The 131,293-nt window shown below is 37.3% G+C and overlaps 2 protein-coding genes across 2 annotated transcripts; both read left to right on the top strand.

The window, feature by feature from the left end:
- The first annotated feature begins 37,810 nt into the window (after positions 1-37,810).
- LOC139727141 (receptor-type tyrosine-protein phosphatase beta-like) lies at positions 37,811-65,916 on the top strand. Its single transcript, XM_071638120.1, has 14 exons — positions 37,811-37,871; positions 47,182-47,445; positions 48,323-48,592; positions 49,572-49,835; positions 50,609-50,779; positions 53,358-53,624; positions 54,595-54,858; positions 55,612-55,782; positions 58,367-58,633; positions 58,959-59,225; positions 61,814-62,080; positions 63,679-63,948; positions 64,984-65,204; positions 65,800-65,916. Exons 1-14 carry the CDS (start codon positions 37,811-37,813, stop codon positions 65,914-65,916), a joined length of 3,141 nt encoding a protein of 1,046 aa, XP_071494221.1.
- A 319-nt stretch (positions 65,917-66,235) lies between these two features.
- LOC139727139 (receptor-type tyrosine-protein phosphatase beta-like) lies at positions 66,236-125,767 on the top strand. Its single transcript, XM_071638119.1, has 27 exons — positions 66,236-66,299; positions 66,997-67,296; positions 68,036-68,302; positions 68,689-68,903; positions 71,183-71,290; positions 72,698-72,802; positions 80,174-80,213; positions 83,667-83,924; positions 87,210-87,473; positions 88,374-88,637; positions 89,215-89,478; positions 90,842-91,105; positions 93,573-93,836; positions 96,744-97,010; positions 104,340-104,615; positions 112,567-112,842; positions 112,954-113,229; positions 113,540-113,812; positions 114,566-114,859; positions 116,065-116,331; positions 118,831-118,961; positions 119,540-119,626; positions 120,709-120,781; positions 121,728-121,880; positions 123,787-123,910; positions 124,713-124,780; positions 125,568-125,767. The coding sequence occupies exons 1-27, from the start codon at positions 66,236-66,238 to the stop codon at positions 125,765-125,767; spliced, it is 5,442 nt and encodes a 1,813-aa protein (XP_071494220.1).
- The last annotated feature ends 5,526 nt before the right edge of the window (positions 125,768-131,293 follow it).

The following is a 131,293-nucleotide window of genomic DNA, read 5'->3' as shown; positions in this document are numbered from 1 at the left end:
CTGTCACTTCAAAATTTCTTGCTGCAATGCAAAAGGAAAAGTAAGCCATATGATGAATAATTTTGCATTTTGCAATACCTTGCAATGAGAATGAACCTACAGAAATGGTGTACAGCAGGTACTCTGTATCAACGCCTGCTCGCATCCACATTGTGTTAAAGGGAAGGTAAACCCCAAGAGCAATGTGGATTGAGTGAAAGCAGCAGCATTAGTAGAACACATCAGTGAAAGTTTGAGGAAAATCGGACTATCGATGCAAAAGTTATGAATTTTTAAAGTTTTGGTGTTGGAACCGCTGGATGAGGAGACTACTAGAGGATATGACATATGAGTGGACAACAATACAAAGAAAATATAAAGGAAATTCAACAAAAATTCACTTTTCTAGAATTATGAAAGAGCAATGGACCAACCGCTTTCAGAAAGCAGGGGGAATAATTGCTACCCTTAACATATGTCAATATCAAGTTGATGGAATTTGTAATTTTCATGGAAAATTGATTTTAGTAGAATTTTCTTTACATTTTCTTGGTATTGTTGTCCACTCATACGTCATAACCTCTAGTAGTCTCCTCATCCAGCGGTTCCAACACCAAAACTTTAAAAATTCCTAACTTTTGCATCGATTGTCCGATTTTCTTCAAACTTTCACTGATGTGTTCTACTAATGTTGCTGCTTTCACTCAATCCACATTGCTCTTGGGGTTTATCTTCCCTTTAAAGGGATGGTATAACTCTGTTTAAGATGGGGATTCAGGTTTCAACTTTTCCTGAGATAATCAGAAACCACTTTAATACACATCTTGTATATGAAATATTCAAGAGCACACAATTCTAAGAGGATTTAAACTAATATTTGATGATAATCAGTTTTGAAATGGCTGAGATATCCAAAATTATAAAATGGGTTCAAGAATGTAGCCAATAGGAAGCGCTGAAATGAGTCACGTGTGCTTCCTTTATTCTAGTCCCATTGCACTGCGTGTTAAATCCTATTGCCGATCGTCTGTGTGCGCGGCGGCTCCTTTGAATTGCATGCATACGCGCTGTCAATCCTGTAAACAACTTCTAGTTCGGGCTGCCGGCCGGCCGGCCTCTTCCCTTGTGCATAACATGTGTAGCGTACGTATACTCTTATATACAATGTACGTACACTTTGTACAGTACGGTAGAGAAAGCGTTGTGGGACCGGACGCGTACATGGAGTCACTTTGAAGGGCAAATCCAACGATTTAGCAGGTTAATTCTCACGCCGTTTTCAGAGTATGTTGTCTAGTAGGCCTATATGAGGAGTCTATATCAAGTCTTTAAAGGACAAGTTCACCTTCATAAACATAAGGATTGAGAAAATGCAACAATATTAGTAGAACACATCAGTGAAAGTTTGAGGAAAATTGGACAATCGATGCAAAAGTTATGAATTTTTTCAATTTTTGTGTTGGAACCGCTGGATGAGGAGACTACTACAGCTTGTGAGTCATATGCGTACAACAGTATAAAGAAAATATAATAGAAAATTCAACATATTTTCACTTTTTTCGCATAATAAAAGAGCAATTGACTTGCCTCTTTCTAAAGGCAGGGGGAATAATATTACCCATAACATTTATCGGTAACGAGTCAGGGGAATGTGTACTTTTTTCAAAAGATGGAATTTTGTGAAATTCTCTTTATATTTTCCTTATATTGTTGTACGCATGTGACATCTAAGTTATTCATACACTGCAGTAGTCTTCTCATCCAGCGGGTACTGCAAAAAAACTTCGAAAATTCATAACTTTTGAACGGATTGTCTGATTTTCCTCAAACTTTCAATGATGTGTTCTACTAATATTGCTACATTCTCCGACGTGCGTAAATGTTTGGGACGAACATCTTCGGACGTCTTGACCCACAAAGGTACGTGAAAAACGCTGAAAAATGCTGTTAGTTTTCGAATTTTTGACCCATTTTATAAAACAAATGATGCACAGGATTATTTCGTGGCGTTAGTGGAGGCGTAGCTCACTCTCGGGTATTTACAATGTAGTGCATGTTTCACAATTGTACATACCCTCGAGTGCACTGTACGCCTCCACTAACACACTCTATCCTGTGCATCATTTGTATAACAAAGTCAAACAAAGTGGTCCTGATAAAGGGTAGGACCTACATGTAAGTTAAAACCTGGATCCTCATTTCAACCTAAACTTTACCATCCCTTTAACACCAGCAATCTAAAAAGTCATTGAACAACATCATATGGAGGAATGATACCATAATTCAAAATATCAAAGAGATGGTTAATCTATCTCCACCACATGATATCAAGAAGTTCACTGGGCAACTTGGAGTGCCCAAACTCAAAATCTTGACAGATTGCAAATGTATATCAAGATGATTGTGTTTTCTATTTTGCTAGTGTTTTCTTTACAAGATCAATTGAGATGTAAGAGGAACTAACAAGATACTATAGTACCGCTATCTTCATTTCCACACGAACACTGCCACAGACAGTCTTTCGGTAACATTTCCATATGTGATGATATAGTCTGCACACTCTTGAGGTTAAAGAGCAAGTAAACATCTTCATTTCATGTGTTCAACGTCTGATAAGCGAAAGATGAATGTCATAATTGTTCTCACTTGAACAGCTCAACACTGAACAAATAGCAATAGGTAGGAGGAAGATGAGGGCAAAAAATGACAACCCACAAAGATAATGTTAAAATGCAGTAGTATTAGTAGAACACGTCATGAAGAACATGTATACATGAGGAAAATTTGGACAATCCATTCAAAAGCTATGAAACTTTAAAGTTTTGACACCGTCACCACCGAAAAAGGAGACTACGATATATACATGTGTAGTACTGACATCACTGCAGATCAATGACATTTTAGAAAATATGAACAGAATTCAAGATACATTTACAAGACTATTTTCATATTTTCTAGTAAAATGAAAGACGAGTTGACTAACTTAATTCAGTAAGCAGAAGGAATGAATACTGATTATCCTTCACATACATCTGTAACAAATCAAAAGATTAAGTCCTTTTCATTTAAAAAAATATATATATTTTGTAGACTTCTCTCTATATATTCTTTATAGGCCAACCACTGTTCCCCTGCTGAGACATCACAAACTCTTGTGGTCTTCTCATTCAGTGATGGTAGTGCAACAACTTTAAAAGTTCTCTCTTAATGGATTGTCCAATTTTCCTCATGCTTCATTGATGTGTTCTGCTATTAAGATTGCTGCATTTTAATACTCGGTCCATACAACCTGTACATGTTTCTGGAAACATCTCTTGTGACTGGCCAGACTTTTTCATGAGTATTTCGTAATCCATCCATACTTGACCTTTATGCAAAGTATTAAAGCGAGAACACTCAGGTGTAGCAATGTGTTTCTGTCCAGCAAGTAGGCCGTGGTGACACAATTGGGATCACAGGGATCACAACATCTCTACAATTAGCTATGAGACATCTGTACCAACTGGCAAATAAAACAATCCTGCATGCCTACCAACTTGTGAACAAAGTGCACTACAGTATGGGTGTTTTCCAAGAAGCATGAAAAGCACTTCTGAAAGTTTTCAAAAATTAGCCATAACCAAGAGATCTCTGAGCAAATATCATCACATTACAACATCATTCACTGACTAGTTTATTCTAACAATGCTGTCTATACAAGAAATAATGAGTATGGTAAACCCAATCAGTCACAGATTTGACCCAAATTTCTCCATGGCTTCAAATGTACTTCTCATAAAAAAATCAGGTGTCCTGTAGGACCATGCAACTCATTTTTCCCCCTGTTTTTTAAATACTGGAAACATCTATTTAACACTGCCTCTACTAAAGCGACAGGTTATCTGTGTACTTTTTAAAAAATAGATGTAGACATGAGTGTCAACTGTGAGCACTACTTCTGAGAATTTGTAATCGTATAAAAGAAAATCCAAAGCGGTATGCCTTTGTAATCTCAGCATTTCAAATTGTGATTTTCTTTGTGAGACACACTAAAAATAAAATAAATAAAACTGCAGCTGACATTTGTAGATCTATCAAAGGCTGTATTTTTCAAATGAGGAAAAAATAACATGGATACAATATCAACGAAAATATTCAAAAGGTAGTGCAATGTAGTTCACCTTCATTTTTACATCAGGTGTGTGAATTCTCTACTAGTAGCCCACCATCACATTGTAGTGACATCTGCTGGTTTTCTACCAGGGTATTTGATTACTGTAAGTCATCCTGGAAATTGTATAGATTTACAACAACAACAATGGCTAAAACCAAACCTCACAGGAAATATCAAACTGCAAAATGACGTAAACGGAAGGGCAGTAGCCGGGCAAAAAGAATGCACCAAATATTGCGGATCACATTTACAGGAAGGAGAAGAAGAATGCTGTGTAATGCCATAACCCAAGACACAGGCAGTTCAAGACTTTCAACATTCATCTGCACCGACCTTTGGCATCTCTCTGTATAAATCACACAGAATGTGCTTGTTGCTATGGCAACACATGTATGTTGTGGGGTTCATTTACTGGTGAACACTGGAACAAAGGCTGAGCTCAAATTTGGTTGGCATTCGTCATTGTCATGTTATGACCCTGCCTCTGCTTTCTGGAAGACAATGTTTTGAGAAAACGCTCAAAAAAAAATTCCTACTTTTGTGGTGTATCATTCACTGTAAACATGAAATGTACAGTGTACATCCAAATAAGGATAAGAGACCTAGGCTAACCTTCTTGGTAACACCAAGGGGTACCTCCATGACACCAGCCAAAATTTTTATTGACTTTGTATGCAAACATATTGTCACGGGCACTCAAAGCCTATAAAGATAATGCACACTGGAAAATTGCTGAGAGCTATTAGGATCTTGAAGCTACTTCTCTGTATGCATTAAAGTTCCACATTTTGATACAGGCACACAGGGCAACACTCACCTATATTCATCAAATTTCCATTGAAAAGATTCCATGTGCATTTGGCAAAAACATGTACATACATGTATAACATGTTTCAAGCAATTCTGTCTAGTCCTCACCTGTAGGTACTTTGACAAACAATGTTTTCATACAATGTATTCTAAAATTACAGTACATCCGCTGAAATATGTAGGAGAACATGAACAATATTAAGCCCTTTTTACACTTGTGTTTCTTAACCCCGTACTTTCTCTGACCCAGGACTATCGTTAGTCCCGTACCAATTTTTTCAGCTTTTTACACTCGCCAATAAATCCCGTACTAAGCTCTTGTCCTGGGCTAAGGAGAAAATGACCTTTTTACACTTGTATTTCGTAGTCCCGTCCTTTCCAAACCACACGAATATTCATGATTATGCTGTGCACTGTATAAGTACATGCACGCACCGGGCAGCACTTGATTACCTCGTTTCTGATTGGTCAGTGGGGGGTCGGACTTTGTCTCCGTCGCTTAGCCCCGGATTATTTTTTCATTCTGTTTACACTTGCTTGCTTGGCACCACAATTACAGTGCTAACCCTGCTTTTTTGCAGGGCCAGATAGTACGGGATTATCGGTGGGGCTAGCCCACTTGGCAAAAACGAGTGTAAACAGAAAGTGGGCTAAGGATAGTCCAGTACTAACAGTCGGGCTAAGGGCACCCCCCCCCCCCCCTTAGCCCCACCGTTGGTACAGGACTAAGCAAAAATTTGTAAGTGTGAAAAGCCCTTTAGTTCCTGGGGTTTTTTTTATAGCATCTAAAAAAAAATTACCTAACTCAATCAACCTATGATGCTACAATAATGAGGTGAAAGTTGACTGAAGACACACCTTGGACATCTTCCACCATCTCCATTTTTTTAGTCCATGTAAGTTGATAAAAACTGATATTGCTGTGGTCACATTAGCCAAATATGTCTTTGAAGAGGCTCTGTGTAAAGCTTATTGAGATAAAAATATCACTTTAAAGGTCCTGTTTACCTTAGGGAACAGTAATTTGAAAAATTTTCAAGATATGACATTTAATGCATATGTGTAGTCACTGTTGTACCACAAAAATCCTATCATAAAATTTTCGCGATAAAACCTGAAATATAAAGGAGGTACACTGTATCTGCACTTTTCTCAATAAACCGTAACTGTAGATTGTTTAGACTGGAAACATTTTCATTGTCCACTATATATTTAACGATACTTGACATCGATTTTACAGATTCAAATTTTTACAGCTTGGTTGTTTCTATCCCTAACTCACATTTTAAAAAGTACATAATGCTGGGTTTTTGTTTTATCTGCAAATGGTAAACTATGCCTTTAAGTAGGACAGTCTGAAAGTGAGTACATACATGTATAACATGGCTTTAATAAATGGTTATTACTATTGTAATGTGGTAGGGCTCTCTCAAAATGTCCATTTCATTGCTTCATGTACATGTAGTCTTCTGGACTTGCATAGAACCAACGTACTGTAGTGTATTGATGTACACAAAACTGTAAAATTTGGCCAAGTTTACAAACACACAAAGTCAATACCCCTTTACAATATTTACACAAAACATACCAGCATTGAACATTGGAATTTAGTATCAAACAGCCATTCACATGGCCCTTAACTGTTTGTAAACAAACTCTGCACTCTCTTTACATTTACTACATAAATGTGAGCTCCATTGGATCTAACAGACAATTCATAGAGAACAATAAGTTTTTTGATACTGATGTCTAGTGATAAGCAACTACAATCATACTTGAATTAGTGATTAAGAGTGAGATAACTTTGTTGATACAAGGATATGATATTTCTGTTCTTTTCAGAGGGAAGATGCAGAGTTGTCAAGAATTTGGGGGGCAAAACATCACTTGACATATTGTACATGTACATCATGTTTACTTCAAACACAGAAGCAGCTGTCACTAAAACAACATCAATAATACATACATACATGTACCTTTGATTGTTTCTTGAAGATACGTTATGATTTACTTTTTCTTTAAAGGACAGGTACCTTCATATGTATACGTATGTGGATTGAGCAAATGCAGCAATATCAGTAGAACATATCAGTGAATGTTTGAGGAAAATCAGACAATCCGTTCGAGAGCTCTATGTTGTTGTTTTTTTTTTTTCATTTCTGCAGTCACTGCTGGATGAGAAGACTACTCCAGTTTATGACATCACTTGCATAGAACAACATTTTAAGGGATCTAATAAATAGAATTTCCAAAAAAAAAAAAATCTTTTTTTATTCAAAGTACACATTCCCTCAACTTGTCACTGACAAAAACTGTGTATGTTAAAAATAATATATTCCCCTGCCTTCTGAAAGAGGCAAGTCAAGTGCTCTTTTATTGTGCACAAAAGTGAAAATATGTTGAATATTCTGTATTTTGTGTTCTTTATATCGTTCTATGCATGTACAAACAGGGTAACATCACAAGCTGTAGTACATGTACAATGTAGTCTTCTCTTCCAGCCTTTGCATGGCGACACTGAAATTTAAAAGAATCTATAACTTCTGAACAAATCGTCTGATTTTCCACAAACTTTTACTGATATGCGTTATATTAATATTGCTGCATTATCACAATTTCATGCACAGTCAAACCTGTCTATGGTGACCACCCCATGAGAAACAAAAAAAGTGGATGTTGTAGATAGGAGGCCGCTATAGACAGGGTTGTTAAGGGGGAATTGTGTCTAGTGGTCGCATACGGCAAGTCATGTTATTGTCAAAATTTTTGTAGACTGATTCAGGCATCTGCTCTGCTGTTTTGACAGTATAGTCATAAATGAGTAAGCTCAAGTGCCAGCATTTTAATAGTACAGAAGAACTTGAAGGTTTAAGTGTGAACAACTCACTGTTTATATTCGGAACATGGATATTAAGTGACACAGAAGGGGGTTTCCTGAATCATCCAACTTTCAGTATGCCAGAAATGGGCTTTAATCTCCACACAACACTGACAGAATACACTGTCAAAACAGATCATATGAAATATCAAGCCCTGAAGCACATCATTTCCTTCCTTGTTTAGGATTCCCTGTTGGGTGTACATCGAAATATGAGCGGATGAACCACTAAATACCATTATCAGGGATCAAACTCAGTGCCTTCACACAGCAGACAGTTTGGGAGTATTAAAAACAAACACTGCAGTGTGTAGAGACCCAGCACATTGATGTGATTCACTGGAAGAGGGTGCTCATTGCAGATGATACAAACCACCATGATGAATTGTTTGTCAAAGATTTTTTTTTTTTCGTATCACTCTCCTAAAGTATCACCCCATTGTACCAGGACATATTCTTAGGATAGTCTCTAGAGAACACCCAGAAAATGTTTTTATACCTCATGTCTGTTAAGATGCATCACAGTGGACCTTCCCCACCTCTAGAGGACCTGAAGGTAAATTTTACCCCAAGACTGTCCAGAGTAGACTCAATGTAACCCTGCCAAATTTGGTGACATTCCTCATGGGTTTCCTCAAGAAAGAAGCTACAAATGTAAACAAGTTTTCACAGGACAGATGACACATGATGTACGACTGATGCCATATGATGAATGATCCCAAAATGGTAGTTTAGTTCTCTTGAGCCTTTGGATCAGGTGAGCTAAAGACCAAGAGCCATAATATCAAACATCGTACCCATCAAGCATCATTTCATCTATTTTTTAAAGGATACGTTATGACTAACCCCAAAAAATGGACTAGATGTCACTTTATGATAGGTGATGCACAACAACCAGTTGGACTATTGAAAAACCAGAAACATTCGCAGCATGAAACTTTTGTGAACTGGAGCCGACAGCCTTTTTTTTGCGGCAAGAAACATCGCCAGTTTAGCACTGGCATTCTGTGCATTGTGTACACAAAAACTTTCGCACACATCTTACTTTTGCGAATCTTGGCTCCTTGCCAAATTTGCGATAGTTTCATGGACAAGAAAATTTCTGGTTTTAAAGTATGTGATAAAGCAATGCAATGGCAATGTCCGTCTATAGAATGAGCTGGGCAACTCATCATTTATCTGCAAATATTCTAGGTTTTACTTATGGCAACATAAGCATCATCACTGAGAATAACTGCAAACAATCAAATTGAATGAGGCGTAAGTCCTCTTCTATACCTGAAATGTAATCATGCAAACTGACATCATTAGATAATGCTGGCCAGAGCCTGCATCTATAGAATGAAGACTGCCTTTAAATAAGGTCCAACTGCAATGTTTTTATTATGACTGTACTGCGCAGTGATACTTGGCATCTATGAAACAGAAATCAGAAACTGCTATGACAGCATTTTTTCTTCAAGTTTAGTTAATTAATATCATTCATTAGCTATTGTAAACAAGGGTGTTTATCTGAGAGCATGGAGCAATAGTATACAAACAGTGAATGGTCACAAGTGCGATGGTACAAGATTTTGCACAAGGTGAAAGATAGAGGCGCTCTATTCAACGGGATGAAGCCGAGTTGAATAGCGCGCCTCATCTTTCACCGAGTGCGAAATCTCGTTCCACTACATGGGTAAAGACCATCCACTATTTGTTTTAAATACAACGCCTCAAACGTCAGTAGATGTGGTCCACACAGATTCTTGAATTTAACACAGAAATGGCAACCATTTTCTGTGAAAGACGACTGAGTACATGTAGCCACACAGTCACAGTCACCATGTACGCACGTACATATAGTGTACGTGAAGTTGATCGGTTGAATTTGTTTACAAAAATGAGTGACAAAAGGACGCGGTTGTAATTGTTGAGTGCGCAAGGCAAATGTTTGTTTATTGTGACATCAGAGCTGTGTGATGGAATAAAAACTTCGAGTCAATCGTGAGTTTAACACAGGAGTCAAAGGAAATGGGTGACGTCAGCCATGCGCTATCCAGTTTTGCTTAATAAATTGCACGGCTGACAGCCACAGCGTGCGATGGAACTATTAACTAAAGGTTATATGATGAGCAATCGACCAATCGGTTAGCTATATTCTTTTTAGGTGTTGTATAAAATTCTATGTATTTCTGTGGGTACTTTTCATGTTGTTGTGGGGGGGGGGTTGGGGGTGTTCAGTAATCTATATCCAAATGTTATCATTTTTTGTTCAAGTATGACATCTACACTGTACATGTACTTCACATACAATGTAGCTTGTCTTCTTTTTAATACCTTTTCATTTAGTGTTACAAAATACTTTTTATATTCAAAGGTCCTACTATCAGATTTGTTGTCCAAAACTTCCACATCTATCACTAAAACATGTTAGTTTTACCATGGTTTGTGGTCTGTTTCAAAGTTACTGTACAGTTGTATAACAAGATGTTTAATACTATACTGAACACACATACATATATGCATGACATTACATCTATTTTATTTTCTGTCTTTCATTTGTTCATTCAGAATTTGCCACAACTCGAGATGCCAAAATCTGAAAAATTCCATAAACATATCAAAATGAAAGCAAAAGTTCTTACCTGGATCTTCCAGAGTAGCTGACTGACAGATGGTGAAAGTCTGAAAATTGAAAATAAGAACAGGGTTAGAATCAGTCCAGAAAAACAAAATGGGGGAAAAAAACAATATGCTAGGAGAGGACAGAATTTGTTCTTTGAGCAGCAGTGACTAATGATGTGCCATATCAAGTGGGTGAAACATACACAGGGATGGTTGGGGTCGATATGATGTGTTTGCTTGAAGCAAACTACATGTTGATCTGGCTACCCGACAAAAAACACACACAGTCTCTCCTACACAAGTTTCATCAAGCTACATGTACAATGTAAGTACAACACGGGAGACTCGTGAACTTAGCAACATTTCTCGGGTTTACCGTAGTTAAGTAGCAGGACCATGCTTTGAATTGCAAGACCTCCTGGGAATTTTCAACATTCAAAGAGGCAAAATGCAACTCAAACCCCACACCTTTCACAACTCATGCCCACTCTACTAGGGATGCAAAATGAATATTCCCACTTCACGTCATACAAAGTATAGTTTGGCTTCTCACACAGCAACGTGAACAGAAAAAGCCTTCTGAGGTACATGCACTGTAATCTATCATGTCACATAGCACAGGTGTGTACAATGCACCTCACGTTATCCCATTTTTTTAGTTTCAGGTTTTTGGCTTTCCAACTCATCTATCAATGATAGGCTAACTACATTTTGTATTATACTTTAAAAAACTCTATTCTTGAAGCTACATACTGTACAATGTATAATCCTGTTAGTATACAAGAGACCCGGGGGGTCTCACGCTCACCTGAGTGTCGCAAGTTCACCTTCCATGCATTCTAACACTTTTACCTGAGAACACTAGAAACTTGTGGTGGGGGTAGCTTTGAGAGCTGGGGACATGGTGTCAATTTGTATGATGCCATCACACTAGTAAAAATACCTGCCAAGTACACTGTACTTTGTAGAAAGTTGGACTATGCAGTTTGGCAAAAAAAAAAAATACTTAAAGCCTACATCACTTTTGATTCTGGAGAAGAATATAGTTTGGCTAATATTCATCAAGAGGTTTTCAACGATTTATGAACATTGTACAATGTATAATTTACATCATCTTTTGGACCCATCCCACCCTGCGGGGGGGGGGGGGGTAATCCTGATTCTGCCATGAACAAACTTGAAACAACAGTCATCGATACACTGACTCATTGTACAAGTTGTACCGGTATTACATGTAACTTAGCTCAATAACTTGAACTGGTTCTAGAGAAAATCTTTGGGGGGGGGGGGTGGGTTCAACCACCCTCTTCCCCTTATTGACCCCCCGGTGGGGCATGGTGCCCCTTTGATGGAATTGAGATTCTATTCCCCTAGGGATGCTACCTGCCAAGTTTGGTTAAAATTCATCACATGGGATTTTCAAGAAAAAGATGAAAATTTACAATTTTGGCCCCAATTTAGGCCCCCTGGGGCCCCAAGGTGGGGCATGGTCCCCACTGATGGGGATGAGATTACATGGGATTGTATATGCCCCTAGGGATGCTACCTGCCAAGTTTGGTGAAAATTCATCCTGAAATTTTCAAGAAAAAGATGAAAATGTACAATTTGGGCCTCATTAGGATCACTCCCACACCCTCCCCTGGTCCCAAGGGGGGGGGGGGGGACCCCTGATTCTGCCATGAAGAAACTTGAAACTACAGTCATCAATGTACCAACTCTTAGTATTAAATCAGCTCTATCATTTCAGGTTCTAGAGAAGAAAATTTTTATAATATTCCTTAATTTTGGGGGGTTTGGGCCCCTCTGGGGGCCCCCAAGGTAGGGCATGGTGCCCATTTGAACAAATTGAGATCCTATTTCCCTAGGGATTCTACCTGCCAAGTTTGGTGAAAATTAGTCATGGTGTTCTTAAGAAGAAGATGGAAATGTAAAAAGTTTTACGTACGACTCACGACGGATGAAGAGCGATTGCAAAAGCTCACTTGAGTCTTCGGCTCAGGTGAGCTAAAAACACATCTTTATTGCAATGTTTTACTCCCTGTTCTTATGAACCTATCACCTTGTGTGTATCACATGACTGTTCTGTATAATACCTAAGTTTACACAACTGGCACACAAATACAATGTATCAATGGAAGACATTGTAACAAAGGAAAGAAACTAGATGTGATTCTCACACAAGGACATAGTGCTCATCAAGTTTATGATTACAGGCAAAGGAAAAAAAAAAGAATCTTTTGAATCTAATGGTCTCAAGTGACATCTGAAAGTATTGGCAACTATTTCTTGATAATTAATTGAGGTTCATATTACATCCTTAATGGCATCCATTACAACACACACACACACACATACATGTTCATTTGTACACTGTACACACATACACTGTATAAATATCCTGTTTGGACTATAGATCTTTATGTAGGCCGACATAGCTGCTGCCATATAAACTGTGCAGTCATTGCAACCTACAACCCGTTTATCATTTAGACATGTTGGATGAAATCCAAAGATACATATTGCATGAATGCAGGAATACAATGTATTAGTAGAACACATTAGTAATTCGCGTACAATTTCTTGTACGCGAATGGGATATAATAGATTAAAAAAAGAGATATAACATTAAAAAAAGAGATATAACAGATAAAGAGAGATATAAAAGGGTAAAAATTTATGGCAAAAAAGAAACGTGCCATAAAGATTTAACATTGGGCCCTTAAAGTTTGTTGACCCCTGCCTGTGACCTTTGACCTTGTGGTGACCATCCACCCCCCAAGGGACATCTACCATCCAAGTTTAGTCACAAATGGATTTATGGATCAAAAGTTATGACCCATAATAGAAACGCGCCATAAAAAAACTTAACATTGGGCTCTAAAAGTTCGTTGACCCCTGCCTGTGACCTTTGACCTTGTGGTGTCCATCCACTTCCTAAGGGACATCTACCATCCAAGTTTAGTCACAAACGGAGTTATGGATCAAAAGTTATGACCCATAATAGAAACGCGCCATAAAAACTTAACATTGGGCTCTTCGGACGGACGGACGACGGACGGACGACGGACGGACGGACGCCGCAGGCGATCCCTTAGTCTCCCCTCACCTCCAGTGGGCTCGACAAAAATGGAAACTGTAGTGATCTTCTTCTTTTCCTCTCTCCATTTATGTCAGAGATTGACAAGCATGGGTTGCAGCTATACATTGTAGGTCTTCAATCAAGATTGGAAACCTTCCTAACTAAAGATAAGTGATATATCAATTCAAGGAGCAGATTTGGAGAGATTGAAGTACAATTGGTTATTAATGCTGGGTTTAAAGATAAAATAGGGGGGAGTACATCAGGATATAATCATTAATTCACCGAGGGAGGATAGGGTCATATGGTAAAAGTGAGGCATAAATTTAAGCTAAAATGCAGTCTGGGTGAAATACAATGCATGTAGTCATTCGAATAAGAGCAGTAGTCCAGTAGGCACTTTCTGTTCCACTTGATGAACTCATGTAGGATTCCAGTGGTGTACAAGTGTACCTGCAGGTGGCAACAAAATGTAACAGTCTCCCTCTTTGCATAGTAGGTATGTGGGGTCCACATCCTTTTTCATCTAAGTGGAGTCTTGCTTGTAGCAGGTATGTGGATGTCAGGAGTTGGGCTCGTGCTATTAAGGCCTGACAAACGATGGAGGGTCCGAGGGGTAGAGTATCTTTAGGTTGCTGTGGGTCCAGTGTACCGGTATCCAGAATGCCAGTGAGGGCTTGAAATTGACCCTTTCTGTGAGGTCCTTTTGTGTTGCTGTTGTGATGGTGTTCCTATCAAATGCAGAGACTCCAACTCTCCCGTTTTCGACGGGAGATCTCCCGCCGAAAACCTATTTTTGCAAAATCTCCCGTTCTCCCGCTGGAGATTTGATTTCTCCCGCCCTGGCTCTGTGTCTCCCGGTGGAAAGGATTTCTTACTTATTGCTATCGTATGTTGAAAAAAATAAGCCTTAGATAGCACCAGAGAACATAGAACACTAGGAACTTCGCTCTTCGCACGCATCAACTTGGAGTCTCCCGTTTGCTAGGGGTTTCGGGCGGGAGAATCTCCAGATCAGAAGGTGCTTGGGGTTGGAGTCTCTGCAAATGAGATGTTTCCATTGGGGGTTCGGCATGAATCGGTAAATGAGATCATCGAGCTTTGGCAGGTTTATTTAGTTGGAGTGAGCTTCAGAGCAGAGATGAATGGGCTGTTGCAGCTTAATGCATCACATACTGTAAAACGAGGAACGTTCGCGTGCATTTTAATTTCGCGAATTTCGCGAGCAACAAGATTCGCGAAATTAAAATGCACGCGAAAGTTCTTGTCTATATTATATGCATTGAATGCCATTGGCAGTTCGCGAAAAGTTCATGCCGCAAAAAAGGCCATCGGCTCCAATTCGCAAAAATTTCATGCCGCGAATATATCACGTTTTACAGTAGCCAACTCTCTATACTCGTGTGTATCTGTTTAACTTCTTTTTAAGTTAAATTGTGAAACATGCATCACAATCCAAAAATCCATACGAGCTGACTATTCCACTGATAGGTATAGACAGATGATTCATACATCGTACACTAGTAGAGAAAGATGGCTCCTCTCTGTGAGTGACGGTAGCCTCATTCATTCGTTTTGCTCCCTGGCATAGCGGTGTCATTTTTTTCAGTTTTGAAAATCTGTGATTGAGACCTACTGTATGTCACAACTGCTTTGGGAAAAGAAGCATTTCACACAAAATTCCATATACATACAATGTACACGTAATTTTCTTTTTCTCTTTTTTATATTCATGAAAGACAATTTGAACATCTTCTCGTCTTCTTCCGAGTAAGTGCAGCCCACCATCTGGTGTATTTTCGCACTGTTTGGCGTTTCTGGCATGTAGTCCAGTCAAAATAGGGTTTCACCCACCACTAATTGCAACAGTAGGAATTCCACTGCAGTGCATCTTGTTATGGGCTCCGAAACACCATACTAAAAGTCCCAAGAAATCCAGTGGGGCAAATCGGCTAAATTTGCATAATATGCAAATTAGCTCACATAGTTATAAAGATGCAGTGTTTCCATGAAAACTAGGCTTTTAGGATTCAGATTGGAACACCGAAAGTGTTGAAACCTATGTTTGTAATGTCAGTTAGTGTGATGCAAACATTTCCATGCACATTGTCTGGACCTCATTTGCATAATATGCAAATTAGCTCCCATAACGATAAAAAATACAATGTTTCCATGGAAATTAGGCTTCTAGGTTTCAGATTGGAACACGGAAAGTGTTGAAACCTATGTTAACAATGTCAGTTAGTGCGATGCAAACATTTCTATGTACATAGTCTGGGCTTCATTTGCATAATATGCAAATTAGCTCCCAAAATGATAAAAATACAGTGTTTCCATGAAAACTATGCTTCTAGATTTCAGATTGGAACACCGAAAGTGTTGGAACCTATGTTTACAATGTCAGTTAGTGCGATGCAAACATTTCCATGTACACAATCAGACCCTCATTTGCATAATATGCAAATTAGCTCCCATAACGATTAAAATAGTGTTTCCAAGAAAACTATGCTACTAGGTTTCAGATTGGAACACCAAAAGTGTCGAAACCTCAGTTAGTGCGATGCAAACATTTCCATGTACATAATCTGGACCTCATTTGCATAATATGCAAATTAGCTCCCATAATGATAAAAATACAGTGTTTTCATGAAAACTACGCTTCTAGGTTTCAGATTGGAACACCGAAAGTGTTGAAACCTATGTTTACAATGTCAGTTAGTGCGCTGCAAATATTTCCATGTACATAATCTGGGCCTCGTTTGCATGATATGGAAAGGGTACCGAGCCAACGGACTATTCAAATGCTTCAAAGCGCCCGATATGAGCATATTAAGAGTGTTCAAATGTGATATTTCAGTTTCTCTTCACCAAAAATAAACTCTACAGCATTAGTAACCTAGCATGAATAATATTACGCAAATTACAATTTTGTCATCAGACAGATAATGATAGCTAATCCATCAATAACGTAGAATCAAAGTACGAAATTAAACAAGTGTCAACATCTATAACTCCAATTTTGTAATGAATGAACTCTATTTGGAGGGTGATTTATTCGAATCTTGATGATTCAGCTCTTGCATCCTTGAGGGTTTTGAGATATTGAAGATGGCCAGTCAACTTTGGGAAACCCTGTGGGTAGTGCCCAAAGTTACCCCTATCGATAATTATCGACACGACCAATTACAGAACATGCATCAACCAACGCGATTTCGGTTGTTCTAAGCGTACATTTTTTTTTTAAAGTCGTTCGGCCGTCTAGCAAAGACTCTTTTATTTCCATGAAATAGAATTGGCACTGACAGCGGAGATATTTTTCTACAATGTGTATATCTTTTTGAATAAAAGGTGGTGCACAGTCAAAACGACTCGCAGGGAGGTACCCAAATTTATCCCTATACCCTCACGGCCCGGTACAAAACATAATCATACGCACGTGAATACAGCTGTTTGAAGCGAAAAAAACTCTATAACGTCCTTTTTGTTTCATTTATCCATTAAAATTCAGTGAAAGTTATAGAAGAATTATTGTTTCACAATATCTATAAGGTAAAAATAGTTCACATACGAGGGCAACCACGTGGAGGGTACCCAAAGTTACCCCTTCCGAAGGCAGTCTAAGACATGCAATGATCATGTACCGACGCAAATACATAATTATGTTCTAAAAGTACATGCCTTTCAACAGTCCTTCTGGTCCTCTAGCAAAGAAACTTTTATTTAATGAAATTCAATGAGGTTAACAGAAGATATATTGCTCTGCAATTTTGACTTACACTGGCATAGTTAAAGTGGTGATCATTCGAAGGGAGCCTCCTATATGGGAAGTGCCCACATTAATTGCCTCTATACATGACCTTATAACGCAAATACCAACGCAATTACAGTCGTTCAAAAAGTGCATGTCTCAAAAAGTTTTATGACTATCACTTGAGTTTTATGACTATGTATAAATATTTATAAGGTGCTATACAATCATTGTACATTCTTTTCATCCTACATAGTTTTACGCACCTCATTTTCTGTTCCAAAAAAAGTGATGTCTATTGTCGAAAAATGAAATAAAAATTGAATTGAATAATTTATTGTATTGAATTTAATTCCTGCCATATCAAGACACCTTTATTTCTATAAAAATTGCCGGGGTAAAGATAAAATAACAACATTGATCTACAATATCTATACAGTACAAAGGGTTCACTTGCAGAGACCACCTTGTGGGAGGTGCTCAAAGTAACCCCGTGCATCCTAAAGGCAGTGAAAAACGTGGTACAATATTCAACCGCGAAAAATGTTCCATGGGTACATGCCTCTGAAAAGTTCTTCCGCCTGTATAGCACATACGCTTTTATTTTCGTTAAAATGCAATTAAGGTAATAGGGGACGTTGCTGTACAATATCTATTTTGTCAAAAAGGTGGACATTCAAACGCAAGCCCTTGGGAAGTGCCCAGATACTCCTACCCTGACCGTCGTGGTCCCAAAACAGGTTAACAAAACATGCATTATATGCCAAATCAAACTCAGTTGAACATGCATATAGAAAGTCGTTTTGCCGGGTGGTAAATAAGACACTTTACTTTTCATGATTTTTGAATGGTAGAGACACTGCTTTACAATAATCATATAGTCAAAGGGATGCACATTCAAAGGCAACAGAGTGGGATGTGTTTAAAGTCATTTAACCCCCAGGGCAATATAGGAAACATGCACTACCACATAGCACGAATATGTTCCAATATACCATGCCTTCATATAGTCGTTACGGTTGTACAGCAATTGCCCTTTTGTTTTCAAGAAATGCAATTTAATTACAAGAAGAAAAATTGCTCTACATTAACTATTATTGTCAAAAGGGTGAACAATTATCCAAAGCAATCCCTTAAGAAGTGTTCCAACATTGCACCTCCGCTCAAGCCTCGTAATTACAACGCAAGGATACTATGAACGCAAATACTGACGTTCTTTCGTGCATGAAGTAGTTCCGGCAATACTGTTACAGTTACACACTTTTATGTCAGTGACTGTCGTGGAAATGATAGAAAAAGCATTGCTTCACAATATCTATGCAGTGAGAGGATGCACATTAAATGTCAATCCTGTGGGATGTGCCCCAAAGTACACCACCCTCGTGGCAATATAGAAAACATTGAATATCATTAACGCGAATACTATGTGTACCAAACGTACATGTTTTCAAATTTCGATCGCGCCGTACATTAAGGGCACTTTTGTTTTCAAAAATATGTTTTAGTTAATAGAGGAGACATCGCTCTACAATATCCATATTGTTAAAAGGGTGAACATCAAAAGACAATCCCTTGGGAATGGTCCAAAGTTACATCTACGCTCATGCCCCCTTAAGACAAAACACAGATATTAGCAACGCAAACACCATTGTTCTATAAAGCATGTATGGTTTTAAAAGTAGTCCCGGCAATACAGCAAATGCACTTTTTATCAATGAAAATTCATGGAAATGATAGAAGAGGCTTAACTTTACAAGATCCATAGAGAGAAGAGGATGCACATTAGACGACAACCCTGTGGATGTGTCAAATAATATTCCACCATCACGGCAATATAGAAAACTTATTGTCATAACAACGGGAATATATATATGTTCCAAATGTACATGTTTCTAAAATTCCATCGTGCCGTATATCGAAGGCACTTTTGTTTCCAAGAAATGCAACTAATTAATAGAGAAGACATTACTCTACAATAACTTTATTGTCAAGAGGATGAACATTAAAAAGTAATCCATTGGGAAGTGTCCAAATTTACACCTACGCTCACGTCCCCTTAGTGCAAAACACAGATATTAGCAACGCGTATACTGTTGTTCTAGCGTGAATGGTTGTAAAAGTAGTCCCGGCAATACAGCAAATACAATTTTCATCGATGACAAGTAATGGAAATGATAGAAGAGACTTAACTTTACAAGATCTATACAGTGAAGAGGGTGCGCATTAAACGGCAACCCTGTGGGATGTGCCAAAAAACAACCCACCCTCACAGCAATATAGAAAACATATAATATCATAATAATGCGAATAATATGTTCCAAACGTACATGTTTTCGAAATTCGAAATGCCTTATAGCAAAGGCACTTTTGTTTCCAAAAAATGCAACTAATAAATAGAGGAAAAATTGCTCTACAATAACTACATTGTCAAAGAGGTGAACAATCAAAGGTAATCTCTGGGGAGGTGTCTAAATGCACGCCTACGCACACCACTTTATTACGAAATACAGATATTAGCAACCCAAATACATTTGTTCTAGCGTGAGCGGTTTTAAAAGTAGGTCCGGCAATGCAGAAAATACACTCTTATATAAATGAAAAGTCACGAAAATGATAGAAGAAGATTTGCTTTATAAGATGTACGCAATAAAGAGGGTGCTTATTGAAGGGCAATCCTGTGGCGTGTGCCCCCAAAGTGCCCTTTATTCACTTGGCAATATAGAAAACATATAATATCATATAGCGCAAATATATATGTTCCAAACGTACATGCTATCAAAATTCGATCGTGCCTTATAGCAAGGGTACTTTTGTTTCCAAGAAATGCAATGTAATCAATGCAGGATACATTGCTTTACAATACTTACATAGTAAAAAGGGGTGCACATTAAAAGCGGCCCCTTGTGAGGCGCCCTAAGTTACCCCCTCAACCCCGCGTCCCCATATGCAAAACGCGCGTTATGCCAACGTGAGTACTGTTGTTATGAATGTACTCTTACAGCTACCGCTAATTTGCATTTTATGTAAATTATTTTTGTATGACCAATTCGAAAAGGCATCCATCGTGTTCATTGACCTACAAAATATAAGTTTACACATTTAAATCTTTAAAATTGGATAACGGGAAGCTAAGATCTGTCAATTTTCTCTCATTACAGGTGCTAATTTGCATATTATGCAAATTTTACTATTTTGCCCCACTGGATTTTTTGGGACTTTTAGTATGGTGTTCAGGAGGCCTCAACGACTTGCACTGCAGTGAAATTCCTACTGTTGCAATTAGTGGTGGGTTACCCCCTAAAAAGCGCTAGATTGACTGGACTAATGTGGTGTACTCATGTACAGTGCCTAACTACACGCAGCCGCTGTCGCGAGCACAGTGTCTGGTCAGGCTAGTACAGTGCCATACTGTTGTATAAAAACATGAAGTGGAAATATGATGTATGAACAAGAGCAAGGGTCACTGGCATTGGTAAACACACATAGAGTCTGTACCACATTACATAAACTGATAATATGTATGATAAAGGCATATTACATTTTTTAATGACAAGAACACGACACTTTCCAGAGCAGTCAGCAAAGCTGAGAATTGCTCAGAAATTCTCAAAACGTAGCTCATGCCCACTTAGTTGATAAAAGGCTTTATTTTTCAAATGTTACCTGAACTGTCATCATGGTCATACATTGCAGTGTTGCCCCTGTTTTCGAACCTTCTTCTACCTCTGGAATAACGAAACAAAACACCAACATTGATGAAAAGTACTAGCGGCGTTTACTAGACTCTCTACTCACCAAACTGACAATGAGCAACACACACAAAGTACCGGTACTCCGTCTGTATCCAACAGCATCCATTTTTGTATGTAGACACTTCTAGTTGATCACATAAAACTGTAGCTTCAGCTAGAAATCAAGCAGCAATTCCTCATATTACAGAGATGTTACAGAAAACAAGAAACAATACCGGTGAGCGCTTTTTGGCAAGAACGAAAAAAAGGACACCCACATCAGAGCCGGCAGCCCCACCTGTTGCGCATTTACACGCGGTGATGAAAAAGCATCTACGCCGGAACCACAGGCGCGAGTGAAGCTGGTGTGCGGCGAGCAAGATGAGCAACGCCCTGCTTGGCTTTGTCAAAACGATTGAACGATCGTATGCCAAAATAAGTTACACCAATGTTTATATAAGAAGTGACACTGGATTTTGCTGACAAAATTATCATAGAGCATAGAATGTGATCATTAGTCGGATCTAATCCTAGGTCTCGGGTGACAAACACAAGAAGCGGCTTCACCGCGCGATGAATGTAGAGTTATTAGACTGTTATACTAATCTTGCCACGGGGGTGTACGGATCACTGATGTTGTACACACGTAAAACACCACTGCCCTCTATCCGGATTGCGGATGGTAGGCACAGAATGTAAACGGTGGTGGTAAGCTACAGTTGCATTGGTTCGGTTGTGGGTTGGACCCGTCCGTATCCGCCACGGAACACGGCGGACGATATGGGAACGCAGAGTATCCGCCACGGTGGACGTTTACAAACGCAAGCAGTATGGTGCCATCCCCTTTGCATATTTCACATACCTTTGGTAAACTCTGCGTTGGAACACCTCGTCAAACTGTTCCACATATGGTTAATAGAAATCATGCATGAAAGATGACACCAAGATTTTGTCATCTTCGTCTTTTTGTGATGATTTTGTGCGTCAAGAATGATTCACTCCTGGAAAGTTGTTGTTGTTTTTTTTTCATACGATAATTATCTCAAAGGGACGTTCTTTTTCTCCAAACTTGCAAGGCAGTCAGCATCTGTTTGAATTTGAATCCCAGATCATGATATTTTCATAAAATGTGTCGTTCTTCGTAAGTGAAATTTACGAACGCAGGAATCCCTTTCCAAATTGTTGGGTTTTTTTTTCACATCCTTCTATTTCCTTGTTTTGTGCGTGACTCCTTGGAAGTCCTTTCTATACATGCGTATAATAATAATGATAACAAAATTGAATAATAATACAGAGTACTTATAATGCGCCGGGGAAACTGCAGTTTAATGTTGATTTCAACTGTAAACTGTTACATTCAAAATGGACAAAGAGTCGGAGAAGGAGTACGAAAGTTACGGAATTTATATAGGCCTATACGGTTTTTTGTTTTTTTTAGTCGAATACCAAACACGCTTGCTAAGCCTAAAATAAGGTGATGACGTCATCATCTCCCAGTGCTCGCGTTGGTTTGTATGGGCGTATATAGGCCTATATAATTTAACACCCCAATCGTGCTCCCTATTCATGTCAATAGCACAATTATATTTATATATATATAGGACCTATAATTTCATGATTAGGCATAGCTAGATTTCAGCAGCATGCGTCTGTACATGGTACATGTCCTTCATCGCACTATGTTATATATATATATATATATATATATATATATATATATATTATATGTATATAATCATATATATTTATGTATCCCTTCACTTTTTAAGGTCATTAAAGGGATCGTACAGTTTTGGTTGAAACCTAATTTCAGGTTTCTAACATTTTTTTTTTTTTTTGGTGAAATAATGAGAAACCTCTTATGAAATATAAAAGAGCATGTAATTCAATGAGGAATTCAATGTTTATTTGATGAAAATTGGTTTTGAAATGGCTGAGATATACAAAAAAAGAGCGATTCTAATTAAGTGTGGGACCCACACTTTATTACGATCGCTTTGTTTTACTTTGTTTTTGGATGTTTCAGTCGTTCCAAACCCGATTTTAATCAAATAAACTTTGAATTCCTCTTAAAATGGTATGCTCTGTACTATATCATAAGTGTTTTCTCGGTATCTCGCAAAAAAGTTAAAAGCCCAATTCTCATCTCCACCAATACTGTACCATCCCTTTAACCAGGAAGTGGTTGAGGATCTCAAGAAATATTTTATGAGCACCCATTTACTTTGTTTTGGTGAACTAATATCAATCAAAATATGAAGTCGGAGGAAAGATTTTCTTTTTAAGAGAATGAGAACCTGAAATCTTGAGCCTTGTCAGGGCAACAATCATCACCGTTATCATGTTACTATGGAAACAATAATAATTGCGATTCTGCCTATACGTACTCAATGATATACTGCCTATATCTGCTTTGGAGGCTGCTTTTTCCACCTTCTCTCGAAAACTATAGACTTTCATTTCCACCTCCCAGATGCACTTGCGTGTATACCGGGCATTGTTCATCATTACGGATATGAGCAATGTTTTATCCATTGCTTTATAATGCAATGGAAGAAAACTTGCATTTCTGATAGTTTGTTGCAGGTGATGTTTAGGAACGAGATGCAACCATGATAGTCTTTGCTCTACTGCATGGTATATAATCTGCAAGAACTGCAGAACTCTTTGGTAGGCTGTATAGTTGGTTAGAACTTGGAAAACCAAACTATATAACAGACGGAGGTCTGAGACAGACCGAAAATTTTGTAATAAAAAACTTCTCGTTGGATCCATAGTGTACTTGAGACTCTTTGTTCTAATAATTACATTCGAAGTCCAACACGCGGAAAATTCGAAGATAAACATATATATATATATATATATATATATATATATATACATATATATATATATATATATATATATATATATAAGAATATATATATATATATACATATATATATATATATATATATATATATATATATATATATTGATGAATTATGAATTAATTCCTTACACCAATGATGTCCCACAAAACAAAACAAAAATCAGCTCATTATATCCTGCTTAAAAAGAAAAGTGTGACATGTCTAAAATGTTAATAGTCGATTTCTCACGTAATGGAAAAAAAGGGAATACGCAGTTAGTACTGCCAGATTACTGCCGTGCATGCTCTTTGCAAATCAATTATTATGGTAATGTCGACAATCTATAGAGGGCGGACTACGAGAAATCGCTTGTAGGAGAACGGATGATTTTCAGACTTTTAGATGAATTTGAACAACCTATACTAATAAGATGGTTGTGCTGATGGGTACTGAGTTTCAGAATTTATGATTGCAATGAGGAATAGCAATATTTTCAAAATTTGCAACACATCAAAATGAACAAGGATGATGACATGGCATGATTCAACATAAGAATGAATGAGTGGGGCTCAAGGAAACAGAATAAAAGTAGAAAGCATGCATAAATTCTACACGGGCGAACTTGAATTCAGGCCCCATTCCACTGACCATTGGAGGCTCTCCCATGCAGAACCAAGACTCAAGTTAACTTGCACGTCCGATATTGAAGTTACTAAAGCTCTGAGCTTAGTTCCTTCATCGGACAATCTCGCCTCATCAGAACACGCCCAACATGTTTGATACCGACCTGTTATAGTCGACGAACATAAGTAGGATTCATGACACGTTATCCAATACACTTCGGTGGGTGGCCGGAAGCAAAACTTCAGCTTCCCACGAGTGGCTGATGACAGAGAGAGAGAAAAAAAAATCTCTGTGGAACAAGGGTATCAAGCAAGCCGCACTGTAATGGACTTATATTGCTACATCGTGTCTGAAATAACATGTGAATCTCCTATGCCATCATTCCTGTTCAATGTAATATGTTGTGGCTTTTCAGAGTAGGCCTATTGTTTTCTCTGCACAAGGGCCACATTAATCTCACAAAATAAAAAAAAAAATCTATGCATTACACTTTGTGAAATTTGGAAATCGTCTGGACTTCCCCTTATAAAGGGCATGTACATGTACTACGAAAAGACGGACGCCAGGCACCTGAACGATCTCGATGTGTGAAAATTTCAAAACAATGAGAAATGCGAATTGAGTTTCAAAATAATTTCATGGATAAAGAAGTCAAATTCAATACACGAGGGAAGTATTTGCTAAGCAGAGGTACTTAAGTACCCTTTTCGAACATTCAGCATATTCTTTGTATGTTAGTTAATTTGTTTGTCTGTTTTATGCAAGGCTTGTTTCATTAGGGACCGTGTTGTCGCGTGAACTATTTTTAAAGCAGAATCGTCCTGACATTAATTTATTGTTCGGTGCTGAAACCCCCGACCTATAACTGACTAATCTTTCCAAATATTGTTACATAGTTAAAACGGAATGGTTATTTACAAACAATTTGACAGATTTTCTCTTTTACATTATTTCAAAGGCAGAGATGTAAAATTTCGTTGTAATCATCTAAATTCATTACTTCAGTTTAAAGTTTTCCGTTTCACAATATTGTGGAAACTGTTTTCTCAAAACGGAATCGTCATTAGCGTGCTGCTGAAATCGAAACGAGAGATAATGACTGTATGCGATGTGTTACAGTACACAACCAATAATTTTGTATTTCATTCACTCTTTCGGCATCTTGGACCGCTTACATTTCAAACACATTTCACGGCGTTTGCATGCAATATGCCTGCCAACTGCCACTATACCTCAAAATTTTGCAGCACGGTATGCAGTGCCTCAGTGCCGTCGGCACTGCAGTCTCAGTCGGTACTCACACTCTGAGAGCGAAGCGCCCCCAGCGGTCTAGTGTAACTTGCCACAACTGTTCTCAATGTATCCCTCAGTGTCATGATGACTTCAGTAGCCGAAATGCAACCTGTCGAATTCTAGCAGTCATGTCGCACAGTTATATGCCACCTTTTGTCACTAGCGTTGAAAAATTAAATAGATACAAGTACCTTTTGTAAATCACACGATATGATGTCAACGCCCTACAGACTTACTTGTCCATTTTTTTTTATTTCAATATTTATTTCTGCAACTTTGTTTTCAAAAATATAATACAATGTACAAACGACAAACAACGTAAACATAATATAACGTAACGGAACGTAACGTAACATAACATAACATAACATAACATAACATAACATAACATAACATAACATAACATAACATAACATAACATAACATAACATAGCATAACATATAACACAACATCACATAATGTAAAGTAGCGAAACAAAGAATAACATGACATAACATAACATGACATAACATTACATAACATAACATGACATAACATAATATAATATAACATAACATAACAAAGCATAACATAACTTCATAACATAACATAACATAAAATAAAGTAACATAATATAACATAACATAACACAACATATCTGTAGCATAACATAACATAACATAACACAACGTAACAACATAGTATAAAAACATTTTTTGTCACAATTGTAGACTATTCATTGTTCGTTTTTGTTGCATTATTATTCGTACGTTCGTGTTATACTTGTCTTTCTTTCAAATGGTTTAACTGAAGTGATGTTTTACTTCGTAAACTGTTTTTTTTTTTCATTGTTGAAAATGAAAGTATTATCCCATTGAATACCATATAACATAACATAACATAACATAACATAACATAACATAACATAACATAACATAACATAACATAACATAACATAACATAACATAACAACCAATACCAAGTATATAATATATATGGCCTATTCACTATAGGTTCAAAACGCTCACACAGTCACGACAGACGACAATAAAAAAGATAAAATATATGAATGATTTTTAAAATCATGATACGGCATAGAAGGGGTCCTCTGTGAACAAACGCCCCACGGTTGCTTGTTGTGCCTGGGAATCCCCGACAGACTTGCATTAACTTCTATGAATTATGGGTTGCTATAGTTCTAGAGTGTCTGCTTATTCAGGTGTGAAACTCTATTGTTGTACCTGTCTGTAAGTACACCCCGTCATTGCTGCTTCGAGAGCACACCTCGCCCCGAACTTCATTTTTGGCCTACATCAGGCGAGACAAGGGAAATGGGGATAAAACTCCATCAAAGTTGATAGAACTGTATATGGTACAGGTGGAATCTGCGTTTTCTCCAGAGTTTCAAGTTTGGGCTACAGACATGGACAAAATGCGACTAGTAGCGATCATTGTTAGTACTGCCCTGGTAAGTGAAATAACTAAGAACAACGACGTAGTTATCTTCCGCTGTATATATACTGGTTATTGACTTGGTACAGTAATTACTGACTGTGTGCTTTACGTGAAGTGAAAATCGCTCGGGTTGCACAAAAAACATCCGAATCGAATCGATGCATGCAGTGGACGGGCTGTTGGGAGAATCGAGGTTACGGGCAATGAAGAATTAAGTTCATGCTAAAGTAAGAAAATAAGCCTGTATCCTAAATAATCAATGCATGTCGCTTGGGGATCAAGGTCTGGATGGAACCAAACGCAGAAATTTACATCATGAAGCCTATATACTGCCTGCAATAAAATTGTTAACAGATGAACGATTGACATGATTGACATTGACACAATACACGTACTGTTAGTTTCGCCTCTCTGAAAGAGAAGTTACAGTTCGTTATTCAGAAGGTTCGTTATTTCGACGGTTCGTTAATTCGAAAATGAAAATAAAAAGTTCGTTATTTCGAAGGTTCATTCATCCGAAAATGAAATAAGGTTCCTAATTCCGAGGACTGATAGGTCCGCATCTTCTTTTCATTTTAGGATTAACTGATTTTCGAAATAACGAAATGTTTTATTTTACTTCGAATTAATGAACCTTCGGAATAACGAACCTTATTTCATTTTCGGATTAACGAACTTTCGGAAGAACGAATCTTGTTTCGTTTTCCGAATTATAAACCTTTGGAATAACGAATCGTCTGAATAACGTCACAAATGTTTGTTTGTTTTTTCATTTTTCGGATTAATGAACATAATAGTATATGTAATTTGTGTGTTTAGGGACAACGAACCTTATTTCGTTTAATCTTTTTCCATTTCATTTCCAACAAAAAAAGTCATCGCAAATAAACATTTGAATATTGTATTTTTGTGGGTATTTTTATTTTTTTTTTTTTTGGGGGGGGGGGTTGTTTATTCTAATGATGGCATACTAAACTATAGTTTGTCAGATTGGCTGTAAATAGAAACTGCCTAAAATCTTGTAAGACGTCACATTGTTGGCGATCAGACATCTGAGGTTAGACAATAGTCATCTATACATCATGCTTAATATGGCAGCCATTTGCACTTTTGAGTTGATATGTTCCCTGCTACATTGCTCCCTGCATGATAATGCAAGGTCAACTGAAGTCTATTTATACATTTTTTGTTTGGAGTTATTGTTTGTCATTTCAGTACTTTCTTATAGTTCAGTTCAGTTCAGTTCAATTTATTTCTGCATTCCGTTTTTTGTTTTAAAATATTCAGTGACCAACAATGTTTCAATTCCTAGAGGCAGAGCATTCCAGATATCGGCTCCATGATGTTTTAATGATTTTGGGATTTTAATGTTTCTATAGGGTTTTCAAGGCAATAAGCAGATGATTGACACGTTGGGTAGGAATGCACTGCAGAGTTTGCAGTGAAAGAAAAAATAAAAGAATTATAGGAAGGCGATTATATATGTATTTTTGAAAAGTATGTAAATCATTGAATTTCATTATTTTCTAGTGCTAAAATAATGGATCGGAGGGGTTAAATAAGGGGAATAAGTTATCAATCACAGAATACGTTTCTGAAGAATAAGAACCGAATTCATTACAAATGATCATTAAAATTACATCGTGAATAATGAATTGTGTTTTTTTTTATTGATTGCTTGAATTCACATCACGTAGTTAAAGTAATAGTCGTGTTTCCTCGTGCTGTTGGTAAACTTTTAAGTCAATATCTTTTTTAAAATATCGCGTTTTATTTCGGGGAAATGGAGAAATAAAATCCTTCCTGAAAGATTGAGGCAGATCAAACCAAACCAACCTGAGGTTCATTGTACTACATGTATCATGAGATTGGGTACATAAACGAAAAAAGAAAAATGTATATAATAAGTCCGAGTGCAGTTTGAACAGAATTGCATGAGAATCGTATAATCCATATAGGATCGTGCATGATAGAGCAAGCACATAATATGTGTTGATGCAGGGAAAAACGTGTACTTATGACATGCAAGAATAAATATTCCATGAATAGTAGCCGTGGTTGTCTTGCACGTGATGTTAATACAATAAGCATTCGGGAAAAAAAAAAGAGAAGAAGAAGATAAGTTTCCAATACATTATTCAAGCGATATATTTTTAATGATCATTGTTATTATCTATATCATTATTATTCGATTCATTAAAACTTCAATTCGCCTTGATTCCCTGAAGATTAAATATTTTGTACACGTATATTATGTGTGTGTGTTTGCAACATGAGTACCGTGTTATGCTTATAAATATTTGGTTATTAATTTTTGATGTGAATTTCATACATGTACATCATATTCGTATTAATTCTATTGTGTCATCTTAAGAAGCCTTTCCACCTGCTTTTACAAATAATAATTTTCCATAATGGTCTATTTGGATATCATAGTGGGTTTTTTTTTCTCTTCTTCTTTCTCATTCTCTTCTTGTGTGTGTGTGTGTGTGTGTGTGTGTGTGTGTGTATGTGTGTGTGAGTGTAACAGCCTGTGTTTGACTTTCTTTCGAGGAATCTACTCTCACAAGCATCTGCTTCTATGTAGGTTCCCACACGCAATTTTATTTATCCGTCATGAATGTAATGTACTTGAGAATGAATTCAATTGATTTTGTACCATGTAAATGCTATTTGTACATACTGAACTTATGACTTATAATCTATGTGTTTCTTTTACATTGAAATGGGTGGATGTTGTGAACACAACACAGTTTGATTTGAGTGGAAACTTAATAAATAAATGAAATGAAATGTAATCATGATGAATCTTATAATGGCTATCAGTGTCGTTTTATCATTCACAGAGAATCCCAAGATATTATGTGGTCAGAGTCATGTCACTTTCATTACTCAATTCGAATTTTGACATTTGCATTGACTTGCAGATACAGTATCTTACCGTGACACATGGGTGCGATTCACGAGGTAAGAGTCCTGCGTTCATTCACCGGTTTATGACCTCCAAGATGTGGCACTTCACTATACAGTGTAAAATGGATGATGGCACACCTAAAGTGTCTATGTTTTAGGCAAATATTGGCAGAGATGACGATTCTCCTCTCAAAAGATCCTATTAAATTGTACACAAATCCCCTTTCTTTAATGACTTTAAATCTATTCGAATAACCTTCAATTATTCAAACGGAAAGTTGATTGGTTCATGACGTCATTGACTCTTCAAATTAGTGTGTGTAGTTGTGACTAAGGAAATGCTTTATCACCTGAAAACACGTCAAAATTTGAAATTCAAATCTCTTACTTTCGACTCATGCCTTTAAAAAATAATCCCTATAATTGCTAATTTGAAAACACTCACTTTGCTCAGGTGTTTGTGCTGTCTTCATGTTTAACTGAAGTTCTGTATTTTTGTATCAATTATTTGAGATATGTTTTTTTCTTACGAAATATTTGGTTATGGAATATTGTTAGAAATTATTCAAGAAGGATAGTTTAAATATTATGTATAAAATAGCACACAAGCTTTGTCCGAAATATTTGTTAGATATGTTTCAATTCAAAGTCTTCAGCTATAACGTCAGGAATTCATCGTTAAATTTTGGGTTACCTTTGATTAAGACTTGTTTCAAACATAAAAGTTTGACATATTATTCTGAATCAATATATTGGAATAAGTTATCACTGGAATTGAAACAAAAACCAACGTTTGTAAGCTTTAAAAATGCACTTGACCGACAATGTTAACAGACAACTTTTCTCAGTTTTTCCCCCTTTGCATGAGCTTCTCTCTCGTTATCTCCTCCTCTCTCTCTTTCTGTCTGTCTCTCTGTCTCTCTGTCTCTCTGTCTCTCTCTCCTGAACTCTCCTTCGTTTTCGTTTCTTTCATTTTAAACTTCGGCGATGTACTTGTATAGTAACTGTACATGGTTATCTCTGATTGATCATGTTTGTTTCTGTCGAAATGTGTGCCGTAGTTTCATCACCATGTTTTTCTGTTTTCTATGCTTTTGTTGTTTTTTTTTTATATATGAGTTTTGTTTCTTGTATATCTATGCTGTATTTTATCGGCACGGACCTGCGGAAGAACAGTCTTTCGGACTGAAGTATATTGCCGTGCTTAAATAAATAAATGAATGAATGAATGAATGAATGAATGAATGAATGAATGAATGAATGATTGATTGAATGAATGAATGAATTCGGTACCCCCGTAGTCTACTATTACGAAAGATAACCAAATCAGTATTTGCCTTTCAAATGCATGTGCGGTGTCCAAATAATGTAGCAAACAAACACAACAATGTAGCAAATAAACATACCTTCTTGCACGCTAAACGGTTCAAATTGTGCGGCAGAGCCCTTTTGCATGCATCCGTGGATACTGTTGAGCTGACGTAGTTGATACAGATATACATGACAACATATTAGAAGGGAATTCAACCCAAACGTGTTATCATGTGTATCCACTGATTGCAGGAAAAAAAAAATCAGTATAGAACATCTTAATGAAACTTGAGTGTAACTTTGGACAAGCCGTTCCAAAATTATGAATTTGTAAAGTTGTGTGAAAATGCATAATGTCATAGTACAGCAAAATATATCTAAAAAATGATGAATAGAGAATATAACAATATCACATTATTCAAATTTTTGTTAGAGAAAGTAAGCATTGTCTCGAATTCTGGCCGACATAGTTATGTGAGGGGTAATATCTTTTTCCCTACCAAACTGAAGGAGGTAAGATAAAACTCCATTTACTGTATTATATATGGAAAATTATTATTTTCTAACTATCTGAATAATTTCTTTATATTGTTGTACGTCACTTCGGTGAACCCACGTTGCATATTTGGGGTTACCTCCGCCAGTATAGGTGAAACCTTCGGCCGTCGGAAGTTGTGTTTTCGGTTCCGTATATTTGTCTGTCATTGTTCAAGATAAATCGAGAGTATCAAAGGCAAATGAATTTTCATAAACTTTGTTGGGTGTATTCACGATAAGATTGGAAAGAAACGATAAATTCCGATGTCACGAGGCCAAAGTTCAATGGTCATAGGAATCATAACGGACATATGACTTCTTATACCAATAATTCAAGAACGGATGATGGGATTTCCCCCAAATTTGCATGGTGTCTGCAGAATAAAATAGGTAAGAAAAATAGGTATAGAGGTCATGAGGGCGAAGGTGAAAGGTTATAGGGGTCAAAAAGGACAAGAAATAAGCTTAATCTTCCAATAACTTAAGAATGAATAACAGATTTTAACCAAACTTGCACACTGTGTTCATAACGAAGTAAAGATGAAACTGTTAGCGGTCATGAGGTCAAATATCATAGGGATCATAGAGACCACAAAATAAGTGTAATATTCTAATAGCTCAAGAAGGAATGACTGGATTTTCACCAAACTTGCATACTGTCGTTGGTGATGATGTAAGAAAAGAAACAATTCAATTTTGGGTCATGAGGTCAAAGGTCAAAGTTTATAAGATCATAAATCCATAAAATGAGCTTAATGTCTCAATAACTGAAGAACGGATTATTTCAATTTCACCAGACTCGCAGTGTGTTAACGATAAAGTAAACCAGAAGCAATTCAATTTAGGGTCATTAGGTCAAAGGTGATAGATAATAAGCGTGATAAAGAACATAACCATGCTTAATCTTCCAATAACTCAACAGTGGATGATCAGATTTCAGAAAAAAGTATTGTGTAGATGTCTTTGATACGCTTGTATTGAAGATTCTGCCTATAAATGGCGATATCTTAATCATGGTTTATTGGCTAAGGTCATTCAGCTCTCTGGGAGTGCTCCTTTAGTTCTTCGACCTTGGATTTCTGGACGAAAGAATTATACACGTAGACTACTTTTACAAGTGAATTATGGTTTTCTTCCTCTTTTTTCCTTCGTTGCTCTAACATAATTTTCGCTTTAGTGTTGTTGCATATTTGCCATGTTATTTTTCCTCCAATACACAGCTGTATGTCACTCCGCAATTCAGCCACTTGGCTGCCATGGCAGTATTCTGAATAAACCACACTGAACTGAATTGAATTGAATTGAATTGAGTTAGACTGTGGGTATTCTGCACCATTATGTTCCATTTAAAAGGAACCAGTGTGCCCGTGTTTCATGCTTGCGTCTGCTATAGCCAGAGATGAGAAAGACGCATAACAAATATAGTTCCTTCATAAAGCGAATGAATGTGGACTTTGGACGTTATTTAATCTTTTCTCATACTACTCACATTTCTATCCATGAACAAAGAAAATCATTGAAAAAGACATAAAGCCGATCGTTCAATCGGAAAGAGATGTTTTTGACATCATTAAATGTGGGGAAAACCATAATTTGCGCTCTCTGTCTGTATATTTTATTCAATTCTTATACTTCATATTCTGCATGATTATGGACTGAAGGAATTCATACTCGGTTATATATATATATATATATATATATATATATATATATATTTCAAGTCAGTTATTTTTGCATTTCCTGAAATGAAGGCAACATAAATGTAACAAAATGTAATGGAATATGATTTCATAAATAAGAAATATAGAACTCAAACATCAAATTAATCAATACCTGCCATTTAACAAGCCCTTTCGTTGGATCGGTAGAAAATGCCGGTGGTGTTTGTTTTGAAACTTTGTTAATCCAAAGGTTCGTTATTCCGAAACACACAAAACACACAGATTCCATGTATACTAAAATTCCTTAATTCGAAAATGAAACAGCGGTCATTATACATAAAGGATTTTTTGTTCGGATTTGGATCACCGAACTTCGGAATAACGAATTTCCTTGATTATGAACCTTATAACAAATCCCCCCCCCCCCAAATTAAGGCATCTTAATAAATTTTTTCTCTAGAACCAGAAGTGATAAAGTTAAGTTGATACTATTTATGATTTAGTACATTGATGACTGCAGTTTCAAGTTTGTTCATGGCGGAATCAGGGGTGCCCCCCTCTATCCCTTGGGGCCCTGGGGAGGGGGATGGCAGGGGTCCTATTGGGAGCCTAAATTGTACATTTTCATCTTCTTGAAAACCCCATGACCGATTTTCACCAAACTTAATTGGCAGGTAGCATCCCTTATAGGGGGATAGGATTTCAATTCCTTCAAATGGGCACCATGCCCCAAGGGGGCGGGGCAAGGGGCCTAATTCCCCCTCCCCCCCCCAAAAAAAAAGGAATCTGTAACAATCTTCTCTGGAACCAGAGGTGATAGAGCTAAGTTGATATCATGATTAAGTACATTGTCGACTGTAGTTACAAGTTTATTCATGGCAGAATTAGGGGTGCCCCCCCCCCCCCACCTTGAAACCCAGGGAAGGGGATGGGAAGGGTTCTAATCGGAGCCTAAATTGTACATTTTTATGCCATTATATTGTTACTATAGTTATTATCATTGTTATTATTATTATTATCATTATCATAATTATAATTGTTATTATCATCATCATCATCATCATTATTATTTTCGCCATCATCATTATCAAAGAGCATGGTCAGAAGCAACGTCTCTTGGACCGTCAACCTGATGATAGTCCTTTAATTTCAATCGCGTCCGTGCATCGAATTTACAATTTCCATGTATTATTCATGTTCAGTTGAAACCTCGATGCGTTTTATCCCATGATATCATTATCATTGCTATTGTTATCGTCATTTATACCAATATTATATGCGAATTCGAAGCCCGCTGAAAAGAGTTAAGAGTTATGAAAGTATTACTGGCTCCTTCTCTATTTACGTTGGACGTCAAACATATACACGAAACTAGAGATTGTAATTTGTCATCACTGACAAATTAAGGTGATCCGATTTTTTTTTATCAATGATTCGAGTCCTGATCGCAATAGGCATGACCATACAAGTTTCATCTGTGTTTAGAGACATTGGCCGTGTGATGTTTGCATTCTCATTTAGCAAAGGGAGTCATATCTGCCATGTTAGGTACCAAATTCTGTATACACTATAACGAAGAAACAGCAACAAGTACATATGACCTTTGACCCACCTTTGCACTCCTAAGATTGCATCTGATGAAATAGTGGTTATTTTGTGAAATGATTCTCGCGACATCGTCTATACGTGTGAAAAATATGGGAAAGATAGGACAGGTATTCACTAAGATACAAGATGAAACATTTATGACCTTTGACCCTAATTTACATACCCAAGATGTTGTCCGATCTAGTAGTTGTTATTTTACGAAATAATGTACGAGATATGAACTAAACATGTGCAAAATATGGGGGTGATAGGGCGTGTTTTTCTTGAGTTATTGCAAAGAAAGTTGCAGAAAGAAAGAAATATCTCAATACATAGAAGATAAGCTTTAATTTCAACCAAATTTTTTTATCGTAATTCCGACATCGTATGAAAAAAACGAATGGCACATAACGATAGCGCAAAGTCTCAGCTACAACATATTAAAATCTGGGAGAACTTCACCGAAGGGTAAGTGAGCTAGTGCTCGATAAAGACAATCATGTCAATTTTCACATTTAAAAAAATTCCCTCCCATAGAGATAACACGTCATAACGAAGATACAAAAAGAAGTACATATGACCTTTGACCTCAATTTGCACAGACAAGATGGCATCTGAGTAAAAAGTGGTTATTTTGTGTAATGATCCTTGTAACATGGTCTTTGCGTGTGCAAAATATGGGAAAGATAGGACATGTATTCACTAAGATACAGGGTGAAACACTTATGACCTTTGACCCTAATTTACATACCCAAGATGGTGTCCGATCAAGTAGTTGTTATTTTATGAAATAATTCACGTGACATGAACTAAACATGTGCAAAATATGGAAGTGATAGAGGCCGTTTTTCTTGAGTTATTGCAAAGAAAGTTGCAGAAAGAAAGAAATATCTCAATACATCGAAGATAAGCCTGAATTTCAACCCAATTTTTTGACGTGATTCTGACATCGTATGAAAAAACAAAAGGCACACTTACGGTAGCGTAAAGTCTCAGCTACATCATATTAAAATCTGGGAGAAATTTACCGAAGCTTAAATGAGCTAATGCTCGATAAAGATAGTAATGTCAATTTTCATTTCCAGAAAAACTGCACTCCCATAGAGATAACACGTAAACTGGTCAAATTTGACAAGATTACTTTCAATCCATTTTTACGAGGTGATACCGTTATCCAATCAAAATTTTGTTATTTTATGTTTGAAAGAACATTAAATAAGCTACATCATACTGAAATCTGGGTGAAAATTGACAAAGGACTAGTGAGATACGCTCGAATGAACTTGAAATTTGATGACGTCATTTTGAAAATTTACTTTTTTTACTTTATTAAGAAATTTGATATCTTTTAATCATTTTGTCAGCATTGCCACCCCATGAAATGACATGTACAACTCATCAGCTTTCAAAATATGTACAGAAAATGGGGGGTCACCGTCCATCCTGACGAGTAAAATCGGATTCAAAATTGGCGGTTTTTTGGCATTGTTGAACTGTATATCGCCATTGACGCGCGCGCGGAATTTCAACTTTGACGGGTCCGTATGACGTCATATTGAGTCGGATTGACTTGAAACTTGGTAGAAATATTCCTTGACATTTCAGGCATCCAATAAGTGTGATAAAACGGAAAATCTCTATTGCATATGAGCTGTGCGTGCGTATATGTGCGCGCGCGTACGCGTCCGTCCAATTTTTTCAATTTTTCAAAAAATGCTCCAAATGGTCTGAAACGTATGCAAAAAAAATTTGAGCTCGATTTGAGCATACAAATATTTCGACGCGCGCGTACGCGCACGTTTTAAGAGAAAATATGAATTTTGGGAATATGAGTAGAATCCGCATAACTTGAAATATATGTGACGTAAATTTCATTGAAAAATTCCATTCCATTAATGAGATATGAATGAGAATGTGTTTTTATATAATGACGTCATAGTGACGTCACGGTCGACTGATCACTATGATTTTATTAGACCCGTCGTCTTTGGGACATGATACATATATGGTATAATTTTGACATTGATAGGAAGAATACTTTCTGAGCTAATCGATACACAAAATTTGTCCAGAAATAAAGAAAGAAGAAGAAGAACCACCAACAAAGAATCCGTACAGATACAGAAGGTGATCCGAGAGGATACTCGGATCACCTAAATAGAGGGTCGTGTTAGATTTCACCGTATACTAGTACCATATGTGGTACAAATATAAAGTCTATGAGGCAATGTCCATGCCCAGTTCATAATGAGTCATGACACACAGTTTTCCACACACACAAACTAAGCAAAATGTATAAGACTTCTGCATCCTCAAAAGGTCTTCTTTATACATGTATGTATATATATTTTTTTCTCTCTCTCTGAAATCTCTGCTCGTGAAAGTTGTTCTCGTACCCGGGCCTCCTTCGGTTCGTGGTGTGAGTGTTAGCTGGAGTAAACCCGACGGGCTGGTGGAATCCTTCGAGATCAGCTGCAGTAGCGATGATGTTCAGCTAGAAACTTTGAGTGGCGATATCTATCCGTACCCAGAGGATATTGACTATTTTGGTGACGTCGAAGGGGTGTACATGGCAAATTGTACCGGCCCAGTAGCTGGTGCTCGAATCACCATGACTGTCTTAAGCATAAATCAGTATTACATCTGTGAAACGGCCATCACTCTATGGGCACGTGAGTTTAATTTACGGTACAACACCATGGTTCCAATTCGCTCAGAGTTATCAAAACAATCAGAATGGCAGAGGTTTCATGTGAAATTCAGAAAAGAAGAAAACAACTCAACAAACTTAAAGAACCCACACATGTTTTCATACTAAACAGGGCTTTCAACCGTTCAGTTCAGTTCAGTTTATTACTGAATTACGTTTTCAGTGTAACAAAATATTGACCATAGATATGTCATAAACTATATAAATTGTTCCAACGCATTAATACACATTGTTGGGAACGATCGTATAAAGAAAACGTATGGGGAGAAAGATACACAACAGAGTCAAATTGAAGGTAAACTGTAATATGCAATGTGAAGGAACACTTATAATTAGGTTTGAAGAATTAATATACAATATCATATGAAACCGGAAATGCAGGGGATCAGAAGCAGAAATGGCCCCAGATAAACTTCATGGCCGGCGGAACGGGTGTGGGGGAAGGTGTTTTTTGCTTGTCAGCTGAAGAAACCCGGAAGTGGCGCCAGAAGTTGCGCTGAAGGCGGTTTTGTGTGTGTGTGTGTGTGTGTTTGTTTTTGCTCAAAATAGTCTCTTGAAATAAAACTACACTCGGACAACATATGACTCGCAAAATTTGTGTACCTTAAATGTTTTTACATTGCGTGTTATGTGGAGACACAATAGTACTGACATTTTATACATGATTTCTGATCTCTACATCAATACCTCTAAATGAACATTTACTATACTACAAAGGCTGCCATTCAAGAGTTGGCCTGCTTTTAAGAATAGTCACAGCAGAATAATACTAATATTTCTGGTGCCACTTCCGGGTTTCATTTCATTTTTTTTTCGTTTTATTTTTTGTTTTTAACGAAAAATACAGGGGGCGTGCACCGGGTGCGCCCCCTCTGGATCCACCACTGATCACCTTGTCTTATGTATTTCATTTTACCGATGGAAATGAAATAATTTAATTGAATGACTTCATTATTCACGAGAATTTTAATTGCAAACATACATTGACCTACTATACGATTGCACAAACATGTTAATTCTAACGGTATATTGATAACATTTAAGACACTCTGAACTAGAGTCAGCTAAACCAAAGGGTATAATGCGTTCAGTTGGTAACAAAATCATATCTTTGCAATATGTGAGATATCATAATATGTATCAGACTCATCCCATGACAAGTGTTCCTATCAAAGATATATCGCCTCTAATGTCTTGATATATAATGTATTTCTCAAAAGCTCCGAACCAAGTACAGGCGATGCCTGGGACCTCGACATCAGTAGATTCCGTGACAGCAAGCTGGACTAATCCCGAAGGACTGGTAGAGCGATTCAACATCACCTGCAGTAACAGCGGCGTCCCAATCCCTCAAAGTCTTGAGGCAACTGATAACGGATCATACACAGCATCGTGCACCGACCTTCCAACGCCTGGAGCTAGTTACACCATGACTATCACTAGTATTATGGTCAATCAAAGCAACAACGCATATGTCTATCTCAGATCTCGTGAGTGTTACAAAGCATTGGTGCTCATTTACATGTTGTTGTTTTTTCTCATACACATATACATAGCCAGTACTTCTCAAAGCATACTTCATCTTGAAGTTTTCTGTCTTTAAGGTGTATTCATTCCTGTTTTCATTTCTACCATTGTCGCTCTTAGGATTACACTGCTGTCATTTGGAGCGGATAAAGAACTTTGTATTGTTTTGATGCGCCATTGACATTTAGAATGAAACGACTTTAATAACCAACATCATATGAATGCATTGGCCAAAGCAAGGATAGTTGCGTACATCATCACAATCAACATCGTAAAATGTTGATAATGTACCACACTAAAAACAAAACTTGCGATAATGGACCAAAAAGATATCAGCTTTGCAAAGAATTCTCCCGCGTGGAAGAAAAGCAATATGACATATGAATAAAGCAACAACAACAACAACAACAACAACAACAACAACAACTATGAATCAGAGTAAGATATCAAAACTATGACTACAGAACGGACAATTTGAAAATGTTCTCTCTATAGGTCACTAGATCGTCGGTTTGTCCTTTGCTATTCAATGCATGAAAAAGTTTGGGACATAGATACCATTATTGTATTTTGAATCAGTGATGCATCTACACCTCAAATACAGTAACAAAATAATGCAAACCACTTAATGCACTCAAAACGAATAATTAAAGTCGTGAAATGATACTGCTCTAGGGAGTGCCGTAAATATTATCATGTAAATAATGGAGATAATTAAGAGTCACTATAAGATGTTCATGGCATCGGGTCTCTCTGTCTTTCATTACTGCAGTGTACTCCCGTTATTACAGAGTGTTCGGAAACCGCAGTTTTCTTTCGTTATATCGAAATTTCGTTATATTTGAAAAATACAGTTTATAATGGAAACAGGCAAACCATTCGAATATTAATGCAAGAGAATATTAAGTAGGGGTAGAAGGTTAAGGTTTGAATTTTCTTCAGTTTGTCTCGCCTTAAAAAGTTAAATGTAGGCCTAGATGACAGGTTCAAGTCCCGTGGTTTCTATTTTCCTACATGTTTGTTAAATTACAGATCATTTCATTTCACACATGCATGTTCACATGCATGTTTTTTTTTATTTTCATTTCCAATCAAACACAGGTAATACACTTTGACATGATTACATATATTGGAACATAATAATACATATTGGTTCTTAAAAGAACTTCATGGAAATGGAAATTGAGGGGCTGCTAAAAAGCGAACTTGTAGATTGCAGTCCCCTCACTTACGTTACATTACTACAATACATTAATTATAGATATGACTTTATAACACAATACAACGATACATGTACCGTACAAGCTAATCATTGAAAGTTATACAGTTTTCATTCAATCAAATCGGATGGTTACATGAAGTACAGTGTATAAGCTTTCACATGTATATACATACACATAGACATAGACATACACATACACATACACATACACACACACATACACATACACATACACATACACATACACACAAGCACACACACGTACCCACATACACATACGCACACACACGCACGTACACACACATGTATGCATCCACATACATTGTGTACACACAGAAGAGAGTAGGGAAAGAGAGGGCGGGAGGGGGAGAGGGGGAGTAGAGAGAGCGAAGGGCAGGTCAACATTCTCGATACAGGGTGAAGAAAAAAGAACAACAATTCCAAACAGTCAAACTAATCATGGGGTACATATGAGCTAATCAAATATTTCTTTAAATTACTAGAGAATGATTTCAAACTAATGGAATCTTTTATATTTTTCTCAAGGGAATTCCAAAATTTTGGGCCACTGTAGATAAACGTGGATTTTGTAAATAGAGTTCGGGTAAGGGGCAAATGATATTCATCTCTTTGACGAGTGGGGTATTTATGAATATTTTTATTCTTATTAAACATATTTTCAAAAACTGAAGGAAGTGACTTATCATACAAACTGTGCATAAATTGACCAAGGTAATAATAATACAAATCCCTTACTTTTAAAACCTTATTCTCCACAAATAATCCGTCAGTATGGGAATATTTGGAGGTATTACATATTACTCGAAGTGCTTTTTTTTTGTAACAAAAATAATCTATCCAAATAAGTTGAATGTGTATTTCCCCATACTATAATTCCATACGTTAAATAAGGTAAAATTAACGTTGAATATAACATTAGCAACTTTTTAACAGAAAAACAAAACTTTACTTTATTAATTACACCTATGTTACTGGAAATAGTGCGGCATATACAATCTGTATGCTGTTTCCAAGAAAGCTTACTGTCTACAGTTACACCAAGAAATCTAACAGAATAAACCTGTTTTATTACTTCATTTTCAAAAATTATATCATGTGGCAATTTATCAAGGGTATTACTAAACAACTTCACATTTGTTTTCTGCAAATTATAAGCGATAATCTATTTACTCTTAGCCATTGCATTATCTTGTTCAATTCTATATTCATGACATCAACTAATGTATGAGGATTTGAATGAGAAAAGAAAAGATTAGAATCATCTGCAAATAATATAAAAGAAAGAACATTTGAAGATTTGGGAAAATCATTGATGTAGATAATAAAAAGTAACGGCCCTAGTATACTTCCTTGTGGAACTCCAAAATCAACTGAGCGCAAAGAAGATTTTTCATTGTTTATACAAACAAATTGTTTTCTGTCTTTCAAATAACTTCTGAACCACTCCAAGGCCTTCCCACGTATACCATAATGATTAAGTTTATAAAGAAGAATGTCGTGGTTAATCGTGTCGAAGGCCTTGGAGAGGTCCAGGAAGATTCCTGCAGTATGTTGAAACTTATCAATTGCTCGAGATACTTTTTCAGTGAAAGATAATATTGCATGTGCTGTGCTATGTTTCTTGCGAAATCCAAATTGATATTTTGACAAAATGTCATTTCTATTTTAAAAATCTATAACTCGAGAATATATTATCTTTTCTAATATTTTAGATATATTAGGCAAAAGAGAAATAGGTCTGTAATTATTCAATTCTTCCCTATTACCCTTTTTAAAAATTGGAACTATTTTTGATAATTTCATAACATCTGGTACCTGCCCTTGTGATATTGATAGATTAAAAATGTGAAACAAAGGATCAACAATATAGGGTATATTTTTTAACAGTATATTATCAATATAATTCAATTCAATTCAATTCAAAGTTTATTTCATTTTTCGACATAACATATGTTTCACTTCTTTTGATAACAGAGAACAAGGTAAATAGGTCAATATCATCATAACCAGAACTTCTTTTAGAAGGTAAATTATGAACAATATCTAAAATCTCATATACTGTTACAGGGGAAAAAAAGATTGAATTTTGATTACCTACGTCCAGATAATCATAAAATTCTTTAGTAGACAACAGAATATTTGCACAAAGATTCCGGCCAACAGTTGAAAAATGTTAATTAAATATTTCTGCTATCTTACGTAAATCTTTTATTTCAAATCCATCATTCTTAATTTTAGAAATAACATTTCTTTCCTTATGCTTATTCAATGTTTCATTTATCAATTTCCAAGTATTGTGCATATCATTTTTAAACAAATCTAATTTTCTCATATAATAATTCCTTTTTTCTTTACGCAATACCATAGTGAGAGTATTTTTATATGCAGTATACTTATCACGGGATTGCTGTGTTTCTTTAGCCTTACTTACATAATACAAATTATTTTTACGATTAATTGAACGTAATAATGACTTTGACACCCATGGCAATCTTGGATCACGTTTATAACTACCCAACTTCTTTTTAACTAATGGAATATGTGTATCTAACAAAGTAACAATCTTATTTATAAAAATTTCATAAGCTACATTCGTATCTTGCACCACATATAAGTCAGACCAGTCAATTTCCATCAAAGATTCCTGAAACTGGGCTATATTCTGAGGTGTAAACTTACGCCTTCTTTCATAACTCTAAGGTATTTTCGTCTTTAACTGTAAAGATGAACACATATAAATAGCATAATGATCAGATATATCCGTAAGTATAATAGCAGAATCAGGAAAAGGGTTTACATTACAAAAAATATTATCCATTAAAGTGGCAGATTGTTCTGTTACACGGGTTGGTTTTGAAATCAAGGGTGAGAAATATGCAGAGAGCATAATATTGAGAAATTCCTCGGGATAATAAGAATCATTACATTTACTTAAATCAATATTAAAGTCACCCATTAAATAACATTCCTTATTCAAAACTGAAGATTCTTGTAATAATTCATTAAAATAATCAAAAAATAATTTTATATTAGCATCAGGGGGCCTGTATATTACGCCTAATAAAATATCTTTCCGATTAGGCACTTTGATTTCTATAAATCATCAGCAGTTGCGATCTTACAAATTCCATTTGTTACCGGAAATTCTTGAATGAAATAGTGCTCGTTATTCCGAATGTTCGTGAATCCGAAAATAAAATAAGGTTCGTTAATATGAAAGTTCGTTATTTCCGAAAACAAAGGTTTAAAATTAGGAAGGTTTTTTAGCACTCATATTTTTTAACTTTCGGATAAACGAGCCTTAATGCATTTTCGGATTATTCAACCTTCGGAATGACAAACCTTCGGAATAAAGCAACGAATGTTCATAGAAACGAGTCCCCTTTTTCCAATTAACGAACATCTGGGTACACGGAATTTGTGTTTTTCGAGAGAACAAACCTTCGGAACATATTATAGCACAAGTAGCTGTATTGGGCATGGTGTGTGGCGCAGAGAGGGAATTGAGTGATTTCTCTATTTAAGCACACTGAAAATAATGTAAAGCGTTCGCCCATGCAGAGGCGCTCTATAAAATGCTTCTTGTGCTATGTGATTTCGTAAGCGATTCACATTTTCGTTATAATGGAGCACTTCTTTATCTATGGCGTCAGGAAATGACTTCGTTATGACGAAAATTTCCTTATGATAGTGCTCGTTGTAAAGGGAGTGAACTGCACTCTCTCTGTGTCTCTCTGTCTCTCTGTCTCTCTCTGTCTCTCTCTCTCTCTCTCTATATATATATATATATGCTATATATATATGTATATAGATACATATACATATTGTTTATATACATATAGGCACTCAGCAAAAAAAGAAGAAGAAAGTAAACACTTTTTCAAGCTCCTATTTCTCACAGAACATTAGGCTTCATTGGCAACCAACCTAAAAGGTCATTAAAAAGGGAAATTTTACGCATGAGTGAACATAATCGTTTTTCTCTTCCAAAGCACCAACGTAAAAATTGCAAAAATGGGCAATTTCTCATTCATGCACATTTGCTCTTCTATATATAATAATGAGAACAAAAGACAAATCCAACACAATAGTAAACACAAATTACTTTGGAAAATGTACCCATTGATCTCTATAATGTCTTTGTAGCCCCCAAAAATAAAGAAAGGCAAAAACTAATGGGAAAAATGAAGAATCTTCTGTCAAATCCAAATTCAAATGACATTAGAGAACAGACAATATTAACAAAAATGGTGAAAGTGTGAAATGCTATTCCGAATTAAGCACATTGGAAATCATAACTGGGCCTTTAATTTGTCTCGTGAATCCTTAAATCCCTGAATTAAAAGACTGAAATAAGAATAAAATCCGTCCATTTTATCACCTTTACATCTTCCTCCCATGACATTTAAATTTGAGGTGACAAAATGTCTTATATTCCTTCCTTAGTTTCCCACTTGTTCTTGTTTGAAGATATAAAGAGATACAAGGGAACGAAAACTTATTTTTGATATTCATTCATGTCTCTCATTGTGTTAAATTGGTCTTTTGTTATTATTGCTATGTTGACGGGCATTCTCAAATGAATCATTACATGTGAAATTCTGCAATTTTCCCTTTTGTGCCTTGGGAGACAAAACGAATTTGTTCATTCATGCCTAAAATTTTCCTTCGTATCAACCTACCAGGTTGATATGATAGCCAATTAAATGATATTCGATACGCTAAATGAAACAAAGATTTTTATCAAAATCTTCTATGAAGAACATGCATTGGAAAAAGTGTTTACTTTCCTTTTTTTTTTTTTTGCTGAGTGTATACATAGTGTACATATTATTTGTGTGTGTATATCTTACATATTATGAGTAGACGGTTCTATGACATATGCACCGAAAATTGCGACAAATGCTCCGCGACAAATGCTCCGCAACATTTGCTCCGTCGACAATGTTCTGCAGACATTGCTCCGCCGACAGTTGCTCTGCCGACAATTGCCACGCCGACATTTACTTCGAAGATACGGTGTTTGCTCCTCTGGCAAATCCTTCACTCACTCTGCAGAAGATTAGATTCTCAATTGAAATTTAATCGCTTCTGATGTAATGATGTTCGCTTTTAATCTACTTCGTGTGAAACTATACTATTTTGGCGACATCTAGATGTTATTCAGAAATTATTTTGCACATAAACTGTGTTGTTTCTTTGCCCGTTTACACCGAGTACCGTATGGGCAACGAATCGGGGGTTTTGCTATGGTGTACCATATCTTATGTCTGGTTCTGTGACAATGACACTTCCCCGCTAATGATTCTGTAACAAAATTAATCTTCTACTCTTGATTTTGTTGCTCTTGATTTTGTCATAAGAGTAATATTTTGGGTGATTTCGTACCGAAATACTGATTCTTTCTTGCCAGAACCAGACATGTTTCCTTTTGTGGCACAATAGCAAAACTCCCGGCCAGTTGCCCGTACTCTGCTCGGTGTAAACGCGCCTTAAATCAGTGCAGCGAAATAGATGAAATTCTGGTGCAGTCGAATCAGTAACTGGGCCTATCCCATGTTTCTTTGGTCGTAGAGTCTAAAAATACTGTGATAGATATTGTTACTGGTTCAAGTAATGATCAGGACAATGGCATGACACTGGTGGTAAGATCGATCCTAGTAAACAAAAAAGATGGGGTTCAACATATCATTTTGTCCCCAAATAATTTTGATGTTAGTTAACGATTATCATTATTATCACTTCTATTATTTTCATTATTACTATCATTATCATTATCGTCATCATCACAATTATTATTATCATAATCATTACAGTCATTATTATCTTCATTATTATTACTCCCATATTGTCATCATTTCTTTATTGATTGTCAGTCGAGCCCGGAGAGCTACCTCTGGTTGGGCAACGTGTTATTGGAACGCCACTTATCTCTCCCCCTCCACCGCCCCCACCAGTTTTATCTAGTTTGCAGACACAAACCCTTGTCATGTTGTCGGTCTAGCAGCCTGCGCCAAAAAGCCAGCATGCACAATTGGAGCGATTGTCGGCGGAGCAAATGTCGCGGATTATTTGCCACAATTTTCGGAGCAATTGTCGGCGGAGCATATTATGTCGTGTCACCGAGAGGAAACGCCTGCAAACTGATCTTTTACATAACAATCTAAGATTACGTAATAAACTATACCACAATAGGTTCATTCATTTAAGCTATGATATAATGTGCCGGCTAATACCGTTTGCTGACTATTGCCAGTCACCGTGGACGAATCATGAAGAATCGGCATCATTCGCCTATTTTTTTTTTTATACCTCTATAGGTGAACATTTACTACTGCAATAATTTTTCGACCTGTGTTTTAGACCTGCTCTTTTTAAAGTAAGCCTATTTGTCCTCCGAGATTCTAAGAAACGCTTAATTTCGGAGTTAGTCATAAGATGCTGCCTTTGCTCATAATACAATTCTACACCAAATGCATAACAATTTGAAATTATGTTCCAGGACCAAACGCCGTGGAACTAATTGCAGATTATTCTTCCTACGACACTGTGAGAGTCGAATGGTACCAGCCGTGGGGCGTCGTCGATGAATTCGTCATTAACTGCAGCCACGAAGGTGTCGCGTCTCCCGATAATGTGGAGGCTTATAATTGGCATTACACGGCGTCATGCAGCGATCTGCCCGTGGCTGGATCTGAATACAACGTGACTGTTACCAGCGTCAGTGGTGATCAGACCAACGGGTCTAGCATCACCTTACGAACCAGTGAGTTGCTGTTAGACTTTAAGTGGGTCTCAAATGTGTACTCCATAGATGGTTATCAACCGATTATGCTTCTTAACTCTTAGATATCCACCATCTCATATCACTCTCTACTTGTTAAAAGATGGATATATATATATGTATATATATATATATATATATATATATATATGTGTGTGTGTGTGTGTGTGTGTGTGTGTGTGCGTGTGTGTGTGTGATATGCTCCAACGGTACATAGATTAATTTAGCATAAATACGTTATATTGGTATATATATGAGTTGTTTTTTCTACTGATTTACGTCCTAATAAAGCTTTGCTTTTCAGAAGATCATTCTGTTTCATCCCCATATCTATTTGGTTTTCAATGTTACTATTGCAGACGTGCATCTTTTTTCGCTACATTATCATTCTTACGTATATTTTGTGGAATAAGTGATTTGTCCTTTCAAATTGTTCTATAGTTGGATTGATAAATGTATCACCTTGCATTTTATATTTCATTTTATAGATGGAAATAAGTTAATTAAATTGAATTAGATTTGTGACTTAATCGTAATGATTACTATATTTGCCATGATTGACTTCATCATTAATTGTCACCCACTGATGAGGAAATATAATTGCAAACAGACATTGACGTTCGATACGATTGCACAAACATGTTAATTCAAACGTGATAATAATAACTTAAGGACTCTCCGATCAAGAGTCAGCGAAAACTGTGAAGGGTATAATGCTCCCAATTGGTAACAACATCATGATTGCAAGATGTGACATATCATGAGCTGAGAGTATCGGACCCATTGTCTCATGACAAGTGACCCTATCAAAGACGTTTCTACTGTCCTAGTATAATAATGTATTTTATTTTCTGAAAAGCTCCGAACCAAGTACAGGCGATGCCTGAGACCTCAACATCAGTAGATTCCGTGACAGCAAGCTGGACTAATCCCGAAGGACTGGTAGAGCGATTCAACATCACCTGCAGTAACGGCGGCGTCCCAATTCCTCAAAGTCTTGAGGCAACTGATGACGGATCATACACAGCATCGTGCACCGACCTTCGAAGAGCTGGAGGTAGTTACACCATGACTGTCACTAGTATCATGGTTGATCAAACCAACAACGCGTACGTCTATCTCAGATCTCGTGAGTGTTACTAAGCATGGGTGCTCATTGACATGTTCACATTTGTAATATATTTTCTCAAATACGTAACCAATGTTTGTCAAAGTACTTTATCTTGTGGTTTATCATCATCGACAGTGTATTCATTTTTGTTTTCATGTGTATCAGCCATCATACATTATCGCTCTTCCGATAACACCGCTGTCACTTGGGAGCAGATAAATAACTTTGTATTGCTTTGACGTGTAATTGACACCCGGAATGAAACAAGATAGTCAACGTCACCGGCAATGATTGCATCGACCAAAGTTGGAAAAACAGCGTACATCACTAACATCTTAAAAACATCGACAATGCACTGCAATAAAAATATGAAACGTGCATTATTGGACCAAACGCTGCTTTACAAAGAATTCTATCACGTTATAGACCAGATATCTGACATATTGATAAAACGTTTGTGAATCACCGAATGAAATCAATACGACTACTATGTTCTCTCTTTGTAGCTAAAATTGCTCTGGTTTGAATTATGATATGACATCGTGATTATACGAGCCTTTCCATTTTTTATATCTTGGAAACAACAAAGTAGTTCATAACTTTGCGTAGGATGACTATATCGGGCACATACTACAAAGTTAGTGGATGTATGTCTATGCAGACAAATACATGCAGAACTAACGTTTGGATCTTTTTGACCACATAATGCACACCACTGAAAGAGGAAACAAACAAGATGACGCACTTTTATGAACCAAAAGGACACCATGTCATCACATACAGTCTACTCAAAAACAAAGATAGGGAAAAAAAAACTGAGAGTTAACCCGGCTTTGCCGACTTGCTAAATTTGGTATCTAAATACATATATATATATATATATATATATATATATATATATATATATATATATTATGCGCTTCATCTAAGCCTGGTATGAAGACAAGACAAAACCATAAAGACTCTTTACGGGATATCCGTTATTCATCTTACATAGGGCCTAATAAAGTGGCACTGACAGGATTAATTTCGTCCAATGACTCGGTGGGAGCATCATGGCGGAGACCTGATGGCGGAGTAGACCGGTTTTACATCAATTGTAGTCACAACGGCACCCCAGACCCTCAAAGGTATTATAATTGGTACTCAACCTTCACGGCGTATTGCAGAGATTTACCGGTAGCAGGCGCTGAATACAACATGACTGTTACCAGTGTTATTGATGATCAGATGAACCAGGCTTTCATCACGCTGTTGACAGGTGAGACATTTGGAAGGTTGAGTGTGTTGCACACACACACACACACACACACACACACACGCACACACACACATAAGCATACACGCACACACACGCACGCACACACACACACGAACACACACATGCACACACACACACATACGCACGCACACTATACGCACACAAACATATTTAAAGAATTTGGACACGGATTTACTGGTATCTCGTAAAAAAAGAAGTTTGAAATAGGTTTGCAAAGGCATGTAAGGAGACACACATAATAAATTAAATGTGTGTCTTTAGCGAACTTATTCCCAGCATATTGTGTGAGCTGATGTTATAGGATGTATTCATATTTTTGTTTTATGGATATTGATGAGGAGCTGATTGAAAGTAATATTATCATTGTCGACCCGAAGTCTCGGTGGCTTTGAACAACACTACTGGAAACCTCATTTAGCATGCGTATACCCCTTCACATTTAGATTGCTTTTCCTGCACACTTTCGGTCCCCAAAATAAAATGTGAGTAATTTAATACAATTAGTATACAATCAATCAAACAAACATAAATAACAAGTCTGAATCCATTCCTATATAACCAGATATCAAGGCCCAGTGTCATGTAACGAAACATAGTGATTTTATTTCGGCGTCGTTGTTGTTCTCAACATGTTTTTGAATATGTTAAAAATGATGATGCCATTGTTGGGAACTATGAATCATTCCCGTTATGTGAACGTCTTATTCACTAGTTGTGTATGTGTGAACGTTGTACCTTTCATGCACCGAAAGCGCCAAATAAAGTAGATCTGGAGCCGGGACCTTCTTCAACTTACTCCGTGAGTGCAAGTTGGGGTAACCCCGACGGACTGGTGGAGAGATTCAACATCAGCTGCAGTGGTGGTGGAATTCCGGACCCAGAAAGTCTTGAGGTAGACGACGAGGGACTTTACGCAGCATCTTGTACGGACCTTCGAACACCTGGAGCTAGATACACCATGACTGTAACTAGTATAATGGGGTATCAAACCAACGGAGCTTACATCTATCTCAGAACATGTAAGTACGATTGGTAGTTTGTTTTATAAGGGCTTACTATTCCTATTAAGTCTTAATTATTCTCATCAGCTATTGGCAAATGCTAGTAGTCCTTTTGAAACAATTAAGCGATTCTGAAAATGAACTATGCATGCAATATGCATGATACACATTCACCTAAACATATCACGACATTCTGCTAACGAGCTGAAAGCAGATACAATGTACACTTTTTGTATATAATTATTCTGATTTTATGGTTCACTTTTTAGTCTAGGCTGAACCTTGTTTAACCGTCCGCCCTACACTCTAAAAACATCCCGGTCAGAACTGACCCGGAGAGGGTCAGTTGGGGTCACACTCCGTTCCCGGTCAGAAATGACAAGAAATGGGGTCGGATATGACCCCATGCAGAGTTATGAATCGGGTCAGGGTGACCCCATTTCTGGTCTTCATGACCAATTCCAAGTCATTTATGACCCGGAACGGGGTGTGACCCCAACGGATCCTTTCCGGGTCAGTTCTGACTCGAATGTTTTTAGAGTGAACGTTTTTTGATAGGTTTACCCTTTTTCGAGGGAATTTTATTGACTCAGAATCTAGATGTGGCAACTCTTGCATCCTTCAACGTTTTGAGATAGTCAAAATGACCGCCATTATGGAAGATCTGAAATTCCTATGCATTTCTTTATAAATTATCAAAAATGGAAACACAAAGTAATTGAAGGTTTTACCTTATTTATTGAGTGCCCCACATCTCCGCAAATCTGTCTTATACCTGGTCTCTCTTTTCCATTAATGCTTATTAATTTGAACAGTTTAATATTATGTTTATACATTGTTGTAATACTTTGTTTCTTTGTATTTCTTGAAATTTTATCGAAAACAAACATCTGATATTTTGAATAAAATTGATTTGAGTTGAATCTGAATTATTTCGAGCGTGCTGAATACGAATCTGGATGATGCAACTTTGCATCCTTGGGGATTTTGAGACATCCAAAATGGCGACCAATAATTGAAATTCCAATAATGAGTATCTTTGTAAATGGTGAAAACCGAAACTAAATTGATGGCACTTTTACCCTATTTTCGAGGGAGCTGAATCCGAAGCTGAGAAATACAACTAATGCATCCTCGATGGTTTTGAGATATTCAAGTTGGTCACCAAAATGGCCACTAAAAATCCTGAATATCTAAAAGCACCTAAGGATGGAAGAGTTGCATCAAGCGAATTCAAATTCAGCACCCTCGAAAAAGGTTTTAGTCTATCAGTTCTTTTAAGTCTATCACCATGAATAGAAAAAAAAAAATACTAAAGGTCTATATTGAAATTGTCAATTTTGGCGGCCATCTTGGATATCTCAAAAACCTAAAGATGCAAGGGTTGCTTCAATCAGATTCATATTCAGCACCCTGAAATTAGAGTACCGGGTATAGGTTAAACTCATCAATTTATTTTTCAATTTTCCACCATTATCAGGAAAAACTTAGATCAAAATTTTATTTTTTTTCGCGGGCATTTTGGTTATCTCAAATCCCTCGGAGTGCAAGGATTGCATCTCCCAGATTAGGATTCATCATCTTCAGAACAGCGTAAAACCATAAAAGCGAATGGTACAAGGTTAGGCCCAACGTCTGAAGTTGGTACCCAGGCTAACTGAAAAAATAACCCAAACTTACATGTATTTGAAGTTCGTAAATGACAGGCAAGTACATGCAGTGACCGCTTTGATTTCTCATAGACTAAGAAAATAGTATCGCCCTTAAATGATTTCGCAGATCGATTCTTTTTTTCTCATACTTTATAGGGCCTAACAAAGTGACCTTAACAAGATTAACTTCCTCCAGTGACTCGGTGGGAGCATCATGGCGTATACCTGATGGTGAGGTAGATTGGTTTTACATCAATTGTAGTCACAACGGCACGGCAGACCCGCAAAGTATTTGGGCATATACTTGGTACTCGACATATACTGCGTATTGCAGAGATTTACCGATAGCAGGCGCTGAATACAACATGACTGTTACCAGCGTTATTGAGGATCAGACGAATGAGGCTGTCATCACGCTACTGACAGGTCAGAGAACGAAATACACACACGCACACACACACACACACACACACACATACATACAAAACGCACACATAACAGACGCATAGACACCAGCTAGACATGCTGGAAGAAAAAAAAAGAATTTGGACACAGACTGAAAGGTATATCAGAAATAAGCAGAAATTTCTCCACAAAGGATGCACAGTATCATTTTCTTAGTTATCAGCATTGAGTATGAGCTGATTTAAAGTGATAAACCTTTTTTATCCATCGTACGGTGAACGTCAAAAGGACCAACAAAATGTTCTTGGAGCTCTGAATGTCTTTTGAATGATACATCGTATTATGAAACAGTAATTCAGATCAGCGTGACAAATTATTTCGAGGTTATGAACGTCATTGATTATTGGTGTTTGTGTGAATGTTGTATCCATGATACTTTAAAGCTCCGAATAAAGTAGATCTGCAGCCTGGACCTTCAGCTTATGGCGTCGTGAGTGCAAGCTGGGGTAACCCCGACGGACTGGTGGAGAGATTCAACATCAGCTGCAGTGACGGTGGTATTCCGCACCCAGAAAGTCTTGAAGTAGACAGCGAGGGACTTTACACAGCATCGTGCACCGACCTTCGAAGAGCTGGAGGTAGTTACACCATGACTGTCACTAGTATCATGGTTGATCAAACCAACAACGCGTACGTCTATCTCAGATCTCGTGAGTGTTACTAAGCATGGGCGCTCATTTACATGTTCACATTTGTAATATATTTTCTCAAATACGTAACCAATGTTTGTCAAAGTACTTTATCTTGTGGTTTATCATCATCGACAGTGTATTCATTTTTGTTTTCATGTGTATCAGCCATCATACATTATCGCTCTTCCGATAACACCGCTGTCACTTGGGAGCAGATAAATAACTTTGTATTGCTTTGACGTGTAATTGACACCCGGAATGAAACAAGATAGTCAACGTCACCGGCAATGATTGCATCGACCAAAGTTGGAAAAACAGCGTACATCACTAACATCTTAAAAACATCGACAATGCACTGCAATAAAAATATGAAACGTGCATTATTGGACCAAACGCTGCTTTACAAAGAATTCTATCACGTTATAGACCAGATATCTGACATATTGATAAAACGTTTGTGAATCACTGAATGAAATCAATACGACTACTATGTTCTCTCTTTGTAGCCAAAATTGCTCTGGTTTGAATTATGATATGACATCGTGATTATACGAGCCTTTCCATTTTTTATATCTTGGAAACAACAAAGTAGTTCATAACTTTGCGTAGGATGACTATATCGGGCACATACTACAAAGTTAGTGGATGTATGTCTATGCAGACAAATACATGCAGAACTAACGTTTGGATCTTTTTGACCACATAATGCACACCACTGAAAGAGGAAACAAACAAGATGACGCACTTTTATGAACCAAAAGGACACCATGTCATCACATACAGTCTACTCAAAAACAAAGATAGGGAAAAAAAACTGAGAGTTAACCCGGCTTTGCCGACTTGCTAAATTTGGTATCTAAATACATATATATATATATATATATATATATATATATATATATATTATGCGCTTCATCTAAGCCTGGTATGAAGACAAGACAAAACCATAAAGACTCTTTACGGGATATCCGTTATTCATCTTACATAGGGCCTAATAAAGTGGCACTGACAGGATTAATTTCGTCCAATGACTCGGTGGGAGCATCATGGCGGAGACCTGATGGCGGAGTAGACCGGTTTTACATCAATTGTAGTCACAACGGCACCCCAGACCCTCAAAGGTATTATAATTGGTACTCAACCTTCACGGCGTATTGCAGAGATTTACCGGTAGCAGGCGCTGAATACAACATGACTGTTACCAGTGTTATTGAAGATCAGATGAACCAGGCTTTCATCACGCTGTTGACAGGTGAGACATTTGGAAGGTTGAGTGTGTTGCACACACACACACACACACACACACACACACGCACACACACACATAAGCATACACGCACACACACGCACGCACACACACACACGAACACACACATGCACACACACATACGCACGCACACTATACGCACACAAACATATTTAAAGAATTTGGACACGGATTTACTGGTATCTCGTAAAAAAAGAAGTTTGAAATAGGTTTGCAAAGGCATGTAAGGAGACACACATAATAAATTAAATGTGTGTCTTTAGCGAACTTATTCCCAGCATATTGTGTGAGCTGATGTTATAGGATGTATTCATATTTTTGTTTTATGGATATTGATGAGGAGCTGATTGAAAGTAATATTATCATTGTCGACCCGAAGTCTCGGTGGCTTTGAACAACACTACTGGAAACCTCATTTAGCATGCGTATACCCCTTCACATTTCACACTTTCGGTCCCCGAATAAAATGTGAGTAATTTAATACAATTAGTATACAATCAATCAAACAAACATAAATAACAAGTCTGAATCCATTCCTATATAACCAGATATCAAGGCCCAGTGTCATGTAACGAAACATAGTGATTTTATTTCGGCGTCGTTGTTGTTCTCAACATGTTTTTGAATATGTTAAAAATGATGATGCCATTGTTGGGAACTATGAATCATTCCCGTTATGTGAACGTCTTATTCACTAGTTGTGTATGTGTGAACGTTGTACCTTTCATGCACCGAAAGCGCCAAATAAAGTAGATCTGGAGCCGGGACCTTCTTCAACTTACTCCGTGAGTGCAAGTTGGGGTAACCCCGACGGACTGGTGGAGAGATTCAACATCAGCTGCAGTGGTGGTGGAATTCCGGACCCAGAAAGTCTTGAGGTAGACGACGAGGGACTTTACGCAGCATCTTGTACGGACCTTCGAACACCTGGAGCTAGATACACCATGACTGTAACTAGTATAATGGGGTATCAAACCAACGGAGCTTACATCTATCTCAGAACATGTAAGTACGATTGGTAGTTTGTTTTATAAGGGCTTACTATTCCTATTAAGTCTTAATTATTCTCATCAGCTATTGGCAAATGCTAGTAGTCCTTTTGAAACAATTAAGCGATTCTGAAAATGAACTATGCATGCAATATGCATGATACACATTCACCTAAACATATCACGACATTCTGCTAACGAGCTGAAAGCAGATACAATGTACACTTTTTGTATATAATTATTCTGATTTTATGGTTCACTTTTTAGTCTAGGCTGAACCTTGTTTAACCGTCCGCCCTACACTCTAAAAACATCCCGGTCAGAACTGACCCGGAGAGGGTCAGTTGGGGTCACACTCCGTTCCCGGTCAGAAATGACAAGAAATGGGGTCGGATATGACCCCATGCAGAGTTATGAATCGGGTCAGGGTGACCCCATTTCTGGTCTTCATGACCAATTCCAAGTCATTTATGACCCGGAACGGGGTGTGACCCCAACGGATCCTTTCCGGGTCAGTTCTGACTCGAATGTTTTTAGAGTGAACGTTTTTTGATGGGTTTACCCTTTTTCGAGGGAATTTTATTGACTCAGAATCTAGATGTGGCAACTCTTGCATCCTTCAACGTTTTGAGATAGTCAAAATGACCGCCATTATGGAAGATCTGAAATTCCTATGCATTTCTTTATAAATTATCAAAAATGGAAACACAAAGTAATTGAAGGTTTTACCTTATTTATTGAGTGCCCCACATCTCCGCAAGTCTGTCTTATACCTGGTCTCTCTTTTCCATTAATGCTTATTAATTTGAACAGTTTAATATTATGTTTATACATTGTTGTAATACTTTGTTTCTTTGTATTTCTTGAAATTTTATCGAAAACAAACATCTGATATTTTGAATAAAATTGATTTGAGTTGAATCTGAATTATTTCGAGCGTGCTGAATACGAATCTGGATGATGCAACTTTGCATCCTTGGGGATTTTGAGACATCCAAAATGGCGACCAATAATTGAAATTCCAATAATGAGTATCTTTGTAAATGGTGAAAATCGAAACTAAATTGATGGCACTTTTACCCTATTTTCGAGGGAGCTGAATCCGAAGCTGAGAAATACAACTAATGCATCCTCGATGGTTTTGAGATATTCAAGTTGGTCACCAAAATGGCCACTAAAAATCCTGAATATCTAAAAGCACCTAAGGATGGAAGAGTTGCATCAACCGAATTCAAATTCAGCACCCTCGAAAAAGGTTTTAGTCTATCAGTTCTTTTAAGTCTATCACCATGAATAGAAAAAAAATACTAAAGGTCTATATTGAAATTGTCAATTTTGGCGGCCATCTTGGATATCTCAAAAACCTAAAGATGCAAGGGTTGCTTCAATCAGATTCATATTCAGCACCCTGAAATTAGAGTACCGGGTATAGGTTAAACTCATCAATTTATTTTTCAATTTTCCACCATTATCAGGAAAAACTTAGATCAAAATTTTATTTTTTTTTTTCGCGGGCATTTTGGTTATCTCAAATCCCTCGGAGTGCAAGGATTGCATCTCCCAGATTAGGATTCATCATCTTCAGAACAGCGTAAAACCATAAAAGCGAATGGTACAAGGTTAGGCCCAACGTCTGAAGTTGGTACCCAGGCTAACTGAAAAAATAACCCAAACTTACATGTATTTGAAGTTCGTAAATGACAGGCAAGTACATGCAGTGACCGCTTTGATTTCTCATAGACTAAGAAAATAGTATCGCCCTTAAATGATTTCGCAGATCGATTCTTTTTTTCTCATACTTTATAGGGCCTAACAAAGTGACCTTAACAAGATTAACTTCCTCCAGTGACTCGGTGGGAGCATCATGGCGTATACCTGGTGGTGAGGTAGATTGGTTTTACATCAATTGTAGTCACAACGGCACGGCAGACCCGCGAAGTATTTGGGCATATACTTGGTACTCGACATATACTGCGTATTGCAGAGATTTACCGATAGCAGGCGCTGAATACAACATGACTGTTACCAGCGTTATTGAGGATCAGACGAATGAGGCTGTCATCACGCTACTGACAGGTCAGAGAACGAAATACACACACGCACACACACACACACACACACACATACACACATACATACAAAACGCACACATAACAGACGCATAGACACCAGCTAGACATGCTGGAAGAAAAAAAAAGAATTTGGACACAGACTGAAAGGTATATCAGAAATAAGCAGAAATTTCTCCACAAAGGATGCACAGTATCATTTTCTTAGTTATCAGCATTGAGTATGAGCTGATTTAAAGTGATAAACCTTTTTTATCCATCGTACGGTGAACGTCAAAAGGACCAACAAAATGTTCTTGGAGCTCTGAATGTCTTTTGAATGATACATCGTATTATGAAACAGTAATTCAGATCAGCGTGACAAATTATTTCGAGGTTATGAACGTCATTGATTATTGGTGTTTGTGTGAATGTTGTATCCATGATACTTTAAAGCTCCGAATAAAGTAGATCTGCAGCCTGGACCTTCAGCTTATGGCGTCGTGAGTGCAAGCTGGGGTAACCCCGACGGACTGGTGGAGAGATTCAACATCAGCTGCAGTGACGGTGGTATTCCGCACCCAGAAAGTCTTGAAGTAGACAGCGAGGGACTTTACACAGCATCTTGTACCGACCTACGAACAGCGGGTGCTATATACACCCTGACTGTAACTAGTATCATGGGGTATCAAACCAACAGGGCGTACATCTATCTCAGAACATGTGAGTACGATTGGTAGTTTGCTTTGTTTCATTTGTACAAGTGTTTGCTGACATTTCTTGTCGAAAGGAAAGGCCCCAGGTCTTCATTTATGAAGTAATCAGCATTAAGCTTTTCGGCAAATGCTATAATGGGCCTTTTGAGACGATCAAACATGTGATCCTACACAATTAATCTAACGGGAAAAGAAATACGCATTTTTAAGTTTGAAGACTATACAAGCAATCACATGCAATGGACGTCAATGTGACTTTCATGTCACATTGAGCAAATATAGATTATATCGCCCTTAACGTTTAATGATTTTGTTCCTTGTTTCTCCCATAGGGCCTAACAAGGTGACACTAACAAGGTTAACTTCCTCCAATGACTCGGTGAGGGCGTCGTGGCGTAGACTTGATGGCGAGGTAGACCGATTTGACATCAATTGTAGTCACAACGGCTCCCCATCCCCTCAAAGGTATTATTATACTTGGGCCTCAACCTACACGGCATACTGCAGAGGTTTACCGGTGGCGGGAGCTGAATACAACATGACTGTTACTAGTGTTAGCGATGATCAGACGAACCAGGCTTTCATCACCCTGTTGACAGGTGAGACATTAAGTTTTCGCGCAGTCAGAATACAACTTACATTTTTCTTTTAGCTCACCTGAGCCAAAGGCTCAAGTGAGCTATTGCGACAATATATCCGTCGAAGATATATAATTCAGTTTAGATGATACATTATATGTTTTAAGTAAATGTATTTTCCCTATCATGGTAAGGTGTCTTCCCTTCCACCATCAAACAAGTCTTTTGATTTTACTCATTATTTCCTTACAATTGGACTTATCATTTCTTTTTTTTTAATTTGATCAAAAGATAATGTCAAAATTTTTATTTCTGTAACTACATACGCGAATCAAATTTGTCTTTAATTCTCTATATTCTTACCAATTAACTCAACGTTTGTTTTATTCAAATGAAGAATTTAACAATTTATTATATAAAAAAGCTTGAAACATAATTTTTAACATCCTAATTGAGGTTTTATCTGTTAAAAAGGTGGTCATGTCATTAGCATACAATATTTGCTTCACTTCAAAATCTAAACACACAATAGTGTAAAAGATGATCACCGTAACGAACTCTTCGACCAATTTCAAAATATCCCGCGAAGACCCCCCTCCCCATTACACAACAACTTATAATCAGTAGGGGGCTATAGATAATCTTTATCCAAAGGCAAACTTACGGGTCAAATCCAAACCATTTCTATGCACTTGATAAAAGCGAATGCGAAAACGACTCAAACGCTTTCCCAAAATCTACAGCTATCAAATGGAACTCAATATTATACGTCGAAAAGTGGACAATTTCGTCCGTTTATCGCATAGATGTCCAATATTCCCGTGTTGCATAATAATAAGTATCCCATCTTCTCCATTTGTAATATTTCACGCATTTTTTTACAATTATTTTTGCTAATACCTTTGAAAGAGTTTGAAGTGTAATTCAATTCAATTCAATTCAATTCACTTTATTGATAATCATAAAAATAAAAACATATACAGAGTAAAATGTGTCGGGGAGTTCACAAAGAAAGCCAAAGGCTTGAGACAAGTGATCCGATTTGTAGAGTTGGATACATAAGAATACACATACAAATGCAGATTCAGAGTTACATTCAGAATACTTAATGACAGTTACAGATAACGTAGACAAATTAGATTAAATAAAAGACATATACTACTACATTACACAAATAAAACAAACAAACAGACAGAACAAGATAAACAAAGATGGACTGATACAATTCAATAGGCATTTAAAAGAAATTTTTTATATCTAGACTTAAAAGGACTTTGAGTGGATACATTCTTAAAAATTGAACGCAAATCATTCCAGAACTTAGCACCTTTATATAAAATAGATTTTTTTTTTCTAATTTTATGCTCAAGCGACAAATTGGTCTGTAGTCTTGAATACTACGAGGATCTTTACCTTCTTATCCAAGTATAATGTAATAAATGATTTCTCCTAAGACTTTGAGAAATTACCCGAAGAATGAACTTCATTAAAAGTTTTTACTAAAAACCCTCCTATGTATGACCCAAAAGTAATATACACTTCTAACGAAGAAAAATTGTATCTAAGCTTTATTCATCTTCATTGTTTTTCAATATGAAATCTCATAACATTACTATTGATGATATTTCCTCCACGTACTCTTGTCTTTCCTCACTTAACTTTGTGATATTTCTTAAAAAACAGCTATCATTGCAATATTTACTGTTACGTCATTATTTCTAAATATAATTTTCATAGAATAATTTTACTAATCTCAAAATGTCTTCTATCTTAATTCACAAATTCTTTGTCATCATACAATCGTATCTGACTTTTTTTTATTTGATTTCAATAGTATGAAATGTTCTGTACTATTTTCTCCATCCTCAAACTAGTCACTTCTCGATCTCACTATAAGTCGTTGAACTGATTTTGTATAATTCACTTAATTGTTTTTCTGTTCATGAAATTGTTGAACTATTTTATTTTATTTGCTCAAAAACCCTTAATTTCAAATATATCCCGCTTTATTTTCCTTTTTTTTTCGAACAAATTGACTCATTTCCGTCTTTGGAAAATCCCCACTTACTGAATTTTCATAGAATACAGTCCTTCTTAATCATTTCTATTTCAGCAATAAATCTATCGACAAACTCTTTTTCGGAACAAAATGTAAAAATACATTTTCATTATTTTTCATTACCAATTTTTAATTTTTTTTCAGTTGTATAATTCCAAACGTCAGGCGTGATCAGGAGATAATTGGTGTCATAACATACACGTACAACACACATACACACAGACAAACACACATACACACCTCAAGTAAAGATTATATAATTTTGACAGAGATTTAGATCATAATTAAAATCTTTGCCGTCACCGTTTGAGAAGGAGCTGATTTACTCTTGTAATCTTTTTTTTTTCGTTGTCAAAATGTTTTATCCATCATATTAAACTACACGGTGAACATACAAGAACTCACAATGTTCGTAGAAGTGTGAATATATTTACACTGCATATTGTGATTATGATACACAAATCAGCATGACACCCGAATTATGTGGTTATCATGGACGTCATTGACTAACTGTTTTTGTGTGAATATTCTACCTTCAATACTACGAAAGCGCCAAATGAAGTAGATCTTGAGCCGGGATTTTCTTTAAATAACTCCGTGAGTGCAAGCTGGGGTAATCCCGACGGACTGGTGGAGAGATTCAACATCAGCTGCAGTGGTGGTGGTATTCCAGACCCAGAAAGTCTTGAAGTAGACGACGGAGGGCTACACACAGCATCTTGTACGGAGTTGCCAACAGCGGGTGCCAGATATACTTTGACTGTCAAGAGCATCAGCGGCTATCAGACGAATACTGCCTCCATCTATCTCAGAGCACGTGAGCTTTATCTCTATCTACGGCTTATGTACACAGTTAACCCTCTGTGTGCCACGCTTATTTAGGTATATTTGTGTAAAATTTGGCATATTTGACTCATTGACACAGAAATGGTTAATATCAGTCCATCATCAGTCTATGTTGGATCATAATAATGTCTACACTCGATCCCCGCTATAAGGATCATCATTTAGATGGAGTAAAAGAAAAAAAAAGTCAGCAAGGTGTCGGATATTCGGGCAACGTCTTCAGCTTTCCCCGTAAAAAAAAAAAAAAAAAAAAAAAAAAGTTTAAATGAAGATGCACACCTTGTTCATAGTTACACTTTCAGATAAAGTAAAATAAAATAAACGGAGCTGACAAAGATTTATTCAAACCAAACACAGTTCAAAGTTATGAAATGTTAAAGTTTCACATGTTTTCCAAATATTGATAAGAGTCACAGCCAGATTTTCAAAGTAGATCTTCATGGAGCCGTCTGCAACCACATCTTTATAAAATCGGGTCCCGGCCGTTGACATAATGCAAGAAGAAGAAATCTAACGTTTCACACCAAGAAGATGTTCTTAAGGTAGAACATATTTATCGCGAATGTTACTTTGAAATGAGTCAGTGGGGGGTGGTGACGTTAAAGAACAAGTTCACCTTCATAAACATAAGGATTGAGAGAATGTAGCAATATTAGTAGAACACATCATTGAAAGTTTGAGGAAAATCAGACAATCCGTTCAAAAGTTATGAATTTTTGAAGTTTTTGTGCAGTACCCGCTGGATGAGAAGACTACTGCAGTGTATGAATAACTTAGATGTCACATGCGTACAACACTATAAGGAAAATATAAAGAGAATTTCACAAAATTCCATCTGTTGAAAAAAGTACACATTCCCCTGACTCGTTACCGACAAATGTTATGGGTAATATTATTCCCCATGCCTTTAGAAAGAGGCAAGTCAAGTGCTCTTTTATTATGCGAAAAAAGTGAAAATATGTTGAATTTTCTTTTACATTTTCTTTTACATTTTCTTTATACTGTTGTACGCATATGACTCACAAGCTGTAGTAGTCTCCTCATCCAGCGGTTCCAACACAAAAATTTAAAAAATTCATAACTTCTGCATCGATTGTCCAATTTTCCTCAAACTTTCACTGATGTGTTCTACTAATATTGTTGCATTTTCTCAATCCTCATGTTTATGAAGGTGAACTTGTCCTTTAATTTGACACGATATGAGCAAACCAATAGAGAAATTTGAGGTGATGACCTGAATCTCGACTGTGCGATCGTTATGAATAATCGCTATTCCGAGGAAGATTTTCATGATTTAAAAATCTCATCACATTCAACCGTGTTAATCAGACGGCTGTTGTCCTATTTGTCTATTTCTCTTCTACTTGTTAAAATGATTCTGACAACTGAGTAAACTTTTACTTCAAACTTCAATTAAGCAAAATTTGAATTTGCACCTTTGTACAAAAATGCTGTCAGCAAGGATGTCGCTGCTTTTAATCCTATTGGGGCACTTCATAACATCAAATTTGTATCTATCTACATCTAGCTGCTCCTTTCTATAGCTATTCTGTATTTTTCTCCGCAAAGGACCTAATAAGGTGATGATGACAGAAGATTCTTCCACAACTACGTCTGTAACTGCTTCTTGGAACGCCCCTCTTGGCGTGGTTGATCGCTTTGTAATAACCTGCAGTCCAGGGGGCACTCCGTCGCCTTCGGGAATCTATGCAGACTTATTTTGGACTAATTACCGTGCATCTTGCACCCGCCTACCGACGGCCGGCGCTGAATATAACATGACGGTTGTCAGCATTACCGACGATCAAACCAACGATGCCTACCTGACGATAGTGGCATGTAAGTTTACGTCAGTTGGCGAAGGATGAGCGACAAACAATGTTACAGAATCAATTGAATCACTTGAATCAATGGCAAGAAATTTGTAACTTGAGCTCTGTTAAGATCTCATGATATGAAAGTTAAATAAACAAACAAACAAACAAACAAAAACAACGAAAACTCCTCATGAATGACGTCGTTAAGGATTTATCTTTGGAGCCCACCTGGAAAAGTATTAAGTGTGCACGTTCCAAGTTTCATGATTGATTTGATTTGATTTGATTTGATTTGATTTGATTTGATTTGATTTGATTTGATTTGGTTTATTGGTTTATTTGGTATATTGATGTAGTATCATGGGCATTCCACTCCAGACAATGCATATTCCTCCCCTTTACAAATAAAGGTTATCCGAATCTGTTGCACAATTTTTGTGGTACATTGCATACAAAGCTGCTCGACATTATGGTATCATGTCTATTATGTCAAAAAGAACAGTCTCAAGATCAGCATTTACATCAAAATATCATATTTAAGATATAAATTGTAGATGGTCAATATGGTAATGATAACAGTAATGATGACGATAATGATTGTAATTATGATAGTAATAATAGTATTAAAAAAATCAGTAGTGCCAATTTCACTAATGGTTCGTGGCGCTTTACAGTTTAAGATATCATAACCTCTATTAAAAGTCATATGATAGCTCGCTTTTCTCAATTTTACTGTAGTAGAAATTTTTAGAATCGAGTTACTGACTGTCTCGATATGTGAGATTATGTATTGTTTATCAGCTCGTAGCCCCTTTTATCGTTCTAAGCTAACTAAATTCATGTTGCTAATTTCCTGTTCGAAATACCAATTTCAGTGAGAACACGTATTGACAACAATCGAGTGATAAGAACGAAATAGTATTCGGATTAAAACCAAAAACCAAAGACGGTCTTTTTTGGCAATGTACAAGAGGGAAAGAGTAATATAGAAAGATGTAGGAAATATTTACTGAGTCTTTCATGTGATAAGCAAAAAGAAATTCCATCATCACCGCAGTGCCTGATTCCGTCGATCTTGAAAATCCTGCTGCCACCACGTCAACGATATCCGCATCGTGGGCGGTGCCCAACAGTGTCGTGGATACCTTCGAGATCACGTGCTCTGATGGCGCTGCATCACCAAGTATCATTGACGTCACCAGTGATCAACGGGGTGAAATCATGACAGCGTCCTGCATCTATTTGCCAACACCAGGAGAGGAGTACACATTGACTGTCGTTTCCATCAGCAAAAACAAACGAAGCTCACCAAGATCTGTTCAAATTCTAGCTGGTATGTTTAATAGATAAATGGTTGCAATCGAACGTGTTAGTTCGCCAAATATATATATATATATATATATATATATATATATATATATATATTTCTACAATTCATACTATATTTACATTTTTTTTTTTGGTCTACAATATGCGATATCTAATATGCACGAGGCATGAGTGTACATATACGACAGATAATAAATATTTCTAAATGCAGTTATGTTGTACCGATGTGCAAAGCCCGAATGAAATGAATTGCACGATGCCGTGAGTTGGCCTATACATCGGGAGTGCGTATGCACAGAGCATGCTCCATCAGTTTTACAGTAAATAAAAGTATCAATTATAACATTAATTCCCAGGGTGAGAACTCATGGTACTGATACACGAACGGGTACTAGGGGCCTACATGTATAAACAATACAATGAAAGAATTTTGATTATTTTGCAGAATCTGCTGGAAGAGCAGTAGGTCATTATTTGCACGAAAGGACCTACCCTGGAAAAATGAAATCAAGTCAAATAAGGATCAGAACTGTCCGCATGTTAGCTTCTGCTTCTGCCATCTGCTATTACTACTAAAACTATATACTGCTACAACTCCTACTGCTGCTGCTGCTCTTACTACTACTACTACTTTTATTACTGCTGCCACTTCTACTCCTAAAACTAATACCATTCGTTACTACGTTTCACTATACGTCTTTTAATTTTCCAATAAATTCTACTTCTGTTTATTTTTCTTTCTGTCGACTTTCGATGCTATTCATTCGTCAGTGCGTCGTGGCGTTGAACTGGTGGCGGGTGCTTCGACAACCACCTCGGTTAGCGCGACGTGGACCACGAAAGCGGATTTCGTCGACACGTACCTTGTCTACTGCAGTGACGGAGACGCAAGCCCGACGTCCATTGCGGTCAATGTCCGGAACACGGAATCTTACCAAGCCTCCTGTGTGAGCCTTCCCCACCCCGGAGTGCGGTACTCTATGACTGTACAGAGTCTTGTTGAGAAGCGCGTTAACGCCTCTTCAGTTATCCAGCTAACGGCAGGTGACTCGTGTACTCGGAGGTTTTTATTCAATAGGGTCTATGATTATGCTGAGCCAGATTCGGCTAGTTCGCTTGGTCCTCCCGTTTTATCCCCTATAGGGTGTTTCGGCGCTTTCCTTCACAGTGTTTTTTTTTTTTTTAAGTTGACAATGTCATGAAGTCTGAGATTGTAGCCTAGGTGAGTGGAAAGGGACTAACAAGTTTCTATCCAATCCGAACATCCCCATTTGTTACATTGTATGAAGAGTAGTCAATTGTCTTGCAATTAGGCGTAATTTTCTTTTCAAGCGTTTTGATTTCATTTGACTTTTGATAGATCTAGTCTAATCTCTGTTTCATCAAATACAATAAGCATAATCTATGGCTTTCATGCGCGCTAATTATAGGCCTTATACAGGTTACTGATCTGTAAAGTTGAGAATACAACAATTACCGAAGAGGTTGGCTGCCAACGAAGAAGCAGCAGAAGAAGAAGGCGAAGAAGATGAGGAAGAAGCTGGAAAGTTTGATCTGCTGTTTGTACAAGGAATCTTCCTTCTGCAGATAAGATCACGATTACCCGTGAAAGTGATTGGCACTCTGTGATAGACATAAATATCGATGAATGCGAAACAGGTGTTATTATCCGAGATATATCAATTTGTTGCACCATTCAACAGTTACATGGCCACTTCTCTCTTGTATGTTGATATTGCAGTTCCCGAGTCTGTTGCGGATGTGACGGTTACGGACTACCACACTACCTCTGTCACCTTACAGTGGACGTTAAAAGAGTGTCTCGGATGCTCCTACGACGAATTCCAACTGACCCATGACCCCGACGGCACCGGCGCGATCACGATCGACCACGTTCTCGGGAGGATCCAATACGAGGCTGCCGTGGCCGGGCTCATTCCAGGTCGTAGCTATGTCTTCACGGTCGTGGCGAGAAGCGGAGTGAACACCGCGGGCGATACGCCGAGAACAAGCGAAGGAAATAGCATTCAGCAGACAACCGGTTGGTTTTATGACGAAAACGCAGCTTTGTATATAATGTTATAGTTTAAACAAACAAACAAACAAACAAACAAACAAACAAACAAACAAACAAGTAAAAAAACAAAAACGAATTTGTATAGCTCTGCCTTACCATTTTACCACTGATATCTAGACCGTAAATATGTGCATTTCAACCTATTGGTCTCATAGAGTCAGTCAATTCAAATTAAGTGATTTTGGTTACATCATTGACAAAATTCTGTTTTCCCGAATGTATTCTTGGGTGAGAAGAGACCAACTATAGTTTTCACTTCATTTAATTTGATTACGTTTCACTTACCGTTTTTATAACTTTTTTCAAGAACACAGATTTGAAAAAAAAAAAACATATTCAAGATTCGAAAGTATAAGGGTTCATATGAATGATTTTTCCACTGTATTCTTATCATATTTGATGGGGTCGCAGAAGTTGACACAAAAGGCAACAGAGCTTGAAAGCGCAACAACCGTGAAAGAAATTCAAATTACTTGTGAACTTGAGAGAGGTGCATGTGAAGGTAAAATTAAAGTGAAGAATACTCTTGAATAAAAAAGAAACTACAACAGCAATAAAAACGCACACCATTAAATTTTTATCTTCTCCACATCATAGTCATCTTTTCCGTAAAGGGGTTGCTGTAGTAACTAAAAAGTCGATATTTCACAAAAATCCAAGTGATGAGGAAACTGGTTTCGATCTCCGTTTCATATCCGCGAAGTCCCCGCAAACCCGTCCGGTCTAGCGATCACACCTTCCGAAAGGTGGTTCAGACTGACCTGGTCTCCGGCAGAAGGAGATTGCAGTGGCTACGTCATTTCCGTAGATCCCGATGAGGGACGAGCCGTCTTTAACGGAGACCTCCTCAACCCTGGTGGCGCTGTCCGAGACCTCAGGCCGGGGACTCTTTACCAGATGACCGTGGCCACGATCAGTGGGAGTGAGAGGAGTCCTGGGATTGTGGGACTAGAAAGCACGCTTTCTGAACGTGAGTGTTATGGTTTCACCCTCTCATGATGAGGCACATAATTCCATATTAAGTTATGCCACAGTCGGCTAAATCGTGATATCGAACCCCTCTTGTTCTGCGTGTGCGTCTTCACTATGTGCAAAGTCTATGGAGGTTGAAAGCAGTCACCGGCTATGACGAAATGAATGGCGGTGAATGGAGTGCGGACCTATTTCGCGATATTGCCCCAGAGTCTAAATACATTGATGACTACTCGAAAAGCAAACTACATGCCCTACTTTAAACTAAACCGAATTTCATAACGACTGTGAATGTTAACGCTTACAGGTGTCTTACTTACGTTTTTTGTATTTTGTTTTTGTTTGTTGTTTTTGTTTTTGTTGTGTGTTTTTTCTTACCTTCAGCTGCCTCTACCTCCAACAACAGCAGTGGTCAAATCATCGGAGCAGTTGCCGGAGTAGTAGTGCTCTTGATAGTGATCATAGGCATCACGGTGTTTATGGTAAGGAGGAAAATGAGGAAGCCAGACAGTGACCAAACCAACTCTAAAACAGACGATATAGCTTTACAGGAGGGCAAGGCGAGGTACACAGACCGTAGTGTAGCCGATAATAAAGAGGTAAAGAGCCACATCTTTCCATTGGTGATTATAACAATATAAACGAGATGATAACAATAGGACAGTATTATTATTATTATTATTATTATTATTATTAGTAGTAGTAGTAGTAGTAGTAGTATATAGTAGTAGTACTAGTAGTAGTAGTAGTAGTAGTAGTAGTAGTACATGATCAAATAATGATAACATAATAATAGTCATGATCTCGTAAACCAATAGTCTCTTCGGCCTTAATGGGCCTGCCTTTATCTATACTCTTGAACCTCCGGATGACAGCCCGAACACCTCGGTCAAATAGGAACAGAGTGGGACAAAACTTGTCCAGAGGTGTTAGTAGGCCTACCTTGGCTAGCCTTTTTCCAAGACCTATTCGCTGATGTTGATGTAGCTGATGACAATAGCGCGCAAAGCAAACCCGCAAGCCGAAGCAGAGCGGGTTCCCCAGCACGAGGGTCTCTTTATAGATCCGAACAATATGATGATCATTTATTAAACCGAGAATTTCTGCACTGAAAAATTCTGTTTATTTACTTGGTCCAATGGAACTAGGTGTACCTGTCGGTCGTCGGTGTGATCAACAATTAGAGCTATGCTGATTGGCTCTGAATTTTCGCTACCCAATGCTGGTAGCAAAAAAATCGCAATTTACAAAATTCTCATTTGGCCTGGCTCTCGCTTCATGGTGTATGACTCTTGTCTCTCGTGGTGACCTGTGCGCTTCTTTTGCAATTACTGCAGCGAGAGGGCCTTTGACAAAGATTAATTGATACCTCGCTGATTTGTATGGGGTCGGTGTCATGAAAGTCTTATGATAGACTTTTTGCCCATCAGACACACTTATAAGAGACTTCATTAAATGGATTTCATTTACATGTTCTTTGAAAGTCTCGCATAGCTACATACAATATAAGCGGCTTTGGCCATTCAGATATTTATTTAAAGATTTATCTAATGACTTCATGAAATGGACCCCAGGTCTCCAGCAAAAGACTTCAGCAACTTGTCTACTATACGATGTGGCTCCCAGAGTGATATTCGTTATTCCGAAAGTTCGTTAATCCGAAAATGACAAAAGGTTTGCTATTCCTATACACAGAGATTCTCCTTACCTGGAGGTTCTTTAGCCCCAAAATGAAAAAGGGAACTTTAATTCAATCCGAAAATAAAATATGGGTCGTTATTCCGTAGGTATGGTAATCCGAAAATGAAATGAGGCTCGTTAATTCGAAATGAAAAGAACCTCAAAGAGATAGTGCTGTTTTGGTTGCGATGATGCTTCATGTTTCCAACGTTTGTTTGTTAGTTTTTTTAATGATGATTTTGTTTTAGATAATGATTAATCTCTTATGAAACATGAGAGAGCATATAATTGAAAGACGAATTCAGAATCGCGAATCAAAAGACTGAGATATCCAAAACAAACAAAATAAAAGGACCCTACTTTTATTAGTATGGCTTTGTTTTACTTTGTTTTTTAATATAGTTATCTCAGCCATTTCAAAACTGATTTTTATCAACTAAATTTTGAATTGCCGTTAGAATTGTATGTTTCTTAACATTACATAGGATGGTTTCTAAGTATCTGACAAAACATTAAAAACGCAAGCCAGTGTTATTCTAATTTCATATCTTGCTGTGAACCTGCATCAAGATATAAAAGGAGCATCTTTTGACTTCGCCGCTTTCTTAAAGCATTAACTGGTAACTAGTACAAAACATAAGAAAGACATTTCTGAAAAGATGTTTCAATGCAATGTGCATTTTTTTCCCCCATACACACGAGTTCAACAGAATGTTGTATTTTGCACCTCCAGGAGTCATTGTAACAGTCGCCACGATAAAATAGTTGTCCATTATAATCAGAGTAGTCTATCATGTTGTATCCTTATTTGGGGACAACTTTCAGTTAAGCTCGGCTTATAGAGATCGAACCCTGTATCTCTAGTTATCATTCTTAATCATAGAGTATCATGTTTACCCTGCTATGTATCTTCAATATAATATTGTTTATTTCTCACCAATACATTCTCCTTTGACTATACCAGAAGATGTGTTTGTCGACGCATATGTATATATATATATTTCATATGCCCATATCTTGTTACATTTTGTTCTAGTGTGTCAAACATTGAATGCAGAATTAATAAAACTGAACTGAACAGAACTGAAAAGAAAAAGGGACGATCTAATCATCATCCGAACTTGAATAAGTAGTCTTCAATCAAAAGGTTGTCCGATGCCAATAACATGCACATTATTACCTTCTGTTTGTATTTTAGGGTGGAATCTATGAGGACATCTCTGTCAAGCCTTACATGCCGCTTGTCTTTCCGAACAAGCAGGCAAGGCACATAGGTGTGATAAATGCCGTTGCAACTGGACCAGAGGCAAGTCGTTCTTTTAAATCAAAGACATGTTTGTATGTAGGCCTATGTATGCAGGGTTCGACATTGGCAATAGCGTGCTGGCCTAGGGTCACCAAAAATTGGTGTCGGGTCACCTAACTTCCAAAAGGTTATCTTTCGGTGACTCAATATAGCATTTAAAATCAAAAATCAGTTTTTAAACTTACTCTTATTTTGGCCACTATCTCTTTCGGGCCACCAGAGAGAGAGAGAGAGAGAGAGAGAGAAAGAGAAAAAAGTTGGTTTCTAGCCCTGATGTGTGTACACGTGTAAGCATGACATACGTTATCTGTCTGCACGCATTTGTCTGTATGGGTGAACACATGTGATTATGCATGGATAGATATAAGGAGAACATGCATGTGGGTGTATACTTGTATGCGCACACGCTTAATGAGCATAGGCTAATCATTATTGAGTTTACACATTAAAGTGAGATTAAAATTTCGTTATATGATAAAACTCTGATACTTTATATGAAGCACAAAGTTAACTTGTATTGAAGCGATAGCATGACATATTATTCGTTGCGTCATGACGTTTTATGTATGTATATATATATATATATGTACATATATATATATATATGTTTATATATATATATGTATATATATATGTGCGTGGATATAAATATGAATATATTATATATATATATGTATATATATATATATATATATATATATATATATAGGATATATATAGGTGTGTGTGTGTGCGTGTACGTGTCTGTGTCTGTGTTCCCATGCAAACAGAGATAGTTAAAATATCATTTGAGAAGTCCGTTGATTATTGAGGAAAATAGAATCAAACATACTGTGTATTTTCTAAATTTGTAGTTCAGCTTTCTGTCTGGAAGAATCAAAATGCAAGATATTTTATGACAAATAGAAATCTTATGACATATATCTTATACATTTGATATATATTTACATATACATTTGTTTATAAGCATACATAATTTCATGATTATTATTACGAACTGCCTACAGGAGAGGCATTACTTGGAGCTTGAACCCGAGAAACCTGTTTATACAACGGAGTTGCCTGTTCCTCCTGCCAGACGATCCCCACAGATCGGGGAGGTATGCTATCAATTCTTGACATCTCATCACGCATTTCGACAAAAATGATGCAGCATGCTGGAAAAAAGGCAATCGCTTTATGTGAAACGTTCAACATTTTGAATGAAGTTAAGACTTTGCAGTTCTGTCTTTATATGAATTAGCAAAATGTTTAACATAAACACGATATCTAATGTTGAATCAATTTGCAATGTTTTTCATACCCGTTCACTTTCCCCCAAATGAAATGAATCGATCATATACTTGTCCATAATAGATACATAGATACATACATAATACATGCATATATTGATGACGTATCCTGCAGGGGAGCCATTACTTGGAACTTGATCCAAAGGAGTATGCTTATGCAACAGAGACGCTGCCTCCTCTTCCCCCTGCTCGACCCGGCCGATCTCCAAAGATTGCTGTGGTAGGCTGTCATTTTTTATTTTTTTTTTGCACACCAAGGCACAGATTCATGACAGTTGTCAGCTCTGACAAGTTGTCAGTCTCCGACGCTTTCAGTAAAATCCTTGGTTTTGATTGGCTGAGACGCTCTGGTCACTGACTGTTGCTATGGTAATTATCAGATACAAGACAACTTGTCAGGGCTGACAACTTTCATGAAAAGGTGCCCTGATGTCACGCATTTTTTTTTTTGCCACGCATTGTTTTTTGTTTGTTTGTTTTTACATTACACTGTAGGCAAGACATCACCGTAGATATTATGAAAAGCGCCTATTTATTGCTCACATATCGTTTGTTTAGTCCTTATAAGAATCTTCCAATGAGATACACACAATAATACGAAAATCTGCACTATCAATCTGAAATGGTTTACATATATTTAGTACATGTATAGTTTTTCTCTCTCTTGTGGTGCATCTTTTCTTTTCTTTTTTAATCTCCCTCTCAGGTACTACAGCTCCCCCTCTCTCGTATTATATTTGCTACTTTACCGTAACTATTATACATCCACATCCAGTATATATCGCATCCAAAGGCTTTTGTAACTTTGTTGGGTTTTTTTTTGAAAAAAAAATAATCTTAGTACCCAAATGTACATCAATCACGAATTGTCAAGATGTATTATTTTCAGATAGATAGTAGAGAACTACTTGGTAGATCAGTGAATAAGAAATATGGTAGGGAACAAAGTGTGGGATTGGTTTGAAATTCCTCAGTCTACAACTGAAACGTCTTTAAGGTTATGGGGCTGTGGGTATCATGGCCATTCTTCCATTTATTAGCAACAACATGTTTTATTCTGACAATCTGTGTGTGCTCGACTATGACGTCTCTTTTCTTGAAACACATTGACCTTTGAAACAAAATTATGTTAAAAGTACTCTTTTCCACAAGCTTCTCTTTTTCCTGGAGCGTGTATTTCTGCTGCTGCGTGGTCATTCATTATCATTCATAATGTATATATGCCTTGATATCATTTTGATTATGGTACAACTTTCACCTCAAGAATGTTCACCTTTATGAATTGTAAGGTGGCCATCAGTCATTGTGTAACGTAATTGGCATTGTGTAACTGGATGCGTTCGCATTTGTCTCCTTTCACCAGGTACAACAACACACTTACGAGGGAAACTTGAATGTTTGGCAGTCCTAGAGAATGTATCGCAAAAGTAGCAAGTTTACCATGCCTTCCTGAACAACAAGAGAAAAAAAAATATGATGGATGCGCATTCTCCGAACTGTTTAGGAGAGAAACCAATGAGTTTGGAACAAATTATCTTTCCTGCTTGTCTAGGAGCAGCTCAACCACAAGACTGAACCATGTATTGGAAATTACGTATCGAACAGAGAACAAGTACACACGAATCGTATTCTCCACGGTATTAGTAATCATGAGTCGAAATCATCCGAGACGAAAATATTATGAAGTGGAACTTTTGCTGCCAGCTTGACATTGCTTGTTCAAAATATCTCATTTCCTTTTACACTATCTGTATATACTTTAGTAGGCAAGTATATAGGGGCTTTTTCAGTACTATCCATTTCTGAAAACATGTATACTTGAAGATACTTGAAGATGTATACAACTATCAAAGCGGGAAGCTATATAATATATAATATATGTATATAATTGAGTGTGTGTATGTGTGTGTGTGTGCGCGCGCGAATGTACATTCTGCACTAGAATACACATGGGAACTATGCATGATTGGAAGTCGTCAAGAACTTTACCTTCTTTTTTAATTACTGCTGTATAAGATGAGGAAAATATGATTTATTGAAGTCTTCCCGCCTCCATGTGTGTGGTAGTTTAAGAGAGGGCACACTTCTGACACTAAATTCTGTGTGAGTGCTGATTTCAAGCTTGTTATTATGTAGATGAGACTTATCATACTCCAGAGTCATCGTTGCTATGTACATCGAAGCTTATACTTATAGAACTATTCCTATTCCTTCGAGTGATTATTGTCAAAGTACGTTCTGGATATGCCAGAGATGGTCATCATTAAAACAGAAGATAAAGTTATACACAGTAGGAAATTTCATAATTGAATAAATCTGTATGTATGTATGTATGTATGTATGTCTATATGTATATATATATATATATATATATATATATATATATATACATGGATTTTTCAAAAGTATTTGCTCATACGTCAGTCATGTAGTGATCAAATTTGCTATTAATGAAACATGTTTGACAACATTTCTCGGCAAAGCGAATGAGTTAGTTACCGATATAATACAATGTAGTTTCAGTAATATCACTAAGTTTTATTTCTCCACTGGTACAGAACAAAGGTAATTATGACAATATCAAACATATTCGCAAATCATGGGCATATAAACAGGAGTTTTCAGTATATGATCATGTAAGTGATACATATCTATCATGACAACAAATCTTTTAGTATACAGGTGGAGGAGACCATTTGTCAATAAGCTAATCGCTTGGTTTTGGCAACGGCCTGTAAGCATTACGGCTTGGAACATTTTTTTTTTTAAACTGAAGGAATAAAACGTATAGAACAAATAACGTAAATCTTCGAAGTATTTTGAATGTCATTTAACCGAAAAGGACAACACAAGGTGGTATAATACAAAAGGACCCCCCCCCCAAAAAAAAACCAAAAAACACACACAAAAAAAACACACACACACACAAAACCCCGAGAATCATGGACAAGAATAAGAGGGTACCCGAATAGGAAAAGTACAGAGAAGAGCAAAGAAGAGAATGTAGACAATACTTACATTTTACAGCCTCATCTAGAAATTTACTATACCTCATTGCACAGGAGTTAAATAAGACGAGAGTTGTAAGGAAGGGGTATACATGTATCATATTAAGATTGAGTTAATGTTATAGTGTAGGGTTTTATAATGTTTGTACAGCTTATATTATAATTGAAGAATATTTGTATCTGTCACGTTAACATACCTATAGTTTTGAAAACAAATATGATCGTACCTGCGCTTTTCCGCTTTTGCCTTTATCACTGTGGTTTTTGTTATGTTGCGTCAAGGATACTGCAATGAGAAAAGTATTTTAATAAATTCTTTACTGCCCTTTCACTTTGATGCGCTTGTTTTATCTGTCTGTCTTTCTCTTTGGCAGTGACAGTTCTCCTCTGTGAAAATATTTTCAATATCTTTCATGATTATTACAAAGATAACTACAAAGCTAAATGAAGACAATTTTCTTTCAAATGAGTTAAATCATTTCATTTTCTGCTGTAAATAGATATCAAACGGGACGTCTTCTATTTTGCCTGAACAAAAGAAAATTCTCGATAAAATATCTGGATACAATTATTTTTGATGATTTAGTAAGGGGCTAATAACATGAATCTCTCAAATGTAAATGCATAACTTTAACTTTATTTTCATTCTCATGAACCAAACTTGATGACATGTGAAAATTTTCCTTTTACCACGACAAAAACCTGATTATTTAGAACCTATTTTGGCAGCAGTCATACGGCAGAGAGAGAGAGAGAGAGAGAGAGAAAACTAACTGACCAACTGGACAAGGAAAATACCTCACATCACCGAAAAATATATCAGGGTACAGGTTTTACACTAGTACGCCGCGTGCAGAATGATACATTAGATGCAAGGAGTACAGGGCTTGTGAGAAGTTGTCCTTCCTGTTATTTTTTAAATGCCGTGTGTACCCACTTAGAAAGGAAATTGTTCCCATTTTTTTTTTTACATTGGCTGATATTTCCCAAATAAGGTGGTGCCTTTGAAAATATGTGAAGAGGATATTGATTCTCTTATCCACATAGCATATACTATCCAGACATTATGTTTTTCTGTATACTTTGTTATATTTAATGTATTTTTCATTATCATCTCCTGCTTCCTCCTTCCTTATTGAATCCTATGTACTGCCTTTTCTGTATTATATGCAACAATAAATGTTTTACAAAGATTTTTACTATGCATGTAGTATAAACTGCACTTTTGTATTGCTCCTTTGTCAATTGTTGTTTTTGTGTAAAATCGTCACATTCATGTAATTCATTTTGATTTGATTTGATTTTGAGAAGCAAAATAAATACGAACGAAATATGAAAATGAATCGAAATTGAATTGAATTGAATTGAATTTGTTTTGATATGGCCTGAATGTGTGTGTGTGTGTGTGTGTGTGTGTGAAAAGGCATGATAATGAACCGCATATACAGGGCCCAACCTGACCTGCTCCTGTAATATTCTACGTTGAAAGAAATACATATGCTAAGTCAAACTCCATTGATCACTTTAGTTTCAACCAAAACCTGCAGACGCATGTATCCCTCTTCAAAATATAAAGAGAATGAATTGAAACTAAAATGAAACAAATTCCTGTTATTACGTAGGCCTAATATTCGGGGTTTTGATGAAGCCATATGTATTCATGAGCACCCTGGTTCCTATGAAATTCTGGATTGTCATCAGTGACTGTACTGTAGCCACTGATTTCTATAAGGATTGTATGTATAAGCCTACCTAATAGGACAATCGCTTTGAAGCTACAAAGCCGCCATCTTACCATGCTCAACGTCAATACATTTTGTGTATGGTACTCAAGACATCACATGATCTTAGTAAACGTATCTGATGAAAAAACGTCAAAATTCCAATTGGAGTGTGCCTGGTAAGATGGCGGCGCGGCGGCTTCTTGTTTGTACAGCGTGTATGGACCAATAATATAGTAAATTCACAGTAGGCCTCTGTGATAGTATTTTCTTTTAAGAAATGAGCTGCATTGATTTAGCATGATATCACTTTAGATGTGAAAATGTTGAAAATGGATTGAAAGAAATGAAGTTTAATGAAATGAATTAATGTGATATCCAGATACTTTCAAATGACTATAGAGACCAGAGAATATAGAGCCTGGCTTTAATGTCTTAAATAGGGATTGCTTCCCTCAATCTCTCAGAAAGATAGAAGGCCTACTCTGCGAGTCTCTGAAGGCTGTCCATGGTTTCTGCAAGAGCATATCACTTTGTAGACATATTTTGATTGAGTGAAGAAGTCCCAGTAACCAACTGGTTGAAAGCAGAGTGCTGGGTCATGTTTACTGACCAAACGACGCAGTATCTGTGTTGGAGATGCATGCCACTGATTTTGAAACCGAAACTATACCACTCTTAAATGAACACACGCAATGATGATTCTCTTTAACTTGAAGTGGTCAATATTTTTTCACGCCTATTGCATATTAAGAAGATGAATTTATAAGCATGTGTGTTTTGAGCGCCATTGTTGTGTGCATGTTAATGCTTCGAATCGTCTTGTACACACGTATTCCCTAAATATCAACCCGAAATGCTGTAAATTGCAATTGTATTCGGCCTCCCTTTTATTTCTAGTTTTAACTGGAGTTTCTGGTATACGACATCCAAGGTTAATGCAATGAGTATATGTATTACTTTTGTTGAATGGAAATAAAATAGGCCTATTAATAGAAATGAAAAAATGAATTGAGAAAGGCAAATAATTGATAATGGTGCATTCCATTGTCTTTTGTTAGTTATACTTGTAATAAATGTTTGATGCTTTAAAGATAAATATTTGATTACCTTAAAATGATGAATTTTGATTTTAAAAAAGCGGTGATGTTCGTTATTCCCAAGGTTCGTTAATCCGAAAATGAAATAAGGTTCATTATTCCAAACGGTCCACTATTCGGAAACACACAAATTCTGCATACCAAGATATTCGTTAACACCAACATAATTAAAACAGGGTTCATTTATCCAAATATTTTGTGGCGCTATTCCAAAGGTTCGTTATTTCAATTGTTCGTTGGTCCAAAAATGAAATGAGGTTCGTTATTCCGAAACACACAAATTTCGTATAGGGCCTAACTTGATATAAAGTGATTGACATAGGGTGAATATTTTTGGCGTTATACGAAGGTTCGTTATTTTGAATATTCGATGATCAAGAAAATTAGTGAAATACGGTTCATTCAATAGTTTATATACAATAAAAGAGATTTGTTAATCAGGAAATGAAATATGGAGCGTCATTCCCAAGTTTCATGGGTAGTAATAATAATGATAATGATAATACAGGTTTCTTAGTTCGATAATAAAATAAGGTTCCATAATCGAGAAATCACTCATGTGTATACTGATCAGCCCCTTTGAAAGAATCCCGCATCCCCCCTCCCCCCCCCCCCCCCCCCCCCGTGGCAATGTATAGATCAGAGAACATAGAATAATGATCCTTGTTCCAATGAGCAAACAATCAGAAATAGCGAACTGAAACCGTCAGAGCGTACCGTGCAAGGACTGTACGAGTACACATTCGCGCCTAGCTGTCGTTTCGGTGTAGCCGCGCTAGATGTTTTTTGTCATCACCGCTCTAAGAGGATGTCTATTGGTGTCGTCCTAATACCCTTCGCAAAAAAAAAGCGCTTATGTGATTCTAATTGATTCTAAGTGATTTCTAATTGAAGCTATACAGTTCTCTGTGATATATACTACATGCAAGAATGGATGCGGCTGGATACAGACGTGTTACTTTATGTATGTTGCTGATCGTTAGTTTGGTGAGTATATAGGCGAGTCGACAAAGTTCAGTGTTTTTTTTTTTCGGGATTTTTTTAGTAGGTATATCCTGCCAGGTTATTAAGACTTCACTTTTCAAGTTTAATGTTGCTGCCTTAATTATCATGATTAAAATTGCCCCTTCCTTTTCCGATTCTAGTTGTCGCAAAAACATACAAACCTTAATGTAGTTTAAGTGTGTTTGTGGTACTCATGACAAAAGAATGTATGTTTGACAATTGCAGTGTCCTCTACTCTAATAATCGACGTGTTTGTCGCTGTTGTCATCTGTCCATTGCAAGTTCAAATTTACTTTAACAAAAAGACTTTAAAAAAAGGCAACGAAAGTCACGGAATTAAGTTCAAAACATTCTTTCTCCCCACGCAATACTATATGATTTCAATCACAGATTTTCATTTAATTTTTCTAGAATGAAATGAAGGCTTACTCCTTATGCTATCGATCAAAATAAACGACTCTATAATTATAGTGGGATATAAGGTGTGGAAGGGTATTATTCTCCGTTCAGAGTAGCTATATGTCTCTCCCTGTAGTGAAATGAGTCTTCAGCCCGTGACGGACACATTAAGCCCCGTGACGCAGCGTCGAACTCGTAAGCCGTTTTTACCTAGTGATTCTACCTACCTACCCTGCTCGTACACATGATAATTACACAAAACATACCAATAATCCACTGCTGCTAAAAGATCAGATTTTGTGCCCTCCTAACTGCATTTGACCGAGTCCATATCTCTTTTCCTGTTTGACATTTTCAGACTTTCAATCTCTGCCTCTCAGCTTCACTGGAAGATCCAGGTAAGAATTTGTGTTAATTTTAATGTAAATGGAAGGTGAATTTTTCAATATTGTGACCTCTCAAAATGATGGCAACCTCTGGATGTGAAAAACTCCAGAACCCCCTCACCCCGACATTTACTACGGATCATGCCTTGTGTGTAGTATAGTAGGCCCCCATCACTTGTTAGCAATTACATTGAAACGTAATATGAGTTTCCTTGCACATTGATGTGTCAAGGTAAAGTGTCTTGGTGCTAGATCTAAAAGTTTTAGACAATAAAACTGATTTGTTTAAGGTTTTTCGAAGTATTTCTTCTCTGCTCATGAACCACAATAAATTCCTCAAATCTATACATAGAGTTGTCGGTTTGTACAACATGATGTGAAATTATGAAAATCGTCTGGAATGCCCCTTTAAATGCGAACAACAAGAAGGTAGACGATGTGAAGTAGATTTCCTACTTGAACGTTTTGTTGCCGTAATTTGTACAAAAAAACCGCATAAAATAACCCCCCAAAAAACCCAAATATCAAATATAGCAATGCTCGCTCAGAATGAAGAATATGTGACTTCTTTAAGCTGATGAAGAATTTTAAATCTTGGAAAAAAAAACAATCATGCAAAGCTGTTTCAGTTTCCTGGATATACCAAGTTATACTTTGTACAGTTCAGCCATATTACAAAATGATTATTTAGGCCTTATCTTGGGCAGTCCTCGCTCTATCCTACCCAATTTCTGTTTAGCATTACCCATCAATAAGTGCCTTCTGAATTTTCAGTGAATGCCAGTTTGCATTTCAGGCGTAAAATATGACTTAAAGCTTATTTAATTGGATAGGTTTGCAGTTATGCCTTGTAGTGATGCTTGTAAGTACAGTAACAAGTGGAATACTCAAAGGTGGTTGGCTGTTGCCCAGCTCATTCTGTGGAAATTGCCATTGCATTGGCGTATATAGTCCAACTGGTTCCTGTGTGCCACCTACATAGCATGAAGTGGAATCTGATCAAATTGGTTTGCATTCGTAAAGTATCCAGAGATCAAATGATAAAAATGCTTAAATTATGATGTTACATGTGGCTCTTTTTTTCTTTTTTTTGAGTGGCCAAAGTATCAATGTGTAACTGTAGAAAATAAAAATGAAATTTTGTTAATGCAACTAACATTTTATATACAGTATATAGATATGGCATCCCAAAACGTTACATTTCATCAAAATATGAGAATCAGAGCTTAATATTGGTCTTGCGCTGAGGCACATTTACTTTGGCAATGTGTAGCTGTGAGCATAAGTACAGTATAATGGTTAACCAATAACAGGGTTCACAACATCTTACACAAGCTTTTCCAAGACATCAGCAAGTAATACGTCTTATAGATATATACTGTTGCAAAAAAAAAAAAAAAAAACGTTTTAATTGTTCTCTCTTTGTGTGTCTGTTTTTTTATGCAAACAAATTGTATGTTGTTATTAGTGCATGTTGTTATTGTGTATCGGACCCTTTTGAAAATCAGTGCTTGTTGAAAGGGCTTCAAGTGTGCTCGTATACTTGTGTATCTATACGCTATTTTTCACTTAGTTCTTATTCTTTGGGTTCTTGTTTTTCATTTTTCATTTTCTTCTCTTCTATTTCTTCTTCCCTTTGTACCTTGATATTTTAGCTTTCATATAGTTTCGTCATTATTACTTTGTGTCCTATCTCCGTATGTAGATTGCATACCAAATTTACATTGGTATTTTTTCCTGGAATCTGCGTTTACAAGCTTTGCTTTTGCGGTTCCATCATGTTTAAGAATACAATAGAGAATTGTCTTATGTACATTATGTATGCTGGCACACTTTTTGTTCATGACCTGATTTATATCATATTTTGTATCTTGCTTGGTTTGTATTCTTTTTTGTTGTTGATGTATCTCGATGTCAATTGAAATATGAAAATAAACGTGCTGGAACTGTTCACTGTGTCTCGAGTGTAATACCAGTGCAGTTTCAGTAATTCAATTCAATTCATATCTGATATCCATGTTCCGAACCTAACAGTGGATTGTTTAAACTTCCTTTGAGGTTTTCAGCTCTATTCCAAAGGTTGCACATCAGATTGTTCAGTTACGACAATCCGGTCAAAGTACAAGAGCAGCCAACTGTCAGTCCACAAATGCTTTGCCTACATGAGATCATTCATATAACAGGCTAATGTCAATATCAGTTGCTGTTTGCGTTTCCATTTCATGGTGAGAATTTTTCATCACCACTTCCGTATTATGTGTATGCATAATATTATTTACAAACTATGAAAAACCAACGTGTTTCTACTGAAACAGTCAAAATTACGAAAAAATTTCAGAGGAAAACAAAGTTTGCTCTTATGCTATGAAGGAAAACATGACATCAGAGTCGTACTCTGTAGGTAAGTTGTTGACTGTTCAAAAAGTGTTTAAAAACCGTGCAAATATTGTTTTCACGGAATTAGCCAAACAGTTATTGTCAGTGTTAGTATCTGCTGTGTTTGAAGTATTAAACATGAATTATGACAAGCGGAGCTTTGCCTCCATAGCTCTGTACAGCTCCGCACCATTGATCTCAAATAAACAGAAATGTTATATAGCTTTGTATCAACAAAATTATCTCTCTCTCAGTCATAAATAATTGCTCTTGTAGCATTTATGTTAGGTTATACTTATATTGTAAACGAAGAGTGCACGCAGAGCTAACAAACTTCATACATCAGTTGTTATGTTATAAAAAAATCAAGAATACTGCGTGATGCTAGATTTCAATGTTCATTTGCTGTAAGTGCTTTGTGTAAATGTTTATTTGGCAACTCACTTTGCGTGTATGTAAACAGGGTCTTAACAAGAATTTTAGTTTTATTGGTACATGTACTAGTATAGTCCCGATAACGACATGAACCACTGAAATTAAAATTTCTGGAGTAACCGCTGCGTTTAAGCCATGTTACACTCTCTTTCAGACTATCTTTGAACTACATATAACAACTTTTTTTTTTTAAATTTTAAAAACTGTACACAGAGCCTTTCCAGCGAAACGTGATGAACACTAGACAAAATAAAATGTGACCACAGCAAAATCTGGTTTATCGATCTCAATATCAAAAAGATATGGTAATATCTTAAAATATTAATGTTATCGTGGTCATGGGTCAAGGTTGGTGGATACCTCCCTCGTACACATCCTCCTGGTTTTGCCCCCCCCCCCCATCTTGAAAACGGATCGACATCTTTGTAATAAAAGATAAAAAATATAAGTGGGCCTCACTTAAAAACAAAACAAAGCAAAACAACAAAGAAAAAAGTTCTGTAGGCCCTGACTTAGAGGGTGAATTCCTCACCTGTAGTTAAAACATAGTTGGCATGTAAATAAGCAGGCTGGTTTGCTAATTGCTTTGTCTAACAAAAATTCAGATATAAATCAGATAATAGGTGTATTTCCCTTTCTTATTCGTACTTTCAGCCAACTTGATCATAAACAATGAAGGCAGTACGGACTCTCTAAATGTGACGTGGACACCCCCGAGTGGAGCAGAGTCACAAAATGTCAGCTGGTATCTTGCCGATGGTGATGTAAATGACATCATGTATCATGCTGTGTTCAATGGCTCAGAATCACAATACCTGATCGAAGATCTGACAGCAGGAGCTCTCTATATCGTGACAGTCACCGCATACAATGGCACCAACTCGTCTTCGGCAGAGGAGGAGGGCCGCACACGTAAGTACAAGCACGCTGTGTGACAGAGAATTCCAGAAGTTGTTTTTTTTTCTTCTTTTTTTCTGATATGGTTGGTCTGATGTACCTGCATCTATACCTGCTTGTATGTAAGATGGTCCAGGTATTTATTTTTTTTTTTATCTAGAGGGTTTGGTGGATTTTGGTCATGTCCTCAAGTTAAACTTGTGTTCTTTTCTCGAAAGTGGTGTTGTAACAAGATCAAACTGCGTTCCGGATAGAAACTAACTTTTATCATCGTATCATAAAGATCACGAGGCCCTGAAGAAACAGGTTGGCCAAGTTTACCCTACAAACTATATATGGGATAATAAATGTAGCAGTTTGAGCCGCGGGTAAGCAATGATTATGCAGAATGCATTGCATGAAGGCTATCAAGATGAAATCACTATCAAAATGGACTAAAACATAAACACTCTCACAAACACAGATAATGAGAAACAGAAGAGAGATCTAATGATGGAAACAAATATAGAGTATAGTAGATTAAGGCAGTGTTAAGTGCCAGATAAACATACAACGCTGTATATCTCTTTCATTTTGCCCGTTCCATACTAAATTCTGAAATCCCCATAGACTTATTGCACAGGCCACCGCAGGTTCCCGTATGGAACGGGTAAAGAAAAAAAAAATGTATCGGCAGATATGTAAAACATTCATGAAACAGCCGGGTTGTGTGGATGAGTGTGTTTGTATTATGTTTGCTTGATGTAAAAATCATTATTCATCAAGTAGCATATTAATTTTGTAAACTTTAGATTCCTTACAAAAAGAAAAGGTTTTTTTACCTATTCAAAGTAAAATGCGAAGCATTTTTCCTTCATAGTGTATCTATGTTACTTGTGCATCTAAGTCCACTATATAAGCTTGCACTTAGATATATATGGCAAGACTTTTTCATTCTATGAATACATGCATGCATGTCATGAAGCTGCACTTATCAACTTCTGAGCAAACATACTCAAATTCAAGGGTCATAGGTCAACGTCAATTTCCAAAAATCCAGTATGCCTCCATAATTATCTCTACAATACCTGAAGGTATTTTCATGAAACGTTGTGCATGTGTGTAATACCAAGTAAAAATTTTCTAGAGAAAGTTTTAGGTCATGGGGTGAAAGGTCAGGTGCAAATACTAGAATTTCATGTTCTTCCTCCATATCTCGGAAATGGTATATAATACCTTCATGTACATGTATTGCCAAGCAATGATTCTGTTGGGAAGTTTAGGGTTATAAGGTCAAAGGTCAAGCGTCAAATATCAGGTTAAAATGCGAAAGTTAAATACTGGTGAAATTACAATAGTTTTGCACCTTAGAGATGAGTGAAAATGCTAAACTTAAACTTGATACACATTCTTAATTGCGTAATGATTCTGTAAGGAAAGATTTTGGTCATGGGGTTAAAAGTCAAGAGAAAATGTTAAAGTTTAACTATTTTTATCCATAATTTGAAAATTGCTCAAAGTGATGTCATAAAATATGGAGTACAGTGATTATCTGCACATCATGTAAAAACATTGTCACAGAGTGGCAAGATGTCATGTCAACCTATAATGCGCTGTAGCCGAGGCAAACCAGTCGCCATAGTTCTATCCCCCCCCCCCCCCCCCAATATGGTACAGATGTGATATGCGTTTTCCATGGTTGTGTACAGCCACTGCACGCTTAGCGTATTCGTAGTATACATTGGTTGCACACGTGATCATAGGAATTATATTTTCATGTTTATCATTACAGCCTGTGTTTACGTAAAGCACACTTGCTTCAAGTGAATTTGTGGAGACCTGCGTCAAGATGAAGGAGGAATTTTAATCGTCTTCATCCCAACTGCAATATTTATGTATAAACTGGAATATTTATGTATGAGTATACTAACAATCAGCTCCCTGAATTGTTTAAAGATATGTATATTACAAATTATAGCATTCATTCATATCCTAACCGTCATGCAACAGATTATCATTTGGAAAACCCTAAACTCATTATAGCTCAAAATTCCATAAGACATCATGGTCCAGATGTTTGGAACTCATTTAATGATGACCTCCTCTACAATGTTTTAAATCATCTTATAAAAACGTTCTTCTCGCAATGTACCACTCGAATTAGAAATTACGCTTTTGTTATAGTTCCCAACTCCTGAACACTGTATCTCATCGCTTTTCTTCTCTTCTCTCTTCCCTCTATACTCTTCCTATTCGAGTACCTTATTCTCGGGTTTTGTTTTGTTTTGTTCTTCTTTCGTCTTTATACATTCCACCTCATGTTGTCCTTTTTGGTCAAATGACATGTAAGATACTTTAAAGATTTACATTATTTGTTCTACGTGTGTATAATTGTTCCGTTCCTTCCTTTAGTTAAATAAAAATTGTTACAAGGCATTAATATGTTCCGAGGCCGTTGTCCAAGTTCAGCGTTTTGCTTATCGATAACGCTCTCCTCCACCTGTACACTTAAAGATCTGTAATGATATTTATGTATTATTTCACATGATTATACATTTGTAATGCGAAATTTTGTCTATATTTTCATGACTTGTGAATAATATGTTCGATATTGTTATACTTATATTCTGTTATGTACAAGTGGAGAAATAAAACCTACTGAAACTGAAACTGTGTAGTCGAAACACCATCCTCATCATCAGCATTGTTGAAATACCCGAGACGATTAAACAATGCATTTTGAATTGTACCCACGATATGCAACCCTAATTTCCCATGCATAGTATTTCCCAGCATGTTATGTCCAAGCATATCCTTCCTTTTAACTTTATTGATTATACTCCTTGGCCTGCTTTTGCTGGTAATTTACATAAACTGGTGTCCGATTGATGATGATTGATGTTCAATAAATTAATGATGATTGATGATTATTGATGTGTAATAAATTAATTACATAAAACTCACATCATATTCTGCTGATTGTCATGAAAATGGTATAATCCTCTAGATGTTCATTGGTCAATTAATAACACACACACACACATACACACAATCACATCATAAGCTGGTCATAGAAAATGCAAGTGTACACTTCTGGTTTATTGGTCAGTATAAATGACATGAAAGTAACGTCACTTTCTGGTCATGCAAAATTTCAAAATATATTTGTGATTGAAAGTCTTTATAACGACATTATAATTACGACATTCTGATGCAGTCTACCAGATTGTGACAATCCTATGATATCTTTATGACGTAAGTCTATTATCAGGGTGTTCTCTTGTGTCATGATTTTCGTAAAATCTTTCTCCTTTTAAACAGTACCAAACCAAGTGGTTCTAAGTCCAGGTGGTTCTACCACGGACGCTATAAGTGCAAGCTGGGATAAACCTGCTGGAGTGGTAGATCAGTACAATATCAGCTGTAGTAATGGCACTGCATCCCCAGCTACTATAGATGCAGACAGTGACCATCCTGTGAACGCATCCTGTACTGGACTCTACCAAGCTGGAGATGAATACAACATGACTGTCACCAGCATTAGTGGTGATCAGACCAATGAAGCTACCATCATGCTCGGAGCTTGTGAGTGTATACCTTCCGGTCACAAAACTCTAGCAAGCTGAAGCTAGATTTAATTGAGATTTAGAAGTTTGCTTCAACATGATATGCTAGATGGCTTCTGTGTGTGTTGTATGTATGTGTGTGTGTGTGTGTGTGTGTGTGTGTGTGTGTGTGTATCCTGATGAGAATTGAAATTCCTAGTTCTGCACAATAATTATGTGGAATTTTAGGAGTATGCTCCAATATTTGATATATAAATGTTGCTCTACCAATTGAGGTTCACTCACATACAGGAAATTTTATTTCATGATTTTTTTAAAGCATGATGAGAATACAGAACAATTTTTAAAAGAATATCACATTTGTTTTGGAATGATGATATATAGAAATATACATTCAAATGCTGGTAGATATAGAGGAAATTTGCATACATTTGTGGTTTAGGGCAATGAATTCTGGTCAAGCAAGCATTAAAGGGGAAGGCTAGTAACTGATCAGTGGGAATCAGTGGAAATGCTGGGAGATGATTGTTCCAATCCTTATGGGATTTATTCAAGAGTTCATTGTATATCTATTGTTGTGTGAAAATGATTTGCTTCAGAACGGTCTCATATTCAAGTAATGTGCAGATTAATGCTCCGTCACTGACCAGGGACGCTAACCTGGAAGCATTAAACTGCACATTACTTGAATATGAGACCATTCTGAAGCAAATCATTTTCACACAACAATAGATATACAATGAACTCTTGAATGAATCCCATAAGGATTGGAACAATCATCTCCCAGCATTTCCACTGATTCCCACTGATCAGTTACTAGCCTTCCCCTTTAAATGAATGACACACAGATGCATCGGTATGTATATTCATGCATTTGTTTTGAAAAATCATTTTACATTTTTCTTTTTTGTTTCAATAGTACCAAACCAAGCGGATCTAATTCCAGGTGATTCTACCACTGACTCTGTAACTGCAAGCTGGGATAAACCTGCTGGAGTGGTAGATCAGTACAACATCAGCTGTAGTAATGGCACTGCATCCCCAGCTACTATAGATGCAAACAGTGACCACCCTGTGAATGCATCCTGCACTGGACTCTACCAAGCTGGAGATGAATACATCATGATTGTAACCACCATTAGTGGTCATCAGACCAATGAAGATAGCATCACACTTAGAGCTTGTAAGTATATCTTTTGGATCACACAAGCCTCTCCAATTGTAGCAGGTTTTCATTAAAGTATATTAGTTTTCTTGAGATATTTTTGAGCTTCTCTATAGTGTGCCTCTTGATCAGAGAAAATTTTCTAGTTTACCTTTGCAAAATGGGTCAAGAGGGCTGTTGTGATCATTTACCGTTATTAAGTGTGCATTATCTGATGTGCATCAATTTTTTTCCACATGTTCATTATCTTCGAAACTGGTAGCTAGATTTTCTTGGACAAAGATTGTGATAGGAATTATCAGTAGAGGGAGGAAGATCATAGTGTGCACAAAACATGAACATTTTCATATCTCTTTGTGTTTAAAAATTGGTTCGTAGATTGTGACAAGCCCAGTCTCAGCAGACATCTTGGGGGGGGGGGGTGGTGGGGAGGGGAGGAAACTATAGGCCTATGACAAAATACCTTTATGAGCACTCCGTGGTGATCGGCCCAAATATGCAGAATTACTTGATTTTTATGATTGACAATTATGTTTCCATGTTCCTGAGAGTTGACTGGCGAATTAATGTTCTATTTTCTCTCTTGTTTCAATAGTACCAAACCAAGTGGATCTAAGTGCAGGTGATTCTACCACGGACACTATTAGTGCAAGCTGGTACAAACCTGCTGGAGTGGTAGATCAGTACAACATCAGCTGTAGTAATGGCACTGCATCCCCAGCTACTGTAGATGCAAACAGTGACCATCCTGTGAATGCATCCTGCACTGGACTCTACCAAGCTGGAGATGAATACATTATGACTGTCACCAGCATTAGTGGTCATCAGACCAACGAAGCTAGCATCATGCTCAGAGCTTGTGAGTGTATCTCTCAGTCACCGTATTCAACTGAAGCCAGATTTTATCAAAATGAAGAAGTTTGCTTCAGCATGATATGCTAGAGGGTTTGTGAATGTGTGTTTGTGTGTATATACATCTTACTTAGATAAGAAATTTCAAATTCTCTGCAGCGCACTCCCATTTCAACGAACACGGTTGGAACGGAATTTCGTTACAACGAAGTAAAAATTCAGGTTCCAAATTCATCATCATTAAAGTCGGTGGGCCAAAATTCGATTAAAACAAACATGATTATAGCGGAATTTTTCGTTATAACGAAGTCATTTCGGAGCGCCATTGACAAACAAAAACAAAAGAAATGTGCTCCGATGAAATGCTGATCGCTTACGAAATTACACAGCAGAACAAACATTTACAGAATGTCTGTGCATGAGTGAAGTAACGCTTCACATTTCATTGTGCTGAAATAGAAATCGCTTTCATTTTCTATGTCAAACTCCGTTTCCGACGAGAACTTACATTATTATGTTAATCGTAAATGAAATAGATTCATCATTCAGAAACAAACAAATTGTGTATGTATACCTCTTACAATTATTGTTATAGTAAACATTTGGCATTTGGCGTTATTCCCAAGGTTCATTAATCGGAAAATGAAATAACGCATATAAATATAGGGGGAAGGTGAGTATGGTAACAAACCTTAAGTATTCCACACCTTATCACGTTTTTTGATTAACTAACCTTCGGAATAATGAACCTTTTTCATTTTCGAATTAACGAACCTCCGAAATAACGAACAATAGGGTTATTTCAGTTCGGAATTACGAACTTACTTTCGGAAGAGCGCACCTTCGGAATAATGAACCTTATTTCATCTCCGGATTAACAATCCTTCGGAACAACCAATTTATGGAATAGCGAGCCGTCGGAATATCGAGTCTTCGGAATAACGAAACTATGCAATAACGGACCTTTGGAACGAACTGTAACCGAACTCCAAACCATCACTTTCGTACATATACATGTGTTTTCAAACTATTATAAAACATGAAAGTACAAACGACTTTATTCTTTGTTTTTTTTATGAAGAATTAAAACAAAATTAATGAGATAGCACCGCATTGAGCAGTGCTTGTCCACGTATGATTACCATTGAATTAATGAACAATTAACGTAGGGTACTACTTATGGTTTGCGTGTTTTCAGCGTATAGTGTATTTGTTCGGTTAAAAGGAAATTTTGATATTACGAAAATGATTCGGGGTTTAGGACCAAAATTTTGGTTAAAGAAGAACACATTTACAGATGCACATAATATGTATATTCATTCCTATGTTCTGTCATAATTTATCTTATTTCTTTTCTTTTGTTGCAATAGTGCCAAACCAAGTGGTTCTCAGACCAGGAATACCTACCAATGAAACAGTAAGTTTAAGCTGGGACAAACCTGCTGGAGTGGTAGATCAGTACAACATCAGCTGTAGTAATGGCACTGCATCCCCAGCTACTATAGATGCAGACAGTGACCATCCTGTGAATGCATCCTGTATTGCACTCAACACAGCAGGTGCTGAATACACCATGACTGTCACCAGCATTAGTGGTGATCAGACCACTGAAGCTACCATCACACTTTTTACCTGTAAGTATTCTGTTTGGTTGGTTCTGTTTTTTTTTCCTCTACTGGTTTTGTTTTGATTTTGTTTTGCTGTGTTTTAATTTTTTTTTTCATCTGGTATAGGGCACATCGTTTTTCACATGTATTTCCAGCCACGATTACAAAGCTTCCTCCGCCTATTTCTTCTTGGCATGCATTATAGACATAACAGTTCTCATCTCATACGCCTGCAGAGACTGTTGAATTTTAGATGAAAATGGAGACATTATGCACAAGAAATGTGTGAAATAATGCTGTGATAACACAATTCGGTTGGGTAATGACAAAAATGCGGAATATTTCCCCCAAAAAGTAAACCGGGAGTATTGCAGTTTCAAAGCATACCCTATCCAGATTGCTACGCGATGCTTTTGGGCCATAACAATACTACTTTATTCTCGCGAAAGTGAATCACATGCTGTTAGCTGCATGCGATATCATATCACTAGTCCATGGGCCAGGCCAGATATTGGTACCATCTGAGGTGGCAAAACCTTTTTGGTGTCATTTTGTTTGTCGGGCATAGATATGCTTATCAAGCTATGATAGCATTTCCAAATGAGTAGCTTAGTCATAGTAAATGAATTTTTAACCAATTTGGTCTCGTTTTTATATCCCTATACTTCTGAATCGAAACTAACCGCTATACTAAGAAGAGCACTGTCTTCTGTATGTTCCATAGAGCTGTAAAATGCAGCTCTATGGTATGTTCACAGGTGTTTTGTTGTAAACGCGGTGCGCTTAGTCTTTATTCAAGGCAGCGAAGAAAATATCCAAAGGTTATGATGTCCACAGCGCTTAGTCTTTATTCTAGACGGCGAAGGGAATATCCAAAGCGTATGATACAGTGTAGTATATCCTTTTATCTAAAAACAACAACAACAAAAGCAATTTCTCGTGAATTTTACCGTATCTTTCAATATTTATCATGAAAACGCTGAGACCACGCCAATGTCGCTTTATTTCCCTCTAACAATATAAGATAATGCAAAAACAATGTACCGGTACACTACGATACATTATAATGAATGATATTGTAAATTAACAGAGTGATTTTTGTTTAAAACTGATGTATTTGTTGCTAGGGTGGTAGAAAAACAGTAAAGGTAATCCCTTTTATGAGGAACTTTAGATATGATAACGGTACATTGGTCTAGATAAAGACTAAGCGCACCGCGTGACAGCTGTGGACGTCATAACCCTTTGGATATTCCCTTCGCTGCCTTGAATAAAGACTAAGCGCACCGCGTTTACAACAGAACACCTGTGGACATACAGAAGGCAGTGCTCTTCTTTGTATAGCGGTTTAGTTTCGATTCAGAAGTATAGGGATATAAAAACGAGACCAAATTGGTTAAAAATTCATTTATTATGACTAAGCTACTCATTTGGAAATGCTATCATAGCTTGATAAGCATATCTATGCCCGACAAACAAACTGACACCAAAAAGGTTGTGCCACCTCAGATGGTACCAACAACCCATTTTTCGGGTCTTGGCCCATGGACTACACTGCGAGTGCATGATTCGATCATCACATACTATAATATTATTGTAGTTATGTTCTACCCACGCACTACTGAGCTGGGAGGGCGCATCAGGATTAAAAGTCTGCTACATTTGTACTACAATCGAAATTATTTTACATCTTTGATCTTGAAACACGCCAAAACAACTCATTATCCTGGCAAGTCGCGTCAGCCAGAAAAAAAAAAGTTTTTTTTTTTTTTTGTTAGACCATGTCGATATTTTTGTCCAAATGTTAAAAGATGAATTTTGAACTCTTCTGAGAACTGTGTTTTAGCTTTAAGGGCTAGAATATGTTTGTTAATTTGTTTGTTTCTTGCAAAGCTTTCATGAATTTTACTTTTTGAGCTGGAGCAAAACATTTGATCAGCCTAATTTGGAACCCTCATAGGCAAGGATATCTGAAGTAGCTATTGTTTGCTTTTGCACATTATGTACACACAATGGAATCGTGTGTTGCACTAGTATAAAGAAAGGAGATATGTGACCTTAATGACAGGTATAATTTGCATGATCCTTGAATAAATTGATTGCATACAATGAGTGTTGCAACCAATATGCATCCAATGCAGTGTGACATACAAATTGACATTGCCATTCTCTCCCGTTCTTAACAGATTGTTATTTATAGGAGCTTTGAAGATTTGTTTTTTTAACATCGTACATGTGATGTATACACATTCAATGAGATTAATCGTTTTTTAAGTTACAAAATATTGATTCACTAACTTTGATTTTGATCATGGTCCAAGTCTCAACAGGACTAAAAAACACAATCAAAGCTATATCTAGAATCATAATGTTTTAAAAGCATGACATATACCCTTACAGGGTTGTCATCTTTGTATTATGCTGCTTTGTATGATTCCCCCTTCTGTAGCAGTGGATGTGATCAGAATGTGTTTGTTTTAATCCTCTCCCACAGTACCCAATGCTGTGGTCCTGGTGGAGGGCATGTCTACCACTGATTCGGTGAGTGCAAACTGGGTCAACCCTGCTGGACTGGTCTCTTTCTACACCATTGGATGCAGTAATGGCACAGCCAGCCCTTCATTCATCAACGTTACGGCTGGAGCTCAATACAATGCAACTTGTGAGGGATTACCTGTACCGGGTGCGACTTACACCATGACTGTCACCTCCTTCAGCAATGGACAGAATAATATGGCTGACATAATTCTCACTGCTGGTGAGCAATAGCAATACACGTGAAGCTCCCAATTTAATGTACAACATCAAATCTTAATGAATGAATTAAAAATGATAGCTTTAGGTATTCTGCTTGAATGATGCACAAATTTTGATAAGATAGTGTACAATATTTTGATGTCAGACTGGAAATCCTTATCTTTTTGCAACATGAAACGCTGTATGGGATATGCAGACAGTATGACTTAAAGTTGTGCTTTCATTTAGGCCTATTTATTGACTATTTATTTATAGGTAGTTCACGCATTTTACTACTATGTCACATACTACTGGAATATTTTCTAAAACTTCTGAGATGATTAAACATGATATTTTGATATACAGAGTTGTATGGGCTTTATGTGGTATGCAGGAAAGGGTACTACAGTAAAACCTGCCTTAGCGACCACCTGTCTATAGCGGCCACTGAAAAATCCCCCAGAGAGAAAAGCCCTAATAAAGACCCTGTGTATAGCGGCCACCTGTCTAACGCGACCAGCGACCACAAATTTTGTTTCCCGCGATAGATTTTAACCTGTCAATAGCCTCCAAAAACCCAATGGAGCCGAAGCCGAGCCGAAAATTCAGCGTGCTTTTCTGCTTTGTAGCCGTGCGGGCAACTTTCAGTGATCGCCACCGCTGCATTAATCCCCCATTCAGTCATAATAATGCATTAGTGTTAAGCTTTCTTCAAGAAAATACACATACTACTGTGCAACAATTTCGTATACACCGGCATGGTTAAACGCATGAAACAGATGGTGTGTGCATACGTACACATACATACATTGTAAGGATACAACGATGATACATGTATTGTAAGCAATGCAAACAAAGTTGGATTACCTGTCTATAGCGGCCACCTGTCTATAACGGCCACTTTTTTCCTTCTCCCTTGGGTGGCCGCTATAGACAGGTTTGACTGTAGATTGGTTCAGACTTTATATATTCAGTAGATACAGTTCGTGTATATCCCTGGCCAGAAGTTACAAATAAAGTTGATTTCCTGAGGCCCTTTACTGTTCATCTTATACCTTAACGACCTCAAAAAATCCTTCTCAAAGCGTTGATTATTGTAAATAACATTTCACTTTACATAAAAAAAAAACTCACTACATGCTTTTGAGTTTAGTCCCTGAGACTGTGACCCAAACATGTTACTGCTAATGATAAGAGTTTGTTACAGATTGATTTCAAAAAGTTTCTAGCGCTCTATTATAGACATTGTCTTCCTATGATGTCTAACATTAACCATAATTATTAGTAAATTGACATCGAGAAATAAAGGAAAAGAAAAAAAAACACTGAAATAATCCTGTTTTCCACCGAAAATTTCATTGAATGTATGCTTAGCTTTGATTTCTCCACACCGAAATTATGGTGTTCTTGCATGGGGAAATTAAACAATGTGAACATCAGACAAGTTCGTTATTAAACAAAACATGTTATTCGAATTATTAATCACGCTGATTGTCTCTCCCACACAAATCAATTATTTTGCAGGAATAAAATCCAGAAAGTAAATAAATTGTATATATATTTTAAAATGTTGGAATATTCATGTATCTTTATCTACGAATGGGGTACCGACAATTTTTCAAAATATTTTCTGAAAAAACAATTTGGTTTATATATCCTACTCGGCAGAATCAAATCATATCCTCTTCTATGTACTTTAACATTTTTCGCTAAAAATACAATCATGTTTACAGGACCTAAAATTGGAATAATTTGCCTCTCAAAATAACTCAGCAGTACATCTCTTTATGCTTTCAAATTTAAATTAAAATTACATTCACTGAATAGCTACTCAAGTGTGTTGGTGCAATAGACATCGAATAATAATATAAGTCATTCCGGTTCACTAATCATGCTGTTAAATAAAGTAGACTGTTTGTATCGTCATTTATTCTCTTTAGTGAGTTAACTTATTACATTGTATTACTTCTGCATCACAGAAAGTTTATTTTGCAGTTTTGCTTTTTGTTGTTTTGATATGATTATTCGTTTTATTCAATTTCAAATTAATTCCGCCCCTCCCTACAAAGCTATAAAAAATTCATATTTCCTCGGAAGCCTGCAATTGGTACAAGTTTTAGCTTTTCGTGGGTTTCCTTCATGTTTCTCTCTCTCTCTCTCTCTTTCTTTCTCTTTCTCTTCTGTTTTGAATTCGCGATATTAAATTATGACCTCTTTTTTTATTGAAAAACTTTGTGAGATCGGGGGGGGGGGGGTTCATGAAGCGTTTTGTCCAACAAATTTGCTCTCAGTCGATCAGATGCAAGGATTACTATTTATATAGCTTATACAACAGTTTGTCAGAGAAAAATCATAATATCTGACAAAACGCATCAGGAAATGCTTCCCTGTTATGTATTTTGTGTTACCACAAAGTATTGTTCGTTTTTGGAGAAATATGAAAATAAAGTATTTAATTGACAGTAAAACTGAAAAGTCACTCATATGCATGTTTCAGTGTACGTTCGATGAACCTGTATTCCAGCTTATTCTTGCCTTCATGATGAAGTTAAACTTTTAATTGTTACCTGCTACCACACGTTGATCTCCTAATTTCGATGTCTTCACATTTTTGAATACATGTTTACAATTTGTCCATTGATGCAGTGAAATGTACAAGAGACTGTGCAGTCAACTCTTAGTAATATACTTCATTAAGAAAAGTAACTTTTAGGGGCTTAAACATCTGCTCAGAAGGTATTAAACATTAAAGATATATATTTTTGAACAAATAGCAATTTTTTTCCTTCGCCAACAAAATCACTCTGTCTTGTAGATTTCCTGGCTGTGGCATTTGCAACTTCTTGGCAACGTTATATAAATGCGAATATGATGTGTATGGTTTACGAAGTTTATCTGACGGACGCCAAATTTGCATTCTTTTTTTCAGTACCCTTGCCTCTGAACCTCCAGCCCGATGTATCGACAGAGACATCAGTAAGTGCTGTATGGAGGCACCCTGGTGGTGTGATTGAGAAATTTGCGGTAGAATGCAGTGAGGGAGTGCCAGGTGACATCACTGAGGATTATTTGGGAGATGAGGACCTGTATCAGGTTTCATGTGAGAATGTGAGTACCCCTGGGGATACCTACCTGATGACAGTGACCAGCATCAGCGGTCGACAGGAGAATCCAGCGACAGTGAATCTGACTGCACGTGAGTTGCAAGATGAGAATTGCCATGGCAGCTTTGAGAATGTAGCCATGGAATGGCGAAGATATATTTAGGTCATTGTCCTGCATGATATTCGCAAGTCAATCATCAGCGCACTTGATTGTGTTGCCTGAGTTGATCGCACAGCACAATTCTTCCTTTTATTGGTAGGACCTACACCCTAAAAGGTAATACTTTCCAGGGGCGGATCCAGGAATTCTGTAAAGGGGGGGGGGGGGGGGGGGCGCAGCTAATATTTCTGGTGCCACTTCCGGGTTTAATTTCATTTTTTTCTTTTTATTTCTTTTGTTTTTAACGAAAAATAAAGGGGGCGTGCGCCGGTTGCGCCCCCCCCCCCTCTTCTCTGGATCCGCCACTGCTTTCCATAGAAGGAACTGCAATCTGTTTCCCCTTAAGACCAGGCGTCCACTAGGGCGCGGACAAGTCGCGGACAAGCCCCGGAATGCAAATTTGGTATTCCGCACTCCTTCGGGAACCTGTCCGCACGTTCCTGAACGTGTCCGCTCACTGTCCTAAACATGTCCGGGCGTTTCCGCGCCTTCGGGAGAGAGAAAAATTTCCGCGTCCAAATTTTGATCGAGACCAAAATCTGGACGCGGAAATGAACTTCCTGACACCTTCGGCGACTTGGACGATGTCCTGACGATGTCCCGCTTGTCCGGAACCCTTCCGCTCCTTCCGCATACGCTCCGGAAAGAATTCCGCGGTGTGGGGAAGCTTCGCGAATGAAAGCGGAAGACACCAGGAATGTTTCAGGACAGCGCGGAGCCGATGCGGATCTATATATGCCAGTGTCCGGAACCGATGCGGAAATTTTGTGATCCAGACACGAAAATGTCGACACTTTCCGCGAGCGTCATGCCAATGAAACGCAAAATGAGCTAGAAGGGAGGCGAGGCCCCCATGCAAATTAAATCTTTTCAGAAATTATTTTTCATCTGAGTGACTTTCCTGGTTCCTATTACTTACTATGGTACAATTTCCTTTATGTTGTTTTCGTATTTTATTTGCAAACAAACTAGGTTATCCCATGGAACAGCCCAGCTGAAAAATCACAAAAGTAGGTGGAAGTACACTCAGAAAAAAAAAGCATAGAATTTTTGGCTAAATGTTAATGTATGATATAAACATGAATAAGTTGTTATTCATACGTAAATGCTTTCTAATGATACAACATATTAGAACAAAAGACGAATTCATCACACTAAAAAGCATGAATTCAATTGCAAAGATATACCTGTGGTCTCATTACAATGCAATATCTTTGAAGCCCAAAATAACAATGAAAGCTAAAGATAATGGAGGAAAATGAAGAATTTTCTGTCAAACCAAAATTCAAGTGAAATGAGAGAAAAAGCAATAAATCATGAACTCGAAAAAGTATTAGATTTCTGTCTGTCTTTTTTTTTTTGCTGAGTGTATATATTTAAGTACACATTAAGAATCAAAAATCATTTCAGAAATATTCTTTACCTAAATGATTTTCGAAGTTGTTATTACCTAATAATTTTATCTTCTCTTTTTGTTTTAGTTGCAAATAAACTCGATTGTCCAATTTGACAGCCCAGCTGAACCCCCCCCCCCCCAAAAAAAAAACACTTTATTGACAATAGGCTAGTAAGCTCTAAGCATGAAAAAAAAAAACACTTCTTGGACTTGAATCATTGCAAAATGTTCAAAAGTGATCAAAATAAGAGAGATTTAGAGATGCACAAGGGTACAAATGAGAGAAAGAAAAAAAATAATGATTGGAATCATTTTGGCATGCTCTGCAGAAGTATCAAACAAAACATGTATATACTTCACGATGGATAAAGCACATGTGTAAAAAAGGGAATAAAGAATATATATATAATATATATATATATATATATATATAATATATATATATATATGTATAATATATATATATATATATATATATATATATATATATATATATTATATATATATATATATATATATATATATATAAGTAACAAAACTGCAACAAAGTTCATGCTGTATTCACCAACGGTTTTTTATTTCTTGTGAAGAAATAAACCGTTGGTGGTGAATACAGCATGAACTTTGTTGCAGTTTTGTTACTTATCTTTTTATCTTGCCAACACGTGGACTACCTTATCAACATATATATATATATATATATATATATACATATATATGTATATAAATTTACATTTTTATATATATTATAATATACATATATATATATACATATATATGTATATAAATTTACATTTTTATGTATATTATAATATACATACATATATATATACATATATATATATATATGTGTGTGTGTGTGTGTGTGTGTATGGTTCAAAAATTTTGCGAATATCATCCATGTGACTGTAGGCAGAGACAAGATTGTTCTCCCAGATGAGACAAATAAAAAAAAAATGAGTCGTCAGCCGACATGCAGACAATCCTATTCTTCGACTTTTGGTGATCACATTTATAAAATGATATTGACATATCATATCAATATAATATCAGCAGCTACTGCGGAAGCACAACAAGGAGCATCAATGACGGCTAGCAGTCAAATGAGGAAAAGTCAAAATCAGTGCCAAATTTATACCTTTCCATTTTCCTGGTATTGTCCGCAGTTTGTCCGCATGCCTAACTGACATTGTCCGGAAGGCATCCTGATTGTCCGCGTTCATTCCTGGTGTAATGCCCCAGTCACACAGTGCTTTACGATGGATTACGTCCGCCGCGGATAGATACGAATGAGTGGACGCAGGGGGACGCAGCGTGGACGCAGGCATCCGCAGGGACGTATGTAGACGTAACTGCCCGTAACTCATCCGTAAAGAAACGCAAAATGACGTCGCCGAACCTGCGAAATTTTGAAATGTTCAAAATTTCGCAGAGGGACGCCACGGACGCAAACTTACGCAAGTAACCGTAACCAAACGTAACTATCCGTAACTGAACGTAACTACCCGTGGCTTGGACGCATACCATCCGCAAAAGAATTCACCTTCCGTCCGTTTGCGTTCGCTTACGTCCACCGTAAGTATCCGAAATTAACCGCAAGTTAACGTATCACAACAGTTTCGTCCGCTTACGGATATTTACGGACAGCAACGGATGTTGCGGACAATTACGTCCTTCGACGTGGCCGTTTTCCACTCGCATGGGAACACAGAGACTCGTGGAAAGGCACACTACTCCTGTTGCCAAGCTGCAGCGCCTTTACCTGAAGGAATGCTACAACACAGTCGGAGCGGTGGAGATGCAGAACTGCATGGTCAAATTATGAAATTTCTCCCACAATCAATGGTCATTTTAAGTGGCACCCATATACCATGTATACTCATGACATCGGTTGACTCTTGGTGCTGAACTTTTTTTCTTGTACTCTTCGAATGTATATTTTTCGAAAAAAGCAATATTTTGGGTAGGGGATGGGGTGACAGCATTTTATTAACTTTTCTGGCCGGGGAAGGTGTGGGACAGGGGCAACTATATAAAATGAGAACGAATTTAGTATTTCTCTATAGTCTTACCCATGCACTTTACGCTCCATCGAATGCGTATTACATTTTTTTTGGATACTACTACTACTACTACTACTGCTACTACTACTACTACTACTAATAATAATAATAAGGACATTTATAATATTATATTGCGCAGCTACTATAATAATATACTCTATCTGCGCATTACAAAATGACATGCATACAAGCAATTCAAATAGAAAATACATTACTTCAAGAGATGACTTGATATTGTACTTGGGTGTGGGATGGGTGTTTGAAGGTTAATTTGATGGTTTTTTTTTCTGTAAATCTTATAAGCATTGCTTTATCATAAACATCTCCTTAACATAACCCAGTAAGTCATGAATATCGCTGAACAACGACAGCGTAACCACAGTTTGTCTATTCCATGACTGCAAGTAATATTTTCTTACTCTAATGTTTAACTTTTCGATCTATATTGTATTTTATTTGTGGTATAGTGATGTTATGTGACCCTGCACCACAAAACACACAAAAAGTCGCCACGCATGAAATTTTAGTTGGGAGCATGTTCTGAAAGAGCAGACTTTAAGCTTTAAAATGATGTATTACTCAAATCAAATGGACTCTCCTAACCTATCTAAATATTGGAAAGAATGCACACACTCAGAAAAAGAGTAAACTGAGAAAAGAGGCTCTGAAGTAGAGTGTCTATTCAAGCGCTTAATCTTTATCAAGCCGTGCTGGTTATGCGATGAATGGGACAAAAAACAGGATGGTAACCACCGGAGTAACAACAATGAGGGGATTATCAGACTAAGCTGAAATGAATAATAATAATAATAATAATAATAATATTACTAATAATGACAATAGTGATAATATTATTAACAATAATAATAATGATAATAATGATAATAATAATAATAATTATGAGGCCTTATTTACCCAGGGTAGCCAAGGCAAGATCGGCTCGGTTGACCCATTTCACCTATTTTCAGTCCTCCCACAAAATCAGTGTGTGCTACTTTTTGTTCATTTTGTGATGCACGGTCACATACATTCTTTACATTTATGACGTTTATTCATATCTGAGTTGCACAAACAAAATTCAAACTTCAAGTTCAAAATTGCATATATCTTTTATTATTGTAAAGTAAATTAAAGGATTACGATTTTTTTCACAACTTGTACGTAATTCAATTTCAGTTTTCCCCAGTGTACAATGTAAGACAGTCCAAAATGTGATAACCTTGCTGTCATAATACACTGACTTAGCAGGGATCGTAAGAGAAAACCAAATTGTCCATAATTATTCATAGCAATCTGTAACTATCCGTAACTATCCGAAAAATGCACAACTCTCCGCAAGTGTCCAGAACTATTATGTGCCAATTCGTAAGAATATCCGCAAGTGGACGAAAGTATTCGCATCTGGTCGTATCTGTCCCTATCGCCCGCATTTTTTGCCCGCATGTTTTGTACAAATTTCTGGTGACGGCAAAGGATCCGCGGTGGTCCGCGGAAAAAATGACTTTTTTGGACGTAACGCCAGACGCAGAGCATTATGTGACTGGGGCTTAATCCTAGATGTTTCCGCGCTGCCCGGCTACGATTAGCATAATCCGAGGTATTTCGCGCTCTTCCGGAGTGATTCCTAGGAATGTCCGCAGTCAGTCCGCGGACAGTCCGCGGACAGTCCGCGGACAGTCCTAGGAATGTCCCAGGACAAGCCGATTCACAAAGTTATTCCTCGTCTGTCGCGGACAGGATGCCGAAATGACAAAATTTGCTTCCGCAACCCTTCCGGGGCTTGTCCGCGCCCAAGTGGACGTCCGCCCGGTGACAGAAAATTCTTCATTTTCCTCCATCATCTTTAGCTTTCATTGCTATTTTAGGCTTCAAAGTTATTACATTGTAATGAGACCGCAGGTATATCTTTGCAATTGAATTCATGCTTTTTAGTGTGATGAATTTGTCTTTTGTTCTAATATGTTGTATCATTAGAGAGCATTTACGTATGAATAACAACTTGTTCATATTTATATAAAACAGTAACATTTAGACAAAAATTCTATGCTTTTTTTATGAGTGTACTTCCACCTACTTTTGTGATTTTTCAGCTGGGCTGTCACATGGGACAAGCTAGTTTGTTTGCAAATAGAATAAAATAAAGGAAAATGTACTATAGTTAGTAATAGGAACCAGGAAAGTCACCCGGATGAAAAATAATTTCTGAAAAGATCAAATCAAAACAAACTTACTAGGAAGTTAGGGGGCTGATTTCACTTCCTTCTGGTTGCTTTTGGCACAGTCTCTACTACCTTCTTCTTTGCCTTCTGGGACCGGAAATTCCTTAGATTTACCTGTTCTTCATCACTAGACGAAAGGTGTGCCTGTGATGGGGATATTTGCATGGGGGCCTCGCCTCCCTTCTTGCTCATTTTGCGTTTCATTGGCATGACGCTCGCGGAAAGTGTCGACATTTTCGTGTCTGGATCACAAAATTTCCGCATTGGTTCCGGACACTTGCATATATAGATCCGCATCGGCTCCGCGCTGTCCTAAAACATTCCTGGTGTCTTCCGCTTTCATTCGGGAAGCTTCCCCACACAGCGGGATTCTTTCCGGAGCGTGTGCGGAAGGAGCGGAAGGGTTCCGGACAAGCGGGACATCCCCAGGACATCGCCAGGACAAGTCGCCGAAGGTGTCAGGAAGTTCATTTGGTCTCGATCAAAATTTGTACGCGGAAATTTTTCTCTCTCCCGAAGGTGCGGAAACGCCCCGACATGTTTAGGACAGTGAGCGGACACGTTCAGGAACGTGCGGACAGGTTGCCGAAGGAGAGCGGAATACCACATTTGCATTCCGGGTCTTGTCCGGGTCTTGTCCGCGCCCTAGTGGACGCCTGGTCTAAAGGGGTCCTGAAATCAAAATGCATGTTGATTTGTGTTGATTTATGATACCCTCAACATCACTTTTGCGGTAAAACAAATATCTAGAAACACTCCATATATTTTTAACGATTTTTTCTTTTATTTTTCTTGAGATTACTTGGGAACGCCCACAAAAAATCCTTCCAAACTAATCAAAATTAATATTCTTGAGATGACATCATCTGTCAAATCATTGCTGAAGTACTGAAATGTTTAACAAAAGACATTGGAATGCACCTTCCTCTGAACTAAGTATAACTTGCATGATTCTGTCATATTAATGTAACTAACAAAAGACATGGCGAGGGAACATGCAAGTTATGCTGAGTCGAGGGGAAGGTGCATTCCAATGTCTTTTGTTAAACATTTCAGTACTTTACCAATGATTGACAGATGAGGTCATCTCAAGAATATTAATATTGATTAGTTTGGAAGGATTTTTTGTGGGCGTTCCCAAGTAATCTGAAGAAAAATAAAAGAAAAAATCGTTAAAAATATACGGAATGTTTCTAGATATTCGTTTCACCACAAAAATGATGTTGAGAGTATCATAAATCAACACTAATCAACATGCATTTGGATTTCAGGGCCCCTTTAAAAGTCATCGTTGCCTGGTTATGAAAAGGCTACATTTCTTTCATGTAAAGGATCCAACTTACTCTTATGTACTTTGTTTATGGAAAGGAAACAACTCAAGCGACGAGGATAGTGAAAGGCTGTAGAGTGCATTTCAACATTGTCATCTTATTTGGAGAGGCGTGAGTTTATGTGGTTGTTCTTACTATAACTCCTCTGCGCAATCATGTGCAAGCATTCAAACTCCAGAAACTGCGATACTCTGAACTGCCCATTCAAGTCTGCAGACGTTAAACAGTGCTCTTCATTTTTTTTTTTGTCAGTACCAGAAGCAGTGACTCTGAGGGAAGAATCATCAAACACCACGGCGATAACAGCCTCCTGGGAGGTGCCAGACAGTGTCTTGGATACCTTCATCATCACATGTTCTGATGGTAGTGCATCACCAAGTGAAATCTCTGTCACCAGTGATCAAAGGGGTAACACCTTGACAGCTTCCTGCATTGATTTGCCCACTCCTGGAGAGAACTATACCATCACTGTTGGATCTCGCAGTAGTGGCAAAGAAAGTGCCCGAAGCTCACTTGGGATCATTGCATGTAAGTTGGGTGGTCTTCTTGTTCTTGCCATTAGGCCTACCCTGTCAGATATAATCATTGATTGCACAATTGTATTATTAATATTTAATTATGATCATTATATGCATAATTTTCATTATTTTTATTATTGCTTTAATACAACGATTTAATCATAAGCATTGTTAGCATTATCATCATGGTAATTTTGTTGCAAAGATTTAATCATTGTTTTCTCTATTATAGTAATTTTGGAAACTTTTGGGAAGTGGAAGGTGAGATTTGAGAGGAACGGGCACAAGGTCAACCTCAGGGACACAAAATTGATTGTTCATGTTGTTAGTGACTTGGAGGGGGTAGTGTCATTAAGTAATGTAGACCCATGTGATGTGCGAGGGAAGTGGGCATTGGCAAATTTAGTGTAGCATAAAATGTAAAACAGCTGGCAAAGGTGAGATGGAGTATGTGGTGGTAAGTGAATGTGATGAGGAAGGATGACAATCATGTCCTGAGGAAAAGGTTAGATTTTAAAGTGAATGAGTGAGAGTGAGGTAGATCCAGCCACCTACGCTCTCAGGATCAAGTCTAGATCTAAATTTGATGATTATGATGAGCAACCATGATCACATATCAGGTTTTCAGGTTGCAATACTGTCGACGTCCTTTTTATTTCTCTCATGAAATAATGTTATCGCAGTCCTATTTCGTGCATTTTTTAATGCATAATATGTATCCATTTTAGAGCAATAATTGTCAGTTTCTGCAGACTTAATAGTGGGGTGGCTTAGTGAAATTATCGTGACACGGCGGACAAAAGCATGATTTTTTCACCAAAGGTACTTCATGATGTACCTTCTCAAAAAGTAGGGTGCTCCAAGAAAATTGATGCTGGGAAGGAGGTCAGAGGTCAAAGGTCAATGACCTTTATTTGTGAAATAGGTTTTTTGGCTATTTCTCAGGTCAGGAATATCCAATCTGGATAAAACTTGGCAGGAAGAATATTGAGAACAAGTAAAATATTTTGATTGAATTTGGAGTGAATTTTCCAAAGGTCAAAGGTCAAAGGTCAATGAACTTTTTCTAAAAATCACGTTTTTGTTTATTTCTCCAGGTAGGAAGATTCAATTTTCACAAAATTTGATATGAACGTTGTATAGAAGGTACCAAGAGTATAAACCAGGGGTCAAATATAATTGTTGATTTGTACGTTGCCATGGCAACCCAAAACTAGGGCTTTTAATTGAAGTTAGTTACAGGAGGCTATTTTCCAGTTTGGAAGAGATTCTATTTGAATAGGTACAACTGATCGACGGGATGTATAGAGGTTTGAAATACTTTTCATTAGTGTTAAGTGGTATGTTGCTATGGCAACTACATATATAGATTTTGGCTAAACTTAAAGGAGACTTCAGAACTTATGAATTTGAAGAGATTTCCATCAGGGTTGGTATAATTGATCAACAAAAAAGTCGCCAGACAAAGATTTGTCACCTTTATAGCATGTGGGTTGAGTGAATGCACCAACAATAGTAGAACACATCAGTGAGAGTTTGAGGAAAATTGGACAATCCGTTCTAAAGTTATGAATTTTTGAAGTTTCTGCTCATGCAGTCGAGGCTGGATGAGAAGACTACTATACCTTGTAATGTCACATGTGTACAACTATATAAAGAATGAATAAAGAAAATTCAACATAAATTATTTTCGCTTACAAAAGGATACTCGACTTCTCTTTCAGAAGGCAGGGGGAATTATATTACCCTTGACATACGTCAGTAGCAAGTCAAAGAAACTATGTGAACTTTATTCAAAAAGTATGGTTTTGTGAAATTCTCATTTTATTTTCCTTAGAATGTGCGCATGTGACATCATACACTGTGGTAGTCTTTTCATCAAGCCGCGACTGTGCAGATACCTTAAAAAATCATAACTTTTGAACGGATTGTACGATTTTTTCCAAGCTTTCTGTGATGTGTCCTACTAATATTGTTGTATTCACTGAATCCACGTGTGCATGAAGGTGGACTTGTCCTTTAAGGACAGATTCCGAAAGAGCAGACTGTAAGCTTTAAAATGATGTATAAAACAATTCAAAGGGATTCCCCTAACCTATCTAAATAATAATACCGGTACTGGAAAGAAAGCACACACTCTGGATAAGTATGAACTGAGAAAAGAGGCTGCATTGTCTATTTTAGCGTTTAATCTTTACCAAGCTGTCTCATGTCATTATGTTCATCTTTTCTTCCCCCCTCCAATTTTCATTTGAATTTGTCATTATTAATTTTTGATGATAAGAACGATGCCACAAGGCATTGTTTCTTAAAAATGCTTCAACTGCTCCTTCAGGTCCAAAATCTACATCAATATATATAATTTTCCTGATCTCCTCAACATTTTCTAAAAATAAAGCATACACCTTTTATGCATTGAGTCCTCCTTTTTGTGGATAATTAAAGGTAAAAACCCAAAATTAGTGCTTGAAAATTATTCTTAGGTGTGAGTTACGGATAGAAAGAACCTCTGTAAAAAAATGAATCTGTATAATCAATGTTAAGTATTGTTAATAACACAAAATGTGAACAATATTTCTATGATAACATGTTTCCAGACTAAACCGTCTGCATTTATGCTTTAATGAAAAAAATACTGATATCTCTTTATATGTTTGCTTTGATTGCAAAAACTGTATATGGTAGGATGTCTTGTGATACAACAGGGGGGGGGGGCATTTCATGAAGCAGTTTGGTCAGATATTTTTCTGACAAACTGTTACAAACTACAGAAATCCTTGCATCTGATTGGCAGAGAGCAAATTTGTCCGACAACTTGTCGGACAAAATGCTTCATGAAATGCCCCCAGACCTACACATATTATCCATAAAATGTGATATCCTGAACATTTCTTTCAAGTCACTCTCCCAGATGTGTATATATAGGACCTTTAAGTTTTTCTTGTGTTTGTTCCTGGCAGATTACTAGTACACAAATGCTCCAATCCATGATGACCTAACGGAAATTAAGGAAATTAAAATGAATATACTGAAAACCAAAACTACAGATACTAATAAATTACTTCATTCTTCTCTCCCCACCCCACCCCTTCTTTTTAGTTTCTTGATATACTAGTAGATCTAGCTGACTTTGATAATTGTCATTATGTAACATCATCTTCAATTGACAAGGCGATAAAACTTAACAATCATATTTTCATTATGCTGCTGGACTAATGGGGTTAGTTGAACTATATTGTTTTTAATGTACTATACTTTTTCCTCCTATCAATCACATGTATTTTGGGTGGAATGTATTTTGACATAAAGCATCATAGAATCAACCGCCTTTGGGGTCGGGAATTTTGTCATATTATATTGTGATTTAGATTCTGCTCTATGCCGATTTTGTTTTACTTCTATCAACTTTTTAAACTTCCCCATAGACTTTGTTCACCAGCCAACTACATCCCGCCCTCTTTGGATAATGTGAACCAATCAAACATTGCTTTTACTTTTTAATAACATGTCTATACATAGCTATTAGACCAAAAATATTCAAACCGTTTTAAGTCTTTATGAGTGAAATTACAAATATCAATATATTTAAAAAAAGATTCAAATTGTCTAAATTCAACTTCATCTATGAAAACAGACTTTTAACCTTTTTAAACATTTGAATAACCCCCATAAGAAATAAGAAACATATAGAGAGGGGAAGTGCGGACTATAAAAATTGCTTACGGGAACCAGGTAATCCCTGCGCTAAACCTATGGAATTCACACAATCTTGGAGGAAACGGGTTAGATTTGTAAGGAAATATGTAGGGCAATACCCAAAACCTTAAGTTCTCAATGGAATATGCAGCTCTTCTACTGGTAAACTAGTAGTTCTGGGAGAAAAAATGAGCCGTGACATAGTCCTACACCTGGCTCAGTCATTGCCCAAGATTTAAAGTATCTGAGCTAGAGTCACATGTCACTCTTTGCCATTTCTCTACAGGAGGTAGAGAGTACTAAAAAAATCCTTTACCAGAAATTATATCAAATTATTTAATGAAAAGGTGCTTAAGAAAACTGGACTATTCCGACACACCTCCCTCAGGTCTGCAACACAGACTAACCACCTGTTACCATAGGAAAACCAGTAAAAATGGTGTATTACTGTAAACATGCACATAATATGTCGTATTATGGGTCTGAATTTTAAGACTAGCAACCATGTACATTGCATTGCATTGTACAGAAACCTGGCGAATGCCCCGTGTATAGTCTTTGAATTCAGACATTATTGTTATGTACAAATTAAGGGCATTTTCTCATTTTTTCTGTTAGCGGATTTCTTGGAGCACCCCCTAATTTTGATCCTCATATATATACAAATGTCTGAGGAAAAAATGACACTTTTGTCCGGCGTGTCACGATTATCAGTATATTTGTCACTAAGCCACCCCACTATAAAGAAACCACCTTTCATCAATAAACAGCATGCATCTAGTGTGTACGATGTATGAAATACAAATAAATTGGTTCTTATGTTATTACTTATTTTTTCATATTTTTACAAATCTTCAAGTGCCAAGTACAATAAGAGCCACACTTATGATTCTAAGAAACATTACAAAAAAAAAAAGCTGAGGTCTGATGATGTTGGTCATCACCTCAATTCATTTAAGGTTTCTTCATTTTTATTACATGACATCAAGAAGAATGTGTTGTATCCTTCCTCCTAATTTATAAAGTGTTGTAATTACCGGGCTGACTATGATGGCGTTTAGGGGCATTTGGGGTAGATTTGCTGAACTATGGATAAGAACATAATCTGTCTGTTATAGCTTTATCGAAAACCAATTGGAGAGATGCGAGGTGATGGCCTTAACAATTCCTAACATGCCTAAGCAATTTTTCTAATTGTCAAGGACGTTAAAGCGGGAACTTCCTTCATTGTATGTATGCGTCGTTCCTACTGTAACTACTGTGGCTACACTGTGAAATATTCTCAAGGATTAAAATGTATAATTGTCATACTTTATGTCCATTCAGGTTTGAAATGTTGTTTATGACCCTGTAGCATGGGACTTCATGGTGGGGGATTTCAGCCTGGCCCCGTTCGGATACACTAAAAAATCCCCGTAAACGAACTGTGTACAGCTTTATCACTGAACTCTTAAAACACACCATGGCGGTTCGGCAATTCGCCGTGCTCCGCTATTAAAGACCGTGTTAACGCCGCATTTAAACCCTGGTCATCCGTCATTCATCCGCCATAATCCCCGAGAACCGCGGGGAGCCGGAAAAAAAAATGTTTAATTTTTCGTTGCGGTCTTGGCGGTTTGAAATGGACCGTGTTCAAAATGCTGTTCACCGTGTTAAGAACGGCATCCTCCATGTTTGCATTGCAAGATCCGTGATAATACCGTCTTAACACCGCCGTAACTTTTCATGCAATAACAAATGTTGAACTTGAAAGTGAAAAAGGAAAAAAGCAAGGATGAACTCTAATTACAAGATTGGGTAGATGTATTGAATGCTAAAGTTTCATTACTTTTATTTTTAAACATACAATAACAAAGAAATATAAAAAAAAACATGGTAGGTATGTGGAACAGTACAGTTACAATAAAGGTGTCTTCATAATTTTGTTAAAGCTCAACAGCTTAAAAGATGATAAAACCTTAGCACCAGCTACGTGAACCTGTAAATCAACACAGATTATTTAGATATGTCGGGTTCTGCTTTCATATGTATGCCTTTTGTAAAACTGTTGATACATATAATTATGAAGAAACTTAAGAGAGAGTGAAAAAAATGTTGAAATTTGAAAGCAATTATTACACAATTAATTTATGTTACGTGAACCTGTAACCAGGAAACTGTATAGATATGTTGGATTCTTCTTTGATATGTATGTCTTTTCATTGATTGTTGTCACAGATGTTTTAATAGTTAAAAGAGAGAGAGAGAGAAAAAGATGTTGAAACTTGAAGACAATTGCATCACATATGTCAACCTGTAAATACACTGGAAACTTTGTAAACATGCATGTCCATCAGTTCTTTATGTTTACGTGTTCACACTCTTCTGTAATCACGTTGAGTTATTGTTATAATAATAATTATAGAATATCAACTTACTTTATTTTACTCTATTCCTTGAACTTTCTTTTGTTGCCACGGCACACTGCCAGCTTTTGAGTTCACATACTCCACTTGCGCTGCTCTTTGTGCTCTGTTGATATTGCGTCTGTAGACATGCTCCATGTCAGGCAGGCTGGCATTTGTTATTCCTCCATACCCCAGGTATGATGTCATGTGTCTGAGGGTGTTTCTTAGTCAAAAGCATTAGCTTCCAGACTTCTCATCCTGAAGAAATTGCGCAACACACAGCATGCAAGTGTTAAAGTGCTGACCCTTTCTGGACTTTTGGGCATGGTTGTCACCAAGCATCTGAACCTGGTTGCCATCCGACCAAACAGTTTTCCACGACGCGTCTTTCATAGCACTGGGAAGTCTATGATTGAAGATGCGTTCTTTCATTGTCATACTCCTGAGAGGCAGTGGCTTCATCATCCAGGTTTTGAGAGGAAAATCGTTGCTTATCATAACGCAGAGGGCCAGGCTCGGGTTACATACATCTATGGTTCCATTCTCCAGAGCTTCTTTTAACTTAGTATCAGCAAAGACTCCAGCATCACATCCAGCTCCTGTAGAACCGATATCCACGTACAGGAATTATAGGTCTGAATCTGCCATAGCCATAAGGACAATAAGCCCTTGTAGTTGAAGTAGAGAGATCTGATGACTAATTTCTCAGGACATCTTAATGCAGTGTGCTTGCCGCCAACTGCTCCAATACAGTGGGGGAAGTTCCAACCTTCAATAGAAAACCCTCTGGCAACTTCTTTCCAGGCTTCTGATGTGGTTTGTACAGATCATAACTTCTGCTGATAGGTCATCTATGATAGCTTGGCAGACTTCAATGATGATGATTGACAATTGAGATGGTGTCACAGGCAACTCTAAACGAACTGTAATGACTTAAAGCTGTTCCCCGATGCTAGGTAGCGAAGAGTTTAAAAGACTTCCTCCAGAAGGTGTCCTGTTTTTCTATTCTGGGTCCCACTCTAGCTAGCAGTTCCTGAAAAGTGGCAGGATCCATCCTTGTGAAAATTCAGAAGTTACCCACATTTTAATTACTGGGTTCCTGCCAATAAGCATTCATATTTACCAAGTAGGGGTCTCCTTAACAGCCACGGCTTCACCCAGCAGCTCCTTCTTTCATTTCTTCTTCGTCGTAACCCTTCTCTTCGTCAATTCGTCTCTTCATTGAGCTGCCATACCTACAAACAGCAACGACACTTGCATCTTGCTCAGCAACAGCAGAGCACGGTGAATATCATCTGGTGCAAGATTATCCATGTTTCTTTAGTCGTTCTAGATTCACGGAAACAGCAACAGAATGAATCGACTTTATTACAGAGTTTGGTCATTTCGCTTTCAGTGGGATATAACGTTTCGCAACTTCTTTTGGATTGTGTTTGCTTAACAAAGAAATACGCTCCTCCTTGTAACCCATTCAAGACGAATTGGTCAAACTTGATCTGTTACAGGACTGTGATTGCGTCCGACTTCAGATGCTTGGAATGGACTCCACCTTCCGGGGAGATCCGTATTACTACCGTGCCATTCCGAGTTAGCGCCGTGTTCAAAACGTGCTTAGAACTTTGATAGTCACATCGTATTGAAGTGCTTTCCGCCATCGTTGGGACACGGTTCAAGGCGGTTTGAGATCCGCCATGAACCGCCATCTAAACTGGCTATGTGTCATCGCCCCTGACCAGTGTAATTGATGGTTTTCGTATGTTTACCTCGGTGGGCAGCGATAGAACTGGACCATCCATGAATCCTCACGCTATTAGATCATTAAACAACACATGACTGTTACCCACCCTGTATTATCATTGATTTCTTCTTTTAACTCAGTGCCAGAGGCAGTGACTCTGAGGGAAGAATCATCAAACACCACGGCGATATCAGCCTCCTGGGAGATGCCAGACAGTGTCATGGATACCTTCATCATCTCATGCTCTGATGGTAGTGCATCACCAGGTGAAATCTCTGTCACCAGTGATCAAAGGGGTGACACCTTGACAGCTTCCTGCATTGATTTGCCCACTCCTGGAGAGAACTATACCATCACTGTTGGATCTCGCAGTAGTGGCAAAGAAAGTGCCCCAAGCTCACTTGGGATAATTGCATGTAAGTCTGATAGTTTTCTTGTTATTGTTATCACTGTTGTAACAACACACGTCAGACCAAAAAGGAATTGTACAAAATCAAATCGTCATTTCTTTTATTTTTTCAACTCAGTGCCAGAAGCAGTGACTCTGAGGGAAGAAGCATCAAACACCACGGCGATAACAGCCTCCTGGGAGGTGCCAGACAGTGTCATGGATACCTTCAACATCACATGCTCTAATGGTAGTGCATCACCAGGTGAAATCTCTGTCACCAGTGATCAAAGGGGTGACACCTTGACAGCTTCCTGCATTCATTTGCCCACTCCTGGAGAGGAATATACCATCACTGTTGTATCTCTCAGCAATGGCAAAGAAAGTGTGCCAAGCTCACTTGGGATAATTGCATGTAAGTTTTTTTATCTTTCAATTAATTGCATGTAAGTTGGGTGGTCTTCTTGTTTATGCCATTACACTCTCTAACAGTTTAATGTTATCATTATTAAATTGTAATACAACTGTAAAAGAATCATTACTTTTATACTTATCGTGTTAAGGTTATTATTGCCATCACCAGGATGATAGGAATTGAACATTATGTAGGTAAACACCTACTACTGTCTGAGCAATGCTGCACTGTACAAAGCTTGTAAGTGCGTGAGAGTGCGTGTATACGCATGATTTTACATGTTGCACTCTCATTAACATTCATATTTCAGTGCCGAATGGAGTGGAGCTACGGGAGGGTAACTCAACTACCACTTCTGTCAGCGCCCAGTGGGAAAAGCAGAATGAACCTGTTGATAGCTACACAATATCATGTAGCGAAGGAAACGCATCCCCTCCTAATATCACAGTAACAGACGAGGATTTGGGGCCTTTCAATGCATCTTGTGTGAACCTTCCAAGAACAGGGGCCGTTTATACCATGATTGTCTACAGTCTTAGTGGGGAAACCAGCAACAGCTCCTCGACGATCCATCTCAGAACAGGTGTGTTTCTCCGCTCTATTGGCAGACACAGACTCCTCCTACTCCTCCTTAGTTTGGCTGTTTTCAGCCTGAGCAGCATGTCAGAGAAGCCCAACAATTTTACTTTTGATAGTTACATGTGAACCTTCACCATTATGTTATTACAATAAACTCAGATCCTTTAGCAATAGTAGTAATTTGATACAAGGGAAAATGTGAAAAGGAGAATATGTTCAGAAATCTCCCGTTTTCTGATCACCGTATGACATCCAGTATACATGTAAATATAAATGTATTTTATAGTAATGTGAAATACTTAAATATACAAATTTGGTGAGGCATATAAACCAACGTGTTTCACTTGAGTCCTGAAATTTGCGTGGGACGGGTAGTCTCAGGTTCCTCAGGGGCCCCAACAAGAAGTGGTTTCACACCCAAAATTTTGCACCTTTTCTGAATGTACCTATATATGCATGTATATATTGATACTTTGATATGCAAAACACAATAATTAGCTGGCCCGTATCCAGGCAAATGTACCCACGTGTAAATACTGTTTAGTGATGAGGTTAGAGTAAAGGTCATGGTTAGGGTTAGGATTAGGATTAGGTTCAGGATTAGGGTTAGGGTCAGGGGAAGGGTCTGGGGTAATTGCCCATCAGGAGTAATTGCCCTAGACCCAGCAGGCCGATACCATATTTTCTTAATGATAGTGTTAGGAACAGTCACTAGTTTTGTGGATACTATTAAAATGTTCACATTGATTTCTTACAGTCCCGGAGAGTGTTGAAAATGTGACCATCAGAGACTACAATACCACTGCTGTCAATGTGGAATGGACCTTAAAGAATTGTGATTGCGTCTATAATGAATTCAGCCTGACCTACGAACCGGACGGCACTGATTCAATCATAGTAGCACACAGCAATCAGATGATGTACTCTGCTCAAGTAACAGGTCTGACGCAGGGTCGTCAGTATATTTTCACAGTGGTCACTACAAGTGGAGACGGTGCCAGTGGCCCAAGCATTCAAACAAGCGAAGGCAAAGCTGTGCAGCAAAGGACAAGTGAGTAAGAGAAAATAGATAGGATTAAAAGATGATTGTCTTGATCATCTTCTACATACTTGATGGCTTGCTCTTTTTGTTGATAAACCACGGACCTGTTACTCTAGTGACTATTACTTTCAAAATGGATTATCTACCTTGTGGAGATCAAGACTACAAATTTCGTACAGTATGGTTGAATGTGAATCTCTCCTTAGATAATAATTATGTCTTTAGGACGGTTTGATTTTGCTACAACACGCGTTTCCAATAGACACCTGCCAGAGTATACTCGGGACTTGTCCTCAACGTAGCATTTAACTTTACCTTATTTAGTGAAGAGATTAAAATTTTGATCCTGCTACTAGTGTGTGTGTGTGTGTGTGTGTGTGTGTTAGTTCTTGGTACACACATGATATGTGAAACTCCACTCAACATTCCAGTTGACCTTGTGTCAAGAGATCAAAGTGAAACAATGAAAGTTTCATTACAATTAGACTCCTTAAAATGAAAAAAAGAACAGAGTGTGATGTTTAAAAGAAATAGCATATTTACTTTCCCTCGCAGACTTCTTAGTGGTTTGTTAGCATAAAGAATGATAAAAGTGTTATTTTCATGGCATTGACATAAAGGGCCCTATGTATGTAGAGAGATATTATGTTGGGGATCATCCATTCCATTGTGTTCCCATATGTTCCTCATTTCATCATTGATATTATGTGGAGGACTTTTCATATGCATGGCCCAGTCTATGATTACAATTATACCGATTTGATTTTGGGCTAGATCTGCCAAGATCAAAACCTAAAGGTCATTGTACTTTGGCTTAGAATTATATTTACCTTGAAATATCCAGTGGTAACATAATTGCGTAGGAAGGTTAAAAAGAAACGGAAGAGAAAATTATTTCCATGAAGTGACTGCAGTGAAGGTCAAAGGTCACTGTACTTTTGTTTAAAAAATGTTATTTCCAGTCTTTACTTCAGCTAGGAATGTCTAATTATGATGTAAGATGGTGGACAGAATGGAAATGAACTGAGAAGCATTTTGTGGACATAATAGGGATGATAGGTCAAAGGTCTTGGTCACAAGGTTCTTCGCTTTTTCCGATTTCCAATCTTAGGGATCACTAAAAAATCATGGCTCAAAGTCACGCCTTGAATTCACCATGACATGGTTAGTGTTGTATGCCAAACTAAATTATGGCATTTCTTTGTTTTCCATAGTTCCTGCCGCGGTCACAAACATGGTGATCACACCAAACCAGAGACAGTTGGACCTGACGTGGACCAGGGCAGACGGGGAGGTCAGTGGCTATGACATCATGGTGGATCCCAGCGAGGGACAAGCCACGTTCAACGGGAATCTGACAAACCCTGGTGGAACCGTGTTGGGCTTGACTCCAGGGACGGACTATACTGTTACCGTGGTGACAGTCAGTCAAGATGAGAGGAGTGAATGCCGAGTGGAGTCATCCAGAACACTTACAGACAGTGAGTTCAGGGTGTCAGAGTCATTACCCTTATTTGTGCTTCAAGTCATTGGATTGAACAATATACAAAAATACACATCAGTGAGGACATATTTGATTGTGAGAATGCCCACAAAGTTTACCTTTTGGAACTGTCTAACAGTCTTGAGGCTCAAACCGAGAGTGTTTGGACAGTTTCCAAGGTGCCAAATGTGAGTAATTATACTAAGCGCCTGAAAAAAGTGCATTAATTGTTTTCATAAAATGATGAACAATATCATTGTCCATATTATACATCACACTCTTATCAAAGTACATATGGCACTACATCTACATCTAACCTAGATCTGACATAGATCTTACACTATGGGCAAGATAGCAGAATGGATCGAACTCTAGGTATACCGTGTAAGTTCTAAATTCTACATCAAGACCCTGATCTACTAAGTACTTCAAGATCTACATACCTTTACCAACAGTACCATCCATCATAAATTGGATAAAGGTCCCAACATATCTTGAATTTGAAACTCCAATTTTGGACGATGAATACTGTCCTGTCATTCCACTTTACTTATAACCTGTCACACACAAAAAAAAAATACGTGTCAGGAAAAATAAATTTCTGGTAATGTGTACACTCGCAACCAATCATTTGGTTAAGATCTGTTTCATCATTTTGTAACATGTCATAATTTGCATCTCTTGGTCAATGATTCAATAAAATTCGCAAGATCTATGACATTTTATAGGTTGTAAGAAGTCATGAGTATGATATGGCGCATACTACCCACAATTTTTCCTTTTTCTCCATCAGAGAGTTGGCAGTGAGATCATAGATGTATTGTATTTATTGTAACATCCATGTAATGATAATTCAATACTTTTCAGAGCATTTATTGAGGAAAGTGGAAGAAATAGAACTTTTTTGTTTTTAAATTTTCAGGTTTTGTAAAAAAAAATGCATACATCGAAGAATGAAATGCCAAAGAAATTGTGTTGAAAAAGGTTGTCAAACACAACTGAAGAAATGAAAAGAACACGAAAAATACAGGAATCTCTCATCATAGACTACAAACTGCCGTACTGTGATGTAACAGAAAGTGATGACAGATGACGAGTATTTTGCGGTGGTTTATCATGTCTTATGAGAAGCTGTGTCATTTCGTGATGCCTGTTTGGGGTGGCAAATATAATCATGCATGCTTCAAATGATACCAATGTGTAAAATTATAACTTTGACTTTTTTTTCGAAATGGAGTGATGAACAATTTTGTAAATTTGTGCATGTGATGTCTTTCATACTAAAGTGTATGGCAAGCCGTTTGTGTAAAAAGTCGATAAAGTCTGTTTATCAGAAAAACTGTGTTATCAACTGATAAACATTGTTTTTCTAGAAAAACTCTGTTTATCAGAGAAAAACAGAGTTTATCAGACAAATATTTTTCCGATAAACTCTGTTTATCAATGATAGACTGAGTTTATCAACTGATAAACACAGTTTTTCTGATAAACTCTGTTTATCACATGATAAACTCAGTTTATCAGAGAAAAGCAGAGTTATTCAAACCTTCTCGGTAGTGGGCGCTAGCAGCATTTAATACGCAGAGCCGTCTGCTCTGTTAATACGTACATGTAGTGATATAATATATACACGGCACTGTATATGTACGCGGGGCCAGCCGGGAAGCGAGCAGCTGCCGGGAAGTGGACAAGTATATGACGGGAGTGTGTGGCGTGATTGCCTTACGTCGCAGGCCAACTTATCGCACATGTATGTTCTTGCTCTTGTGTTTCCTACCCCCGAATATTATCAACGAGCAGAACTTATCAAACAGCAAAAACACCCTCTCTTGTGGAGAGATGAATAATTCTGCTAATCAAAAGTGAAAAACTCTGTTTATCAACTGATTAACTGAGTTTATCAGAAAAACTGTGTTTATCAACTGATAAACTCTGTTTATCAGTGAAAAACAGAGTTTATCAACTGATAAAGAGAGTTTTTCTCCGATAAACTGTGTTTATCAACTGATAAACTCAGTTTATCAAGTGATAAACTCAGTTTATCAGATTGATAAACTCTGTTTATCAATTCGCTGATAAACACAGTTTATCAGAAAAACTGTGTTTATCCGTTGATAAACACAGTTTATCAAAGAAAAACTCTGTTTATCAGTTGATAAACACTGTTTTTCACTGATAAACTCTGTCACTGATAAACTCTATCAGAGTTTATCGACTTTTTACACAAACGGCTTGCCATAAAAGTGTGCCATATTTTTGATAGAAGTTAGGGCCTCATAGATTTGTAGCATTAAAGAAAAACTTAGAAAAAGTGGAAAAAAGAAAGAAAGAGCAACAGGTTGCATTAATTTCATGAAAGCAGTCTATTTATTCACAATCTGGATAACGGAAAGTTCTGTCTGTTGATGCAGAATGACAGAAAAATTTCTTCTCCATATTTCTTGTGCTGTCTTACCACTCTTCGTTCTTCTGATCTACTTGCTCTGATCACACACAGCACCCAGTCCTGTGCAGAATCCAGCGGTGACTGCTGTTGACAAGAACACAATCCGTGTGACCTGGGAGCGGCCAGCACATCAAAACGGGGAAATCACAGAGTATCGGATAGAATATATTGGTACAAGGGAGGTATGTCAACCATTCCAGGTGGATTCATTAGAAACTTTGGGCCTTCCTAATGGTTAAGATATTACACATTTTGGTGGTGTCATGAAGAAACATGCAGTCATATTTGCAATTCTAGCGTCCATCCCAATACCTTTCTTCTTCTTCTTCTTCTTTTTCTAGGGGGGGGGGGATGCAACATTCATTCTTGATATCTTAAGCAACTCAATCAATGTATGAGATCAACTAGTTCCAGTTCAAATAGTTCGTGACTAAAAAGACGTCGTAGTAATTGAGGCTACAAAAAGCATGGTCATATTCTCTGTATTTTTTGTAGTTATGAGGATATGACTTTCTGAAAAAACATAAATAACAGTGTGCTACAATGTTGTAAAACAATGTTCCGAGAATCTCTTTAAATTCAAGTCATGTTTCAATGAAGAGGATGCACTAATAATGTGAATACAATATGCAATATTTCATTTCACGTTGCTCTGTGTCATTCAGTATTATGTATACTTCCAATATGCCTGAATTATCTCTTCATGTCTTTGTGATTATCTGTTTGTGTCTTCTTCTGCTTTTTTCCTTCGAACTTGCAGACCCACAGAGATACTGGAAGTGCCACAACGGCTGACACGTCAATAGATATTACTGATCTCATCCCAGGTTTCAGCTACACCTTTATGGTGAGCTTATACAAAACAAATAAGTGTAGCTCGTCTGTGGCACTACTGTGCACTACTGTATCTTTTTTCTTTAGTAGTGGATGTCAAACATGTGTTATATCAACAACAATGCCTTGACCCCACAGGCCCCTGTCGTGATTGTGCATCCAGTGTCACAGCTTACTTTTTGGACAACCAAACAAAAGAGCAACCAAAGGCGAAGCTGCCATATTCGAAACACCTTATGCTTTGATATTGAGAATCACTAATTGAAGTTTGAACCTGATAAATTCAATAAAGCACGTTTTGATGACTCGTATAATAACATAACTTTTTTTTGAAAACATGCAGAATAGCATTGCTGTGTAGGGCCTACCTTAATGAAAGGGTATTACACTACATTTCTTTTCAGTTTCATTTACTGTGTGTTCTGCTGCTCAAAAGTAGTTCAGCACTGGACACAAAAACTACAGACAATGTCCCAAGTGTTTGTCGTTTCAGTTAAATGCTAGCAGAATCTATTCTGATCATTTTGAAAGAGTGAAACAGTAGTGAAGTGAATAGACCAGTTCGCTGTTAGTTATGCATCAAATGACCCCAAATTTAAGACCATCGATGCAAAACAGTTGTAACCCTATAGATGTGCACCCACTTAAGTAATACGACTTTTTTTTTGTTAGTAAGCTCCCAGAAATGTTTAGAAACGATATTTTACTGAAACGTAAACAAGCTCTGTTCAAATGCCGTCCACGACTTCGCCCATTACAACTCTATGGGGGTGTTGCAAGAAAGTTGCAATTAATTGCAAGCTCCTTTCTTGCAACTGCAACTTGCGATTGATTGCAAGTTGCAATAGATCTATCTATTGCTAAGCTGCAATAGATATTTGCAATTAATTGCAACTCAACTTTCTTGCAATACCCCCTATGTCTTATTACATTGTATGTCATTTGACCAGAAAACCTGTAGACCTACCTGCTTATGCACAGAACGCGTAACTCCAAACAGGCTAATTAAAATCAAGCAGGATGGAATTTTCATTTTCATGTTCTTTTTTCTATTTCAGCTGTATTTATTATGCTTTCCCTTTCTTTTGTTTACAGATAACTGCTGTGAATGATGGGGGCTATGTCAGTGATCCAGCATCTACAGATTCCGTTGAAACTCCTGAAGAACGTAAATTATTTACACTCATATCACAGGCCCTTTAATGATAACACAAACATGTTTTCTGTCAATACCTATATGAGACATTATGCCCATTTAGTTGCAGATATGGTCGCGACAAACATTACTATTCTTTTTTTTTAATATGTGAAGTCTCAGAACTCCATAATTTCCATATCACTGGGCTAATTTCAGTCAGACTTCTTTGTCTCTATTGTGGATGTTCCTTAATTCATTGAAATTAACTTGAACATTGGGTGACTTTCAGCTGTATGTGTGCTAATGATTCAAGTGAAAGTATGCACATCGGTGGTAACAAATGACAGATTGAGAGCAGTTCTGTAATAACTTTATAATACAGATATATTATTATACTTATATGACTTTAAATATGTTAGTAACTCTGCAATTGACAAGACTAGCAGTAAAATCAGTGAAGAAGCATTTAATCGTTTGAGTTATGATCCAGATTTTTTCCAAAATTATTTTGAATATGATAAGGAGAATTTCTGTGTGAATTCGTGTGCAATAGGGATTTAATCATCTTCTCAGATAACCATAGATTGTACTGTCCATGTGCACATTCAAACTGGTTACAGTAGCATACACACGTTTTTAACCAGTATAGTCATTAGAAGTGAGGGCAGAACTGTTCTGGTTACCGCTTTCTTGATGCTTCCTTATAAAAGATGACACTGAATGATCAGACAGTAGAAGATTTTGTGAAAACTTGTTAAAAAAAAGAACAACAGAAATAACAATTATCATTGCTTGTGAAGTGCCAAGGATTTTTTATCGGTAGAAGACACAAAATTCAACTTATGAAAATGCAAATCAGATCAGTAAAGTAGAATTTTAGGCAGCTCTAGGCCTACTCCAAGGTAGATATCCATATATCTGTCCTTGTCCTTGATTCCCCCAACGTCCCTCGATCCACATGTGTTTCTTTCACTAGATCCCCCTCAAGCTGATCCAAATTATGACTATGGTAGTATCACAGAGCCGACAGGTGTCTCCACAACATCTTTCACTGTTACCCTTCCCGAGGATCTCTTCAGTCATGAGAACGGAGAACTGACTGTCTTCACTGTCATCATTTCAGAAATTGGTATGCGGAAACATCGCTTTTTCCAGAATACGCTCCTCATGCATAAGCTGTCGTACATAAGAGTGAATATTAATTTTGTTTTTACAATGCCCGTCTGATAATAATAATGATAAAAAAAAACCTGTTTCACTGAAATACCAAATCAGTGACTCAAGTGCTGCAAAATTTTCTACAACAGATCTCTTACATGATTTTCACCTCATTTTAGAGGCAGAAGCCCACAAGTGATGTGTGGATTATTTGTTTTTATGTGAACACTATCACAATAATACGTCACTAATTTTTCAAACCGATGAATCAAGAAATGACAGAGATTTCATATATAAATTGTGTTACTATGGAGGCCATTCCTAAATATATCTCTTGATGAGAGACTGCTGAATGTCTAATGCTAATAATTATATACATACATACGTACACGCACACGCACACACACCTGCACACAAGCGCGCGCGCACACACACTCACACACACTCACACACACGCACAAGTACACTCTGTAATTGTACAAGTCCTATACTGTACATGTCCTAAGGGGGGAATGTGCATGCGTATCTGTATCTCTTCATGAATGCACTCACCTGATCATTTTTTTTCATAACTTTGTTCATATTTTGAGTGAAAGCATTGATTTGTTTGGTGCATATTTACTGATGATGTCAAACATTGTTTGATTCTTAATTTTAGAACTAGATGCTTCAAGTGTTTCTGGAGTTGAATATACATACAACGATGCTAGGGCTATTCCTGACGGCGGAAGATATCCGCCATACATCACTATTGAAAATCAGACTTACCCATATCCCTCCAATTTTGGTGAGTACCTTTTACTGTGTAACAGTAAATCAACTAATATCTGACAATGATATAGCACATTTACATTGTGTGAGTTGTCTCCAAGGTGCCATTCCAAGGTGCATTGTGAACATGAGAAAGGGGGCAAGGAATTAGAATAGGCTGTGTAGTAGAGGACATAATTGTATTACCCGCATCATGATTGTATTGCACTTAAAGTGTCCCTATACTTTGAGTAATTATGTTCTGTCCTGATTTTACTGCAGAAATTGTCATCTTGTCCTTAGTGAAATGATGAATATGACTCTTACTGCATATTCTGTAGGCCTATTGGGGAAAGATGAGAATTAATCGGTTACAAGTATTAAATCTGTTCAAAGTAAGAAACTATTTCAACAATTTGCCCTGTGTTAACATCAAATGTAAAGCAAAATATCAAAAGGTAAGTAGTGGAATAAACTTCGCAATTTAGGTGACTTAATAGTTGATAGTTCTCCAACTGCAAAAAAAAAAAAAAGCATTGCATTAAATGTTGCTGTTCTCCTCATAAAGGACAGTGACATTTAGAATGAAAAGAGACATAGCATCAAACACAAGATGTGTGGTTTCATGAGTTTAATAGGTATAAAAAATCTCATTCAATTAGATGGTGCAGTTTTAGTTCAGATGGGGCTGCAAACTTCCAACTTTGTGTGTGCGTGTGTCTTGGTCTTGGTCTTAATATGGCTGAGATATCCAAATAGAGATCCAAATAGAATGCGACAGGCCACGACTTTTATCAGGATCTCTTTGTTTTACCTTGTTTATGAGTATCTCGGTCATTTCCAAACTGATTTTCATCAAATAAACTTTCAATTCCCCTTAGAATTATATGATCTTCAATATTTCAGAGTGGTTTCCGAATATCTCGCAAAACGTTAAAAACTGAATCCTCACCTCGAACAATACTATACCATCCCTTTATCTTGTGCCATTGGCCATGGATGTGGTACGTCTACTGAGAAACCTTGGTCTTGGTCTTAAAAGAATGACCTTATTCTCTGAGCCACAAGAAGGTTCTTACCCATAAGGTTAAAAAGCTCAGCTGTACCTTCATGTCGCACATGCTCAGGGAGTCGCAAGAGGCGAGCTACAGCACAACTGGACGTCGGTCAGGTGGACATTGGTGTGGAATCGTGCCCCACTGGTACCACTGGCTACTGCAATGGGCCACTGAAAGATGACACAGAATACTAGTAAGTCACTTATTGCCAAGCTTCTTTTTTGCATCAGTATTCAATGATTCTGCCAAAACCTTGACCTAGTTATAAAGTTAGCAATTTCTTATAGTTAGATTCCAGACATCTATGCCGATCTCCGAACAATTAAAGCAAAGGAAGGATTAAACAGATGCCCCAGTACTAACTGATCAGCTGGTTCTCACTGGCAAGGCAATATTTAGTCAAGGTCTTGATGTCTTCGCCCTGGGACATATCTATAAGTGTTTGTTTCTTGTTTGTTAGTTAGTTAGTTAGTTAGTTTGTTTGTTTGTTTTTCACAATACTTTGAATGATCAATATAATTTAAATCTGAAGATTCAACAAATTTTTAGATTTTCGAGCAATAGCTAAAATCGCGCTTTTAGTGGGAAGGTATATCTTATATGTGTTTGTTTGTTTGTTTGTTTGTTTGGGGTTTTTTGGTGTTTTTTGTCAATGATTACAAAGCAACAGTTTGTTCCAACTCTACCAATGTGAGTCTATAACAATCACAGACATATAGAGTATACAATAAATGATGAAAGTCAGTCAGTGTTCTAAGTTGACAAGTAAATCTGTTCCATGAGGTTGAATCTTATGGCAATTTTGTAATGGCGTAATATTCTCATTTGCTTTCTTTTTGAAAGAAACACACTTTTTGTGGTGACTGACAATGGTGTATTTAAAAAGGTGAAAATGTTGCTGGGCTGCATTGCTTGTATAACCTAAAAAAAAGGCCTAGTGATCTTCAGAAACACCAAGTAAACTGTTGATGTCATTCTCTGTTTATTTTTCACAGCTACGCCTTCAGGGCTTACAATGGTGCGGGAGCTGTCAATTCAGCGACATTTGGCCCCGTCGCAACAGGTGAGGCTCATTGGTGAGGCGTTAATTTTTTAGAAATGGACTCCTCACTTATCGTCTAAGGGAAGGGGACACGCGGTGGTTCTTTGTTTACATTGCTTTGAAGTTCTTTGTTAACACTGTATGCAAGACAGTATGTATAAATGATGCTATATTGGTACGAACATACGCGTACAGACAAAAACACACTAAAGGAGGGTGAGGAACAATGTAGTGGAGGAGTTAGAGCTTGTGGGGGAGGGGGTAGTATAGATGTTGGCAGTCTTGGGCGCCAACGTGTGTGCTCACCCGGTCACTGCTCAGGGACGGAACAGATTTAACGCTGTCAATTGTGACAATGACCCTGAGTTGACTGGAGGTAATAAGAGTAGAGGAGATTGTTATTGATTTGGTAATATCTTTCTTTGTATTTGCTTTTTACACTTTTTTACACTGTTTTTTTTTTGTGTAAAATATGTTTATATGTGTGTTAATAAATCAGTTGCAGAGCAATGAATACAATACATGTTGTAAACATAATCTAAATGGAGTCTCCATTCATGTGGTGAGGTGATATGATGTTTGATTGTAATGTTCAGAAAATGTGTGCATCTTAGTCTAAAAACTTGAAAACAATATCTGCAGTATTTTAAAGATATTGATTTCTTTATGTGTTAGCTATATAGATAGATAAATAGATAGATAGATAGATAGATAGACAGATAGATAGATAGATAAAGAAATAGATATATCAATGCAGTTGTCATGGAATGTGTATATGCATTTTTATTCTTGTGCCTGGTTTGAGCAGCTGCCCCCAACGGTCTACTCATCGGAGCAGCTGTGGGCATACCATTGGCTGTAATAGGGATCATAGCCATCACGGTGTGCATAGTAAGGAGGACAAAGAAGACGCCAGACAGTGACCTAACTGCGGCTAAAACAGATGACATAGCTCTACAGGAGGGCAGATACTCAGACCGTGGCGTAGCCGATAATGAAGAGGTATAAAGAGCCACCTTTCCCATGATGACAAAAATATTGATAACATTTCTGTTAGTTGTAGTTCGGATAATTATAATAGTAATGATGATAATGATACCACTACTACTACTACTACTACTACTAATAATAATAAAATCAAAAATAATAATGATAATAATAGTAGTAGTAATAATAATAACAGTAATGATAATAATAATATTATTATGGGTCTAATAACAATAACAGTAAAGTAGTAATGATAAACGACAATAATGATGATCTCGTCAACCCATTGGTGTAGCCTCTTTTCTGGTAAGTAGCAAATAGGTCACAAATGGACCTGCCATTATCATTAACCATGCACTGTCAGGTCTAAACAGCTAACAGGTCGAACTTCTCAGACTAAAGGAACATTAATTACTTTTGGTAAAACATCTATAGTCTAGATAGGAAGAGTGTAAGTACTGTGCTGTAGACTTTTTCTATGGCCTTTGCACTATTGCTAACACTGACTAAAAGCGCAAGGTCCTAGATCTGCATGCAACTAAATGTGATTTTATCATTCATGATCCGGCCAAGAAACCCAAACATCACTCTCCCTTAATATTCAGCACTAAGTACTTCTGTTACTTACTTGGACCAAGGACGTTGCCTCTCACACCTCCCAGATTGGAACCAATGGTAGTTTGCTCATCGGCTGTCATCTGTGCAAAATGATATAATGTTTCGGCTTCTGCGACCAAAGCCCTTTTTATTGGTTGTGATTTGTGATTGTCATACCAAATGCTGGTAGCAAAATCCTGTAATTCATAGGTGTGATTAACAATATTTTGACGTGGCTCCAAACGCCCTCTCGCTGTTACGGAAGCTTGTAAGTGCTATAAAGAAGACAAGATAATTCCCCAACTTCTCGGGTCCGAGAAAGAAAGAAGTTCGGCGAGCTGTGAGATGTCGTCTTCTGGACATCTCGGATCCAACATGAAGGCGAGATAAGAGTGTGAGATCTCGTCTTTTTGGACGCGAGAAGTTAAGAAAACAAGATCTGTCGGCGTGCCTTCTCAACTCCTCAGACTCGAGAAGTTGAGAGAACAAGATCTCAGAAGTTGCTAACGGGCAAGAAAACAATATTTCTTATTTTCCCTTCTTACCTTCTTGAACCTGTGAAGTCGAGAAGGTAATGTATCGGATATCATCTCCTCGCCTCCTCGCCTTCTTGATGGCTGACCTCACAATCCCTCATGATGACCCTCTGCTTGCTTCTCTTGCAATCATTATACAGCAAAAGGGCCTTTGTCAAAGGCTAGTCTAGTTCCTCAGCTACTACTATACACGGTGATCTATTTTGTTTTATGTTCCATGCCATTTTGATTTAATATGGAAACAAATGCCCGAATAGCTAACAAGCCTATTGTGCCAACTCCATGTATTACAGTGAACCTGCATGACGATGATACCATATTCCATAGGTTTATTTTACTTTCACCGTTTTCGTGAAGAATATACTTAAAAGCTTTACCAGAAAGAATACAAAAAAAAATCTGAAATGTTATGTGTTTTACTATAATAGACAATTTCTCAAGAGGTTATAACAAAATATAGCTACACATTCCATCCAGTTTATCACAGAAGATATCGATAAAAAAACCCCAAATGAACGATTCAAATTGTTGTTTAAACCTGAGTTTGTAGCTAGTCTTCATTAAAAAATTACCCGATACCAGTTACATGCAAATTACCTTCTTTTTGTGCTTTAGAGAGCGATGTATGAGGACATTTCTAACAAGCCGTACATGCCACTTGTTCTACCGGATCAGCCGGCAAGCCGTGTGGGCGTAATAAATACTGCTGCTGGAACGGAGGTAAGTCGTTCATCTAAATCACAGACATGTTTGTTTGTATGTGTATGCAGGGAGGTGGACCTCCCTGGTGTATGTATGTATGTATGTATGTATGTATGTATGAAAAAATAGGCATCATGTATGCATGCATGCATGTGTGTTTGTGATATGATTTTTCTTCTTCTTACGTATTAATATACGATATGCATCTCTACAAGGCAGTTTCCTGACTCATTTTTTTGTCGTGTGTCCACGTGATATTTCTGTGCAATATCAGAGCATATTCGACGCAACACCAAAGTCTCCATATAGTCTACAATAAACGATATTAAACTGGCCGCAAGATAAAATAATATTTTGCCTAGTCTGTTGCGCATGCGCAAAGCATCGAAGATCAAGTGTGTGGCATCAGCTAAGCACTCTATGTCAGAAGTGTTAACCAACCTGTTATGTCAACTTCATATTTTGCAATGAATCTGCATGGAGATGACAGACAAACTGTCTCTCCGTGAGTGTATTTTACGTTCACTGCTTTCTTGCAGTATTTGCTTTGCAACTCTGCTAGAAAAAGAAAATATCAAGGAATGTTCAAAATTGAGTTTCATTATGATAGGCAATATCTTTTCTTACACACAGTTGAAGTCAACAAAATGCTGTATTCTCAATTTCCGGTGTCACTACAGTGAAAGAAGAAAAAAAAAAACCCTCATTCCAATCATCGCCCAAACATAAGTATGCCTAGGTTATCATCAATAACAAGTTGCCGGATGCCAATAACATGCGAATTAATTTCTTTTGTGTTTTAGGGCGGGAAACATATATATGAGGACATCTCTGACAAGTCCTACATGCCACTTGCCTTCCCAAACAAGCAGGCAAGCCGTATGGGCGCAATGAATGTTGCTGCAATTGAACCGGAGACAAGTCATTCATCATACAGTCATGTATGTATGTATGTATGTATGTATGTAACTATGTATGTATGTATGTATGTATAGATATGCATAATTGTTCGTGTGTTAATATTTGTAGGCATATACTGTTTATATGTGCGCATATGTCTGTACACTTGTGTATTGTGTGCATGATGTGTGTGTGTGTGTGTGTGCGTGTGTGCGTGTTTAATGACGTATGTATTTGGGCTTACATATTCAATTGACAGTAATATCATCATGAAAACACTGAATTTGTGGACTCTGAAAACTGAGTGTAATGATGTGGGATACGGATGAATCATATAAAGTTCACTTCTATTGGCAGCAACAGCAACCGAATTGAAATTAGTACACAAACATTTTTACACAAACAAATAATGTGTAAATACATGTACAATGTAAATGTGTGTTGTCGTTACTTTTTTTCTGTGTGTGAAAATCATTATTAGAGAGTTAAGCTAGAGCGTCAGAAGTATATATGTTGGGATTGAGGGATATAAAATTCATCGATCTTTTGGATGACATGTATTCCTGAATTTGCAGCTCTGTGTTTGTAAGAATTGCAAGATTTACAAATATTTGTATTTAATTTATCAGACTTAATACATAATGTACATTGCTATTGTGACAATAATCTTTCCAGCATTTTGGAAAAGCAGTGTGAGTGTGAAATTTATTGACATTTTAAACATATGATTAAAGAAATTCGCATCTCTGTGTTTGTATAATAGGAATTTGAAAATGTATAATGTAAAAATGATACCATGTTGAATTGTTTTCCTTACCTGTATCCCCCCCCCCCCCCGAAACAAAATGAAAGAATCTTTATAATGTATACGTGATATACATGCATATAAACATATATATACTTTTATGACATTATCTTGCAGGGAAGTGAATACTTTGAACCTGATCCCGAGGATCATGCTTATGCAAAGGAAATTCTTCTGTATCATTCTCGTCGGACTGAACGATCCGTAAAGAATTCTGAGGTATATAGGTCATCTGATTTCTTGCAAATTTCATGTCACGTGTCTTTTCGTGACGACTTGTAGTAAAACTCAGGCAAAACATCACAATTTCATCGATAGCAGAGATACTCTTGAAAACTGAATATTTCAGTATTAGTTTGCTTACTTTGTAGCAGAATATTACAAACGGGCTTCACAAATAAAATGAAAGTCTGCATCCTTAATCCGTAAATTGGTTTACATGATTATTATCATAATTATTCAAGGATATAAGGATAGGCCTCTAAACAACGGCGTAGCCAGGATTTCATCTTAGGGGGGGGGGGCGGTTAGTCTGCGAGGGAGCGAAGCGACCGAGCCCGAGAGAGCGGAGCGAGCGAGGGGGGGGGGGAGGGTGTGGGAGGGGGGTATCCCCCCTCCCACGGTAAGAACCTTTTGCATTTTGATGTTGTAAATGGTGCAATTTGATGCATGTTTTTGCGCGTTATATCGACGTGAAACAGTCCCACTTGTTTAAGGTAGCAGTTTATTTTGATGTAGATTATTATTGAACAATTTGCCTATAAAATGCTATAAGTTAAATACACTTCTTGTATTAATGTTTTTCACTGAATATCATGGACGCGACTGAACCCGAGCAAGCTGAGCGAGTGAAGGGGGAGGGGAGGGTGTGGGAAGGGTGTGTCCCCCTCCCACGGTGAGAACTTTTTGCATTTTGATGTTGTAAATGGTGCAATTTGATGCATGTTTTTGCGCGTTATATCGACGTGAAACAGTCCCACTTGTTTAAGGTAGCAGTTTATTTTGATGTAGATTATTATTGAACAATTTGCCTATAAAATGCTATAAGTTAAATACACTTCTTGTATTAATTCTTTTCACTGAACATCATGGACGCGACTGAACCCGAGCGAGCGGAGCGAGTGAAGGGGGAGGGGAGGGTGTGGGAGGGGTGTGTCCCCCTCCCACGGTGAGAACTTTTTGCATTTTGATGTAGCAAATGGTGCAATTTGATGCATGTTTTTGCGTGTTTTAACGAGTTGAAACAGTCCCACTTGTTTAAGGTTGCAGTATATTTTGATGTAGATTATCATTGAATAATTTGCCTATAATAATATGGTATAATTTAAATACACTTCTTGAATTACTTCTTTTCACTGAATATCATGAACGCGACTGAACCCGAGCGAGCGGAGCGAGCGAGGGGGGAGGGGAGGGTGTGGGAGGAGGTGTCCCCCTCCCACGGTAAGAACTTTTTGCATTTTGTTGTTGTAAATGGTGCAATTAGATGCATGTTTTTGCGCGTTTTATCGACGTGAAATAGTCCCACTTGTTTAACGTAGCAGTTTTAGTGTACATTATTATTGAACAATTTGCCTATAAAATGGTATACGTTAAATACACTTCTTGTATTAATTCTTTTCACTGAATATCATGAACGCGACTGAACCCGAGCGAGTGGAGCGAGTGAAGGGGGAGGGGAGGGTGTGGGAGGGGGGTGTCCCCCCTCCCACGGTGAGAATTTTTGCATTTTGATGTTGCAAATGGTGCAATTTGATGCATGTTTTTGCGTGTTTTAACGAGTTGAAACAGTCCCACTTGTTTAAGGTTGCAGTATATTTTGATGTAGATTATCATTGAACAATTTGCCTATATAATGGTATAATTTAAATACACTTCTTGTATTAATTCTTTTCACTGAATATCATGAACGCGACTGAACCCGAGCGAGCAGAGCGAGCGAGGGGGAGGGGAGGGGGTGTACCCCCTCCCACGGTGAGAACTTTTTGCATTTTGATGTTGCAAATG

This window comes from Diadema antillarum, unplaced genomic scaffold, assembly GCF_040938485.1.
Source record: "Diadema antillarum isolate AM-2024a unplaced genomic scaffold, OU_Dant_1.0 seq00000119_RagTag, whole genome shotgun sequence".
Taxonomy (NCBI): domain Eukaryota; kingdom Metazoa; phylum Echinodermata; class Echinoidea; order Diadematoida; family Diadematidae; genus Diadema; species Diadema antillarum.
This window is presented reverse-complemented; position numbering and strand designations above follow the sequence as displayed.

Bases quoted from the DNA above. Each gene is read 5' to 3' on its own strand.
- LOC139727141 (XM_071638120.1), top strand. From the start codon at position 37,811: ATGACTGTCTTAAGCATAAATCAGTATTACATCTGTGAAACGGCCATC. The intron at 49,836-50,608 runs GTGAGACATTTG...ATGCACCGAAAG, and splicing joins TTTCATCACGCTGTTGACAG to CGCCAAATAAAGTAGATCTG. The intron at 65,205-65,799 runs GTTTCCATCAGC...TCCGCATGTTAG, and splicing joins AGGAGTACACATTGACTGTC to CTTCTGCTTCTGCCATCTGC.
- LOC139727139 (XM_071638119.1), top strand. From the start codon at position 66,236: ATGACTGTACAGAGTCTTGTTGAGAAGCGCGTTAACGCCTCTTCAGTT. The intron at 72,803-80,173 runs GTAGGCTGTCAT...TGACATTTTCAG, and splicing joins GATCTCCAAAGATTGCTGTG to ACTTTCAATCTCTGCCTCTC. The intron at 118,962-119,539 runs GTATGTCAACCA...TCGAACTTGCAG, and splicing joins AATATATTGGTACAAGGGAG to ACCCACAGAGATACTGGAAG.